Source organism: Podarcis liolepis, assembly GCF_965112155.1.
Source record: "Podarcis liolepis genome assembly, chromosome: 3".
Lineage (NCBI taxonomy): Eukaryota > Metazoa > Chordata > Lepidosauria > Squamata > Lacertidae > Podarcis > Podarcis liolepis.
Genome location: NC_139557.1, coordinates 111,949,705 through 112,090,425, shown reverse-complemented (window position 1 = coordinate 112,090,425; position 140,721 = coordinate 111,949,705). Strand labels below are relative to the sequence as shown.

The 140,721-nt window shown below is 45.3% G+C and overlaps 6 protein-coding genes and 1 long non-coding RNA gene across 16 annotated transcripts in view; 4 read left to right on the top strand and 3 right to left on the bottom strand.

The window, feature by feature from the left end:
- Positions 1-28,770, top strand: part of PSME4 (proteasome activator subunit 4) — an 83,568-nt gene extending 54,798 nt beyond the window's left edge. For 2 of the 3 annotated variants that reach the window (XM_083494031.1, XM_083494033.1), the window contains 19 exons: positions 113-249; positions 686-739; positions 2,249-2,378; positions 4,029-4,110; positions 4,947-5,100; positions 7,035-7,104; positions 8,025-8,150; positions 9,640-9,792; positions 11,392-11,496; positions 12,492-12,583; positions 13,969-14,100; positions 14,901-15,109; positions 15,582-15,667; positions 17,055-17,183; positions 18,355-18,510; positions 21,943-22,105; positions 24,901-25,034; positions 25,894-26,032; positions 27,103-28,770. In XM_083494031.1, coding sequence (XP_083350157.1) covers positions 113-249; positions 686-739; positions 2,249-2,378; positions 4,029-4,110; positions 4,947-5,100; positions 7,035-7,104; positions 8,025-8,150; positions 9,640-9,792; positions 11,392-11,496; positions 12,492-12,583; positions 13,969-14,100; positions 14,901-15,109; positions 15,582-15,667; positions 17,055-17,183; positions 18,355-18,510; positions 21,943-22,105; positions 24,901-25,034; positions 25,894-26,028 — 2,247 coding nt within the window. In that variant the 3' untranslated portion in view covers positions 26,029-26,032; positions 27,103-28,770. Of the gene's footprint in view, positions 1-112; positions 250-685; positions 740-2,248; positions 2,379-4,028; positions 4,111-4,946; positions 5,101-7,034; positions 7,105-8,024; positions 8,151-9,639; positions 9,793-11,391; positions 11,497-12,491; positions 12,584-13,968; positions 14,101-14,900; positions 15,110-15,581; positions 15,668-17,054; positions 17,184-18,354; positions 18,511-21,942; positions 22,106-24,900; positions 25,035-25,893; positions 26,033-26,068; positions 26,081-27,102 lie in introns of those variants that run through there. The other variant, XM_083494032.1, reaches the window with a different exon arrangement.
- A 2,279-nt stretch (positions 28,771-31,049) lies between these two features.
- On the top strand, positions 31,050-37,267 carry GPR75 (G protein-coupled receptor 75). 2 transcript variants are annotated; one of them, XM_083494491.1, is made up of 2 exons: positions 31,050-31,158; positions 34,123-37,267. In XM_083494491.1, exon 2 carries the CDS (start codon positions 34,209-34,211, stop codon positions 35,853-35,855), a length of 1,647 nt encoding a protein of 548 aa, XP_083350617.1. In that variant the 5' UTR covers positions 31,050-31,158; positions 34,123-34,208; the 3' UTR covers positions 35,856-37,267. The 2 variants fall into 2 exon arrangements, with proteins under 2 accessions (XP_083350617.1, XP_083350616.1); XM_083494490.1 differs by lacking the exon at positions 31,050-31,158 and adding an exon at positions 31,385-31,832.
- A 4,835-nt stretch (positions 37,268-42,102) lies between these two features.
- On the bottom strand, positions 42,103-48,171 carry LOC310702561 (toll-like receptor 2). Its single transcript, XM_083494322.1, has 2 exons — positions 48,028-48,171; positions 42,103-44,598 (listed from the first exon to the last, which is right to left on the bottom strand). The coding sequence occupies exons 1-2, from the start codon at positions 48,033-48,035 to the stop codon at positions 42,114-42,116; spliced, it is 2,493 nt and encodes an 830-aa protein (XP_083350448.1). The 5' UTR covers positions 48,036-48,171; the 3' UTR covers positions 42,103-42,113.
- Positions 48,172-53,539: 5,368 nt separating this feature from the next.
- ERLEC1 (endoplasmic reticulum lectin 1) lies at positions 53,540-76,236 on the bottom strand. Of its 2 annotated transcripts, none has more exons than XR_014523563.1 (14): positions 76,058-76,236; positions 72,114-72,218; positions 68,727-68,807; positions 67,534-67,611; positions 67,313-67,376; positions 66,546-66,586; positions 65,865-66,088; positions 64,634-64,784; positions 63,784-63,945; positions 63,074-63,133; positions 58,307-59,556; positions 57,736-58,190; positions 55,809-55,884; positions 53,540-53,831 (listed from the first exon to the last, which is right to left on the bottom strand). XR_014523563.1 is itself a non-coding variant. In XM_083494587.1 (14 exons), exons 1-14 carry the CDS (start codon positions 76,229-76,231, stop codon positions 53,760-53,762), a joined length of 1,491 nt encoding a protein of 496 aa, XP_083350713.1. In that variant the 5' UTR covers positions 76,232-76,236; the 3' UTR covers positions 53,540-53,759. The 2 variants fall into 2 exon arrangements, 1 of the variants encoding a protein (XP_083350713.1); XM_083494587.1 differs by having other exon boundaries at positions 57,736-57,813; positions 59,432-59,556.
- On the top strand, positions 54,298-55,556 carry LOC310703019. The gene is made up of 2 exons (XR_014523898.1): positions 54,298-54,638; positions 54,671-55,556. It is a non-coding gene; the product is annotated as an uncharacterized lncRNA (long non-coding RNA).
- A 573-nt stretch (positions 76,237-76,809) lies between the features above and the next one.
- Positions 76,810-123,233, top strand: ASB3 (ankyrin repeat and SOCS box containing 3). Of its 5 annotated transcripts, XM_083494493.1 has the most exons (12): positions 77,711-78,051; positions 78,836-78,961; positions 79,113-79,183; positions 96,730-96,937; positions 99,346-99,504; positions 107,388-107,500; positions 108,186-108,321; positions 110,022-110,199; positions 111,837-112,034; positions 116,551-116,799; positions 120,266-120,399; positions 122,710-123,233. In XM_083494493.1, the coding sequence occupies exons 4-12, from the start codon at positions 96,742-96,744 to the stop codon at positions 122,982-122,984; spliced, it is 1,638 nt and encodes a 545-aa protein (XP_083350619.1). In that variant the 5' UTR covers positions 77,711-78,051; positions 78,836-78,961; positions 79,113-79,183; positions 96,730-96,741; the 3' UTR covers positions 122,985-123,233. The 5 variants fall into 5 exon arrangements, with proteins under 5 accessions (XP_083350622.1, XP_083350618.1, XP_083350620.1 ...); XM_083494496.1 differs by lacking the exons at positions 77,711-78,051; positions 78,836-78,961 and adding an exon at positions 76,810-76,991 and having other exon boundaries at positions 79,113-79,143; XM_083494492.1 differs by lacking the exons at positions 77,711-78,051; positions 78,836-78,961 and adding an exon at positions 76,851-76,991.
- On the bottom strand, positions 80,266-93,906 carry CHAC2 (ChaC glutathione specific gamma-glutamylcyclotransferase 2). 2 transcript variants are annotated; one of them, XM_083494866.1, is made up of 4 exons: positions 93,552-93,903; positions 87,049-87,084; positions 82,124-82,960; positions 80,266-82,077 (listed from the first exon to the last, which is right to left on the bottom strand). In XM_083494866.1, exons 1-3 carry the CDS (start codon positions 93,777-93,779, stop codon positions 82,571-82,573), a joined length of 654 nt encoding a protein of 217 aa, XP_083350992.1. In that variant the 5' UTR covers positions 93,780-93,903; the 3' UTR covers positions 80,266-82,077; positions 82,124-82,570. The 2 variants fall into 2 exon arrangements, with proteins under 2 accessions (XP_083350992.1, XP_083350993.1); XM_083494867.1 differs by lacking the exon at positions 87,049-87,084 and having other exon boundaries at positions 93,552-93,906.
- Positions 123,234-140,721: the final 17,488 nt, after the last annotated feature.

The window sequence follows — 140,721 nt, the reverse complement described above, 5'->3', positions numbered from 1 at the left end:
TTTTTATGTGGCAGTGGAGGTCTTTCGAATCCATTAAACATCACGTGTTTCCCTAGGGAGGAATGTCCTTATTCTGTCAGAGACTTCATTTGCATCTCCCTTTCTTTGCCAGGTTCCGGAGAAATGTGTTGAGGTCGCTGTCCTCATGCAGAAGTCAGGTGTTCTGCAGAACAACTGGACGAGTCTTAGTTCAGAGGAGCTCCAGCAGGGAATTCAGCGACAGAAAGAAAGGAATGCGGAGTCCTCTCAGTAAGTGCACCGGGGCCATAGTATAAAATTAACACTTTATTTAACGTTGCAGTGATATGTCTTAACTATTCATTTTATTTTGAAGTAAAATAAGTAAATAGCTAGAAATTTCACTTTTCCAGAATGTATATAAAACTTCATTTGCTGTTCATCAGTCTTTTCCCCTTTTGCTTCTAAGAAAAAAACAATCTAATGACTGTCTTGTCTATTCACGAACACTTCAACATGTCTGTCTTTGGGTTGATAGACAAACTGGAAAATGAGGTGTTCAGTTTAAAATTTTTCTTGTAAGGCACCTTGTGGCAACTCTTTCCTATGCAGCGGCTGCCACAAAGAATTGTATTATTTTAACAGGGGGCAGAAACAGAGGAGGCACGCTGCATGTTATTAAGGTCCTAAATGTGATTACTATTGGAATGTTTCTTTTCATTTTCAGAAACTATGAAAACCTGATTAACAAACTGTTAGATTGTGTGGATCAAAGAAATCTGTAAGTACGCGTGTTTCATTTCCAAAACGTAAATCGTGCTCTGGCTTTGAGAGACTTTTAGACAGGATTGTGAGATTATTCTATGTGATTCTTTTCCCAGTCCCCATTCTAAATTCTGTGGCAGATAAAACAGTTTTCTTTCAAGGTTTCTGTTCGTATAAAAGGAAATCAAAAGAAGATTCAGCCCAGATATTTTGACACTCGACAGTACCACACCCCCACAGGTCTTACGGGATCAGAGCTGAATAATGTGATAATTTAACTCAGGGATGGGAAACCTGTACCCTCCCCAAATGCTGTTGGATGCCAAACACCTACCAGCCCTAGCCAGCTTCACCAATGGTTAGGGATGCTGGCATTTGTAGTCCTGCGTGTGCTGAGTCACAGGTCCTCCATCCGTGCTTTAGCTAACAATAAATTCTGAATGTTTTGCTCAGTAGCTGCTTCTGAGTAGATTGCATTTTTGTTGTAAATCGTCTGAAGATGGATCATGGTACCACCTCTTGACTCTTCATGTTTTTCTTTTTAAAAATGTTCTTATCTTGAAGTAAATCCTCAACTCGTTGAAAGTCCTCGTTCGTATCTCATCTCTCTTCTTTGGCCATTATAGAAGGCTGCTGTTGACATGCTTCATCTTCCTTCCCCTTTGGGGATTTATTTTTTTAAATTTTGGAAACTCCATGCCTTTAAGTACATTATGATTAATCGTATCTTACAATCTTATGCAGGAGTTCAGTTCCAGTGGTTCAGTGTATAAGCAAAACCGTGTACAGTGGTACCTTGGGTTAAGTACTTAATTTGTTCCGGAGGTCCATTCTTAACCTGAAACTGTTCTTAACCTGAAGCTCCACTTTAGCTAATGGGGCCTGCTGCTGCTGCTGCTGCTGCTGCTGTGCCGCCGCACGATTTCTGTTCTCATCCTGAAGCAAAGTTCTTAACCGAGGTACTATTTCTGGGTTAGCAGAGTCTGTAACCTGAAGTATCTGTAACCTGAAGCGTATGTAACCCGAGGTACCACTGTATACTCAAACCCTTGGAATTGAACCCCTGTGTGAGCAGCCTGGGCCTTCCAGAACCAGCATGCTGGCTCCAGAAGCCCTGGGATGCTCTTGCGAGATCTCGTGGAAGCATCCCAGTCCCAGTGAGATGAGGGAGCCTTGCTTCCTGAGTAAGGCCCTTCCCTAGCAATGAGACTGCATTTAATTTGTGGGGTTCCAAACAGCCGGCCTTCGACTGCATGTAGTTGAAATTGTGCAAGTTAAATGCGTATAAGATGTGATCGTGTGGATATTAGAATTGCATATATCTCTACTACCACACACACCACCTTAAAATTAGAGCTGTTGTAGTCCAAATGAGAGTTGGGCCTCTTGTGTGCAAATGCTGGAGTGGAGAGCTGTTCACAGTGGCCGGAGGAATTGGTTTGGCCCTAAATTGTGCTTGATAACTGCATTCATTCCCTCTGTCCCAAAAGGCTATTTGATTCCATTTCCTCCCTTTCCTCCTCAGCCCCTGGAAGTTTGAGCACATTGGCGTCGGTTTTCTCTCCCTGCTGTTAAGAGACGACAGGGTGCTGCCTCCGAGAGCCATCAAATTCTTTGTGAAATGTCTCAACCACGACGCCCTAGTGGTTCGCAAGGTAAGAAAATGGCAAATGGATTTAAGTGGTTGGTTGCCAGTGCTGATCCCATTCCTCTTAACCCAAAGGCAGAGTCACATGATAGCTTTCACACATGCCAAAGTGATATTTGCTGCTGTTCTTGTAAATGAGGTTAATACGCATTTTGCTTCCACACTACCACATCCTGGGCAAAGGTCAGACTTGGTGGACACATGTTGGCTTGCTGATTTTCCCAGTGTGCAAAGGAAACCACTTTGGATAACTACCACCACTGACATTCCCTTTTGGACTTCCACTGCAGACCAAAGTGAAGGGATGAATTAGCCCTTAGTAAATCATTACTAAATCATGGAACGCGAGTGGCGCTGTGGTCTAAACCACTGAGCCTCTTGGGCTAGCCGATCAGAAGGCCGGCGGTGCGAATCCCCGCAAAGGGGTGAGCGCCCGTTGCTCGGTCCCAGCTCCTGCCAACCTAGCAGTTCAAAAGCACACCCAAAAGTGCAAGTAGATAAATAGGTACCGCTCCAGCGGGAAGGTAAACCGCGTTTCCGTGCACTGCTCTGGTGTCAGTGTTCCGTTGCGCCAGAAGCGACTTAGTCATGCTGGCCACATGACCCGAAAAAACTGTCTGCGGAGCGGACAAACACCGGCTCCCTCGGTCTGTAAAGTGAGATGAGCGCTGCAAACCCAGAGTCATTCTCAACTGGACTTAACTGTCAAGTGTCCCTTTGCCTTTACCTTTTAAATTGTTACATAGGCATCTGCCTTACACTAGGCCAGACTAACTGTGCAACTACCTTTAGTTTTCTCTAACTTACAGTGGCTCTCCAGGGTCTTAAGGAGAGATCTTTTCCATAGCTTGTTGCTTGGTCATTGGGTGCCAGGCATTGACGCCGGAGCCTTCTGTTTATGAGATTTTGTTGAAGCTTTTTCATAATACGATAAGATCAAAGAAACTAATCTAAATAAAAAAACAAAAACAGGGAGACAGAGAAAAGAAAGCACCAAAGGAAAACCAAAAGATAGAAGAAAAGAAATGAGGAGAGAAAAAGGAAAAATAAAAAGTAGTTCCGATTTTTCGCCTGTCAGTCACATGAAATAAATTACTCAAAATATAAACTCAAGAATAGCATCCAACTGATTTGCTTTCTGTGAGGCAATATTTTTCACAATCTTCCAACCTAAATGACTCGTATTAATTTATTTTCCTTTTACACAAAAAGTCCAAAAGAGGTTCTGCAAGCTCGAGCCTTCCCTATGCAGGACGCATGTTCCTCCACTGAACTCTAGTCTCTTCCTCACTGAAGCACAGGAAGCATAGGGTGAACCATTAGGAGAAAATAAACGAGAAGAGTAGTGGGTCAAATTTAGTGCTATGATGGGGGGGGGGGGTGTCCAGCTTTTATGCTTGCTTTTTTCTGTTACTCAAAGCTGCTGGGTGAACCAGAAAGTTATTTTCCTTGGGATGGAATGAAAACGTGGGTGCAGATTGTTTTGGAAGGACACCACTTCCAAACTAGCAGGAGTCCACTCTTTGCTAGTTCTGTAATATTGGGAGTGAGAGAAAGGGAGGGCAGCTTTCTTTTTTAAGACAGCAGTGAAGCAGTTGCTTGCACTGACTTTTTAAAACGCATGAGCTAAACTTCTCTTTTCCTTTTTTTAAAAAAGATGGCAATTTCTGCTGTGGCTGGCATCCTCAAGCAGCTGAAGAGGCCTCACAAGAAGTTGTCCATCTGCCCATTCCAAATCAGTAAGTGTCCTGAGCAAAAAGAGCTGCAAGCACCGAGTTGCTTTCCCCCCATGAAGTTTTTATGTAGTGTGTATATGTGAACTAAGTACAGTGTTATATAGGGGGTGCCAGATTTCAAGCTTGCAGAATCTATTTTTCTTTCTGCTGGAACCCTAAGATCTATCATTCAGAGCAGGGAACAAAATGGCGCCTTGAGGATGGATGGAGACAGTTGCATGCTTCACTCATTGAACCGTACCCTAGAGCAGGGAAAGCGGGGCCAGGTAATGTAGGGCCCTCCAGAGGTTGCTGGTTATTGAAGCTTAAAATCTTTCCAGTAGATCTTTGCTGCAGGGAGTTTTGTCCCCATTAAAGTGCCAAAGATGGAACCCTACCACCTTCCCAAGATGGTAAATCTTGGTGTTCTTCAGCGACAAAGGCAACGATTGAGCTAATTTTCAGTAATATTGTACATTTTGATGGGCTACTTATACTTGTGCTTGCTTTTTGTTTTAATTATTTTGATTCCACGAAGCAAAAAGAAGTTGGGCTCGTAATGCAGGTTTAGTGGTTTTATTGTCATCTGAAAGCAAGCTGCATGGCTTTCCTTTATATAGAAAATGTAGATCGCCCAAGAATTGTCAGATTTCTCCTGGAAATTAATGCGGAAAGGGAAGGGTGGGGGGAAAGGGTATGTATACAAATCTTAAAACTGTCTTGTTTTTTAAAAAAGCTCGTTTATGAAGGGCGGTATATAAATTTGATAAAGAAATAAAATCGTTCCAGTCACAGGAACTGAATCACAGGGTCAATAATATACGGTAACAGTTGCTTTCTCTTTTTGTGTGTGTGAGCAGGTGGAGCCCCTCAGCTTCCTGAGATCAGGGCCGGCGACAGACCTGACAACCAGTGGCTGCATTATGACAGTGCAAGGTTACCAAAGACTAAAGAAGCTTGGGAGGCCTGTCATTTCGTGGAGAAAACCCACTGGGGTTACTACACCTGGCCTCGGTAAGTATGGGCTTGTCCCACCCCCTCCTTTGGTGAACCTGGAAGGCACTAGGGCACAGATGGGGAACCTGTAGCCCTCCAGGTGTTCCATCATCATGGACCACCGGTTGTGCTGGGGGAGGCTGATGGGAGTTGGCGTTCAAGGATTTGTGGAGGGCCACATGTTCCCCATTGCGAGACTTAAAGCTCCCTTGTTGCCTCTGTCAGCAGCCTTCTAACGGCTGTCTTGCTGATATAACAACTACTACTAGTAGTAGTACATATATCCAGCCCATCTGACGGGGTTGCCCTAGCCCAGGGGCCTGCAACCTGCGGCTCCGGAGCCACATGTGGCTCTTTTACACCTTTGCCGCAGCTCCGGGGCGGATACTAGTGAGGGGAAGAGGCGCATTGTGCGCCCCGACACTCCCCACTGTGACGGGCGCTGTACTGGCTGTGACGTCACATGGGGGCGGTGCGTGCATTAGTCACGCACCGTCCCAACGTCGCCCGCCCGCCCGCTACATTGTAAGGGCCATGTACGCTGGTCACTGCATTGAAAGGGGGCACGTACGCTGGTCGCTGTTTTGAAGGGAGTGAAGAACACACACACACAAAAAAAAAGATAACTTGTTAATTTAACATTTATTTCTATGAGGAGGAGTAATTCTGAGGGGTCAAACAAAGAAATAATAAAAAGTGACGAAAAAGTTATTTTTATAATGACGAGTTTTGCGGCTCCCAGTTGTTTTTTCTTCAGAAACGGGTCCAAGTGGCTCTTTTTGTCTTAAAGGTTGCAGACCCCTGCCCTAGCCCCTCTAGAAGGCTTCCAACATAATAAAAACACAGCAAAACATCAAGCATTAAAAACATCCCTATACAGTGGTACCTCGGGTTACATAGGCTTCAGGTTACATACGCTTCAGGTTACGAACTCCGCTAGGTAATGGGACCCCTGACCGTTAGGTCCGGTTGTGACCGACTCTGGGGTTGCCGCACTCATCTCGCTTTATTGGCCGAGGGAGCCGGCATACAGCTTCCGGGTCATGTGGCCAGCATGACTAAGCCACTTCTAGCAAACCAGAGCAGTGCACGGAAACGGCGTTTACCTTCCCGCCGGAGCAGTGCGTGTTTATCTACTTGCACTTTGAGGTGTTTTTGAACTGCTAGGTTGGCAGGAGCAGGGACCGAGCAACGGGAGCTCACCCTGTTGTGGGGATTTGAACCGCCGACCTTCTGATCGGCAAGTCCTAGGCTCTGTGGTTTAACCCACAGTGCCACCCGCGTCCCGACCACAGACTCCGCTAACCCAGAAATATTACCTCGGGTTAAGAACTTTGCTTCAGGATGAGAACAGAAATCGTGCAGTGGCAGCACAGCTGCAGCAGGAGGCCCCATTAGCTAAAGTGGTGCTTCAGGTTAAAAACAGTTTCACGTTAAGAACATACCTCCAGAACAAATTAAGTTCTTAAGATAGTTGTTGTTTATTTCCATGACATCAGATGGGAGGACATCAGGCCCTCTACATGGTTCCCTTCAGGCAGTGAGGAAACCGCCAGAAGACTCTTGGAACTGGACCTCAGTGTCCGGGCTAAATGATGCCGGCGGAGACATTTCTTCTGATATACAACAGTATACATACTCTGCTTATTCTTGTTTTGGGGCAGCAGCAACATTATTTCTCCAATATACCTTTTAAACATATTCAGCTCTTTGGAGTTTGATCTTACCTATCTACCTAACAACACATTTTGCTACAGTGAGTTGCAGTGGGGTCTACATTTTTATTTGGCCAGGCTACCTTTTTAAAAAGAACATGTTTGAGCTCTTACAGTTTGCCTCCCTTTGTCATTGCTATACTGGAACAATGACCCAGGAAATGCTGTACCTACGTTTTTTTGTTCAAAAATATTGAAACCTATCCTGATTATTATTTTTCTCTTCACAATTTCTAGAAATATGGAGATTTATGCTTCTGCTGAAGAGCAACCAAAGCTTGGGAGGAGTAGAGATGAGCTTTCAGAGGTGAATGTGATATTTTAAAACTCCACTGAAAGTATTTTCTGGGACTGATTCAAACTTGAGCATATATATATTTATTCCTGTTGTGATTGTGTATGTTTGAACAATTCCAAAGCCAAAATGCGTAATCTGGATTTTACATAGAGCCTAGGCAAAACAAGAATGCAATTAATGACTGCCCTATACACCATAGAACATTTTGATAATAATGGTTATTCTGATCATGTTTCACATTATCCTGCCTGCCCCCCCTATGGCGACCCCTATGGATGCTTTGGCTATTACTTTACTTCAAAGGCAGCCAACTTGGTGCTCTGCCGATGTTATTGGAATGTTTTTCCCATCAGTCCTAGCCTGGCTCACCAGTAGTCAGGGGTGATGTAGACCCAAAAAATTATCTGGAGCACACCATGTTAGCGACACCTGTTTTCAGTGCACCACACTGGTTTATGAAGCATGTGGGTTGTCTTGTCAACTCAAAATGATTGCTGAACCGAGGATGGAAAGTTATCAAAAGGAAAAGCATTGCTGTAGAAAGCTACACAAGGTCTTTCAAAGCTTAAGATTTAAGAGTATTTTGTCCTTGCCAGGATTCTGAAAGTCTTGCAGTTCTTCTAATGAGCATGGAAAAATGAGGCTAGTTCAAAGGTTGTCAATTGAGTTCCTGCAATTGATGTCCTGGCTCTCATTAATTTCACAGGAACCCAGATTTCTATCGGTATTTCCACAAAATGCAGCTGTTTGAAATGAGCTGCACTCATGAATAATGTTTCCTTTGACCCCAAATGCCTGTTTTTGCTAAGGTGTCACATATCTGAGACCATAAACTATGCAGACTTTTTTCCAGGACGACGCTTGATTGTTGTACGAACCAAAAAAACCTTTTAGTTTCATTGTGCTCTTGTTTCTTTCTTTTTTTACAGGCGGAGCAGGTCATTTATGATCATTTTTCTGATCCGAAATTTGTTGAGCAGTTAATCAAGTTTCTTTCTTTAGAAGACAGAAAAGGAAAGGATAAATTTAATCCTCGCAGATTTTGCCTCTTCAAGGTAACTAGTTATCTACTTCTTTGATTAGTTACACCTCCTAGAAAATGATAAAATCCTTGGCGAAAAGCTCTATAATATATGACCCATGCAGTTAAACTTCTGTATCCCGCATATTGGTCCAGTTTGGACAATTGAACCAAGGTCTCCTAAACCATAGTTTATGAAGCTGTGAATGAGTACCATGACCGAGTTGTCCTTAGCCCCTCTATTAAAGGGAGGTGGCGCTGTGGTCTAATCCACTGAGCCTCTTGGGCTTGCTGATTGGAAGGTCAGCAGTTCGAATCCCCATGACGGGGTGAGCTCCTGTTGCTCTGTCCCAGCTCCTGCCAACCTAGCAGTTTGAAAGCACGCCAGTGCAAGTAGATAAATAGGTACTGCTATGGCAGGAATGTAAACAGCATTTCCATGTGCTCTTGTTTCCGTCACAGTTTCCCGTTGCACCAAAAGCGGTTTAGTCATGCTGGCCACATGGCCCGGAAAGCTGTCTGTGGACAAACACTGGCTCCCTCAGCCTGAAAGGGGGATGGGCACCGCAACTCAATAGTCACCTTTGACTGGACTTAACCGTCCAGGGGTCTGTTGCCCCCCCCCCTTTTTAGCCCCTCTATTCTGTTTGTTGTGGGGGAGGAAGGGAAAGGAGAATGTTAGCCGCTTTGAGACTCCTTAGGGTAGTGATAAAGCGGGATATCAAATCCAAACTCCTCTTCTTCTCTTTGCTTACCTCTTTGGAGCTTATTTTCTGACTTGTATTGAGCCAGAGTTTTCATTTGCGGACAACCCAGAATCTGCTGTGCTTATATTCATTGTATTGCCTTCCTTCTGAAAGACTTACATTTGGGGGGGGGGGGAGAGAGAGAGAGACTCTACAGTCACAGCAGGTGGTCTAACTTTCCAACGGTTTGACTTTCTTCCTAATTGGCAATTTTTTTCTATTGTCTCCTGTGGCAGACGGATGCCCACTTAAAAAGAGACCCTATAAAAGTGGCAATACAGTGGTACCTCGGGTTACATATGCTTCAGGTTACAGACTCCTCTAACCCAGAAATAGTGCTTCAGGTTAAGAACTTTGCTTCAGGATAAGAACAGAAATCAGGTTCCGGCAGCGTGGCGGCAACAGGAGGCCCCATTATCTAAAGTGGTCCTTCAGGTTAAGAACAGTTTCAGGTTAAGAACAGACCTCCAGAATGAATTAAGTACTTAACCTAAGGTACCACTGTATATGCTTTTGGGGAGCAAATATATTTTGAGGGAAATGTTGAACCCGAGGTACCACTTTATCCTAATCTATGTCTACAGCATGCCTTATTTTATTTTTAATACAACTTTGGAAAGTGTGCATTGTATTAATGGATGGGAAAGTACCCCTTTTGATTATATTTTTCATGTTTTTCTAGAATTAACACTTTGTAATAGTTACATTAGGGGTTGTGCAAGCCCTTTTCGTAAAAGTGATGAGTTTAAGACTAAACCATGAGTCTTGTTTTAACAGGGCTTGTTCAGAAACTTTGATGATGCCTTCTTGCCTGTACTGAAACCCCACTTAGAACGTTTGGCAATAGATTCCCACGAAAGTCCCCAACGATGCATAGCTGAAATTATAGCTGGTGTGATAAGAGGATCGAAGCACTGGACATTTGAAAAGGTAGTGTGTACTTCGCTTAATTTTTGCAAAAACGAAACAGCTGTGCATGCAAAAGGATTGCCACTTTCTCACCCCCCTGCATGTCCCCCACAGTGTCCGCCAAATAGGATCTGGAGGGTTGTGGAAACCCCCAGAACAGATTTAGGAAAAGGGCCATTGCTTGTGATGACGGAACTACTTTTTCAGTGCTTTGTTGAACATAACCTATATTTATTTAGGTGGGTTTTTTTAATACTACACCTCATCATAAGTGTCACAGGGTGGTGTAGAGCAAAATAAAATGCCATAATTAAAACCAGTGCACACAGAATGTAAACCTGTGAAATCCCGAGGTGGTTAGGAAAGCTACCTTGAATTCCTGTACATATATAAATAATACCAGTTTTAAATCATTGCTTTTTTTTAAGCCCGCTCCACCCCGGTGTAAAAGTTGTACATTTATATTAATTGGTTTCTGGGATTTCCTAAACAAATACAGTGGTGCCTCGCAAGACGAAATTAATCCGTTCCGCGAGTCTCTTCGTCTAGCGGTTTTTTCGTCTTGCGAAGCAACCTTATTAGCGGCTTAGCGCTATTAGCGGTTTAGCGGCTATTAAAGGCTTAGTGGCTATTAAAGGATTAGCGGATTAGCGGCTAAAAGGCTATTAGCGGCTTAGAAAAAGGGGGGGGAAAGCGGAAAAAAACGGAACACTTGCAAGACGTTTTCGTCTTGCAAAGCAAGCCCATAGGGAAAATCGTCTTGCGAAGCAGCTCAAAAACAGAAAACCCTTTCGTCTAGCGGGTTTTCCGTCTTGCGAGGCATTCGTCTTGCGGGGCACCACTGTACACTGTACATGGAATTGCTAAAATATATTTACCCCTTAGTATCAGAATCATGAGTAGCTGAGATTAAGAATGAACTACTGTTCTGATCCTTTAAGGTTGGCCATTGGCCCAAAATATTAAGGATTCCGTGTTCTTGGTTTTGGGTTCCTCCAGATCTTAGGCTGCAGAGATTCTGACAGGAGCTCTATTTCAGATTTCCATGCTGGCAACGTTACCTTGCCACATCCTTGTAAGAAATTAAATTTTGTTGAGTTTTTTGTTTGTTTTTTTTAATTGAGACGGCTTAAACTTAAGCAGTATCTGAGCAGTATGCAAGAAAACAAAACATGAAAATACAGCAGCAGTGCTAAGAGAGAGTCCATGTGTCATATGCACAGGGGTGGCTCAAGGTGTTTCAGCACCTGAGACCTGCTGCCACATCCACAATGAGAGAGCAAACACCGTAAGAAGACTCCCCTGCTGGGCAGGGGGAAAGAGGAGGTCCTTTTTGGATACCCCCTCCCACCCAGCAGTGAGGCATTGCAACAGCTCCTCCCTTCAGGAGAAGCAGGTGCAAAGCCCCATCACACCACCTCTCGTGGGGGAGGGGAGATCTCCCCTCCCTATCTGCCGCCAGTCCCTCTCTGCTCCTAGAGACCCAGCAGCAAAGCAGAACAGGGTGCCACTCCTTGGAGGGTGCCACTTGCGACAGCTGCCTTGCCTAGCCTCATGGGCGGGTCGGACGTGCCTACGTACTTCTCATGATTTCTTTGCCTGTTCTTCCTTTTTGTACAGGTAGAGAACCTCTGGAAAGTTCTGTGTCCGCTTCTTAGGACAGCTTTATCCAACATAACAGTGGAAACCTACAATGACTGGGGTACCTGTATAGCAACGTCATGTGTAAGTCCTGCATATTTCCTTTTTGATTTGCTGTATCTAAAAAGAAAGAACGCGGTATAGTTCTCCTCTCTTCTTTTTCCTCAGTGAGGTGGGTACCAAGCCTCTTCCTTTTTATTCTGAGGTATGGGAGGAACTGTTCAGTTCTTAGGTGGTTCTGTCACAGCTTGCCCTGTAGTTCAGGTTGCTACAGGGCAAGGTGTCTTCTCAGTCTTCTTCACTTTTGCTCCCCCTTCCTCCATGCCTCTCCCCTTTGCAGTCATTTTTGTCCACTTTTTGCTCTCTGTAATCCGTCTGGTGTGCACAGGGCAAGGCTTGGACTTTGCTCTTAAGTTTTCTCTTTTTTGGGGTGCTGCAAATGTGACGTGTTATGCAATCCAAGAGAAAGCTGCTATCTAATTATTGGGTATCTCTGGCTCGCCCTGTGACCATCGGGGAAAATAGTGCCTTAGTTAGACAGGAAATTACAGCTGTGGCTGCTGAGTCTTAATTTTCACATGAACCTAGAAATTTGGATGAAAAAGTACTTTTGAAGACCTGTGATTCAGCCCTCTGGCTGTTTACTCAAAAGTAAGTCTTGCTTCTGGTCTTACTCCCTAGCAAATCTGTATAAATGATTATATAGCCCAGGGATGGCGTTTTGTGCACTCTTAACTTGGGAATAAATACCATTGAACTTGGTGACACTTCTGAGCAACCTGTTTAGGATTGGCGATAAGGCTTAGATCAAAGCTTTGGTATGCTCAGAGACAAAACGGGTATGTGCTCAGGGCGAAAAGAACATTTTATAAAAGCTGGCATTTTGGTGCGGCAATATTTTTTTTGATGAGGGCTTCTGTCTGGATTCTTATTTCCCGCTTGCTTGTTGTTATGCAATAGAACCCACTCTTTTAACAGCACAAATGTCGGATATTGAATTGTCTTTCAGAAAGCTTTACCAAGATTTCACTTGCCAGAAATCATTTTGCCCCTTTTGCCTTTTAAAATTGTTAATACAGGAGAGCAGGGACCCTCGAAAATTGCACTGGTTGTTTGAATTGTTGTTGGAGTCTCCGTTGAGCGGTGAAGGAGGATCATTTGTTGATGCATGGTAAAATAATAATAATAATAATAATAATAATAATAATAATAATAATAAATTTAATAATAATTTTGCCTGTTTGTCATAGGCCAAAGTGTGGAAGACAGTGGGGCTCATATTTATACAGAACAGATTGTTCCCGTGCTGACGGGTTCTCACTCTTGTCAGCTGTTGCACCACAGCATACTGCAGTACCGTATTTTTTGCTCTATAAGACTCACTTTTTCCCTCCTAAAAAGTAAGGGGAAATGTGTGTGCGTCTTATGGAGCGAATGCAGGCTGCGCGGCTATCCCGGAAGCCAGAACAGCAAGAGGGATTGCTGCTTTCACTGCGCAGCGATCCCTCTTGCTGTTCTGGCTTCTGAGATTCAGAATTATTTTTTTTTTGTTTTCCTCCTCCAAAAACTAGGTGCGTCTTGTGGTCTGGTGCGTCTTATAGAGCGAAAAATACGGTAATTGCTTCTGGATCAAGCCCCACTTAGGGTTCACTGCAGTAATCCAATACAGTCATACCTCATGTTACGTCCGCTTCATGTTACATTCTTTCGGGTTGTGTCCCGCAGCGACCCGGAAGTACCGGAAAGGGTTACTTCCGGGTTTCACCGCTTGCACATGCGCAGAAGTGCAAAAGGACGTAATGCGCAGAAGCGGCGAGTCGCGCATGCGCAGACGCGCCGCTGTGGGTTGTGCTCTTTTCATGTTGCGAATGGGCCTCCAGAATGGATCCTGTTCGCAGCCAGAGGTACCACTGTATTGAAATAGCCAGTACATGAACTAACCCAGCCAAGCTTTCCCGGTCCGGGAATGGTCATGACTTTCTTATCAGATGCAGCCGGTAAGAGATGTTCCCACCCACTGAAGCTGCCTGGACTTTCAGTGGCAGAGCTGCATCCAAAAACAGACACATGCACACACCATTAAAGAGCCGCTGGAACTATTCTTAATATCCGTGCAGGTTGTACTACTGCAATTTTGGTGGTTTTCATTTCCAGTGAATGTGTTCCTATGGCCACCCCACCCCCCACCCCCTTTTAACTATATGAGGAGCTGCTAGTTCAGGCATAGGCAAATTCGCCCATCCAAATGTTTTGGGATTACAACGCCCAGCATCCCTGACCACTGGCCCTGTTAGCTAGGGATGATGGGAGTTGTGGTCCCAAAACATCTGGAGGGCCGAGTTTGCCTATGCCTGTTGCTAGTTCCCTTGGTTTATTGTAAGCAAAAAATTAAGTCATTGGCCTACCTTTTGTGAGCAATGAAGTGTAAGAGAATTGTTTGTGTCGTGCCTTGGGGTCTTTGGGTGGCGAGAAAGGTGTGCTTCCCTCAGTTATGACCTTACTGTATGTTTTTCTGTCTTTCCCCGCTCCCCTCCCCATTCCCCTGCCCCTTCCTAGTCGACTGTATGTCCTGCAAGGAGGTCTTGCACAGCAAGAATGGCGAGTACCAGAGCTGCTGCACAGATTGCTGAAGTACCTAGAGCCGAAACTCACCCAAGTTTACAAAAATGTCCGAGAGAGGATAGGAAGGTTAGTGTTCTCAAGCCCGTGCATAGTTTTTAGGCCCTCAGCCGAAAGCCAGAGGATGGGAGCTCTCTTCCTTTGGGTTGTGACCTTGTCAAGCAGAAGCCTTTAATACGGTATAATAGCAATAGTAATTTTACTATTTATACGCCGTCCATCTGACTTGAGTTGCCCCAGCCACTCTGGGCGCCTTCCAGCAAAATACAAAAACACAAGAAAACACCAAACATTGAAAACTTACCTAATCAGGGCTGCTGTCAGGTAGTCAGATAGTTGTTTATTTCCTTGACCATCTGATGGGAGGGCGTTCCACAGGGTGGGTGCCACTACTGAGAAGGCCCTCTGCCTGGTTCCCTGTAACCTCACTTCTCGCAGGGAGGGAACTGCCAGAAGGCCCTCGGAGTCAAATATTAATATGTCTTTCCTTCAGAATGCTGGAGGTTGTATGATTAAATGCCCCACCTCAACAACAACAAAACCCTCTCTGTTCATAGAAAAATAGCACATCAGGCTAAGCTAGTATTCTTCTCTCTGAGATGCTAGTTCCTCACAAAAGGACCCTTTTACATGGAGCATTCAAACGTACAACACCCTTCTCACATAACAATCTGAACGCACTCAAGAAGGCTCTACTGTGTGACTCTTGTGAATGTATTATTTAGCCATTAGATTTCTATAGAAGCTGCCAGATTCTCCCCAGGAACTAGAATGAGTGGAGATTTCTGTAACAAATTTGTGAACTCTTTTCTTTAAATAGGGTTTAAAGGAAAATATTAAACGTGTATACTTCATTTTCTTTCGTGTAGCGTTCTGACATACATCTTCATGATAGATGTTTCCTTACCAAATACCGCTCCAACAAAATCTCCCCATGTCCATGAGTTCACTTCCCGAATACTTGAAAAACTCAAACCCCTTACGGAAGTGGATGAAGAAATTCAGAATCATGTTATGGAAGAGAACGGAGTCGGAGATGAAGATGAGCGAACTCAGGGCATTAAACTCTTGAAAACCAGTAAGTGCCTGTGCTAAACTTGCGCACACCAAATTAAATGCCCAGCTGTACTTATTTGAGAGTTATTATTTCAATTTTCATTCCGCTTTTCCACATGAGTGTCACCCTAAGTAATTCAAATCACGACAGCAAATGTATATACAGATGCATTATTACAACAAGCAGCCTAATATTGATTGTTTTCATATTGTGCCTCACTCAGAGAGATTTTTTAAAATATTAAGAAATTTATAAATGCTTTTAAATGAATGAGTGGTCATTTCAAAATGCATCGAGAGAATAAAACATAATATGACAATCCAAATAATTCCTGTTTGTAATACTAACATTTTAAATTCATTATCAGATGGGCAATATCGACCATTGTGTCTTTTAAGATAGCTGATCTTAAGATTAGTTTGAACCATGCCTGTGTCTTGCTGTGCTCTTTTTGACCTTGTGCCTATGTTTGCCTTTCTTCTGCCTTTGACAGTTCTGAAGTGGTTGATGGCTAGTGCGGGGAGAGCCTTTTCCACAGCTGTTGCGGAACAGCTTCAGCTCTTGCCGTTGTTTTTCAAGGTACGTGGTTTGTTAGTTCTCTTTAGGCTTCAGAGGTGATTTCTGAACACATTAAACCAACAATGCTTGACAAATAGCGGGACCCGGGTGGTGCCGTGGTCTAAACCACTGAGCCTCTTGGGCTTGCCAATCGGAAGGTTAGCAGTTCGAATCCACACGATGGGGTGAGCTCCCGTTGCTCTGTCCCAGCTTCTGCCAACCTAGCAGTTCAAAAGCAGTGGAAGCAGATAAGTCTTAGGTGGTTTTTTTTTCAAATTTAAGGAAGTGCGTTTATTTTTCAAGCACTTATTCCATTTCTCAAGTATGAAAAGTTTGTTAGAAACAACAACATAATACTTAAAGTAACTCTTTTTTTTCAACTGCTCTCTGTCTAAATACTTACACATAGAAACTCATGCCATATTAACAGGTTCTGCCTAAAACAGTTCTTTTTGCATCCAATTTATCTATTGAGAGAAATTATTTGTCATATTTTGGCTTTTACACCTACTCTTTGATTGATTGTTTGAAGGTATTTATGTACTGCTTTTCAGGTGGGACTCACAAAGCAGTATACCAAAGATTGGCACAAAATTGCAGTGAAATTGAAAGACATCTATTTCTTTAAGAGATTGTACAACTCTTCAATTTTCTGCTTCCCTAAGGGCAAGATGGGCTTGATGAGGCACTGCGTGTGGTTTTTCATTATCCACTCTTGCGACTGTAATTTGTTTAAAACTATTTTCAATATTGTATTTTTTAAATTGCCATAACTCACCCTTGCTGCCCAATTGTAAAAGACGACAAGCCTTGAGCTAGGGAAGTCTTTTCAGGTTTAATACTGCTGAGAGTTCAATGCATATATTCACTTCTTTGTATGCTTCAGATGAAACCCACCAAAGGTTTCCATTTCTGGGAGCAATCTACCAAACACTTGTCCTATTTAAGTCCTGTTTCAGTTAAGGGGATTATACAGATAATACAGAAATATTTCAGGGAGGCAATTTCCCCTCCCTTTAAAGCTTTAAAATCTCAATTTCATTGTTCAAATCCCTGTATATTTCTAGATTCTCAGAGCCAAATATTATTATTCTTTGTAAATTTATATAACACCTGAAGATCATAGTAGTGACATCTACTCAGTGTCCTTGGAGTAGGCATATTAATAGCGAAACAAGCAGCACACTTCAGCTGTTGCTTATTTTGTGAATGTACTTCAATACAGCATTTAGGGGCTTTAGGCTTGAGTATTTCCTTGATCCCATCTTTTTAGTTGGAGAAGCTGAAAAGCTCTGTGGCATTCCCCCGTTGTTGTCCTGCATTGTATTCATTGTACAAAAAAGAAACCACCTTTGGCTGTTGGTCTTCAACCTGTGTCCACTCACCTTTCCTGTTCTTCCTTCCACAGATCGCACCTGTAGAAAATGACAACAGCTACGATGAACTTAAGAGAGATGCTAAGATGTGCTTGTCGTTAATGTCTCAGGGATTGCTGTACCCTCAACAAGTGCCTTTGGTACTTCAGGTGCTAAAACAAGTACGTGGCGCTTTCTTAAGCTGTGTAAACAACAAAAGCATATTTCGTGGTGTCAGCATTCCCTCGAGGCAACCGTTGACAGTAAATGCCTTCTGCCTCAATACTTGGGGGGGGGGGGTCTCTTATAAAATTCTGAATTATTTGATGACTTCCAAAATGGCCAAAATAAAAAAATTCCTTCCAGTAGCACCTTAAAGACCAACTAAGTTAGTTCTTGGTATGAGCTTTCGTGTGCATGCACACTTCTTCAGATACACAGATACACATATACAAAATGGCCGTCCCTTTAGCAGGTGGTATGCGTGTGGAGGGAAGACCTGTTTATTGCAATAACATCTTGGAGATCCTGGGCCACAGGGAGGTTAGGCTGGCCTCAACCAGAGCCCAGGGCTTTTTCGGCTGTGGCCCCAATCTGGTGGAATGCTCTGTCACAAGAGACTAGGGCGCTGTGGGACTTGACATCTTTCCGCAGGGCCTGCAAGACAGAGCTGTTCCACCAGGCCTTTGGCCAGGGCACAACCTGACCCGCTCCTTTGGTAATCCTCACAGAACTCTAGCCCAGTGGTTGCCATTAATTTAATTTTGAATTGATTTTAAAATGAATTGATTTTAGAATGCTGTGTTACTTTTATTGTTGTTAGCTGCTCTGAGCCCGGCTTCAGTTGGGGAGGGCTGAATATAAAATTTATTTTTATATTATTATTATTATTATTTATTATTCCCTCTGGGATGCAGTGTATCTCTGCTGCCTCTGCTCATGGAGACCTACTGAATTCTACCCCACCTTTACAGGGTTCATGCCATTAATGAACTGGACAATCCAAGCAGGGGCACTAACCCAGTGGCTAACACAGTGGTTTGACTTCACCCCTAGAGGCGTACTCCACTGTCTCTTAAGACAGACGGATGCCAGCAACAAGCCCAGAAGTTAAGCTGTCATCTGAGGAATTAAGGAGAGGGGATTGGGCATGGAAATAGGAGTGAGCGTTAGGACAAATGAGCATTAGAGCAAAAGACCTGCTATGTCTACTTGTGGATCAATTCTGAAATGTAGCTATGGAGAGCTTTTGCTTTTTCTGTATGGTGGTTTAAATGCAGGCTGATCCTTGCTTCCACTTGAAGAATTGCCTGTTTAATTTTTTCTAACTGCTGCTATTTTGTTATTTTGCAGACAGCAAAGAATAGTTCCTGGCATGCGAGGTACACAGTGCTAACCTACCTCCAGACCATGGTTTTTTATAATCTTTTTATCTTCCTAAACAATGAAGAAGCGGTAAATGACATCAGATGGCTGATTATAAGACTGCTAGAAGATGAACAGCTTGAGGTGAACCATATACCTGCGCTTGCCTTTCTTGACAGCCTGTGAAAAATCCATGTTTGCAAAACAAAAGTTGAGCTTCGTAGGTAACGGGGCACCATCCTGCCCAAAGTTTAATCACTTTTAAAAGTTCTGTTGATCTTGGTGGAAGAATTAGGTTTATTCTTTTAAAAATAGGATCCACATATGAACCAAACACTGCGAAAACCGTAAATTATCAGCAGAAAACACTTGATAGCAGTTTATTACGTTTCCCATGTTCATTTCACACTTCTAGTTAGCTTGTCCATTTCACTAAAGCTTTTCCATTATTGTTTCTTACATTTGCTCTGCAAAGGTCCATTCGATTTCCCAATTTTATCAACTACACTCTTTGCTGCTACCATCAGGCCAGCATACGCTTAAGTCTTCCCCTTTGAAACCAGAGGGCCTTAAATATGCTTCGCTTTTGTCATGACATTCCTCCTTTTCTCTGATACAGCATTGTCTTTTACTTTGCCCAGGCACTGAATGCATTTTTAATTACCGTATTTTTTGCTCTATAAGACGCACCAGACCACAAGACGCACCTAGTTTTTGGAGGAGGAAAACAAGAAAAAAATATTCTGAATCTCAGAAGCCAGAACAGCAAGAGGGATCGCTGCGCAGTGAAAGCAGCAATCCCTCTTGCTGTTCTGGCTTCTGGGATAGCTGAGCAGCCTGCATTCGCTCCATAAGACGCACACGCATTTCCCCTTTTTAGGAGGGAAAAAGTGAGTCTTATAGAGCAAAAAATACGGTATCTACTGTATATTTAAGAGGTCAGCATAAGTTTGTTTTACGGTTGCTAGTGCTCTCATGCGATATTTTGATTATATGAAACAGAAGCTGCGAACACAACATTGTTCATGTGTGAGTGAAATAACCATTTATGGAGGCAAATGAACCGAGCGATAGGTTACCAGGGCAACTTTACTGTTGGCTATAAGAGAGGTTTCTGAAACATTTTGTTTCCCAAAATGGTAGTTCCTGAAGCAGGTTTGCTAGTGACCTAACTGTTCAGGAAGGCGGTGTTTTGAATTTGAAGCAGTCTCTGGTCCCTGCTTTAGTGTTACATAGCCATGAGTTCTGCTTGCATCCTATGAATGCTACTAGCATCCTTTTACCGCTGTTAGTTGGAACATTTATCCTGCCGTCTAAAACAAGCAAACACCCCCCCGCTGTTTGCTGTTCCCTCTTTAGCAGCAATGCAGACTTGCGGAACTAATTTGTAGAGCAAATTTGCAAATCGCCAGATGAATAGTACGTTCTTGCAAAACAGCAGTACAGATCGGCAAAGCGCCTCCTTGTGTGTAATCTCTTGTGACCTGGTTGCCATGGAAACCTCAAATCTTGCGGTGGTGGTAATCTTGCGTTTCCTTGCCCTGAGCTGGCAAGCCCTAAAATGGTGCTCACTTGTTGCTCCAGTGATGTTTTGCGCGCGGTGTGTGTGTGTGTGTGTGTGTGTGTGTGTGTGTGTGTGTGTTACATAAAGACAAGAGCAGCTTCTGCCATCAAGTGGAAGTTAGGTTGTGCCTGGCATGGTTGTTTAGGGTGAGGGAAATAGTGGGTCTCCCATGTCTCCTTCCTCCTTCCCAGCATTTTGGTTCTCAGCTTTGATTTAAATAGAAGGTATTATAAAGAAAAGCTGATCTCCCCTTTGAATGCCCCCCATATCCCATTCTCCTCACCCTGGCAGCCGTGTTCTTGGGGTGAGCCTCAATATTTTCAAATCCTACCTGTTCCAGCCCCTGCCCTTCCCACATCCCATTGCTTCCTTACCTTTTCAAATTCATTCTGTGAGGCTTTTATTCTTTGGATGAAGTCCCTTCCTACTTCCATGGGCACTGTCTTGACCTTGTCTTCCCCAATAACTAATGGTGTGTCTTTTTCCTGTGAAATTCCCTCTTTCTCTTTCTTCTGGCTCCTTTCTAACTACAGTTGTACCTTGGAAGTCGAGCAGAATCCATTCTGGAAGTCCGTTCGACTTCCAAAACGTTTAGAAACCAAAGCGTGGCTTCTGATTGGCTGCAGGAAGCTCCTGCAGCCAATCAGAAGCCCTGTGGGACGTTTGGCTTCCAAATAACGTTCGCAAACTGGAACACTCACTTCCGGGTTTGCGGCATTTGGAAGCCAAAATGTCCCAAGTACTAAGATGTTCAAGGTACGACTGTACTTTCAAATATGCCACTGTTTTCCCTGTTCTCAAACCACCCATCTCCCTATCCAACTATCAGTCTGACCCCTTTCTTTGCTTCACTTCCAAATCCCCGGAGCCCCTTCTTACTCCCACTGCCTTGACTTTTCCTCTAGCTCTGCTCATGCCTTCCTTCAATCTGGCCCCTGCCCCCTGTTCCGAAACTGCTCTGTCAAAGATCGCTGGCGTGATCTGGGCCTCTGTTGCCTAAACTACTGCAGTTTCCTCCTCTTCGGACTCCTGTTAGATTTCCAATTGCTCTGATCATGTCGTGCGCCACTCCTTAAATCCCCGTATAAGTGATAAAAGGTAAAGAATCTAAAACACGTAGTTTAACGCTATTCAGAAGTTGATATCCGCTGGCACATTTGCGACTGGCACTCCAGAGTACAAGCACCTGCCAACACTCTGCGTCCAAACCAGCACATTAAATTATACCCTTAAACATAATATTCTAAAGTTCTATAAAGCTAAAAGTCAGCCTGCAGACCCCTTGATAAATGAGCAAAGGAAGTTAACAGGCACTTGAGATCAACTTCCTCAAGCCTTGTGCTTGCCAATCGGAAGGTCGGCGGTTCGAATCCCCGCAACAGGGTGATCTCCCGTTGCTCAGTCCCAGCTCCTGCCAAGCTAGCAGTTCGAAAGCATGTCAAAGTGCAGGTAGATAAATAGATAGTGATCCGGCAGAAAGCTAAACACCGTTTCCGTGTGCTGCTCTGGTTTCGCCAGAAGCGGCTTAGTTATGCTGGCCACATGACCCAGAAAAACTGTCTGCGGACAAACATCGGCTCTCTCGGCCAGTAAAGCGAAATGAGTGCCGCAACCCCAGAGTCTTCTGCGACTGACTCAACTGTCAGGGGTCCTTTACCTTTACCTTACTCAAATTTATGTTAAGCAATGAGCCTATAGAGCCCGTTCTTAAACACACTCTGCTGAGCTGAAAGGTGAAGTTCTAACAGACCCCAGGGTCAGAGAACTTGGCCGTGGAGTGAGCAAACTCGCCACCAAACCGCTTTCATTGACATCCCGTCACATATGTTAAAGTTTGCGTTTGCAGCTGAATTCAATGCGGGAACTCCTACAGCAAGGAATACCAAGCAAACCAATAATTGAAATCATGAATTACTACGGGGTCATTTGAAAAAGATATCGCAGTGGGGCAAATGCTGACTTGTCGACCAGACTTGTTCCCTGGAGTAACTGGTTTCCTCGTCCATCCCTAGGTGAGAGAGATGGCGGCCACCACATTGAGCGGCTTGCTCCAGTGCCACTTCCTGGTGATTGATGACCCCCTGCAGACTCACTTTGAGCAGCTCTGTAAGAGGAGACTCCCGAAGAAGAGGAAAAGAGACCTCAGCACAGTGGTGGATACCATTCCTCCTGCAGGTAAAGGGAGGGGGGGCATACCTGATGGCTTCTTAAGAGAGTCTTCGTCCAGGCTTTGGTGTCCTCACATGCCTGAGACTAGTTCACCACCACTGGAAATAGTTTCAGTCCAAAGCAGTGGAAAAGGTGCCTTGTTGGAAGCTGTCAGTCTGCTGCTTCAGGAAACAGGAAGGCAACACAGGCGTAGTGACTGAGGACGGGAGAACCAAACCAGAGTAAAGTAAACTCAAATTCACAACTGAGGATACTTTGCCAAGGGGAGCAGGAAGTAGGAGGAGGAAGCTAGAAGCATGAAGTTTTAGGAGGTGCAAAGCCCAGGGGCTTGTGAGCACACAGGTGGGCTCCTCGGCAGGTTATGCTTATGTGCTTGCAAGCTACTTGATTGTACTGCAACGCAGTGAGGCGTGTTAATTGGGAGCAGCATGCTACTTAGGTGGCGTTCGTTTGTTTTTTGCCTGCTGTTTCTGCTTTCCGTCTGCCACCAAACTTGGAAGCGCAGGAGCTGTTGGGAAAGGACTGAAAAGTCACATGCAGTTCAGATCTCCCTTTTCCCTTTCTGCTTTGACTTGTGGAGAGTCAGAAGGGATACTGTACTACGCCAAGGCGCCCCAAACCCTCCTTTCCATCAAAGAAAAGAAAGGGAGATCTGAAATGGCCTTGGTCCAGTATACCTGAAGGAGCGTCTCCACCCCCATCGTTCTGCCCGGACACTGAGGTCCAGCGCCAAGGGCCTTCTGGCGGTTCCCTTATTGTGAGAAGCAAAGCTACAGGGAACCAGGCAGAGGGCCTTCTCGGTAGTGGCGCCCGCCCTGTGGAACACCCTCCCACCAGAGAAAAACAACTACCAGACTTTTAATAATAATAATAATAATAATAATAATAATAATAATAATAATAATAATAATAATAATAATATTTTTTATTTATACCCCACCCACCCCAGCCAAGGCCGGGCTCAGAGCGGCTTACAGGCAATAATAAAAACAAGTTAAATGATTACAACTTAAAAACAAAATTAAAAATACAACATTAAAATATTGAAACATTAAAATATTAAAATGTAGCCTCATCGCAGGAGGAGAAGGAAAAGAAAAAAGAAAGAGAGGGAGGGAATCAAATTGGCTCCAAGCCAAAGGCCAGGTGGAACAACTCTGTCTTACAGGCCCTGCGGAAAGAAATCAGATCCTGCAGGGCCCTGGTCTCATGAGACAGAGCGTTCCACCAGGCTGGAGCCAGAGTTGAAAAGGCCCTGGCTCTGGTTGAAGCCAGTCTAATTTCCTTAGGGCCCGGGACCACTAGGGTGTTGCTATTTATGGACCTTGAGGCTCTCTGCGGGGCATACCGGGAGAGGCGGTCCCATAGGTACGAGGGTCCTAGGCCGTGAAGGGCTTTAAAGGTCAAAAGCAGCACCTTAAATCTGACCCTGTACTCCACCGGGAGCCAGTGCAGCTGGAAAAGCACTGGGTGAATATGCTCCCATGGCAGAGACCCCGTGAGGAGCCTCGCTGCAGCATTCTGCACCCTCTGGAGTTTCTGGGACAGCTTCAAGGGCAGCCCCGCGTAGAGCGAATTACAGTAGTCAAGCCTGGAGATGACCGTTGCATGGATCACTGTGGCCAGGTCAGGGCGGGAAAGGTAAGGGACCAACTGCTTAATGCGGCGAAGGTGGAAAAATGTCGCCTTGGCTGTTGCTGTAACTTGCGCCTCCATGGAAAGGGAGGCGTCAAGGATTGCACCCAAAATCTTAACGGAAGGCAATGGCACTAATTGGGCCCCCGCAAGAGAAGGGAGTTGGTCCCTCATCCCCATGCCATCCCGACCCAGCCATAGGACCTCTGTCTTCGAAGGATTTAGTTTCCAGTTTCCAGAGAGCCAGTGTGGTGTAGTGGTTAAGAGTGGTAGTCACGTAATCTGGGTAACCGGGTTCGCGTCTCCGCTCCTCCACATGCAGCTGCTGGGTGACCTTGGGCCAGTCACACTTCTTTGAAGTCTCTCAGCCCCACTCACCTCACAGAGTGTTTGTTGTGGGGGAGGAAGGGAAAGGAGATTGTTAGCCGCTTTGAGACTCCTGAAGGGGAGTGAAAGGCGGGATATCAAATCCAAACTCCTTCTTCTTCTTCTTCTTTCAATCGGCTCCCATGAAACCATCCAGCCACAGCTTCCAAGCATCTGGTCAGTGCGTTCGGGGCCGAGTCGGTGTGGCCACCCATCAGCAGACAGAGCTGAGTGTCATCAGCATATTGGTGACAACCCAGCCCAAAGCTCCGGATAATCTGGGCAAGGGGGCGCATAAAGATGCATAGAAGACGTCTGAAGGCAGCCCTGTTTAGGGAAGCTTTTAATGTTTAATAGACTCTTGTATTTTAATATTCTGCTGAAAGCCGCCCAGAGTGGCTGGGGAAACCCAGCCAGATGGGCGGGGTACAAATAATAAATTATTATTATTGTTATTACTTTTGAGGTCAGCCGGGGAGGCCTTAATTAATTTTATAATGAATGATTTTAGAATGTTGTTTATGCTGTACTTTTGTACTGTTTTATTGTTGTTAGCTGCCCTGAGCCCGGCGGCTTCGGGTGGGGAGGGCGGGATATAAATAAAATTTATTGTTGTTGTTGTTGTTAAGTTTACTCCAGCCACCTGAAACGTTGTGAGTAAGGTATCGGCTACCACCCATTGTATAGTAGACCCATTTTATAGGAAATCTTTGGAAAGAAAGGGCCCTTTTCCCCCAACACACAAACACAATGTTTTGTTTCTTGTACATAGAAAGCATCAATGACTTTCTCTGTTGCAGATTTGGTGAAGCGCCATGCTGGTGTGCTGGGACTTAGCGCATGCATTTTATCCAGTCCTTACGACGTGCCCACCTGGATGCCTCAGCTTTTAATGGACCTTAGTGCACATCTGAATGATCCTCAGCCTATTGAGGTAAGAGCCTTCTTACCACGTCCCCTGGCAGCAAGGCTTTCTCAGTAGCAGTTCTCATCCTGTGGAATCTCCTGGCCCAAGAAGCATGCCTTGTTCCACCAATGGCAGGCAGAGGCCAAGGGCCCGTTGGCAGGGCATCTGTTTTGTACGACGCAGGTTCCAGGTTCAATCCCCAGGATTTCCAGGTAGGGTTTGGAATGTCTGGAAAGTTGCAACCTTTGGGGTGAGGTCTTGGTCTGCAATAGATCAGAAGCTGCATTTGATCTCTGGTTCTACATGAATCGTAACTATAAACAGATTAAAGCTTTACATAGTAGACTCTTGAAGATAATTGAGAAGGTACTTTGTTTATATACTTAGAGAGAAAGCGTGCTCCCCTGTCAATTGAAAACTAATACAACTAGTGGTGAATTTGGAGAAGTTCGTCTAAATCATTCCCCCTCATTTCTGCAGGATTTCACCCTCCCTCCTTTCCTACGAAGAACACTCAACTATGCATTAGCTTTGCCTGAAGTCAGATGGTACAGTCTAGGAAATGTTTCCCCCCTGGTTCTACTTAATAGAGAAATGCAGAATGACTAGTTTAGGATAAGAGTAACAGAACCAAGATAATACTGAAATTATTTGTCAGAACCCTCAGAATAACATGGGTGTATGGCTTGTTTTATTTTATATTCTCAAAACAGAGCATGTAAAGTTTTTTAATGATACTGATTTATAGCTGAGTCCTTAAAGAAAACTGAGAATAAGTTGGCTTATCATGGATTTTTATTTTTTTAAAAAAAATTGCCTCTGCCAATGCAGGATAGTTGTTTTAAATACGCTGTTTAGATCCATATCTCTGCTTCTCGCCACACAGATGACAGTTAAAAAAACTCTGTCCAATTTCCGGAGGACCCACCATGATAACTGGCAAGAGCACAAGCAGCAGTTCACTGATGACCAGCTTCTCGTCCTTACTGACCTCTTGGTTTCGCCGTGCTATTATGCATAATGAGGTGAGATTGCATTGTGTGATCGTGGGCCAATAATAGCTTCTCGGAAAGCTTTCCTAGATAATCCAGCCGGGCACTGTGCAAACCCAGCTCTAAAATGGCAAGAGATGTGATTTTAGACACGTTGAAATTAAATAGATAACAGGGCTGTGGCAAAAAAACCAAGGCATCTTTAATGTGTTTACAGCTCCATTATCATGAAATTAAATTTGCTTCCCAGCTCAGTTAAAGCCTAGCAAGGGGGTATTTTCATGCTTGCATTGCAAGCTGGAACATGGGTAGGGAATATTTATTGGCCTGGTGGGCTATATGATTATCTGATCCCCACCTCCATGGAGCAACCCGCCTGTCAAATCACCTGGCACTGTGATGGGCAGTGAGTTCAACACTGCTTTGCAATCAAGTTCCCCTTGCCGTGCAGCTGATTTAGCCAGACCTGTGCCTGCCCCCACACCTGATGTCATGTAGGATGTTAGTTGTGGCAAATGTGGGTGTGATTGCGGGGGGGGGGGGGGAGAGATAGGGCCTTGCAAGCCAAATTGGGATCTGCGCTGTGCCAAATGTGGTTGGGGGGGGGCTAGATGTTTTCACCCCTGCATTTGACTTAACACTGACCAGCACCTCTGGCAGAGGTGGGTGGAGGTTGCAATTGAAAGCAGCCTGGAGGTGATGAGCAGCAGCAGCAGTGGGGTTTGATGAAAGGCATGCTTCACATTAATAAGACATTCCAGATATAAGACAGCCCCGATCCTCCTGAAGAGGGAAGCTGCCCTTCATATCCACTGACTGTGAAGGCTGGAGAGTGCTGGGGAAATTGACTGCCCCCTTTCCCCACACTCCTGGCGGGTGGAGAATCCCTGCTTCCATCCCAGTCTCCCTCCGCTAGAGCAGCTTTTTGCCAAAGGGCAAGGGTATAGCTGGCTTCGTCTTTCCGTCCTTGGCAGTTGCGGAGAGGAGAACAGGGAGGAGTGATTATATATATTCTAAATGCAAGCTTTAGCGCAGGTGCACACGTTATTTTTCTTGCAAAACATGACCCAAGCTCTCCTTTCTTGTTTCCTTCCGTCTTGCAGGTTCTCGGAAAAAAGGAGGGCCCACTGCCATTTCCGCAAAAATAAAGGAAACTCAAAACTAATTTATTGTGTATAGAACCCTTTTGGATATGGTAACTCTGAGGCTTAGCGCTGGAATCCTTTAAGGAAGTACATACCTTAAGTCTCTGTGGGAAGGACTCTTGAGGATTTCTGCTGCACTGGGGAGAGGGGACTGCCGCAGCGTGGCAAGTCTTTGTGTCTGAAGGGAGCAATCATGATTTATTTCCACACTTTCATGTAAATTCCTTGCATTAACCTGAAGCCCTTTAAAAAGAAATCTTATTCTGTGCAGGTGGCTAATGCTGCAACTTCACATTACATACATGGACTTTCGAACCTAATTATCTGCAATTTTGGGTGCTCAAACTCTCCATCTGATCTGCCTGCAAGTGTGTGCATCTGTGAACTGCTGACCACTCGCTTGTAAGCGCAGGCCAAAAATGTCCCCCATAACATTGTTCTGTCTCTTTCCAGCTCCCATGCAATACCAGGCTAGGCAGAACTTGGAGCCGGGTTTCTTTTGAAGTCTTACCTGCTGAGCAAACATTTTCCCCTCTATTGCTGTCCACATCAGAGCAACAGAGTTGTCCTTTCTGTTGACAGGTTTTTAAGTAAGATTCTCCAGCCAGGTACTGAACCTTAACTTTTGCCTGCCTTCGTAAGCGGCAGTCTTGTTATTTTTGTCCTCAGTTCAGTAGAGCCCACAGACAAGAGTGTCTCTCAACTGCTGATTTTATTTCAGAGAACAAAAGAGTATGTACATATGTTAATAATGAGTGGCTAAAGACTTTTTAAATATTCCCTGTTTGCTAGTCACACATCTTTCCATTTGCCTCACGTCCTCATCTTGGAACAAGTATGTAACTTGCATTTAAAAAAAACCCCAGAAGTACTGTATCTCCCTCCGCCTGCCCGCCCATCCCAAATTCCTTTTCGTTCTGCAACTCTGGTGGCTGTTGGCTGGCTGTTTCACAACATGTTCAATATGTGTTACATAGATGTAAAGGACTGTATAAATTGTAGAGGCACTGCACTGGCAAAGCACTGTACAGTTTGCAAAAATTTTACATAATTCATTTGTGAGAATTAACTTTTAAACAATCGCACTTTTAGGTGTTGATAAATAGTGCTTTCAGCTTTTTGTATCTGATTCGATGCCAATTTCTTCTGGTTTTTAATATTACCCCCTCCCTCTAATGAGGTGACTTTAGTTTTTGGCTTGATTTTTCATTTAACTTTTTAGTGAATCTGTTGGTTTTTACTACGTAATCTCTGCCACTCTGCCCCCACCCGCTCCCTCACTTTGGGAATGCAAGCAAACATACTCTGGTGTGTGGTAAATTATAGAGTACAAGAATGCCTCCCATGTTGGGGAAAAAAATCATCTGAGAATTGTGTGTGTTTTCATCTTCTGCACATCCTGTACTTTTTTCTTTGTAAAACAGGAATACATTTTTTTCTTCTTCAATCCTCTGCCTGCTGGGAAACAACACCATGTTTTTAAAGCACAGCAGTGTAACCAGTACAGTATCTCCTGAGAGCTGATACACAGAAATAACTAATGTATAGCATAGTGCCAAAATGCCGCCTTCTCCTTTCAGTTGTGTACTTAGTTTAAAGCTGAATAAATGAATTGTTTGTAAGATCTGTGCGCGCATGGTGTCTTGTTTTTCAGGGGAGAGTTTCTTCAAGATAAGCCTTTTCACCTGAGGATATGAAGGGGGAAAAGCTGTTAGCCCTACTGTGTATCAAATTGGTCCCTAGTAGAAAACATGTCACCTGTCTGTTTCCAGTTGTGCAGCACATCTCTCAGGGAACTTGTTTTTCCACTGGGCAGCATCACCTGCTCTGCAAAAAGCTAATATTTGAGTTGAGCCTAGAAAGGGATCCAATCTGGAGTTGTTTCTAAACCCTTGCAACTCCTTTCTTTTCCAGGACAGTGTGAATGTGAAGCTCAGTGGTAGATCAGCTGCAACATGGTGGAAGGGATATGCATGGCATGGGAAAAGTGGGTTTTCTCCCTGCCTCACAACAATAAAACTATAATAGTTGTACAGTAGAACTTGTGCACATCCATTGAAGCTGGTAAAGAAGGACAGGTAAAGGACAGGTAAAGAAAGGTAAAGGGACCCCTGACCGTTAGGTCCAGTCGTGGCTGACTCTGGGGTTGCGGCGCTCATCTCGCTTTATTGGCCGAGGGAGCCGGCGTACAGCTTCCGGGTCATGTGGCCAGCATGACTAAGCCGCTTCTGGCGAACCAGAGCAGCACACGGAAACGCCGTTTACCTTCCCGCTGGAGCGGTACCTATTTATCTACTTGCCCTTTGATGTGCTTTCGAACTGCTAGGTTGGTAGGAGCTGGGACTGAGCAACGGCAGCTCAACCGGTCGCGCAGATTCGAACCACCAACCTTCTAATCGGCAAGCCCTAGCCTCAGTGGTTTAGACCACAGCACCACCCGTGTCCCTAAGGACAGGTAAAAGCACATAAAGCACATAGTTATAAACTTTGGAACACTCCCACAGGAGGCAATGGTCGCCACCAACTTGAATGGCTTTGGAGGAAATGTGGGCTAATTCATGGGAGGTAAAGGCTAACCCTGGCTATGAACCATGATGGCTGTGCTGCATACCAGTTGCTGGAAGCTGCTGTTCAAGTGCCAAAAGTGAAGTTGAAGCCAAGAGGAGTCAGGGTGGCAAATCTCCTCTTGGCTTAGCCAGGCTGGCATGGGAGGGGAGGGGTGAAGGGAAGAGGCTTACTTAGGCTCCTCTGCATCCTTGGCAAGGGGCTGTATCGGTGGCACCCCAGTCCCTTGCACCCTTGACAATCACCAGCGCTCTCTGTCTTCCTTTGCAATTTTTGTGCACCCCTGGGTCTGCCCCCATGGCAGGCCCACCTGACCTAACACCTAGGTATGCCCCCGGTCAAGGGTCTCCTGTTGCTAGATTTACTGTGTCTGAAAACCAAGGCCACTGAAGTCAAAGAGGGAGCACTGGCAGAACCTCTGCCTTCTGTTTTGACCTTTCTCAGGGCTCTCGGAAGCATTGCCGTGGCAGGAAATATGCGTAGGAGACCCCCCCAGGCCAGTTGAGAGTCAAAAGTGCCCACCCCCTGTCCCCTTGTGTCATAGGTACAGTGGGTTACAGACACGTCAGGTTACAGACTCCGCTAACCCAGAAATAGTACCTCGGGTTAAGAACTTTGCTTCAGGATGAGAACAGAAACCGTGCTCCAGCGGCAGCGGGAGGCCCCATTAGCTAAAGTGGTGCTTCAGGTTAAGAACAGTTTCAGGTTAAGAATGGACCTCCGGAACGAATTAAGTACTTAACCTGAGGTACCACTGTACTTGGAATACAACCTCTTTATCTTGTGGTCCTGGATGGAAGTGAACAGGTCTTGAACTCATGTTCTGAACCTGTTTAGGAGCAGCAGAAATGTAGGACAAAGTCCCCACTCTTCCTTGCCCTGTTACTTGGATTTCACAGTACTTTCTCCGTAGAACACCTGTGTGCCTGCAGTTCGGCACAGGGGCACAAACGATTCTCATTTGCTTCCCTTCAAAGGTCTGACCCCAGGTGCCACCAGAACCTGGCATTTGGGGGCAGGTGGCAGGGCCCGCTCTCAGTAACTATCTAGGCCTTCCTTCCCCCTTTCATGTTCTTGTCCAGTACTTGGGAGTTATAGCCATCCTTAAGAGATATCCCACCCTGACTCCAACCCAGCCTCCTGGGGCACCTGAGGATGCCCATTTCAGCCAGGGGAGCATCCCAGAGGGCAACCTGCTCAAGAGGAGCCCTCGGGAGCCTTCCATTTGGCTTCAGCTGCCTTAGAGCTCAAAGCCCCCGCTAACCCTGCTGATGGATTTATTTGCATTTACACATCCCACCTTTTTCTCCCAGCAGCAGCAGCAGCACAGGGTGCTTCCTCCTCCTGTATCTCTCCCACAAACGCCGAAAACAAATCAGCGATGATGCGCGAGCGGCCTGAATCTGTGCTTTGGCGAAACCGGGTACCAAAAAGCCAAGGCAGCTCTGGGTAAGCAAAAGGCGCCTCCCTGCGCGCCTCGGGCCGCCCGAAGCGTTTCTGACTCCGATACAAAAGCGTCGCTTCTGCTTGCCCGGGTCTATTTAGAAAAGAAATGCGAGAGAGAGAGAAAGAGCGCGTCGCTTCCTCCCAGCCGCTCGCTCAGATGCGCAATCGCTGCGCTGCGTGCCGCTCGTGCGGCTCCGGTGCAGTCGCGCGCACTCCCGCCGAGGTGTGTGCGCGCGCGCTGCCCTCCCTTCCCCTCCCGGCCCTTGTTTTTGGGGTCGTGCGCGAGAGCGGAGGCGGGGTGGGCAAGATCCCTCGGTGGCTGCGCGGCGAGCAAACCGGAGGACACCCCCCCCCCCGGCCGGGAGCCGCCGTTGCGCATTTGGAGAGCCCCAGCAAAGCGCGCGCCGCCAACCGGGCAGCATCGTGTGCGGGCTTCGCGGTGGCGGCGGCGGCGACACCCCCTCCCTCTTTTCCCATCTCTCTCTCTCTCCATCCCCCCCCCCCTCCAATGCACAAGCGAGGTCCATCCTCTCCCGCACGTCGGCGATGACTTCAGCGTCCGCCCGCCGCCTCCGGAGCTGCCCTGGGCAGCCCGGCCGGGAGAAGATGCTCCCCGCTCCCTGCGCGCCGAGGCACAAGGCGAGCGGCGCCCGCTGCTTCCCCGGAGCCGGCGCTGGGTAAGGAGACGCTGCCTGGGGTTGGTGGGTAGGGCGGAAGGTGGGTCGCCCTGGGCGCGCTTCGTGCGTCCTGGCCAGGAGGGATGGCGGGCGATGGCCTCGGCCTCCGCTCTGGCCCGAAGCGCACAGGGCTCTCCTCTCCAACCGGACCCTCAAGGCGCAACCCGGCGCGTAATGGCGCCACGGAGCGGCCGGGAGCGTCGGACGCCTCCGCTGCTCCTGCCCGTTGCCGGGGCCTGGGGGGGGGGGGGGAAAGAAGCGCGGGGAAGGAGCCCACGCGCCGCGGCAGGCGGTGGGGTGGGATTCGCTTCTCCCCGTCGGGGGGCTTTGGAAGGGGTTTGGCAGACTCGGGATGAGGATCCGTTTGTTAGGAGAATGATAACACGCTGAATGGCAGAACCGCGAGTGGGCAAGAGCGTCGTTGCGCAGAGGGGGCCCCCGTGGAGAACAGGGTGATGGATTTGGTGGGCCTTTGGCCTGATCCAGCCCGGCTCTCCTTACAGTCTGGAGGTATTTCTTATTCTACCCCCACCCCAAAAAGGAATCTGTGCCGCAGGAACTGGCGAAGTCTCTGGAGGCGACCAGGTTGGGTCAGGCCTGAAGAGCTTGGGGTACAGCTCCATTTTTCCAGCGCTGCATTCTTTTCCTTAGGGATGTTATCTCAGGACACGCTGCCTGACTCTTTTGAGGTCACCTGTCAGAAGCTGCCTTGGGCCTCCTCGAATGGCCATGTCTGTGCCAGGTTACGAAATCGGCAGAGTAGGCACCAAACTATGGGCCCCATGCCGTTTAGGAGCCCTGCGACAACGGATCTAAATAATATTGATTTGATCTTGAAAGAAAATTACAGTCAATTATTAGGAGATCATTTACATGGGGCCCCCGGAGATTTGAACTGCCTAGGAGCCTCCACAGGGCTTAATATGGCACTTGAGTACACATCTGTTTAAAATGTGTCCCTCTTGGGTTCCCCCCCCCCTATTCTGGCCCTCAAAACTACCCCCACCCAAATGCTTTTGCCTGACTGCACTGTGTCCTTGCACTCCAACAATCATAGAGTCAACAATTAAGGGACCGAAGGGTCATCTAGTCCAACCCCCTGCAATGCCAAGAATCTCAGCTAAAGCATCCATGACAGATGGCCACCCAACCTCTGCTTGAGAATCTCCAAGGGAGGAGAGTCCACAACCTCCTGAGGGAGTCAGTTCCCCTGTCGAACGGCGCTTACTGTCAGGATCCTGGCAAGTGTAGTTTGTTCCCTGCTGCTGAGAGTTGTTAGGAGACCAGTGGCGTAGCGTGGGTTGTCAGCACCCGGGGCAAGGCAAGTAATTTGCGCCCCCTAACCCGTGGATTTGCACCCCCTAACCCGTGGATTTGCGCCCCCTAACCCCCAGATGTTGCGCCCGGTGCGGCCGGCCCCCCCTGCACCCCCCATGCTACGCCACTGTAGGAGACTCTTGTTCCTGGAGAGGGCAGTTCGGCGCTGCAGCAGGCGCTGTGATTCTCCAGCGGTTTGACCCAACCCCCAGAGGCACAGAACAACAACAACAACAAAAATCCCCTCGCGGAGCCTCAATTCTTCCCCGGGAAGAAGGATTGATTCTTAAACCATTCTGGGAATCTTAGCCCCGTGAGGGAACAGGGGTCTCTTAAGACCTCTCGGCACCTTTAACAAACTACAGTTCCTATGGTTTCCTCAGTGGGAGCCACATCTGTTTAAAGAATTTGCTTCTTTAAATGTAAGATGGAGCCAAACTCTTCACTGTAGATGCTGGGAACTGAAGCAGGGACTTTAATGATCTTGTCCCTCCCCCCCCCCCAATGCACAGAAACAATCTTTAATGGCGAACAATGGTTCCTTCCGCCCTGCCCCCAGAATTAAATAATCAGCAGTCAAAATATTGGGTGTGAACTGTCCGCATTTGATTTTCTTTAACCAGCAAGATACATATGTTACATCAAAAATGTAACAGAGCAGTTCACATAACAGCATAGAATACTGGTTTTAAAGAATAGTGATAAATACAGGCTTTAAAAACAGCCAAAAAATATACTCATTAACTATAGATAACATCTGTGTTAAAGCAGTGGTTGAGAGCAAATCAAGTTTCAGTACAATTACTCTGTGAGATTTTCCGCAGATTTAGAGTGATTGAGTTGGCAGACATAGTTTCCTCTTCATAGCACTTCATGGCTGTTAAAAGTACACAGGAGAAGACTTGAAAGCCCAATATTAGCTATCTGTTGACTTACATTTGAACGGGGTGTGTGTTTCTGCTTATACAAACAGGCTTCACCCACCATGGACTTCAAGCTTCTAATGGGAGGCAATTGATTCTGAGGTGCCGGAACCGCAGAGCGTTGCTTCCTGTGAGGATGAACCTGACGGGCTGGGCTGAGGCGAAGTGGACAGACCGCTCCAATTCCTCTGCTCAGCCGCCACCGCCACATGCTCGGGGCAGCAATGACACCTTTTCCTTCCAAGGAGACCTCCAAGACATCATCCACACAGCCACCTTGGTGACGTGCACCTTCCTGTTGGCCGTCATCTTCTGCCTGGGCTCCTACGGCAACCTCATCGTCTTCCTGTCCTTCTTCGACCCGGCCTTCCGGAAGTTCCGCACCAACTTTGACTTCATGATCCTCAACCTGTCCTTCTGCGACCTCTTCATCTGCGGAGTGACCGCCCCCATGTTCACCTTCGCCCTGTTCCTGGACTCGGCGGCGGGCATCCCTGACGCTTTCTGCTTCACCTTCCACCTCACCAGCTCCGGTTTCATCATCATGTCCCTCAAGACGGTGGCCGTCATCGCCCTTCACCGGCTCCGCATGGTCTTGGGCAAGCAGCCCAACCGGACGGCCTCTTTCCCTTGCACCCTTTTGCTCACCTTGGCCTTGTGGTCCATGAGCTTCACCCTTGCGACGCTGGCCACCATGAGGACCCAGAAATCCCGCCTCTGCCTCCCCATTTCCAGCCTGGTCATCGGCGAGGGGAAGGTAGTCCCTTACTTGTACGTCATTGACTTCATCTGTTGCGTGGTGGTGGTTTCCGTCTCCTACATCATGATAGCCCAGGCCTTGAGGAAGAACGCCCAGGTGCGCAAATGTCCCCCCATCATCACAGTCGATGCATCCAGGCCTCCGCCATTGATCGGACCCCTTGCTGCTGGGTGCGCTGACGGCGTGCAGTGCGCTGTGCCCGCTCTCTACAGAAACCAAAACTACAACAAGCTGCAGCACATCCAAACCCACACGTACACAAAGAACCTCAGCCAGCTGCCTGCAACTGCGGCCAGCAAGTTCCAGCTGGTGTCGACCGTGAACTTGTCAACAGCCAAGGACTCGAAGGCCGTTGTGACGTGTGTCGTCATTGTCCTCTCGGTGTTAGTCTGCTGTCTGCCTCTCGGCATCTCCCTGGTGCAGGACGTTCTGTCCCGGAACAGCGGCTTCATCCTCTACCAGTTCGAACTGTGCGGGTTCACCCTCATCTTCTTCAAGTCCGGGCTGAACCCTTTCATATATTCCCGGAACAGCGCGGGGCTGAGGAGAAGGGTCCTTTGGTGCCTCCAGTACTTCGCCCTCGTCTTCTTCTGCTGCAAGCAGAAGACGCGGCTCCGCGCTGTGGGCAAAGGGAGCCTGGAGGCCAACCGCAACAAGTCGTCCCACCACGAGACCAACTCCGCTTACATGCTGTCTCCAAAGCCTCAAAAGAAGTTTGTGGACCAGGCCTGCGGCCCAAGTCACTCCAAGGAGAGCGTGCTGAGCCCAAAGGCTTCCGCCGGCCGCCGGCATTACGGGGCCCAGAGCAGCTCTACCCCTATGAACACTCGCATCGAACCTTATTACAGCATCTATAACAGCTGCCCTTCCCAGGAGGTGAGCACTCCCAACAGCCTGCAGCCCACAAACTCTCCCTTTGGATTCGCCAACTCCTACATCGCCATGCACTATCACGCCATGACAGACGTGGTGAGGGATTTCGACAGTACTTCTGCTAAGCAGATACCAGTTCCCTCGGTGTAGCTACCGGGAGCTGAGACTCTTTAACGTTCGACCGCAGTGACGGCCGACCTTTTTCTTTGTGTGTGTGTGCGCCCGTGCGGCAAATATCCCCCCACGGGTCATCTAAAGCATGATACCGTGCCCCTCTCGTACGCATCGCAGCAGGGATAGCCGTGGTGGTGCCCTTCAGAAGCTGGACTACAACTCCCATCCACACTGGCCAGGGATGATGGGAGTTGTAGTCAAGCAACAACTGGAGGGTGCCAGGGTGGCTCTAGGGCGGTTTTGCCTTCAGTCTGCTGAGCAGCTGGCGCACGATGGGACAGGAGTAGCTAGGCCTCAGCCAGGCTTCTGAGCTCTCCTGTCCCGGCCTGCTTCTGATATTTGATTTCACAGGTTGGCCACATGTTTTCCTACTATCTCTCTAGTTCTCTTTTCCCCCATCTTTCAAGATTTCTGGTTACTAGTCCTCAAGGCTCAGTGGGTGGGTATTCCCCCACCCTGCCCAAAGTATTCCCTTCACCACCCTCAAACACAATGCTGCTTTTTCTGTCAAAAGAGCAGACAACCACGAAATCACCTGTGGCAACTCTTCTTTAAGACTGGACCGGGTATTGTTTTTCCGTTTGTGTGTGTGTGGTATCCTCATGAAAGTGCACGGTTTTAAGCATTGGCAGAGCTTTCTAAAAGTTTCTACTCCGAGTTGTGTATATATATATTACTGGTTTGATGCAGAACCTTGCTTTTCTATTTATTTATTGAAGAGTGTTTAATTGTGCTGGTTGGCAAAGCATGTGGAGTGGTGGCAAACCCTATCCCCAAACCAGGATTGGGACCAAGATTGAGAGGGCTTTCAGTGCCCCCTGCATCGGTGGACCCCCTACTGCTGATGCCTGTTCTGGACCTCCTTTTAATTTAATTTCCCCCCCACAGTGCAGTGGGCTTCCCAACTGTGGCAGCAACCATATCACTTCCTTTCCCCCCATCCCATAGTCTCTGTGTTAACCCAACTTCTGGGGTATTGTGGGAGGGGGCGGCGGAATGGGACACCCAAGATCAGGCATAGGCAAACTCTGCCCTCCAGATGTTTTTGGCCTACAACTCCCATGATCCTTAGCTAACAGGACCAGTGGTCAGGGATGATGGGAACTGTAGTCCCAAAACATCTGGAGGCTCGAGTTTGCCTATGCCTGCCCAAGATGGTGGCTGGAAGCTGCTCAGCACTACCATCGTAATTATTATTATTATTATTATTATTATTATTATTATTATTATTTAATTAAAAGTTGTCAGAAGGTGGGCTCCTCAGAGTGTCAGGGCCATAGCTTCTGTGAAAGGATACAGCCCATGCGTCGAAGCCTCTCCTATCCCCAGTTGTATATATATACTCTGTCAGGACCAGAGTTTATTTTACAGTTTTGCTTCGCTGCACTGGGAAAACTTTACAGAAAGTGTTTTTAAATCCTTGGGTTTACTGTTAACAAGGAAATGTCAACTTTTATTTATGTTGAGGACATGAGATGCCTTCTTCTCAGGCAAGTCAGTCTTGTAAATAATTCCAAGTTACTAGTCCACAGCGTTTTTGTGTTCGCTGATTTGTCCGAAACCTTAGCGCGCTTTGATTTGTGAATGATATGAAAGGCAACCACACTTATGATTTTTTGTCACTGGCGACAAAGCACATGGCTATTTATGAGCCCTTTTAAAAATATCTCTCTGCACCCCCACCCCTTCTAATATAGGCCTGTTCCCATCCTGCAGTCAGAACAGTCTTTGGGGATTGTGTTACGTTGGCAGAGCGTTCAATCCCACCTCTTAGCAATGCAACTGCAGCATATGAGGAATTCTGCTTGCTTGTTTTAACTCTAGATAAGGTGAGGGGTTGGGCACGCACATGCAATTTTAAACTCTTGCAAATCACGAAGGCTAGAACGTAACCAAACTCCCTGCCTGCCCTCTCCCCCCCCCATTAAAAGTTGAGATTTAAGGGGCCCAATTTCCACACTTTCCATTCTTGCATATTGTAAATGCTCTATGCAAGAGCCTACATTCCTTCTTGTTACATGATTATATGTGTCTTTTGCAATAATTGTCTCATAATTGCGGACCAATTGTATTACGTGAGCATCGGTGCTTATAAAATGACCATTCTAGAAAAAATATCAAGGAGTGATTTATTTTTTTTAAAAAAAAATGCTAGATAATCATAGGCACCGTAAGACCTAACACAAGCAAAACTGAGTGCAGTATGTGAATGATGGTTGTGCAGAATCTGTTAGGGAAGTAATATTTTGCTAAAATATTTCACGTTAGTCATTTTCTCATTCCCAAAATGTTAGAGGAAGGACCTTGCTGTTAGCCCTTGTGTTTCTTTGGTATTTTAGGCTGTGTGTATTTTTTTATATATATATAAAAAATCTCACATGCTGTCATGATCATAAAGGGATATCTAGGGATACGGATAAAACTTTTCCTTCTATTCTGTGCCAATTCATACTTAATGTGTTCTCCTACAATAAAGGAGTCTCCGTGTTCTGTGATGTTTTGACCAACCTCCGATATTGTTTGTGGTCTGTCTTTTTTAAATGATGGTATAAGAATAATTTATACCCCACCCATCTGGCTGGGTTTCTGAAGTGAGCCACTGACCGTCACTGGGTACACATTCCAATTTACTTTGCTTTGCTCCCTGTGCTGGTTTTAGAAGCCAGTATTGGCCACAATACACATCTATCATGTGGTTTATTGAGAAATGCAGTGTTTCGATATGTTTCCCACCGCCTCCAACCAGGTGCGATGCAATTTGAAAGCATAAGCCACACGGAAGACATTGAAAACCCCTCTCTCCACCCTCTGGTGTGGACAGGCAGCAGCCGACTTGGAAACCCACCCACAAGCCATACTGATGTATATCATAATAAAGGTAAAGGTACCCCTTACAGTTAAGTCCAGTCATGGACGACTCTGGGGTTGCGGTGCTCATCTCGCTTTATTGGCCGAGGGAGCCGGCGTTTGTCCACAGACAGCTTCCGGGTCATGTGGCCAGCATGACTAAGCCGCTTCTGGCGAACCAGAGCAGCGCACGGAAACACCGTTTACCTTCCTGCTGGAGCGGTACCTATTTATCTACTTGCACTTGACGTGCTTTTGAACTGCTAGGTGGGCAGGAGCAGGGACCGAGCCACGGGAGCTCACTCCATCGTGGGGATTCGAACTGCTGCCCTTCTGATTGGTAAGCCCTAGGCTCTGTGGTTTATCATAATAACCATGTGCAAATGTGATTTGAAATGCAGTTGTGGGTGTGTGTGGAATGACCCCGCTGTGTTTTAAGCCAGTTATGTGAACGCCGGCTGAGTTAATGGACAAAGGCAGTATTTATTTATTTGCCAAGATTTCTATACCGCTTGGTTCAAAAACCAAACCAAAGACCTCTAAGCGGCTTATAAAGATTGAACTGGGGGGACTTGCTGGTTCTTAGCTCAGCCTCTTTCTTTCAATGAGGTGGTAAAAACAAGCTATTTTCTGGGTTGTACCTTTTCAGACCTCTTCAGGTGAGGGCTCACAGGACTGAACTCCCAACAAATCATCCACACACAGAGAAAGCCTTCTAGTCTATTTGCCTCCCTGATATCCAGGGACACACCAGGGTATGGTGGAATGTTCTTTTTTTTAAAAAAAATATATAATATTTATTGCAATTTTAAACAACAGAAATAACATCAAACATACAAAGGAACAGAGAAGTTCAAAGTAAAATTATAAGAGAAAAGTAAGAATAAAGAGAATAAGAATAAAAGATAAGAAAAAAGATTACAAATGTTCATAAATCATACTTTCATAATCTTTAGACTTCCTCGCATCTCCCTCCCCTGCGTTCTCCGTCATGTAGTTAAATACAGCAATTTGTTACCTTACTTCCATTCTTATTTTACAGTTCTCAAATATTCAATTCCAAATTTTAAATATTTTGTTCATAAATTAACCTGCTAAGTTTGAACATAGTGTTTCTTCAAATTTCACAATTTCTCTAACCATCACCTATTCTCATATTCTCATATGTTCAATTTTTTTTATTTTTTTTATTTTGACTATTCTCATATGTCTTACTTTAAATTTGCTGCTGCCATATTGCTCTCATTTGTGCATATCCCTAACATTCATACAATTTATAACGTTTCTGTAGGTATTCTTTAAATTTTTTCCAGTCCTCTTCCACCGTCTCTTCTCCCAGGTCTCGAATTCTGCCAGTCATTTCAGCCAATTCCATGTAGTCTATCAGTTGCGTCTGCCATTCTTCCAGAGTGGGCAAATCCTGTGTCTTCTACCGTGAGTCCCCTTTCTGTCCAGTACTGTCCAGACACCCATTTTACCTCCTCCCTCTGTCGTTTCTGAGAACTAGGCCACTTGACTTCGATGGGGGATGATCTGTGCCAATACATACATTTGCCGACCAAGTTTGTCCCCCACCCGTTTGCAGTCTGCATTTGCAAGCCTACATTACAAAAGATCTTAGCTGTACACTGAAATAAATAACCAGAACATGCATGTACATTGGTCCACAGGGACGCACAAGTACCCAGTAGCCAAGGTTACCATTGATTTGGGATAATGCTTCTGATTAATTTGGCATAGTGCAGAAGAGTCCGCTAAAAAGCAGCATGTTTTCATTTTTTTATCTCACGAAAGCCTCTCTGCCCACTGTCTCTGTTCTAATAACTAGGACCGGGTGATCTATTGACATACCGTCCAAAACTGGTCCATATCGTGATACTAGGTTTAGTAATTTTTGACCTGGCAATATATTGTGAAACTGTGTGTGTGTGCCTGTGCTATGCAAAAATCACAATGTGGGGAAAACCCATGAAGCCAGCTAATGCCTCTATATAGCTCCATCCCTATTTCAGACATTGTGATGTATCAGTGTATCGCGATGTTTAGCTGGTGATATATTGCGATGTTGAAAACCAGATACTGCCCAGCCTTACTAATAATTGTCATAGGAAAATCTTCCAGGCTCACTTGGATTGCCAAACAAAGACACCAACCAAGACTATAGGAGCAAAACAGCAGCTTGTAGGCCTGATCTTTATAAATAAGATTTCCAGCCACCATACGGAAGAAGCAGGAAGAAGCCTAGAACAAAGGATCGCTCCTTTTTTATATGTTTCCCTTTTTATTCACAACACCCTTAGTGAAGATACATACATCATATATACATCACAAATATTTCATAATCTGGGAGGGGTCTTCTGGTAGAAACCTGATCTTCAGGTTTGCCCCCATCCCTCCTGAAACATACTAGGAGTTGAGTGTTGATTTCATGCTTTTTATTTCAGCTCATGGTAAACACTGAGTGAGTGCTTACCCCCCAAACCTCTGGCTATATATGCATTATTTACACAATGGGTCCTATGTGATTGGCTGATTCAACTCCCCTCCTGGAGCCGGATTGGACTGTTCCTGCAGGCCAATCAGGTTGCTGATTCACTTCCTACTGGAGCCAGATTGGACTGTTCCTGCAGACCAATCAGGTTGCTAATTCACTTCCTCCTGGAGCTGGATTGGATGGCTCCTGCAGACCAATCAGGTTGCTGCCTTCTAGGATCCTACCTGCCTATTGTTCTATGATCCAAGCTCAGCACATAACACCTCCCTTGACTTCCACTTCACACCCATTAAGTCGAGTATGTACATGTTACTGTTCTCTGGTCAAGTTAAGCACACCCTTTTGTCTTGGCCAAGCTCCTAATAAACTGAGGTTGGGTTTCCTATTGTTTCTGGAATGGCTACCTGTCTGGCACTCAGGGGCCAGGATGCCAGTGATTATCACCCTGGCAAGGAGACTGCTGAGTACCTGGTCTCGGGGTTCAGAAATTATGGCTGCCCCTGCCCACGTCCCAGGCTCCCCACTTGGTAGCCATTTCCTTCCCGAGCAGAACAAAGTTGGAACGATGCAAATCCTATAAGGGAGCAATTTTATGTGGCTTTCTAAATTTTTCCCCATTTGCAGGAGTGATTGTGTTGGTTTTGGTAGACGGTGTGTGTGTGTGTGTGTGTGATGTCCGCAGGATGGGCAACCCCTCCCCCCAAGGAAAAAACCTTTCCCTAAATTCCGGTAACATAACCAAATGTTTAAACACTTGGCTTCCATTTGACAGTATTTGATCAAGTCTTTTTCTTAGCAACAGCCCCAAGCCAACATCTCAGTGTCCACCAGTCCAGAAATGTTTGTGTTCCTCATCCATGCACCCTGAATTTCCCACACGCCTCCTCTGCTTCCTAGCACAGCCCATTTCCCTCTGTCAAAGCCATCGGCTCGTTTGTCGTTTTCAGAACAGTGGTCAGCTGGCTCCAGAAGATCTTTTGTTTGTGTTCCTCTGGGCTCCACTTCAAGTAGGTCTTCCTTCTCAGCAGCTTCCGGAGCTTGCTGAATTTCTGCGGGATGCTGTTGGGCGGCAGGTCTTCCAGCACAACCATAATGAGAGAGTCCTCGTTTTCACTAAGGACCCGATGTTCGGCAAAGAACAGCTCATACTGGCACCAGCAACTGTTGACAAAGCTGGGCGACAGCACAAAGAGAACTTTGTGGCTGTTCTCAATGCAGTGGAAAATGTTCCTAACAACCGGGTGCCCTGGCGTGAAGTCTCTCTCGTGGTAACATACTCTAAACTCGAGGGCTTCCAGTTTTTCCAGCAGGGTCTCTTTAGCCCACAGCGCATCGTTTTCGCTGTATGAGATAAATGCGTCATACGCTTTGTGTTCTGGCCTCTTGTATTGTCTCCTTTTCGCCATGCACCAGTACCATCCCATCTTAATGTACCAGACGCCGTCAAAACGCCAGCAAAGGCCTGTTAAGAGGGACATTGCCAAGATGGCCACACAAGCCGTAATTGCCATTTGAAGTCCCAGAGAACAACGCAGCATCGTTAGGTTGCTCTTTTCCACCGAAAGGCCCCGTTTCTTGAGCGGAAAGCTGCACAAAAGCTCCTCTTGGCCATTTATCTGCAGCTGCGGGCTAGCAAGGTACGTGTTCGCAAACCAATACAAGTCACAGCTGCAGAAGAAATGTTTCCCTTGAAGGGTTAATACGTTCAGGTTCGTCAACCGGCCAAAGGTCTCTTCCATAATAATGGTAATGGCATTGTTGCTTATGTCCAACTCACGCAAAGATTCGGGGAGAGACCCCGGTTGCAAGAAAGAGATCTTGTTTCCTGACAGATTCAGATATTTGAGTTCCGGCAGAAATATTCCCGTGTGGTCCTGCAGTTCTGTAATTAAATTGTGGCTTGCGTCAAGGCTGGTGAGGTGGTGAGAATGGTTTAGATTCAGATGCGTTATGAGGTTTCTAGAAACATTAAGGAATTCCAGCTCTTGTGGAGCTCTCCATAAATGGAAGACGGGTATTTGATTTTTACTGATATCCAGTTCTTTTAAGGAGTCTGGAAGATATGCAGGTGGAAGAGCCTTTATGTTATTGCTTGGAATCTTAAGCACTGTCAAATTAGGGAAGATGTTAAGATTAGCTATCTCTTGGATGTTACTGTTGCTTAAATCTAGGTTCTGCAATGAAGTTGGCGGCTGGGGAAAACCGTGCATGGGGTTGTTGCTCGGGTCTAGAAAGAGAAGCTTTCTCATGGTGTTTGCAAACCATTCTGGAAGTTCTACGATGGAGCAGTTTGACATTACGAGGCGCCTTCCTTCCGCGGGGAGGCTTTCGATGGGGCTGCGTTCTGGAAAATTGACAATCGACAAGCTTTCTTTCCTGGTTTTTGGTATAGACTTGAAGAGAGACGTCAGCGTTTCAGGATTGTATATAAAATGGTTTCCATGAACATCCATCTCTTCTATATGAAAGTAAGTTCTGGCAAACTCACGTGGTATTTGGTTAATGCGTGTGAAGGACAAATCAAGGCCTTTGAGGCTCGAAGGGAGGCAGATGCTTTTCAAAGTGGTAAGAGGGTTGTGGCTGAGATTTAAGAACAACAGCTCGCTGTGCTTTAAGTCACACCTGTTGGGTACAAGCACACCTGACACAGTTATGCTGTTGTAACTCACGTCGATGGACTGCACGTTCTCCATTTTCAGGAGCAGTGAAAGCAGGGTCCCTAAATCCATTTGCAGATTGTTGTGACTGGCATTCAGCTCTACAACCTTTCCCAGCGTTGTGTTGCAATGCCTAGGATCCATTTCCCTCCTCAGATCTTCCTCAGACAGGTTTCTGTCAGATAGATCAAACACCCCACCCACTGGATTGCCACAACCTGCAGACATCCTCAGCGCAGGAGGTGGAAATACTGTTCCAGATTCATCTTGTCTTTCATAACCCAGAACAGTCCTTTTTAGTATCGAATGGACATTTAGAAGACGACTAGGTCCTTTGTGCTTCTCTGCTGGAAAAGGAGACCCCACGGTGCCCCATAAGGATGGGTCAGTTTGTGGAGAATTCACCATTTCATTCATTTGTGAGAGCTTAGGGAGTGGCACTTCTTGTGGTGGGCTGTTTAGTAAAACTCTGAAACTCTGATTGCTTTGAGGAACTAAACCTTGACTACTGGGACCTTCTGCTTTCCTTCCTGCAATTTTTTTCAGAAAGCTGTGTGAGACGTTATGGCTTCTTGTTGGAGTTTGTAATTCAGAGTGAGTTGCAGAGTAATTATCTGAGGGTTTGGAGACATAGACCTTGTCTGGAAGCTGAAATCCACCTTCTCCAACACAGAAAATAATAGAAATACAGAAATACAGCATTCTGGTGAAGATTCCCATCCTGGAGAAGAGGAAACAACAATCAGTGTAATGATCTAAATATTTTATTTCATAAAATGCATATACTGTTTGATTGTTCTTTATTCTGATCAAAGTATAGTTTTAGATACATTTGCACAATTCCTCACATTGGGAGTAACATTTACTTATGGAAAATTAAACTAAAAATTGTAAGGGGGTAAATGTGATAGAAATAATAGTATTTTTATCCTGCTTAACCCCTCCACTCAAAGCAGTTAGTAATGTACAACAAATGTAAAAGAATTGGGCCACACCTTGTTTGCATACCCTTGAACATTTCTCGAATGAAAATAGGGATGTTCTGTTCAACTATAGTTAATTAATTATGATTATACCCCACCCATCTGATAAGAGTTGCCCCAACCACTCTGGGCAGCTTCCAACATATATAAGAACATAAGAAAACAATAAACATTAAAAAAAACTTCCCTACACAGGGCTGCCTTCTGATGTCTTCTAAAGGTTGTAAAGTTTATTATCTCCTTGGCTTGGGGGTCGGATAACTCCATACCCTCCAACATTTCTCCGATGATAATAGGGACGTCCTAATAATAATAATAATAATAATAATAATAATAATAGGGACGTGGGTGGCGCTGTGGGTTAAACCACAGAGCCTAGGACTTGCCGATCAGAAGGTCAGCAGTTCGAATCCCCGCAACGGGGTGAGCTTCCGTTGATCGGTCCCTGCTCCTGCCAACCTAGCAGTTCGAAAGCATGTCAAAGTGCAAGTAGATAAATAGGTACCGTTCCGGCGGGAAGGTAAACAGCGTTTCCGTGCGCTGCTCTGGTTCACCAGAAGTGGCTTAGTCATGCTGGCCACATGACCCGGAAGCTGTACGCCAGCTCCCTCGGCTGATAAAGCGAAATGAGCGCCGCAACCCCAGAGTCAGCCACAACTGGACCTAATGGTCAGGGGTCCCTTTACCCTTTACCTTTAAGGAAATCTTTTTGGGGATCATTCTGGGATGAAATCAGAAACCGGGATGGCTTCTGTCAATCTGGGACTGCCCCTAGAAAACAGGGACACAGAGGATCTGTGTTTGCTTCCCACGGTGGCCAACCAGATGTCTCTGGGAACCCTATAAACAAGCTGTGAGGCAAATAACCCTCCTGTCCTGCTTTTCACTGGCAGAACAAACGTAAAGAATCTAAGCCCACATTTTTACTTGTGGAATACTGCCACTCAGTGCTCCCTGCCCCCCCCCCCCGAGGGGGGTACTTAAGAGCACATTACCGGCACCTCTTTTTGTGGTTGTTAAAAAGAGTGGCACTTACTGTAACAACTTCATGGTGAGTACTGGCACCTATTAGTGCTGCTGCCACAGGAAAAGGCTGTTTTTAAAGTCAGCCGATGTAGAATCAGTGGATTTTCTGAAATCTATATATAGCCTGTTGAATTCGACTTGTTGGACACTCCTAACACATGACCAGATTGCAGCTCTCTGTATCTTCCTCTGAATCATTGGTAGCTGCTGCAAACATCATATGACACGTGAAGAAATTTGCATTCCACTAGGCCCCAAAATGTGGGACGCGGGTGGCGCTGTGGGTTAAACCACAGAGCCTAGGATGTGCCGATCAGAAGGTGGGTGGTTCGAATCCCCGCGACGGGGTGAGCTCCTGTTGTTTGGTCCCTGCTCCTGCCAACCTAGCAGTTCAAAAGCACGTCAAAGCGCAAGTAGATAAATAGGTACCCCTCTGCCGGGAAGGTAAATGGTGTTTCAGTGCGCTGCTCTGGTTCGCCAGAAGCGGCTTAGTCATGCTGGCCACATGACCCGGAAGCTGTACGCCAGCTCCCACGGCCAATAAAGCGAGAGGAGCGACACAACCCCAGAGTCGGCCATGACTGGACCTAATGGTCAGGGGTCCCTTTATCTTTACCTTTAGGCCCCAAAATGTATTTATGCCATTGTGTTTCTATCCCAAGGAGCTCAAAGTGCCACCTATGTTCCTCCTCTGTCCTCATTTCCTTCCCACAACAGCTGTGAGTTAGGTTAGGCCTAGAGGCAGTGACTGGCCGAAGTTCACCCAGTGAACTCCATAGTCAAGTGGGGATTTCAACCCTGGTCTCCCAGGTCCTATCCTGACACCCTCACCAGTTGATGGAGGCAGGGTCTGTCTCTACAGTCAATATTAAGGGTGAAGCAGCTGCTGCTGAAGCCTTCTTTGGTATCCACAAGGGCCAGGATGGAGAGCTTGTGGTCCTTTGTTTGGCTCCAACTCCTCTCATCCCATTGGCCAGGAGTTGGAAAGTCCAACACAGGTAAGCTCCGCCCCGGAAAATCAATCACATGACATGGCGCGCACACACAATTTGAATGGCAATGCCCACCAACTTTTCGGGGGGGAAGCCCCCTCAAATATTTTATTAGGAGACCAACGAGACCCCTGCCCCTAGGTGTTGGCTCCTATGGTCCAAAACAATCGGCCCCAGGCTAACCACCCCTGCGCCAGGGAAAGGAAAGAGAAATATGCAACAAAGAAAGATGGCAAGACAGGGACAGATCTCACAACCACATCTCACAACCATCCTCCAACTTTGAATAATAAAGAATAAGAATAAGAATAATAAAAGAATAAAAATAAATTATCCAGTAGCACCTTAGAGACCAACTAAGTTTGTTCTGGGTATAAGCTTTCGTGTGCATGCACACTTCTTCAGATACACTGAAACAGAAGTCACCAGACCCTTATATTTAGTGAGAGGGTAGGGTGGGGTTTTTCTCAGAAGGGTGGTGGGAATGGGTGATTGACTCAATGGGTATGGTAAACCTGTTGACGACTGTTAAGGACTGCAATTAGTCCAACAGGAAAAAGCAAGGGATGGTATGCAGATGACCAAAAATAGCTTTAGCGTATCACCCATCTCTCAGTACCCTTCTGAGAAAAACCCCACCCTACCCTCCCACTAGGGTCTGGTGTAGGGGCCAACAAACTTTTTCAGCAGGGGGCCAGTCCACTGTCCCTCAGACCTTGTGGGGGGCCAGACTATATTTTGAAAAAAAAACATGAATGAATTCCTATGCCCCACAAATAAAAATAACCCAGAGATGCATTTTAAATAAAACCACGCATTCTACTAATGTAAAAACACGCTGATTCCTGCACCGTTTGTGGACCACATTGAGAAAGCGATTGGGCCGCATCCGGCCCCCAGGCCTTAGTTTGCCTACCCATGGTTTGGCGACTTCTGTTTCAGTGTATCTGAAGAAGTGTGCATGCACATGAAAGCTTATACCCAGAACAAACTTAACTGGTCCCTAGGATGCTACTGAACAATTTTTATTTATTTCGAGTGCGTCAGACCAAAATGGCTACCTACCTGAATCGATAATCATGCTATTATTTATAGCCCGCCCGTCTTGCTGGGTTGCCCCAGCCACTCCTTGTCCTGTAGCGCACTTACCTGTTCATCCTTTTTGTTGTGAAAGTGGAAATCTACACTTGGAAGCAGCCTGCTCCTGCAGACCCAACTGCAGCCCCACTGAGATTTGCCTTTGCTGAGCTCTATCCCATCACTTTATCCTGCGCAGATTCTGTCGGCTAAGGAGGAAGTGTGTGGCTATGACACAGGAAAAGAGTTTTATGTCATGAACAAGGAAGTCCGAATATAGAGCAAAGAGTCCCTAAGGATGGAGGCTCATGTAACTGGAAGACAGTCAGTGACCCTACTGCTCAGGGCTTTTCTTATAGGAAAAAGAGGTGTCAGTACTGCATATCGTTGAGTACCTAAAGTAAAGGTAAAGGGACCCCTGACCATTAGGTCCAGTTGTGGCCGACTCTGGGGTTGCGACACTCATCTCGCTTTATTGGCCGAGGGAGCCAGTATACAGCTTCCGGGTCATGTGGCCAGCATGACTAAGCCGCTTCTGGCAAACCAGAGCAGCGCACAGAAATGCCGTTTACCTTCCCACCGGAGCGGTACCTATTTACCGTATTTTTCACTCTATAAGACGCACCAGACCACAAGACGCACCTAGTTTTTGGAGGAGGAAAACAAGAAAAAAAAATATTCTGAATCTCAGAAGCCAGAGCAGCAAGAGGGATCGCTGCGCAGTGAAAGCAGCAATCCCTCTTGCTGTTCTGGCTTCTGGGATAGCTGCGCAGCCTGCATTCGCTCCATAAGACGCACACACATTTACCCTTACTTTTTAGGAGGGAAAAAGTGAGTCTTTGAGAGCAAAAAATACGGTATCTACTTGCACTTTGATGTGCTTTCAAACTGCTAGGTTGGCAGGAGCAGGGACCGAGCAACAGGAGCTCACCCCGTTGCGGGGATTCGAACTGCCAACCTTCTGATCGGCAAGTCCTAGGCTCTGTGGTTTAACCCACAGCGCCACCCGCGTCCCTTTTTGAGTACCTACCCCCTAGGGGAAAAAATCACTGCTACTGCTCAGTCAGTAAACATGAGATGTAACCGGCTGTGTTCTTAGATAAATAAGATACACTATTCATAGAATCAAATTGTAAATTTCAACAGAAGTAACTCATAAAGTTCAACAAACGAACAAAGCAGAAGACCCAGTGGATCAGATCATTCTCTAGTCAGTTCATGCATAATGGTGTCCATTCCACCTGTCTGTTCATAAAGTCCAAACCATCCACATGAAAGGTTGTTACAGTTCCGCAGAATCCTTTCACAAAGTCCAAGACAAGGATTTCCGGAATATTGGCCTTGTTTCGCCGTCCTGGGCTTCATCAGTAGTTAAAGCTCATATGTGATATTATAGGATAGTGGATCTTACGGCATAGTAGTAGCTCCTGCTACTGCTCAGTCAGTGGCTACCATCCCTGAGAGTGATCATCTACCTGTTGGAAACAGAAGTCTCTGAATTCCCAGTTGCCGTGTTGCAAAAGTGGGGAAGAGTGCTGTTGTGTTCAGGTGTTGCTTGGGGGCGGCTTATAGACCTATGGCTGGCCATTGTGAGAACACGATGATGGAGTAGTAGGTTCAGCCTGAGACAGCAGGACTCTTCTTAAGTTCTTAGCCCCCGAGCAAATGGAAATGCGAGAGGGAAGGCCAGTAGCATCCCAGATGTTTCACTCCCATCTTCTCTGATCATTAACTGTGCTAGCTGAGGCTGGTGGGACCTGGAGACCAACATCTGGAAGGTCATCGGTTCCCATCCAATTATTTCCCCTGCAAATGGCCCTGAACAACCCTTGCAAAAACACTGAATCAGACCTCCTCCAGTTCATGGATCTTTACGCTGACAAGTGACTCTGCAGGGTTTCAGGTAGCAATTTCTCCCTGCTCTACCTGAAGGTACCAAGTACCAAATCTGGGATCTTCTGCAGACAAGACAGATGCTCTACCACTGAGCTACAGCCCTTTCCAAAATACAGATTATGGGAGGAACACAACATGGCTGTAAAACAGTGTTTCCCAAGCCTGGGTCTCCAGTTGTTTTTGGACCACAACTCCCATCATCTCTAGCTAGCAGGACCAGTGGTCAGGGATGATGGGAACTGTAGTCCCCAAAACAGCTAGAGACCCAAGTTTGGGAAACCCTGCTCTAAAAGAAAATGTTCTGTCAATGCAAACGACTTGGTGTGCCTGGTCTCACCTCCTCCTTGCACATTGTTCTGGTTCTCTTGACGCCCCCTCCCCAAGTCGATTTGGGGACGTGGGTGGTGGCGGGAGCTCCATTGTGCTAGCAGGAGCCCTCGTACTGGTACATGCCAGCAGAATTATTTAAGTTGGATCCAGCCCAGGGAGACGAGCCTCATCAAGTGCATCTTTTCCACCAATTTAATCAACATTTGTGCACACATAAAATCACGGATTTTGGGCTTTGTTATAGCAGCACTGCTGCTGTTATGATGCAGTTGGTTTGTAGTTCTGAGAGTTTTCCTAGGCAGTTCTTCCACCATCTCCATGGGGCTTCAAGGGTTCTTATCAACAGTAACCTTTTTGCTAGAACCCAGTTAAAGGTTATGAGATATCACTTGCATCATCCCTCAAGTCATGTGTTAGTGTTTCTATTTTAGCCCGCTTGTGATGGAGACATCTTCTTTTAAGGAAGTGGTTTCTCCGAGTAGCAGGTTCCCTCAAGCACTTATCTGCAGGCACCCGGAAGTTTGTGGTCCCACCATCCCACAGAAGTAATGGTGCAATACGACTGTAGCAAAGCTCGATTTGTCCCAGAATACCAATAACCATTAAATTGATGCTGAATCATATGGATGTTGCTTTCATACATCAGAGGTGTGGGTGTGAGGGAAAGTCTTATAAAGTGGAAAATCCAAGTTTGCAGGACGAACTGTAAAAGACCCACTATGTGTTGTGAACATTATTATTTTACTTCAACAGGCTTGAGGCCTAGGACTTTGGTGCAGACATTGGGCTCCTTGCCTGCAGTGAGGTGAGCTGTTCTGCCTATGACAGCCTCATAAGCTAATGCCAAATTTTTAGCCACCTCTCCTAGGATAAGTGTGTGAAGACTTGGGGTGTTTTTTAAAAAAGGCCATTTTGTTTGAGGTTGGTTTCTTGGGTGCAGAGGTACGCTAGCAGATAGCTGCCACATCTATGAAGGAATTGCTCTAGAGAGCAGCACCTTTCGTAGAATCAGCTGGGACCATGGGGGTCGTCCTCTAATCCAACCCTGCAATGCAGGAACTTTTCCCCCCACATGGGGCTTGAACCCCTGAGATTCAGTGTCTGGGAGCAGCTGCTGAGACCACATAACACCGGTCTTGAAAGACCTACATTGGCTCCCAGTATGTTTCCGAGCACAATTCAAAGTGTTGGTGCTGACCTTTAAAGCTCTAAACGGCCTCGGTCCTGTATACCTGAAGGAGCGTCTCCACCCCCATCGTTCTGCCCGGACACTGAGGTCCAGCTCTGAGGGCCTTCTGGCGGTTCCCTCACTGTGAGAAGCCAAGTTACAGGGAACCAGGAAGAGGGCCTTCTCGGTGGTGGCACCTGCCCTGTGGAACACCGTCCCACCAGATGTCAAAGAGAAAAACAACTACCAGACTTTTAGAAGACATCTGAAAGCAGCCCTGTTTAGGGAAGCTTTTAATGTTTGATGCATTACTGTATTTTAATATTGAGTTGGAAGCCGCCCAGAGTGGCTGGGGAAACCCAGCCAGATGGGTGGGGTATAAATAAAATAAAATAAAATAATAATAATAATAATTTCATGCTCTACCTAAGAAGCTGTCCCTATTTGTTAAGCAATTCAAGGTCTGCTTAGGTAGTGGTAGAATTCTTGCTGAGAGACGACATTCTGCAGATGTTTATTGATGGTGGCAGGCTTTGGTGAGCTAGCACACAAAGGCATGGGGTAGAATCACAGAACTGTGGAGTTGAAAGGGACCAGAAGGGTCATCCGTGCAATACAGGAATATTTTGCCCAATGTGAGGCAAAAGGGATGCTGGGAGAGGTATAATACTCCAACAGCACCCAGAGGGCTGCAGGCTCTCCACTCATTCCACAGCACCCTCCCAGCAAAGGTCCACACGGGTGATCAGTCCACAATGTATAATTCGCTGCCCTCAAAAGCAGGATGGCTCTATACCTATGCAAGGAATGCTCAACACCGTTCATCTCCCCACCTCTTTTAGGAACAGGGCATATACTCTGCATGCAGGTGTACCGGGTGGCAAAGCAGACAAAGGGACAGGGCAGGAAAGCCCAATATTGCTATTTAAAAACAAAACAAAAAAAACTGGCAGGGACGCAGAGCTGCACATACAGACCCACCTCCCGGTCATTCAATGGTTGGAGAACACACAGGCTCACCCGCTTGGTGGTTTGACAAGACTGAAGGGAAGCAAGCAGACTTACAGTTACTTCCCTGACGGCTCAAGATGGGGAGGAAGCCGACCATAAGAGGACAGGCGTTACCAGGTATGTGTCACCTGAGGCGAGCATCCTCTGGCAAAGCGCGCTGCTCAATGGCGAAACGGAACAGGTTTAACACTCTCCCTGCCTTTGGGCCCAAGATACAGTGGTACCTCAGGTTACATACCCTTCAGGTTACAGACTCCACTAACCCAGAAATAGTGCTTCAGGTTAAGAACTTTGCTTCAGGATGAGAACAGAAATCGTGCTCCAGCGGCACGGTGGCAGGAGGCCCCATTAGCTAAAGTGGTGCTTCAGGTTAAGAACAGTTTCAGGTTAAGAACAGACCTCCGGAATGAATTAAGTACTTAACCTGAGGTACCACTGTATAAGCTCCAGGGCAGCTTGCTTTCATTTCAAAGCTCACACACGTACTTCCAACCACAGAGTGGTGGCAATGGCAGGTTGACCGGCGCTGTGGCTCATTTGCTCCAGTTGGGAAGGAACCCGGCTCTGTTTGGTCTCCTACCCTCCCCGCTGAGCTGGGTGCTTTCCCATTTTGAGTTGAAAGACATCAGTGCACCTTAACGGCAGAGTCCAGGAGACCCAGCCCTGAAGGAGCCCTTTTTCTGAAGCTGGGCATTTCCTGAAACAAGCAGAGATGCTGCAACAGGTGTTCTGATGTGTGTGAGGTTGAGTCCGTGTTTTAATAGGACAAAAAAACAACCGCCCCCACTGCCTTCCTACGCCAACAGCTCCCCCACCTTGTCCGATGGCAGGCGGAGAGGTGCAGAGCTTGCGTTCCTCTGACAAGTGAAGGAATGTCACAGTAGGCTACATGATTTGATAGAGGCCGCTGGGAAAATCTTCTGCAGCAGCCAGGAGTTGCATTTGGTAGCCGTTTGAGCAGAAACCGCGGCTTACTCGTGTTAGAAACAGCAGTTTACTTGCGTTTCCTGGAAGATTAAGGGTAGATGTTCCCAGCTTCATTCTCATCCCCCTTCCAGGGAATTGGGGAACTACTCTTTCCTTGATAGTGACAATTTCTCCACTTGAACAGACACTGCAACAACTTGGGGGGGGGGGGGAAACCAGACTCTGCTCCACATTACAGGGCAACTGAAAAAGTTCTTCAAGATAAGGTATTCTTTTTTTAATTTTTAAAAGTTTATCAATAGCCTCTTATATACATATAATATTCACAAAGTGGTTCATGATAGTAGCTCTTTGCTGGTGAGGTCTTGCCGGTCCTTCTCCTTGCCGTTGGTTCAGAGTAGAGAGCCCCAGTGGAGTGCTCCTTCGTCGGCTTTCCAGGCCCCGAACTTTTAATGAATCCCACGTGCTATTATTAGCTAGGCACTGAAAGCATTCCGTTTTCATCTGCTGTATCCAAAATTTTACAGATAACTGGCGATTCCACCTGAAGGGAGAAATATACACACAAAACAATGATGATAAGCATCAAACAGGAGGAAGAAAACAACATCAGACCTACCTTCTATGACACAACGGATTACAAAGTGCTTGAGTCGTGGCATATGTTGGAAAACTGACCCAATATTGACAGAAGGCGAAGAAGAAATAATGGCAGGTACTCAGTTTATCAAAAAATGAGGAGGGTTACATTTTGGAATGATGATGTGCAGGATAATGGCCAGACATTTGCTTTATTAACAGCCAGTATCCTTCAAGTGCAGGGAATAATGATTGCAAGCAGACAATTTATGGGCACTATTTTAATGTAAGATGTGTCTTAGCTTTTAGAATTTGGAATGAACAAATGCCTAAAAAAGAAAGAAGAAGTTCTACAGTCTCTTGCAGCTTATGGTTCTGAGCACTTTTAAGTTCCTTGGAGCAGAGACACGCATGCTATTTTATTTCAAACAGCTGCCATCCTTTCCTGCAGGAAAAAGGCAAGTCCAGCACCAGAAAATGAAATAAAGCCTGTCCACAGCTCTGGCAGGATATGGGTTTCACACTAATTTAGCAGGACCTCAAAAGGCACGGCATTCTCCTTGAGCTCCACCCAGGGTCCTTGCAATGTTTGGAATTAGATTTGCTAACGTGCTCTGTATACACTCTCTGCTGTGGCAGGCCTTTGGGCAGCAACGAGGCAAGCAGACTTATCCAAAGCCCTTTGCATGTTTGTCATTATTACTGAGCATTTATCTCACAATGCCAACCCAGCACAAAATTATTTCCCTTTCCTATACCAGAGTTGGGAGGGGTTTGGATTTTTAGATGTCCAAAGGAATCCAGACTTCCAAGCCTTTCGTAAAAAAAACCAACAACACATTAATAGGTACGGCCCAACCAAAACTTCCATTTTGTTGTGCATCTCTCTCCACTGTCAGATCCAGAGGTGGCTTCCACGAGCAGAAAGTGGAGGGGAGAGGCAATTTTGGCTCATTCCCTCTTCTCTCAGGAGCCCCTTGTGCCTCCCCATTGCCACTGTTTCAAAGAGTCCACTAACGTTTTGGAGAAAGGGGGTGGGGAGAGCGGAACAAAAATCATTGAGTCCCGTCAGGGGGAAAGGCGGGGTGTAAATAAATATAATGAAGAACCTTATTTCATCTGAAACACCCCACTAGATGTGCACACACCTCTCTCCCATTTAAATAAGTAAGGCCTTCCAAGTCTTTAAATTTTGGTTGGGTTGTGCCCAATGGTCTTAGCATTTAAAAAAACCAAAACCATCTTGTCTCCGAAAGTAACTTTTGCCCAACCGAAAAGACAGAGAGGACATTTGCACCTCAAAACCTAAGCCTGCCTTTCAACTCTCCCAGCGTGTGGTCTAATCAGAACGTTCCTGACAAAAACATTACTCCTGCCAACAGATTTCTCATTATTTCTATCATCAGAATAACCTCGACTCTTGAACCCTTTCTCAAGCACGAAGGCTACTGTGAAGGCTACTGTGCTTAGCATCGCATGAGGTGAAGAGAATCTGAATCGAAAACAGCAGCATCTTAGCGAGCCTCTCTGCTGATTTTGAAATGCAAAGTGCCTTTAAAGACCACTCCGGCATTCGAACGGCGCCCTTGAAAAAGGGCACAGAAAATGGCTTTAATGAGCTCTCTTAGATCAATCTGGAGCCATTATCTTCCAATTAGGCCTATAAATAAAAGCTCTTGGAAAACAGCGAGTCCAGAACTGAGGGTCTGTCTCAGAGGTAGGATCAGTACGCTGCCCCAATATGCACTTTAGAAAGACTCGCCACTGGGTCCTGAAGGAAGCTTTTTCAGAAAATAAAATGCTCGTCTCACAGACGGATGGGAAACTGAAAGCTCTGTTTCAAAGCTTCCATGTTTTCTGTAAGTGAAATGCCCTTTTCTGCAGAGGAAAAAGTGCCTTCCTAGAGGTCAGCGAGGCTAGCGGCAAGGTCAGAAATACATACCCCGAGGACGTACTGACAGGAGTGAGGCTCCAGCATGTAGACAGTGACTGCGTGAGGAGAATCTGATTCTTTGCACCTTAAAGATAGAAATAGATGTTAGTGGATGACCGGCACCTAAAGAACAATGGCTGCTTAACAGACTAATGCCCAGTGCCAAGGATGTGTCAGGTCTGTGAAGAAACCCTAAAGGCAGTGCAAGGCTTGGGTGAAATACCGCCACGATGTCACACTCCTGTGTGACATTTCCTGGTGTTGGTATATGAACGTATCAGTTTAAGCCAGGGGTTGGCAAAAAAGTTTAGCCGTGGGCCGGTCCACTGTCTCTCAGACCTTGTGGCGGGCTGGAGAGGCAGCATGGGGGGGGGGGGGAGAAGAGGCAAGGGGGGCAAGTAGTCCTCCTCCCCACCCCCAGCACTTACCTCCCAGGGGCTGCCACCATGGCCACCGCCACCACCACTGCTGCTTCTCGTGGGTAGACCAGTATAAAGTAAGCAGCACATAAGCGGCACACTAAAAAAACATTCTATGTTCTAAATCTTATATTAATAATCCAAAAATTGAGAGAGCTATGTACAAGATCTACTACAGAAGCCACAAACAGAAACTCATTAAAACTGTGTCCAAAAGGAAGATTCAGTCTTTAAAGGTTCCTTTAGCCAGGCTCTTGTAGATATCAACAAAGGTAAGTTGGATCAAACAGAGTGTCGACGATGTTACGCTCAAGGGTTAGATATCAAGGAGGATAGGTTTGATCAAACGAGTGTCAGTGATGTTACGCACAAGAGTTAGACAGGGTGTGCTGCTTACTTTATACTGGTCTACTACGAGAATTGGCAGCATAGGTTCATTTCTTCAGAGCTTCTCGTAGGTAGGCAGAGAGATCTTGTCCACTCTGCTCTGAGAGCCAGTGTGGTGTAGTGGTTAAGAGTCTCGTAATCTGGGGAACCGGGTTTGAGTCTCCGCTCCTCCACATGCAGATGCTGGGTGACCTTGGGCCAGTCATACTTCTTTGAAGTCTCTCAGCGCCACTCACCTCACAGAGTGTTTGTTGTGGGGGAGGAAGGGAAAGGAGAATGTTAGCCGCTTTGAGACTCCTTAAAGGGAGTGAAAGGCGGGATATCAAATCCAAACTCTTCTTCTTCTTCTTCTCTCTGACCCACAGGGCGGTGGCGGAGGGAAGATGAGCAGTGTGAAAGGGCTGGCTCTGGAGAGGGGCTGCTTAAAATGGTGCTCAGCCAGCCCCCTCCCTCCTCTAGGCAGGGTAGGTAGAAGCCAGGAGGAGGGAGGGAGGAGCCGCCACTGCGGTGTGTGTGTGGAATGGAATGGCGCATGAAAAAAAATGGCACAGCTCGAATGAAGAGAATCCCCATGCCGATCCACGGACAGTCAGTATGCGGGCTGGATCCTGAAAGCAATTGGACCTGATCCGGCCCGTGGACCTTAGTTTGCCGACCCCTGGTTTAAGCAGTGATAGGCAGATACGTAAAAGTTGATGGGTTGGGGATTCCATGAAGCCAGCAGAGCAGGCATAGAGAAACACACAGAAGCTTGTTTCTCCAGGAAAACACAAGGCAGGGATGGGCACTTGCATCAGCAGACACTAGACTGCTAAGTTAGGGTTCACTATCTAGTGAAGATGGCTGAGATTTTTATCACTCTGAGTAGCAGACATGGCATTCTCTAGCAAAAGCGCTTCTGAGCGCGGAGAGTTATCTGAAGCGGGGAAATAATTAAAATCCCTTGCAGAGCACAGGCAAACCTTTGGGCATACTTAAAGAAGATCTCAGGATTGTGCCCAGTTAGTAAAGATACAGTCATGCAGTTCCTTAAAAGTACAGCTGGATACATTTTTAGAGCTTTCCATTAGGGCAAAGCATATAAATCAAGTCAGCCTGGAACAGGATCATTTTTAAGGGGGCCAACTCACTTCAATTTCACTGTCACCTGTCGAGGTTTGTCAGTCAAGTCACAAAGATCTCCGTTTCCGTAGTAGTGAGACACCATTCTGCCGGAAAGTCCCAAAATTAGAGCTTGGTCAGTTAAAACGTTTAGAGCGCAAGTCAACTCACTACTTGGTACCTATGCAAGTATTACAACGCGCCCAAGCAAAAATCACGAAAAGGGCTTAATTTTGTGTGCTCCCTTCTGGAATTTGACGCTTGCACAATGTCCAACACTTGAAGGCATTTTTCTTCTGAGCTTGGAAATAACAAAGGAACTCAAAATCAGTAAATGCCCCCCCCCCCCCGTTTTACCCTTACAACAAACTGTAAGGTGGATCTGGATGGGAAATAATGACCAGCCAAATGTTCACAAAGGGATCAGAATCTCTGTCTCCCGAGTACAGGAGTGCGGAACATTTCTGGTTCCATGGGCCAGGTTCTTTTTGGGATTTGCTTTGCAGGCCAAATTTGACAGGGGGGGGGGCACGCGCCATTCAACCAACTGATGTCACAAATGGCAGGGGGCTGGGTGCTTTGAAGTTCCAGAGCTGGGACTTCAAACCAAATAGCAGGCAGCAAGACATTGCTAAAGGGCAGTTCCCCCCGCCTTGCTTTCAAAGGGGGGGGGGAGCCTTCCTGTTAGCTTTGCTGTCTGCTAAATTCCTACAGAGAGCCCTCTCACACACCTGGACCAAACAGGATTGCCATGGTGGGCAATCTCTAGCATTGGGTTTGGATGTGTGCAAGAACTCCCCACAGAGAGCTTGTGATGGCATCCAAACCAAGCAGAATCACCTTCCTGTTGCTGCGGCGTCTTTTGTGTGTGTGTGTGTGGGGGGGGGGCAGATGCTGTTTGAAACATCTTGTACTTCTCCTTTAAGTGTGTAGGCAGTGGTAGCAGGGGGATGGAGAAGACTCGCCCCTCTACCCCCTGCTGCTGCCACTGGCTTGCTGGCTTAAAGGAGAAGCACCAGCTGCTTCAAAAAGAGCTTTTGCACAGGGCTTTAATCCTCACTCATCAGAGGATGAGCAGAGAATAAATTCTGCCTTGGCTGTACAGTCTTGTTCCCTACTGGGAACAGGGTGAACAGCCAATGCAGGATTAAATCACATCCTCCCAAGCATAATAATAAAAATAAAATAATAATAATAAAAATTTATTATTTATACCCTGCCCATCTAGCTGCGTTTCCCAGCCACTCTGCGCGGCTCCCAAAAGAATATTAATAATAATTTAAAAAGCGGTAAAACATCAAACATTAAAAACTTCTCTAAACAGGGCTGCCTTCAGATGTCTTCTAAAAGTCAGGTAGTTGTTTATTTCCTTGACATCTGATGGGAGGGTGTTCCACAGGGTAGGCACCACTACCAAGAAGGCCCTCTGCCAGCTTTAGGAACGGGTGGAGTGCTCTGTAAAAAAATGGCATCGTGGCAGAGCTTCCTATAAAGTAGATGTGTTCTCTCCTCACACCTTTTTAAGCCTGTTGGCCCAGTGAGGGGAAGTCTGGACTTTTAAAAAGCATGGGATGGATTCAAGATGCAGAGATTTTAATTTCAAGACTAAGGCTGGAGACAGTGAGCATTGGTGACTTGGAAAACAATTCTGCTATATAACTGATTTTAAGGACAAGCTGCAAGCCCCATCTCTGAGGTTTCATCCAAAAACCAACTCAGGCATACTTCACTGTTTGCAGACCGTCGTCTTTGAGGTGATATGCTCTGGCCACGTTTTTTTGCGCCCACTGAAGGTGTTCCTCCTTGTTCCACGTGCCCACAACTATGGTCGTCTTGGCATTATCTTTATCCTGAAAGAGGACAACAATTCTCCTTGTTACTGAGATGAAAATGCTACACAGACGCCTTTTCTTCTTGCACGATCGCCTATTTTAAATGATTTATTCTTTGTCATGATTTCCGAGACTCAAATGGGTAAGATTTGTTTGATATGTGCTGAATCTGTATAATGGCAAGTGGCTGTATTATAAGAAGTGAACTCGGTTCACTCAAACTCATAAATCCTTCAAGAAGCAATATTCATGCTGTCAGGAAAGAAACTCCACTGAAATAGCCTGAAAAATACTGCAAAAAACTTTTTTTAAAAAAAGATGTGATTTTGCAATTTTTGAGAAGACAGTGAATAAAAACATAACTTTTAGAGATGAAATTCACCTAACGGAGGCTTGTCCATAGGCACAATTGCTGATGGTTTTCTGTATAGAAGGGAACTTAAATTCACAGTCAGATAAAAGGTAAAGGGACCCCTGACCATTAGGTCTAGTCGTGGCCGACTCTGGGGTTGCGGTGCTCATCTTGCTTTATTGGCCGAGGGAGCCATTGTACAGCTTCCGGGTCATGTGGCCAGCATGACTAAGCCGCTTCTGGCGAACCAGAGCAGCACACAGAAACACCGTTTACCTTTCCACTGGAGAGGTACCTACTTATCTACTTGCACTTAGACGTGCTTCCAAACTGCTAGGTTGGCAGGAGCTGGGACCGAGCAACGGGAGCTCACCCCGTCGCGGGGATTCAAACCGCCGACCTTCTGATCGGCAAGCCCTAGGCTCTGCGGTTTAACCCACAGCGCCACCCCGTCCCTTTCACAGTCAGATAGCCACAAATAAATAAGAGAACGCCCAGCAGAATCTTCTCCTGTCAAATCCCATTAAAATGACTGGAAGCTTTGCGAGGGCACTTTTCCAGTTCCCATCCACAGAAAGCTGCCCTACGCACTTCAAGGCTCCAGATGGAAGTCTTTTCACGCTAGAGTTGGAGACGTTGGGGACCTTCTGCTTGCACAGTATGTGATCTACTACTGAGCTACAGCCCTTCTCCAGAGCTGCTTGCAAATAATAATAATAATAATAATAATAATAATAATAATAGTAATAATAATAATAGTAATAGTAATAATAATAATAATAATAATAATAATAATAATAATAATAATAATAAATAATAAAATAATAATAATAATAATAATAATTTCCCCAGCCACTCTGGGCGGCTTCCAACAATGATTAGAAATACATTAAAATGTCACACATTAAAAACTTTCCTGAACACAACTTCCTTCTGCATAGCATGAGACCATTACAGGGTCAGAGCTAGAGAAGGATGTTTTGCAACCCGAGTGCCATTATAGGCAGACGTCCTATGTGTGCATTACATGCAAAAAGCAGAAGAAGCTATTTGACCATTCTGACCATTTGGGGTTTTTGGGCTGTCAGGAAATGATCACAAGCATATCGTGAAACATTTTCTGCCCCTAAATCACTGAACGTGGGGATGGCACTATGAAGCAAGGAGGGCGATCTGGAGCTGCGTCTCAGTGGTAAAGCACATGCTTTACACGCAGGAGGCCCCAGGTTCGATCTCCATCATCTCCCAATAGGGGAGGGAAAGGCTCTTGTGTGCAGCCTTCGAGAACCACTCCCAGTCAGTGCACAACACTGAGCTAGATGTGCCAGAGGTTCAGTGGCACAGGGCAGCTTCCCTTGTTCATGTGTTTGTTTAGCACAGGAATGGGGAAACTTTCATTACACTCATACCTCGGGTTACAGACACTTCAGGTTGTGCGTTTTCGGGTTGTGCACTACGCCGAAGCCGGAAGTACCGGAACAGGTTCCTTCCAGGTTTCGGCGCTCGCATATGCGCAGAAGCACTAAATTGCGCTTTTGACATGTGCAGAGGCGCTGAATCGTGACCCGCACGTGTGTACACGTGGCGCTGCAGGTTGTAAACGTGCCTCCCACACGGATCACGTTCACAACCCGAGCATCCACTGTATTTCTTGGACTAAGGAAGAAACATGCAGGAAAGTGATGGATTGAAGAGGAAGAGGAAGATGGGTGAGAGGAAGGACAGAGAGGAGGATCTCCTAGGGAGGGAGACTGGGGGAAGAGGGGGAAGCTCCCAGGTGAGAGCTAGGAGGGTTCACGCTTCTGCATGTGGAATAAAGGTTAAGATTAAATTTTCAGAGTGGACTCTGCAATTTCCTTTTGTTCTTCTCTTCATTTCCTTCCTTTCTTTATTCTTCTTTTTTTTCTTTTCTAGATTAGTGTGATTTTTATTTTATGTTGAAAACTATTAAGAAAAATTGATTTTAAAAAGGAATGGGGAAACTTTCCAGCCCAGTGGGCAATATCTTTATGTCTCCCCCACTTCAAATGTTGGCAGGTGGGTGGGACGACCACCTGTCAATCACCTGAAGTCACAACACTGTCATGTGACAGAGACCTTTCAAAGTCCCTTGCACAATGCTTTCTAAGCGCTGACCACCAGCTGGTTGGAAGCACTGCGCAAAGCACCTTGCAACTAGGGCTGGGCGATATATCATCCAAAACTGGTTCAAAGTCCGTATCGTGATATCGGTTTCATAATTTTGACCTGGCAATATATTGCGAATCATGATGTGTGTGTGTGTGAACGCAAAAATCACAATGTGGGAAAAACCGTGAATCCAGCCAATGTCTCTACATAGCTCCATACGTATTTCAGACATTGCAAAATATCAGTATACAGTGGTACCCCCGGTTGCGGACGGGATCAGTTTCGGAGCTCCAGTCAGATCCTGAGGTTTCCGCAACTGGAGGGACCGCTTCTGCACACAGTAGAGAACTTCTGGGTTTGCCGCTTACGTATCCCAAAGTTTACATAAGCAGAGGGATACGTAAGTGGAGGTATGACTGTATTGCGATGTTTAGTCGGTGATATATCGCGATGTAGAAAACCAGATATTGCCCAGCCCTAGTTGCAATGCATTCAGATCAAAATGATCAGACAACAGCCAAGGTTGCTAGGCTTATCAAAGGTGCAATGAGATTAAGGGCCACTATCTGAACAATAATCTTGGTCATTTGATTGTCCTTTTTACCCATCGTTGTCTTTTTAATTGTATATATTGCTTGTTTTATGTTGCTGTGGCCGTTGGCTAATGCGAATAAAGTTTATCTACTTGCAATGCATGCACTCAGCGCTTCCCAAATGCCAAACACATCCAGCTAGCGGTTGAGCACTTGGGAAAAGACTGTGCGGTGAGGCTTGGCAGGCAACCCTTTTTAGCCCAGCCCTGCTTTCCCTTGCCCTCAGGTGCAAGGCAGGTGGGCATGGGTCTGCCCAAAATGTCCTGGTGGGCTGCAAGTTCCCCAAACCCCTTGCACAGTGCTCTAATAAAACACAGCAGCAGTAGCAAAGGCACCAATGAATTTTACTAACTCTGCAGCCCTGCTTTCAAGAACTTTCCTGTGCAGCAGCAAATTTGATTTGAAAAAGCTGTATGTGGCCACCTAGCGGCAGAACCTTCCAACAGCTGTTTCTACGTACCTTGTGATACTGATGCACATACTTGCCATAGCAGAATTCATACCTCCACCAGCCAACACCCTAGGAAGAAGAGAAGGCAATAAAACTCAAGCAATCCAAGCTGCTTCCAGCAAGCACGACACCCATCAGGTTTTTTTAAAAAGTGAACACAACTCAATGTATGTTTCTAACCCACAGATCTCCGTACAAAGGCTAGATATGACACGAGAGCACTGTTAGGAGTTTTGAGACTGGGGTGGGGAGCAGGTACACTTCCAAGGTCCAAGCTGAGACCCACACTCTTTACTGCTCTGCTTTGCTTAACATTTGTAGGAAGACAAAATACAAAAGTTAACATGACTGGGGTTCTGGGTGGAATCAAGAAGAAGAAGAAGAAGAAGAAGAAGAAGAGGAGGAGGAGTTTGGATTTGATATCCTGCCTTTCACTCCCTTTAAGGAGTCTCAAAGCGGCTAACATTCTCCTTTCCCTTCCTCCCCCACAACAAACACTCTGTCAGGTGAGTGGGGCTGAGAGACTTCAGAGAAGTGTGACTAGCCCAAGGTCACCCAGCAGCTGCATGTGGAGGAGCGGGGAAGTGAACCCGGTTCCCCAGATTACGAATCTACCGCTCTTAACCACTACACCACACTGGCTCTCAGTGAAATAATGGGAGGGAGAAGGCAAAACACACGTGTGAAGTCGAGCCCATTGCATAGAATTGATTCCTCACCCCATGAAAGCAGTAAGACCCGCTAAGGAACTCTTTTATGAGCTGATCGTCGGTCAGTTTGGAAATGTGTGTTGTTCCAACCGTTAACAGATGTGGCGTTCCGACGGCAACTGGCTTGTGGAAGGAGGAAAACTTCTCTTCCTTTGCTGAATTCACTTCTTCCTGAAATTAAAATATGTGCAGATTTAGATGGTACTGGGCATTTGATTTTAGAGAGGATAGCCCTCTTAGTCTGCTACAGAACGCAAAGAAAGAGTCACATTCTATGTCAAGGATTAATGGATGTATTGTGACGTGCACTAATGTGCACACATGGTCAAATGCAGGCTGAATACTGCATGCTCACTGACCCTCAGTTGGCAGATTCACACACTTCACACATATCACACAGGTAAGGGGGGAGGGAAGGTAACACAGTATGGCCAAAAAGCCACAACCATGTGAGACGTGCGGCTTGTGAGACTTCTAAACCAATCTCAAATGTATGTGAGAATAGCACAGCAGCCTTAAATTGTTGCAGTAGCTGGTGATCACACAATTCTTCTAGCTTTAATAGACTGATTTAATAGCTGCAGCATGAAAGACACTACTGGTTCCTGAATGAGGTTAAGATAGTCAGAGCAGAACTGGGCAACCTGTTTGGCGGGGGGGGGGGGAGAGAGAGAGAGAGAGAGAGAGAGAGAGAGAGAGCGCGCGCGCAGGCCACCACTTTCAGGCCACTGAAATCCCAGCATGAATTTTGTGTAGCAGAATTCCCCAGCAGAAGTCAAGCCTTGCCATCCAGAAAGGGTCGATTAATAGCAGGATTTTCCACACTTCTGTCATCAGCAATATGTCTCTGGGCTCCTACCTCCTTGCCTCTTCTATAAGGCGGCTTCATCATTTCTTGCTGCTGTTGGTGCTCCTGCTCCAGCTGCTCCAGTTTTTGCAAGTTATGGGGCTTAAGTGGGGCTCCTGGCAGCGACTGGCAAAATATGTCATTCACGGGGGACGCTCTGAACCTGTGCAAACAACAGCGAACTTTTATCATGGGGCGGTTCACGCGCAGCCCCTGCACGAAAGGTTTTGTGGCCCCAATATAGCATATACTAAAAAAATCAAAACTGTTTTAAAAAAGAAACTTAACTGATCCACCATTGTGATGCCATTATGCTAAAAGGCTCTGTGCCTGCAAGGTCCCACCACAGGTTTTTCCAAAAAATAAATAAATCTAAAAGATCATTTTTACTTCCTGGTTCACACTAATATTAGAAAGCTCATATCTACACCAGGTTTCTGGGGACAGAATTACACATTACACCAAACATAGGGTTGCCACTGTAAACAGAACCCCATGTCAAGTTTTTTTCCTCTCTCTCATTATAGGTAGGACCTCTTGGGTCATAATGTCAACACCCTGTGTATTTTTCTGTACTTGCACCAAGGATGTGGAACTGAGGCAAAGAAGCACAGCAGGTGAATATATTGCAATGCTGATGGGTTATCCAACATTTTTACAGGGGAAGAGATAATCTGATACAGAAATGCCGCTTCTGGTAGCCAGCCTGTCTCAGGTATAATAACTCACTTAATGTCACACTAGAACATAGTTTAGTTTAATATTACAAGAAAGGATGAGCGAAGGGAGTCTTGGACCCATATGCTAACCTCTGCCTTAGCCGTATTTACTTCTGATTTCTCTTATTTTGTGTAAATAACAGACAGTGGTCATTTTAAGAACAAGCCAACTTCCAACAGAGGCTTCTGAAGCTGGCTGATTGCATTAATCGGAGTTGGCTATAAGTCAAAATCCCTGTCTTGTACACAAAACGCAAGCAGAGATTCAGTGTAAATGAATAAAACTGCAGCTGAAGGACTCGCCCCAGCTGCACAGGAGGAGGAGAAGGGAGTGCATGAGTCCAAGGTTTGTTCCAGCCTCTGCATGATTTAGCAAGATGTACAAATTTGTGTGACGCTCAGCCTGGAACCTCCCTTACGTTAACAGATGAAAGTTCTGTGAGGAGAGTGAATGAGAGGGAACTCTTCAGGAAATATTGTTCCAGGTGGCTACTAGAAGGCCTGACCTGGCCTGAATTCCTTACCTGTATTTAGGATGACTGCATAAGAGAGGGGTCAAAATGACCACTTCGTATTCGCATGTAGTAACTTCAGCCACTGAAAGGATTTCATGCTTGGCTTCAGGATGGCAGACATACATGACTGAACTTGATCTGGGCAGGTTTTGCCTCAGGGTACAAGGCGTGCCATTTCCCATCCCAATGGGATAATATGGGGTCATCTGCCCTTCTATATTTTTCATAGGAATCTATATTAGCAAAATAAAATAAGGAAAATGAAAGTATTACTTTGGGCGGCTACTCAGTTTGCTTAAATGCGAATTCTTCTTTAGCATGTCTACTTTGCATTTGGTGGATTTTCTGCTCTGCAGCCGTGGTAGAAACTATCTTGGGGGGGGGGGGAAACAAAAGACAAACTAATTTGGCAATGCAGTGTATAGCATCAGGACTAACAAAAACAGTCGCTTTCCCTTAATAAAAACAGACTTGAATCAAACAATATTATCTGCAAGAAAAGGAAGAACACATCAACTTCAAAAAGAGAGAGGGAGTTTCAACAATCTAGATCAGCCTTTTCTGGGGCTGATGAGGAGCTTCAGACCCAAACATCTGAATGACGTTAGCTTGCTGAAGGCTGATCTAGATGCAGATATGAATTAAACTGATCATGGAGCAGGAGAGCAAAGGCAACCTTTTCCTACTTGCCTCTTTTGCGCTGTCTTTCTCATTTTCCTTCTCTTCTTGCTCTGGAATACATTGCAAGCGGGACAAGCATCACACTTTAGTCACAGTTTGCTATATACAAACCAATACAGAGCCAGGAAGCAAATCTGCTGAAACAAAGATTCTGTATCTCAACAGACTCTCTGGATATAAATCTGACTTAAGAATCCAGTATTGACTGACAGATCCGACACTGCCATTCAAATATAAGCTACATGCCAGCCTGTGAATACTGAACAGCATGAATGAAGAAGGGGGACATTTTCAGGCAAGATTTAAAGGAGGGCCTGGTTTCTCTATGTTGGGGTTATTTTCAGTTTCAGATGGTAGGAAAATAGCCCAGTGTTTGAAGTGCCATGACCTGTGCAGATATAACAGAAGAGTTTCTTGCTCAATCCCTATAAACCCAGCGGCAAGCGGAACTGCACCCAATTGCACCTAAACTGCCTATGAACTTGACTCACATGAATGGCTTGGACAAGATGATTGACCATGCTCTATAATGGGGGGAGGGGGATAGAAAGCACACATAGGTCAAATCTGTGTAGTCTTAAATCCCCAAAAGTGAGAGCTGAGCATTGCATGCGTTATGTGTGCTTAGGCTCTTCTCAAACTTCACACTGAATGTTGGGATGGTGCTGATTCTTGGTGAGCAGTGGCATAAATTACACAGTGCTTTCCCTAGTGAGTTGAGTGAATGGATGCTATCTTCTTCCTGACCACTGACATTTAAAAGCAAAATAACAAACCTGGATCAAGTATCGGGCTCTTGTGTAGCATGTTCCCAAGAAAGTATTCTTGAATATTTATTTTCTACACAAAAAGAGAGAAAAGACATACATCTTCACTTTTTTGTTTTACAACAACCGTTTCTCCTCCAATGCTTCAATCGTCATGATAACAAAACAATAAAAACGTCAGTTTCAAGCTTTATTTTACCCTTGAGGACCAAAGTTTTAATGAGACATACCTGCCCAGTTTCCTTCTCTTCATGATACTGACGAATATGTTTGCCATGACAAACTTCATAAGTCCAATAGGATTCAATCTAAAGAGATATATATTTGGCATTAACTGGCACACACAGCACAGGCAAATCTATTTTTTAAAAAACAAAGCAGCAGCCCAAGTGAAATGACAATCATGAAAGGTGATTATTTATTATAGCTTCACAGCAAAAGCATTTAGGTTTTCCCCACATTTTTGGAGTCTTAATATATATAAAAGGTGATGTCACCATTGTTTTAATGTAACGAAGGAAGTCTTTATGTAAGGGAAATGTCACCCAACAGTAGTTGTCAAAGTCAACAACCACGGAACGAGCTTCAGTGCAATGTCTTTAATGTTCCCACTGCAACCTGTGGATCAAGCAGAGAGCTGAAACCAACTCCAGCCCTTCCTATATAAACTTTGGGCTCCATTAAGTTGCATTATGAGCAGTGGCCTTGCTACTTCAGACCATGCAGGAAGTCCTTTAGAGAATCCTTGGTTATTAACGGTACTCAAGGCTGTTCTTGCGATAAGGGAACACGTCAACAAAATGGATGGGTAAGAATATTTAGATTTGCAGCCTGACCTCCCTTCAAGGACTCAGGACATGTTGAAATGTGTTGCATTTCCACAGCAAGCAAATGAAAAGAGAAAGGAAAAAGTAGCTGCAAGATGTAATCGGAGACTCTATTTGAGAGGCAAACTTCTCAGGCATTTATGGAATTCACTCCAGGTTAGCCCTTGGTTCTTGAGCTCGGGTTGGTGGGATACAGCGCCCCATGGCTGCTTAACATCGCCATAATCTATCAGTGCCCTGAATTAAACGAGGTGGCCTAATGGAACTGTGCTCTTTCAGTCCCAAAGGGCACAGGCAGACACGCTGCCCACCACATTTTCCACCCTGTATTCATTCGGTTAACAGGCATCAGTTGGAATTATTCAAAAACAATAATTTCCATTTTAAAGTCACAATTGTGTACATGGTTGGGTATCCATAATGCCCACTGACTTGCAGGAAAATTTGGCACCAGAAAGAAACAGCAATGTGTCTGTGTGGTGCTGGTGGGTTTACTGGAAATAAAACATGAGCTTCTACCGAGCTTATCCACTCTATAGCGTATAGAGTGATGTCAGGATCTGGAGCCTTTTGCCTCAAATTCAAAGTGGACATACCCTGTAAGAGCAGCTGCTTTGTTTAAAGAGAGGCTCCAACAATTCTGCGGGGCTGGGCCCTTTGTAGTCCTTTTCTTCCTCCTAAAAAGAGAACAGCTGGATGTCACTATTACATGGAGGGACACAGAGCTAGGTACATTCATTTATTTTTGCAAAAAACTGACATATACGACCCAGAACACAAAGGCTATAATCCCCAAATAGTTTTTATATTTATGGTTTCTAGGCAGTAATTACTTGTTGTCAACACCATATACTTAAATGTCCCATTTGGTTTTCTTTAAGGTCTGGAAAAGAAACCACACAGGCCAAGATCCACAGAAATATAGAAGTAGTTCTATGGACCCAAGAGGAATTTATGCTTCTCATCACTACATAAAACTGCTTTTGGAATCAAGGGGAATTTCTGCTGCAACATATTCTAGTAAGCTACTACAAGCCACTTGCATAAATCTAAGTACTGTACTTTTCCATGTATAAGACGAGGTTTTTTTAAATTAAAAAATTATGTTAAAAATTGGGGGTTGTCTTATAAACGGTTAGTGCATGGGGGGGATGTGGGATTGGTTGCTGCCGCAAGCCAGAGATTGTCAGCAGCTATTGGGCGTGTTATTGGTGGCTGCTGCAATGGCTGGTGTTGATTGTCTGTTGCTGCGGCAATTGGGCGGGTGTTTGGCGGCGTCTGCTGCTGAGTGGACAGGCAACAGGTGGCTTTTGCAACGAGTGTGAGTGGCAGCGAAGGTCAGACGGGTAAGAGATCTACGTCAACTCCCCCCCCCCCAAAGCTCAGCAACTCTAGGCTAACCCCCCCCAAAAAAGCTCAGCAATCTTCCCTCATTTTCTTAATTTGGAATCCCCTCTTATAGGGGGCGTTTTATACATGGGGTATGTTATACACGGAAAAATACAGTAGCTCTTTCGATTCTGATTTATTGTTGATGTGAATGTGTCCTCTCTGCTCTCTCGCACATATATAATTGTGTGTGTGTGTGTGTGTGTGTGTACACAGAAAAAGATGTTCAAATTCATTAACTTATTGTTTATGTGCCAGAATTTCTGGAACGACACTGTTTTATAGTGGCTTGCAGAGTAGTAACACATCTAAGACTATCTTTTTGTGCTTAAGGCCATAAGATAAAATAATACCATTAAGTATATTCTAGATAAACATGTATCTTTATATGAATTCCAATGCACGTGTATGCATAATTAAATCTGTATCCTGCCTAAGTGAACATCTGCTCCAAGCAATTTACAAAACCACAACTCACCCCCCCCACCCACAGCTAGGCAAATACAAGACAGCAACTAACATATAAACATCAATTTAATACTCCCAATAATTCAGGTAATCAAATTATGAGTAATAGCAGCTTGGGAATAATAATAATAATAATAATAATAATAATAATAATAATAATAATATTCTATGCATATATACAGTGGTGCCCCGCAAGACGAATGCCTCGCAAGACGGAAAACCTGCTAGATGAAAGGGTTTTCTGTTTTTGAGCTGCTTCGCAAGACGATGTTCCCAATTTTTTTCGATTTTTTTTCGCTCCCCCCCTTTCTAAGCCGCTAATAGCCTTTTAGCCGCTAAGCCTTTAATAGCCGCTAATCCGCTAATAGCGCTAATCCGCTAATAGGGTTGCTTCACAAGACGAAAAAACCGCTAGACGAAGAGACTCGCAGAACGGATTATTTTCGTCTTGCGAGGCACCACTGTACTCCGCCTTTCCCTCTTAATTAGACTCAGGGTGTCTTACAGATAAAAACAAGAATTGCTAAAAACCTTTTAAAAAACGAATAAAAACCCATTAACATTGATAGGAATAAAACTACATACATATATACAATCTATTTAAAATATACAAGTACAGTATACAGTTACAAACGCTTCTGGTTACAAACTCCGCTAACCCAGAAGTTGGACCTCGGGTTGAGAACTTTGCCCCAGGATGAGAACTGAAATCGCGCACTGGTGGTGCGGCGGCAGTGGGAGGCCCCATTAGTGAAAGCACGCCTCCGGTTAAGAACAGTTTCGGTTAAGAACGGACCTCCGGAACGAATTAAGTTTGTAACCTGAGGTATCACTGTAATTAAAAGTAGTCCTCAACCTAAAGCTATTGTTGCAGACCCGGGTAATCTGTGGTGTAGGATTGCTTATGCCCACCTCTGGCCACCCATTGGCTGGGCTAGCTTGGTGTGATCCACTTGAATAACCTCTTGTTTGGACTATTGCAACATGCTCTGCATGGAATTGCCCTCAAATATGGTCCAGAGGTAGCTGGTATTGCAGAATGCTGCTGCCAGGCTGCCACCTGGAGCAATGAGGATGGCACATATTGCTCCAATCATGGGATTTCTAAGCCACTAGACCAATTCAAGGTATTTGCACTGGTGTATAATGTCCTAAATGACCTAGGAACCCAAGCACTTGAAGGAGCCCCCAAGCTACGTGATAGGTTCTTCCGGGGGATTAACTGCTTGTGATGCTGAGAGAGACCTGTGGGGTGGTGAGGTGAGGCAGGGCTTCCCTTTAGGGAACTCCCTGCTGACTAAGATTACAGTAGTGGCACTTAGGCACCACCTTAAAACAGTCTTATTTTGCCAGGCATTTAATGGTTAACTGCCGCACTGCTGCTGAGAGTCTGTTTGCTGCTACTGCTATAAAGTGGCTATTAACTGGCTGCAATTTTAACTGTATTATGAGTCTTTGCAATTTGTATGGTTTTAAGGTTAGCTTTTACTTATCCTGAACTTCAAGGAAGAAGAAGGCAAGGCACAAGAACAATAAGGAAATCAATGAAAAATAATTCAGACTAACCCACTGGGAGCCTCCTTAAAAAGAAAAGCAGTTCTATCTGGACTGACTGTTCCAAAGCTATTGGTCTGGGCTCCCACAGACTTAACTGCTTTTGAAGGAGGAATCTGCTCAAGCTTATACTCAAATTCAACGTATCTATGCATCAACACCAACTGAACTGTCCAATGTCTCCTTGCTCTGACCATGACTCCAAAAGGATATGTTAGAGATCCTATTGTTCAAGGTGTTCCAAGGGGCATTAAAAATGAAGTTTCCATTCAAAGTCAGGCAAAAATTCATTTGCCTGTTATGTCACAGCTAATTGCGCTCTCTCTCTCTCTCTCTCTCGACAAACACACACACTGAAGGTTTTTTGGTTGTGTTTTTAATGTATTTAACACATCCTAAATATTTTATAGAAAGGTGATGGTATGTTTTATACATAAATTTAGGCTGTAATCCCACACATTTTTATCTGGGCGTATAGGGCTTTCTTCTGAGTAGATATGCACAGGAATATTCTGTTAGTTGCTGTAGAAACTCCTGCTTTAAAAGAGAGAGAGAGAAGAAACAGAACTTACCTCATTTCCGCTGGCTAACATCGGAAGAATACACTTGTATTTTTCTTTTTCTGAAGTTGTCATAATGATGTAATGATCTTCTTTATACAAAACCCCAGCAGTGGGCTTAAAAAGAAAGAAAAAAGTGGAAATGCCTCAAATGTAAGCAAATATTAAAATGTAGTCTTAAATGGGTCTGCTGACTACCGTATTTTTCGCTCTATAGGACGCACTTTTTCCCCTTCAAAGATGAAGGGGAAATGTGTGTGCGTCCTATGGAGCGAAGACGCCATAGCCCCGCGACCCTCTCCCGGATGGAGAGGTAACGCGCGGCTATGGCAGGAACCTCTACAGCCCCGTGTCACCTCTCCAGCCGGGAGAGGTGACGCGCGGCTATGGCAGGAGCCTCTCCGCTGCGCCTTTCCGCTGCTCCCTGACCTGCTCTTTGGGGCTGGTGATGGGCTTCCCCCCGCCAGCCCAAAGAGCAGGTCGAAAGGAACCTGAAGCCTGGAGAGCGAGAGGGGTCAGTGCACACCGACCCCTCTCGCTCTCCAGGCTTCCAAGGTAGCCGCCTGAACGCACCTAAAACGGCACCTTGTTTTAGAGCGGGAAAACAAGAGGGGGAAAGTTCTCCCCCTCTCTGTGCAGCGCCTCCTGCCGCTTCACTGAAGGGGGAGAATTTTTTTCTTGTTCTCCCCCCTCTAAAACAAAGTGCATCCTATTGTCCGGTGCGTCCTATGGTGCGAAAAATACGGTAGTTACTAAAATAGTATTTCAATACCATCTGTGTTTATTGCTTGTGGCCACAGGCCACTGCAAACATATTAAAATGTCTATTAGCCCAGACATCAAACATAGATAAATATACGCATCATTTAAAATTCAACCTTAGCACTTTCTGGGTTACTCGTAGAATTAGCTTGCTCAAGTCACCTTTACAAAGCACTGAGATATGGTTCAAGAGTCTTTGAACTTGTGTAACGTCACTGCCACCAGCTTACCAAGCAGTCTTTTGAGCAATGTAATGTTGAGGGACTTCTAGAAAGTTATCCCTCTTCGTTACTAGAAGACACAAGGTGCAGCTTTTTCTTATCAGAGAGCTGTCCTAGAAGTTCCACCCACAATGTTCACAAGGGCAGAGTTATTTGTGTAGTAAACCTGCTTGAATAATAACTTAACCTGCTTCACTCAATTCAACAGTCTTCATATGTTATAGGCTGTCATGACTGCAGGGCATAAGAACATGGAAGGGACATGGAAGCTGCTTTATAACAAATCAGGCCGTTGGTCCAGTACGGCCTGCCATTATGGTTATGTAGAATGCTGTTAAGCTCCATGCAATTTTGATCATTTCCCTCCTTACAAACAGTAATGATTTAATTGCTGTACGCCATCTTGTAAATTCCCCCTTTAGCACATCAACAACACTGCTAATTTTCCATTACATTAAGTTCTTTCCCCTCTTTCAGCTGTTCATAGCTTCTACACAATCAATACAATACTGATGGTGTTATCTTCTTCCTCTGCCCTGCACTTAAGCGATGCCCATTCTTGCCACAGTCAAGGCCTCTTTTTAAAAATTCACCCCTCAAAATTCCTCCAATATTCCTTTGCAGAAAGGGCTACCTGTAACTCAAAAATGGCCAAAATTTAAACTGTCTGAGCATGTAGTTACCAGTACTTATTGGTAAGGGATGAGAAGACATTATTAGTCACTTTTCTCCAGAAAGGTGAACTCAAAATGATTTACAAGAACAAAATATTGGGCAGTCAACTTTTACAGTGGTGCCTCGCAAGATGAAAAGAATCCGTTCTGTGATTCTCTTCGTCTAGCGGTTTTTTCGTCTTGCAAAGCAAGCCCATTGACGTGGATCAGCTGATAAGCGGCTTAGCGGCTTAGAAAAAGGGGGGGGGCGGGAAAAAAACCAGCAGGAACTCGCAAGACATTGTCGTCTTGCGAAGCAAGCCCATAGGAGATTCGTTTTGCGAAGCACCTCCAAAACGGAAAACTCTTTCGTCTAGCGAGTTTTCCATCTTGCGAGGCATTCGTCTTGCGGGGCACCACTGTACTTCTTAATAGGAACCTCTGTGGTCTACTCATATATTTTAAGTGATCAAAACTAAAAGTAAATATATACTCAACCTGTCACGACAATTACAGCATATCTGATCTGCATTAAGCAGTCTTAGGCATGCATTCTTGCTTAATAGCAAAAGAAATGCCCTGAGGGGTACATGTAGTTGAGCAATCCTTGGAAGAAACACAGCTGCGTGTTCACTAGAGATTGGCCAGTGGCTCCACCAGTAGACCACAGTCTATCTCCTCCCAACCCAAATAACCACATGGAGCCATCCAATTCAGGGCTAAAATAGTCCGGTATAGCAGATGCTGAAGGACAAGCATTCTCGGTCTGCTCTCAATGACAGCAGTCTCTCCATAAGAGCATCCTGCAGGATCACATCAAAGGTTCATGAGAATCAGCACCATGTTCCAAACAGTGGCCAATCACTTGTATCTAGGGAGCTCACAAACAGGACAGGAAGATGACAGCACCCTCGATCCTGCCTGTCCCTCACCATCTTCTGGAAGGCTCCATCTTGGTTATCACATGTAACAGCTGTTGACAGACTTACCATCTGCCATAAAAATCATTGGTGTCCATATGGGTCCATCAAGGGAAACAACGGATTCAAAAAGCCACAGCAAAGTTATTTATAAGGGTCAACTGAAACATCACTAATTAGGGAGCAAGTTTTTGAGTTCTCCTGGATTCCTTCTGTGCCTGGAGAACACTAAAGCCTGCTCATTAATTTGTGATGTCCCCTCAAAATCAACCCCACCACAATTGCTTTCTTTAAAGATGGGTGTGCAGAAGATAGAATACAGCCTAATGATTGATCTCTGCGTAACCCGCAGCAATCATTACTCGCAATGATAGTTACGAGAAGTACTCTCTTCCCATAAGTTATACTACTGCCAAGGAAGAAAGAAAGACAACCTTGAGGGTGACCAAAAATTGATTTTTTTTGTGTGTGTGTGTGGAAGGGCTGTAAGCTCAAGGTTATTTCATTCTGAGGATGTGTCTTTTGCCCCACCATTGCTGGATCTCAGGGTAACGAGTAAAAAGAAAAGACAAAACCCTGCATTGCCGTCTTCAAATACCTTAAGGGCCTTCACGTAGAAGAGGCAGCAAACTCGTTTTTGTTTTTTCTTTCCCTGCCTCCAAGAAAGGAGACTTTAAATGAGGAAGCTCTTTTCATTCCTCTGCCTCACAGTAGGGGTTCTGGATACTCTTGGAGAAGAGCTGTTGAAATCAAGAGATCACCTATTCCTAAAGAGTCATTTTACGTTATGGCACCATTTTTTACATTAGAGTGCAAACACTTATAAAGTTCTCTGAAGTTTTCTTTGGCCTATTTTTATATTAAAACAGAAACCAACCAAACCCTGCACCCTCACATCTGAGTAATGTTGAAATGTCATATTTTAATGTTTCAATGTCTTAATGTTGCATTTTAATCTTGTTTTTAAGTTGCATTCATTCAACTTGTTTTTATTATTGCTTGTTAGCCGCCCTGAGCCCGGCCTTGGAGGGCGGGGTATAAATAAAAATTATTATTATTATTATTAATATAGCAGCTGTTTCTCGGCTAAATACAAGCAAAGTGCAGTGGAAATTGCATTACCCCGGCCGGGTAGAAGCTCTTCGGCAGCGGAAGGGCCAGCCTCGGGCGGTGGTGGACTCTCCTTTCTTGGAGGTTTTAAAGCAGAGATCATGGGTGCTTTAGCTGATATTCCTGCATTGCAGGGGGCTGGACTAGATGACCCCAAGGGCACCCTTCCCGCTCCACGGTGCTGTGAGGCAGCTCCCTCCGGCCTGGACACCTGGACCCGGCCTCTTCCCCGCTCCCCCGTCCTCATCGCCGCCTGGCCCTCCTTCCCTCCCCTCAGGCCGGTCACCTACCAGGGTGAATTCGACGCCCGGCCAGTTCACTCGGAAAGGGACGTCGTCGCTGAACTGAGGGAGCGACCTTCCTCCGGCCCCGGCCGCCGCCTTCGCCCCCAGCATGGTTACCGCCCCCAGCAGCAGCAGCGCCGCCGCCGGCCCCCGACACCGCCGCTTCCCTCGCCGCTCCATCGTGTGGCGGAGCCCGGCGCGGGCGACAGGCGCCCCCACAGGCACCAAACATCGGACGCCCAGGGAAGCCGGCCACGTCTACTTCCGGAAGGAAGGGTGGTTGGCTGGGTGAAAGTCTGCGTCACTTCCTCGCCCTTTCAAACCCAACGCACGGACAAACGGCCGTCTCGCGGGCCGCTCTGTCCGCGCCTCTCTATGGCGCGCAGAGGCCCGCAGGTGCCCGCCGCGTCGGTTTTAATCCGATTGTAAAAAATGTAGAGGCGCCCACCAGTCGCAGCAGCTGGTTCCCAGTCAAGACTGTTAAGCGCAGATGTGAGGAAAACTACTGGCACCTCGTATCCGTTTGTCGCCCGTCATGTTTGCTGGGACTGCTGGGATTTGTAGTTTAGCCGCAGGTTACCCGCATGCACTGTAAATAATTTTTTAAAAACAACACGGAACCTCACATTGCCATGTGTTTGTGCCACTCTTTACATTTAGTTTCTCTATGCACTTCATCCGAACGTTCCAATTGGAAGCCCGCATTGTCACTACGGCCGGTTTTGGCCACGCCCTCCCGTTCTTAAAGGAAAAGAGACGGGGAGGAAAAAAAATAGCTGGATCAACATCCGGGGCAGGCTCGGCAAGCGCGTTGCCTGGGGAGACGGCGCGAGGTAAAAGACCGAGGAGCGGGCGGGGGAGTGGAACGGAGGCGAGCAAAGCATTCGACCCTTCCCTCGCCTCCGCCCGTCTTCGGCTCATTCCGGAAAATTTCGCGAAGGTTAGTTTTCCCGCCTTTTTTTCCTCCGGCGACGGACAACGTTCGGTCGTTCGGCGCTGTTTTGTGTGGAGCGGCCACATTCCCGCCGGAGCATGCGCAGTGCGTTCCCAGCCCGTGAGGGAAATGCTCAGTTTGTGAGGCGGTGGAGCGAATGTGATCAGCCGTATATTTTTACGTGGTTCTGTTTGTCACATAAAAATACCAAGCCGACTTACAAGCACACGTAAAAAAGACAAATACAACAAAAGCCGGAAATTAAAACAAGACGTCAGTTGCCCGTTGTGGGGAGGATGCATATTCTTAGTTGTCTGCACAGGCCTTGGCGGGACAGAACTAAGTTTTCCTCAGGATTTTCAGAATTCGCCTTCTGAATCCGTCTTGGCAAAGTATTCCCCCAAAACTGGGCTGGTGGCATTTTATGAAGGGGGTAGGAAAACCCCGAGCGTAGGAAACGAGGCTCCCAAAGAGCCTCTCCGTTTTGTCAGGATGCAAAAACACATTTTATGGGCCTTCACCCAGCCAGGCCAGGCCCTGAATCCAGAGATTTCACAGCTCCTTCTCCACAAAATGTTTCAGCTCAAGGCCAGTCTTTTGTGCCTTTGAGAAGTGATGAGTAAACACCCGTTTGCTGCTTGAGGATTTTTATTTTTTTAAAATAAACGTTTCCAGCCCTCTCTTGCAAGGTGGTTGGGTTGATGTAAGTTGCGCTTAACTTATTAAAGTACGTACACAATCTTCTTGCACAATGAGGTTTAAGCCAATTCAAGTGTTTCGTGTTGTGGATCTTATTTTGCATGGTGTTGATGTCACACGAGTCGTATTTCCCCTTGGAAGAACATACAAATCGCCTTGCCATGAAAAGAAAAGATTACAAGGGATCATGTATGTCTTGAATTCCTTCCCTTCTGGTTGTTTTGTGGAAGGGAATAGCGTTCCCATATAAGTGGAACTTGGCTGCTTCCCTAGAAAGGCAGATTTGGGGGTCTTGTGGCAGGTCAGCATGATGGTGCATAGCTTGCACAGGAGCAGAAATGTCTGCTTTTCCCTCTTTCCTGTCAGGGTTGTTAACGGAAAAATCTGAGGGCTCCCTTGGACAAAAACAAAGACACCAACCAGGATAACTTGGAGCAAAACAGCAGCCTGTAGGCTTGGCCTTTATTGAACTGTTGCAACAGGGTGTTCCCCTCACTAGCAAGAGAGAGGAAAAGACCCAGAACAATGGGCTGCAAGACCTTATAAAAACTTTTGAAATTCCCCTCCTCTAGCTCAAGCCCACCCCCAGAAACATCATGCATACATTACAGAAAGGAGGGGTTGACATCATGCATACGTTACAGAAAGGGTTGACATCATGCATACATTACAGAAAGGAGGGGTTGAGGGAGGAGTTGTGGTGGTAACCTGAGTGTCCTGTCACCCAGCTGGTTCCTCCTTTCCCCCTCCCCATGAGTACTTTCCAGGTGACAGTGGGGAGTTTGCAGTTTCCTGCCCCCAGAGGGAAGATCTGATCATTGTCCTTTGTTTCAGTCTGTGGTGAATCCACTGTTCTTTGTGATTTTGATTGTCTTCTGTCTGGGATTATCAGGGTTGACATAGCAACTGGGCAGGGCTCCTGTGGATGTGCTGGGATGGTGAAGGGATTATGGCCGACCAGAACAAAGCCACCCCCCTCTTTGATAGTCTTTGTCATATGGAGTAAAATAAAAATGGAACAGTGCAAATCCGATGTATGGTTGATTTTCTATGAATTTATAACAGAAATATGGCGTATGTAGTGTGTGAGTGTGAGTGTGTGTGAAGTTTGTGCAAACAGAATGATTGGGGTGGGGGGGTTCCTGCTACAGGGTGAAGTATGGCAAGCAGCAAGTTAGCCTGTTCCTGCAGACTCAATTATTTCCCCCCTTAAGCAGAATCCTGGATGGAAGACATGCGGCCACAAAAGTCCAAAAGAAGCCAAGGGAGATGCAAATGTATGTAATCGTACCCTGTGAATTGGCTCAGCTATAATTAGGCGCATATTATATCGGCTGGATTTCCCTTCTGACCATCTGTGCACAGTAATTCAAGCAAACGTTTAATATCTCCGCTCGCTCATGCAATCTTTTCTGTGCTTTATTACAGATTCCCTGGAGGTTGCCTGTGACTGTTGAAGGTGACATATGTTAACTTAGCATTTGTGTGTGTCAAAGCAGGTAGGGACTCTTTTCTTACAACTCGATTCTTTAACAGAAGAGAAAGAAATACACTGTGCTTGATATGTTTGGTCTGCTGTTCTTCTGAGACATATAATAAAAATTGCTGCTCCCATAGTGTGTCTTGTAAGTTTTATAGTGATCTAAGGCTGTGGATAGGAATTCAGTTGCTTCTGAACTATACTGTGTGTGATAAAAATAATATACCATGCATTGTGATTCTGGATACATGAAAATACAATGCACCTGATTCAAATCATGTTTATTGAGATGCAGACCCCCCTTGATTTCAGGGGGAATGACTGACTTGGAAGAGTGTTTTAGGACTGACCACTTAGGACATTTTTCATGTGACATTCTGTGCTTGCGCCCAATTGCTAATGGTGCATTTAGATAATCACTTTTTATGGGAGCCTCACTGAAGATTAAACTTGACTATTTAATTCTTGACTGCTGTAGAATGTGAGAAATCGGCTCAAAAGTATTGCAAATTGAAATGGCATCAGAGAATATGAAAGTTCTGTCTCTGATGCCAAGGTCTGTGATGGCTCATTCACACAAGCATGGAAGCTCATTGAGTCATTTCTTCTGTATCTGATTCATGAAAACACTCTTCGAACTGATCCAAACACCTATAATCAGTGCACCTAATGAAATTTTTTATCCCACCCCTTTTGAACAGGAGACCCCCGCACCATACCACAAACTGCTTTTAAAACTCCTTCAGCTAGGGAAAAAAATAATAGTAGCATGGTGTTTGCTACTTTAGAAGCTTCTTAGGATACATACTGCTGGTTTAATTGTTTGCTGGACCATGGTCAAAGATACTGTATTAGGATAAAGTCCTCATCTTATAGAAATCAGTGGTAAAATCCCATTGATTTAAGTGGAAGAGATTGTAGCCTTAGTGGGTAAAGACTAACCTATAATACCTTCTTGTGTAAATGCTTTTATAATGACTGGAGTGGTTATCTGCCATCATCCTTCCATAATCTGTAAGCAATTTTTTTCATGTAGTTTGAAGAAGCCATTTATGGTCTGTAGTAAGATAGTTCTCATTAAGAACAACTCCCCAACAAAAATATTTTTCTCAGTCTATTGAACAGGTGTTACATTCTTTCTCTCTCTCACACACAAAGGAATGCAATGGAACATTTTACAAGCAACTAATAAAAAGGAAGAGAGATGGTTTATGGACACAAAACATAAATAATTGTTCTGTTACTGATGCAAAGTCATACAGGCTTCAGTATGAACAATGGAAAGAAATACAGAATCACATTTTGTTATGAGAAAATGGAATAGCACTTGACACTTGGAAGAGAACCTTTATATCTATATATATATTAAAATACAAAAATATGCTTCTGTTGAAGGCTTAAAGAAAATAACTTAAACTATGAGAAGCAAGGAAATTCACAGTTGGGACGGAAACTCCTTTGCGAATCTATTGCAATAATGAGGCCATCATTTATCCCTTAGAAAAGTTAACACAGCGCCCATCCATTTGGGTGGAAGTTGTGCAGACAAAGGATGGTAAATGGAGTAGAAGTTTCAGAAGTGCCTAAATGATGGCTGAGATTAACCTGCTATGCAAGTTGGATCTCAATCCCAAACGTAATAGTCTATATGCAAAGAGGTACTTTAGGCTACCCCAACAGTCTACCTGTGCTTACCCAGTGGGAATTTTGACTTTGGCTCTGAAACCAATCCCCCATGACATGTTAAAAATACTTTTGAAACTTCACCCAGTTTCAGAAGTGTTTTGTCATGCACCATAGGGGTGGGTGGGGTGCTCGTTAAGAAATGTAAGTACAAAGCACCACAGGCTGCAAAGAACAGATCTTTAAATCCTTGCCACTGACTTGAGAGTAAGTGCTGCTGAAAATCGGTTTACTAGTAACCTGCAATTTATTCTGCAGTGTTCCCTTTGAAGTCTTTGGTCTAGTGCAGACATAACACTGCTGATCTCTTACCTATGGATAATGGATTGGGAGTGAGCTGTGAGCTGCTGCACTTCTTCCACCTGTTTGCTTTTTACCATAGTTCAGCATTAAATCTGCACCAATAGTTGCCTAAGGTTCCCATATTAATCGGGGATTGCAAATCCTGGTTTGGAGAAGGTATAGTTAGTGTTAATGATAATTTAGTGTTGATAAATATGTAATACAAATCTGTGATTAAGCTGACAAGTGACCGGACCCAAGATAGACCGGAGGGGGGGGGGGGATTCTTGCACACTATTGTGTGTGCACTTAGCCATAGGATAGTTGTGAAAATACTATGCCTAGTGATTAAGTATGGGAGTTTCTGAACATTCTTGCTATTGTAAATTCAAGTCATATCCCTAACTTGTTTTTAAAAAGGTATTGTGATGAAAATATAAGGCACCAATATGTTTTGAGTTACACATTGCTTCTATAGGTCTTCCTACATCCTAAAAGGAAAGTGCAGTTTCCTTCTCATGCAAATATTTGCTCATTTTATCAAAAGGCAGGTAGTATATATATAAACTAACTGCTGACTCATGAACGAAATGAAAAATATCCTGTAGTGAGTTGTTTTTAAAATATCCTAGTCTTTGCATAGGAATAACTGCTGCTTACAGTGCAATCCTATGAAGTTTACTTTGAAATCAGTTGAACTTCCATGGGACTTATTCCCAAGTAAGTGTACATAGGATTTCCATGTCAGTGCTATAATCCACAAACCATTATAGACTGGTCCCACTGGGATTGCTCTTAAATAAGTGTAGTTGAGGTCTAATGTAACACATACAGCTCAATCCTATGTAAGTTTACTCCCAAAAGCAGGCCTAACTTTGTTTAAGGCCGGCATGGCCAAACCTGGCCCTCCAGAGGTTTTCAGACTACAATTCCCATCATCCCTGACCACTGGTCCTGTTAGCTAGGGATGATGGGAGTTGTAGTCCCAAAAAACATCTGGGGGGCCAAGTTTGGCCATGCCTGGTTTAAGGAGACTTGCTCCTGAGCACATATGTATAGGATTGCATCCATAGTCTGTCTGAGTGCAGGATCTAGTCCCAAACTATATTTTTTTAAAAGGAAGAAAAATCTAAATAACTTGAAATCAATAAAAATTTCCCTCAAACTTAAATTGGGCATAAATTATTTCTTCATATCTGAGAAACTGAGAGAAATGCATTCTTTAAAATTTTACCAAAATTCAAAGCTCCTCCTCCCTTAAACTCCTGAAGACATAGCTTTAAACATAATTTCCTACTGATCAATGACAGTAGCGCCCTGAATGAAACATGAAAATTAATATATTCAAAGTCCACATGGAGCATCTTGAAATCATACTACTGTCATCAGTGAAACCGTTCTCCTGATGATGAAGAGACTGTTTGAAACCACAAGGTGATTATTATATGGAATTGACATTTTTGCTTTCTTCCTGTTCTAAGAGTTTCTTTACTAGTTTCTCTAAAGTAAAAAGATGTTCATCTACATCTTCTGGCACGAGATCCCTGAGGGAGTTGCAGAGTTCAAACAGGTATTCTGTGTTTCTTCCACTGGGACCAACTGCATTAAAAATCTGTTTGGCAATTTCTTCTAGAGGTGCTGGTCCAAGGTAGTTAGGGTTTTCGCAGGTTCCAATATATAACAGCACATCAAAGGGCTCCACTGAGGGATCTTTCGGATAGAAAATGACAGTTGTAGTCCTGTAGCCACCTTTCTCTCGGAAATCAAGATATGCTTTTACTTCACCTTCTTGTCCTGGTGGCAGTTTGTATGCAACACCCCATACACAGCCCTGTTGAAGAACACAACCAGGAAGGTAAAACATACTTCACTTTAATGATGCAAAAGGAAGCAATTTAAATCAGGGATGGGGAATCTGGCCCTCTGCATGTTGTGTGACTACAACTCCCATTGTCCCCTGGCATCCTTCTTGGAGAAAATGGAGAGCCTACACCCCTCTCTTTATCCTGTTTTTCCTCCCACACAGGCTTATATCAGGGGGGAAAGCTACAAGAAGGAAGGTATTACCTGGCAAAGATTTATTTATTATTATGTTTATATTATACCTTTCCTCCAAGGAGTTCAAGGTGGTGTGCATAGCTCTCTCCCTCTGCATTCTATCCTAACAACAACCCTGTGCGGTAGATTAGGCTGAGAGGCAGCAACTGGCTCAAGGCCCCCCAGTGAGTTTCATGGCTGGGAGGGAACTTGCACCTGGTCTCTGCAGCCATAATCCAGCACTACACCACACTGAGCTATTGCCATGTACTATCTAGTCCTGGCCTAAAAGACACCTGTGTTTAAAAGTGACTTAGTCAATGTTATGTTTATCTGGTGTGTGGTTAGTAACTCTGTTAAATATTAGGAAATCCCCCTTTCATGTTTTTTTCCAGACTTGTCTTGCTTTTTCACTCTGCTTAAGCTAACATGTAATCCTGTAAGTACTGTACTGTTGAAACAGGTCTGATTGTGCTAGTGTAGTGATATTTAAAATGAAATAAGAAAATTGCTAGTTAGAAGTTTTATTCTTATTTTTACTGCACTTTTAGTGGTACACTAATAATTGAAGATTGTTTACAGACTATAGATATACAAGTTGTTATTTGCATTGATCTGAATTAGTTTGTTTTACCAGGACAAATACAGTAGAGGGAGAAAACACACACAAGCTGAACTATTCTTTGCTTATAGAGGAATCTGTCTGTTAGCATAATGGGGTCCCAACTGCACAGCAGTGTGAAAAAACCTACCAGAAAGGTACAGAAAATTCACAATGGCTGACACTATGCTCTATTTTGCTGGCCTTGTCAACTACAAAAAAATGGTTTAAGTCTATAGCAGCTATTACATTGATCTCAATTCAGTGTTAGCATTACAGGGAAACTTTCTGAGATTCAAGCAGTTTTTTCCGATCAAATGGAAAGTTCCATGTTTCAGTTTCTAAGCTGTGTTTCACTCAAATCTGCTCTTAACATTTAGAAATGAGTGGTGTCACTGCCTACAGTGAAAGTGGGTAAAGTCCAGGGGAGAGAAACAATGGCTGGTTATGCAACACCATCCACATTACAAAAGGATGATTATGATTGACGAATATGCTAAAATATTAAGAACAATATTATTATTATTATTATTATTATTATTATTATTATTATTATTATTTATTACAACAATACTGCTATTTTGAATTTTACACCTTTGACATACTAAACCATGATTTAACATGGCATGCACAAGTGGCAGCAAACACCAGGCTTATGTGTTCCTACCTGGTGGCCAGGAGGATGAGTAAAGCTTTTACTTTGCCTTAACCTTAAGAGTGGCTGGGGAAACCCAGCCAGGTGGGTGGGGTATAAATAATAAATTATTATTATTAACCATGGTTGTATGGCAAACTGGTTGATTCAAACTGTGAGTGTTGTGGTGAGACCTACTTGATAAAGATAATAAAGGCATGTTATTTTACAAAGCTAAGCTATGATTAATTTCAAACAAACAAACTTCTGAATCTGGTTTCTGAAGCTGGTTTGTTTAAATTAACCATGACTAGCAACAGCCACATTTCTTGGTTTAAATCACACAGGGAGTTGTAGTTAATTGGAAGCAAGAACGTCCCAATTCTTGCTGTTAGCTGCACAGGATGGAAGCATGCAAACCCACAGCTTGTGTGGTTCATACAGTGTCCAAACCATGCAGTGGCGTAGCGTGGGGGGTGCAGGGGGGGCCGGCCGCACTGGGCGCAACATCTGGGGGGCGCGCGCTTGCACTCGCAGCTCTCTGCCCCTACTAAAATCCACGGGTTAGGGGGCGGAAATTACTTGCCTTGCCCCGTGTGCTGACAACCCACGCTACGCCACTGTAACCATGGCTTAGTATGACATGTGAATGCAGCCATTATCTCAGTAACTATTGCAATAGTCTGGTAAAATGGCTCACCCTTCACCTTCATATTGCAAGAGGAAAGATGGGCAGAAAATAGACTGAAAGAGGGGTTTAAGCTCACCACTAATTTGAAATAGAAACTTCATGGCCCTTGTTTTTTGTCCTATCTTAGGCATGTTTTCTTGGAATAAGTGTTCACCAGGGCTTATCATGGTGCAGAGAATTACAGTCATAGCTACTACACTGCACCTAATTCAGCAAGTCACAGGGAAGGAACCTTTCTGTTCATCTCTTCACATTGTATTCCAAGCAGATTTTAACAGATGTAATAAAAATAAAAGCATCTTCCCATTGGCAATGATCGAAAAATACCTTTAAAGCACCATGCAGATTTGCAGGAGGTATGGATATCAAAGTTCTTGCATAAAAGTTGATAGCTATGCTAGGAATGGGAAAAGAGTTTAAAATGAAGAGTACACCTAACTACTAAACTGTGTGTTGGAATTATGGATCAAAAGTGTATCTGAATATTGCGAGTGTATCTTGCAATATCTTCTCCCCAGTCCCCTCTGAAATCTACAGGTAGAGCTACACATTACAAGAAAAATAAAGGGTGAACTGGCCATTTTTATTCTTGTTCGTTTTCCACATTTTTATTATTTGTAGAAGAGGAGATTACTTCTTCCAAGCCAGGACAGTTACGCTATATATGGGCAATGGTATCTAGTGTGGGCTGGCCTGTCTTTCCCTTGCTGGTGTCAAACAACTGTTTGTGGCTTTTGTTCATTTGGCTGATGGATGAGGCCAAAGACTTCTTTCCCTTTCTGTATAGCCGTGGCCAGGTTTGGGTCAAGGAAGCATTTTTTGAAGTTCATCAGTGAGCATGGAAGATGTTTAAACACCCCTCCCTCCCTCCCTCCCTCCCTCCTAGGGCAATCACAGACTTAACAGCAGCTTGCTGAGATAATGTCCCAACCATGATGAAAGAGGCTCATTGGCTGCAATATAATGTCTTGTGGCTACATAAATCACTGAGAGAAGGGAAGGTCATAATTTCTTTTGGTGCAGTGTCAAACTGTTAGGTTTACTGCAGCCACAAAAGTCAGTAGCCTGCATTTTTTTTTTTTTTTGCTAGACTCCTAAGAGGCTAGTAGCCTATGTTGCCATGCTGCCTTCAGAGGAGAGGAAGTCCCCTCCTGTGTGGCCTACATGGAAGCTCAAGTACAGAAAACAGGAGTCTTCAAAAGTGCACAGGAATTGATTTATTAGAGGCCAGCCTGTGTGAATCAAGAGACTCCTCTTCAGGGACAGATGAACCACCTTCCTCCGGGAAATGAGTTAAACTGTGTGGTTGCCACACAGCTCGCCAAGGCTTCCCAGGCCCCCTCATCATCCTGCTCTGCATTGCAATTAAGCTTCAAAGAAGTCTTCTGTAGCCGATGGAAAACTTACTTGAAGCATAATTACAACTCAAGACAGGATGATCTTTATGGAGATTGTAGCTGGGGAGGGGTTAGCCCTCTCCAGCTGCATTTCCCAAGCAAATTACACTTTATTTCAGGCCTAACTGATGGTGGAGAAGGCAGGGGCAAGCAAGTAATGTTGTGTGCCTGGGTATGCTGCCCATTACAATTTTTCCAAATATGCCCATGGGCTCCAAAAGGTTGACTACCCCTGGTTAAACAGTCTTGCGTACTGTTGGGAAGGAACATATATCTGAAGAAATGGGTTGGGCTTAAATAAATAGTTCTTGAGTTTCTCTGGATAAAAATTGTAAGCTTTATTAACTATAAAATTATATGCATGTTTACTCGGAACTAAGTCCCACTGTGTCCTGTAGGGCTTGCTCCCAGGTAAGTGCATAGGATTGCAGCCCATGTTACTTTTTCTGTATTTCAGAATTAAAGAAATACAGCTGTACAGTATTATCAAAATATGCTTCTGAGTTTTTCCGGAAGAATGTATATACTAAATGGTATATAAAAACAGAATCTACTATACCTCAGGATCTTCAATAAGTGTCACAACTCTTCCAGGCTAAAATTAAAAGAAATATCACAGTAAAAAGTTTTTATTATTAAATCAGTAGCAAAAATGGAAATATATATATTTAAAAAGAGGACCACAAGACTATCAAACCAATACAATCCATTTGGAAGAGTGTGACCTTTATTTCTGATGTTGCGTGGTACTGTATCAAATCTGTGCTTAGGGCAGACACACTATGAGCCTGACAACTGCATGGCCCAGTTAAAGGCTGAACACTTATTAGCGCTTTCTCTAGTGATTTACATAACACTGACCAAAAAGTTCTGTCTTGAAGCTAGTGCAGGTGCAGTGCAACTCAAAAGTTAATTGGGGAGTAAAAACCTGGAATGGACCACAGGATTGCATGCTCCCTCCTCTTCCCAACTACGGATTGGACTTACTTTTTACCGTTCTAACCAGGGATAACAGAGCTAGTATGGTTTGGTTGTTATAGTGTCTGATTAGGGCTGGGGAGAACTGGGTTCAATCCTGAGTCAGAAGTGGTCTTGGACTAGTTCACTTACTCTTGCGTTTAACCTATCACACATACTTGTTATGAGGATATAAGGGGGTGGGAAATATGTAAACCACAATGAGAAGATTAGAAGAAGGGACAGCTAAAATGTGACACATACAATATGGGTAACTATATCCAAACTGGGGCATGTCCTTATTCTGGATTAGAATGAGCAGGCCTACCTTCTCCCTGTGGTGCATTTGAATACAAGAGGAGAGAAAGGAAAAGGAGAAGATAACCCTAGACTAGAGCCAAACTGCGTATTACTTAAACCAAAAGTGACTAAAAGTCCTCCAGATGTTGCTGCATTCCAGTTCCCATCAGCTCCAGCCGCCATGGCCCATTGTCAGGGATGATGGGAGTTGTAGCCCAACAGTTGTCTGGAGAGTGGCAGGCTAGCTGCCACAGCTTAAAATGTTGGCATACATGCCTTGACCCTTGTTGCAAACAGGGAACATTTGAGGTGGGTAGCAGCCAGCTAGCTGAACTATGACCATCTGTTTGCTGCAGAGCCCATATTGCAGCTTGGCTGGAACATAATGGTAGTGAGCAGGAGGACGTGGATGCATCTGAAGGAATTGTGCCCTATGGTCTTTGAAAGGGCAGCATCATGGGATAACACGGCTGGGCACATAACTAGGGTCTGCTGCTAACCTGGGGAGTCCCCTGGACCTGCTGTACTTCTGCCTGTTCACCCAACCCTTCTCTGTGAGTGAGCAATGATGGAAAGCGGGGCAGCAGCCTTACTCTAGACCAGGGGTCTGCAACCCGCGGCTCCGGAGCCGCATGCGGCTCTTTTACACCTTTGCCACGGCTCCGGGGCGGATACTAGCGAGGGGAGGAGGCGCATTGTGTGCCCCGACACTCCCCACTGTGGCGGGCGCTGTACTGGCTGTGACGTCGCATGGGGGCGGTGCGTGCGTTAGTCACGCACCGTCCCGACGTCACCTTCCCGGTTTTGCGGCTCCCAGTTTTCCCCCCTTCAGAAACGGGTCCAAGTGGCTCTTTTTGTCTTAAAGGTTGCAGACCCCTGCTCTAGACCTCCTATCATTTAATACTCTTTCAGTCCTCTTCACAGCAACTGAAAGTGCCTATCAGAAAGAAAAAAATGGGCATGAGTGGAAGAAATGCCAATGTGCCTAGAGCCAAATCTACAAACTGCTTAGAAGTTAATTATTTGGATTTATTTCTTTTTAATTTTGCTGGCTTCAGCGGGACCAAGCAGTGTTAAACCCAACCGGCAGGTTAACAAATTGGAGTTACATTTTTTTTAACTGCAATGCTCACCTATGTTTCACATGTTCTTAAGGACTCTTTTGAACTACCGTATATGTGAGATATTTAGCACAACAATTTCTGACTTCTGATTACTGTGCAGCTGCTGGAGTTCTGTTGCCATTAGGAAAAAATAAGCCAAGATAGAATTGGTCACTGGAGAAAACAGAATACTAAACTAGATGGACCTTCGATCTGATGTGGTAGATATATTGCAACCTGCCCCCCCCCGTGGAATTATTATTTTTACTGTTTTATTTAGTGCATTACCTTTTAGGAGGCAAGTGCATTGCACTCTTAAATACAGATTTTGTGGAATTCGTATGTGCTAGAGAAATTGGTTTATTGTAACTCTGATTATTTTTCTGTGTTTATATTGGGAGGGGGAAGCAAGAAGCTTTTTTTCCTTTTTGATATGAAAAAGTATTGTTCTTTTATTACCCATTTCAGAAGGTGTTTTTTTTTTATGGAAACAAAATAGGACAGCAACCCAAGTCCCAAAATAAAATAAGTCTTGTGCTAACATTTTCTCTCCTGAAAGTTTTGGCATTGCCATTGATAATTTTTTATTCTCCCATTTTTAGGTTGTATCATGCTTGTTTAAAGCAGTATTGGAGTGCAACAGATTTTTGTTTTAACCTTTAAAAACTACTAGGCACAATGCATTTTTGAGCAGTCAATTACTTGCTGTTGGATATTACTAAATCTAGAAAAGTTCCAGAATGTAAAGGGCTCAGAACCCAACTTCCTGTATTTTTTAAAAAGTAAAATTCTAGCCTTTATGATGGAAATATGATTGGAAGTGATTGAGCAATACCTGCTGAAATCCTGCAAGCGAGACAGAATGTGTGCGCATGTGTGTGTCAATGCCTTGTCTGTGACAATCAAGAACCATGATGATTGATCTAAAATGGCAGACATTGCAGAACTGTACACAAAATAAAACTGTGATTTTTTTTCTGGGAGCAAAACTAAAAGAGCTTGGGCGCAGAATTTTAATTTTTTAGCATAGGTTACACACAGTTCTGAGCATGGTCTATAAAAGAGTAAACCACGTACTTTTAAATTTTGTCTTTATCACCAGAAGCATTTTTCCTCTTAGTTGGGGACACCCTGATTCCTAGGTAATATTAAAGCTTTGTGCAGACATGTTGTTTGAGAACAGGTTCATTAAAGTAATCACTGGTGGTATTTGCATATTCAGTATGTTCCTGAGAACTGGGTACCCTTCCCAGGTATTTAGCAAAGGAATTTAGCACCAGATCTTATATCTGAACCAGTCCTCAGAATCGGCCTTAAATAGTTCTATTGAGCTGATGTCTAACCTCAGTTATGAACTCACTATTTGACCTAAGGCTGTTGTCAACAAAATGGAAATAAGAATGAGGTACACAAGAATTTTTATGTAGTTACTGTCTCCCTGCTCTTCTAAAGAACAGTCATTTATATATATTTTCTGAACATCAAATACTAATCGACACTTGGCTCAGTTTAATCCAATTGGCTGTTTAAAGAGACAATTTTACCCAGAATAGTCATTAATAATGTTTTGTACATTATTAATGTACCTGTTTTTTGTACCTGTTTTTTCTTTTTAAAAAACAAGCTGTTGTCTGTCTTGCAGTTTGAGTCAGATTGTCAATCTTAATCTTTGTTGCAAACTTCTTGTTCATGCAGAACAAAAGAAAAAATGCAACATACATTATATCAATTTAGCATTTTTCTGTATTTATGGCTGTGTTTTCACAAAATATTATGATGCACCTTAAAATGATTCCCAGAAGTCTATCTTAAGGACTACAGGTTAGAGATGTGAATTTGGTAAATGTAAGGGGTTCTGAAAGGCACAAGCTGTAATAAACAACAATATGGCATATTCTCATCCACAAAATAATGCCAATTATTTCTAAGTGTTGCTTCATGTATGTTGACAGTCAGCTAAGTACTTCTGATGACTGAATAATCTGCCGCATATGCAGCTGTAAATAACATAGCCCAGCCCTGTCAATGCCATTCTTTTAGATTTCTGGACGTTTCTGGATCCCATTGTTTCCTTAGCTCAACAAATGCTATTTAGAATTATATAAGCTCTATAGCCCTTGTATAGTGAGAAGCACATCGGGTTTCAAAGTACTTCAAAGTACTTTAAAATCTATTGTTTCCATTGAGGTAGCTTTAAAAATGCACTTTTCATGAAATGGAACAGTTTCCGAGAGTTCCTCAGAAATTTGGGATGCACAAACTTCTGATGGGTGGATGAAATATTTATGTTCTTTATACTGCTAATAGCATACTGAAACTCATACAAACACTAGCTAGAATGGATGTGAGTTGCTTAGATATTTTTCTAGTAGCTAACAGCCTTAATTTTATCAATTGTGACCTGAAGCTGAAGATAATGCTACAAATATAATTATGGTTATGATTCTAAATACACTTTAGTATTAAAAAAGAAGAAGACACTGTTATTGGGCCAATGTTCGCTAGAGAGAAGGAGATCTCTGAACAGTGATCTAGAGAAAAGTAGACAAGTTTGTGTACACTACCAATTTTTCCTGGATGGTGAAATCCCAAGCAAACTCTGAAAAGGATCTCTAAAAAAGAGTGAGGGGATTAAGAAAAAAAATGTAGGGGTGGCGAGAGAGACATGATAGTAGCTTATAAAGGCAGGGAATGGTGTGGATAGAGTATACAGAAATTATTTTCCTCTTAACACTCAATACTTGAAGTTGAAGTCATTCATGAAATTGATTTGCAGTGGGTTCAACATTATAGGCAGGATTATATTCATACTGAATGGAAAATAAGGAATATAATACTGTAGGAGAAGCTGTACTGATAACTGCATTAGCGACATTACCTGGTATGTTAGTAACTAAGTTTAGCTATTTGGACAGGTAATACAAAATAAAAGAGGACGGAAGATCTGTGTCTTCATCACAGCAAGCTCCCCATGTAAAGAAATAAAATAGTTTGAGAACCACCCACCTCCATCTGAATTTTTGACAACCGAAACATTAGCCTTGACAGAAGAATGGGAAAATGAGAGCACAGGGTGTGCTTTAAGGGGAGTTTTAGGGGTAAGAACTACAGAATCGTTATGTTGGGCCTCAACAAACTCCAGCATCGTAAGAAGGGAAACCCATATACCTGCTTATGTCACTTGTAATAAAATATTGGGGGGGGGGGGAGTTTAGCCAGGGAGTAGCTTGCAATTCCACATGGGCTTCAACATAGCTATTTCCAAGATTCTTGGTGTAAGTACTGAGTTACACGTTCAGAAGAATTGCATCGTATTTTTCTGTTAGCATGCCACTTTGGGAAGCCAGTGGTGGAGCATCCATGGCAGCTTGCTTTTCCACATCAAAACATCTGCACAGAAAGAATGAGTATTTTAGGGTTGAGACTAGGCTAGAACCTTCCCTAATGTGCTAGGTTTCCAGTTGTGGGGAGTTTTTGATGAGGGAGAGCATTTCCCCCCTAACTACAGTGCTCTCTGAGATTCTTCCAAACACATACACCAACCTTACCTATTTATGCCTAAGAAAAGGAAGTTGACCTAAATATTTCCCAACATAACCTCTCTCCCTTCTATCTGAAATATCTCAGGAAATACCCCATTGGATTCAGCATGACTTACTTCTGAGAAAACATGCACAGGATTGGGCTATGAATCTATAGAGTTCTTTGAAAAACAAACAAACTAGGACTTCTGTTTGTTTACCCTAACAGATATACCAAGATTAAACCCCACTTTTCCCTGACAAATATTCAAGAAAAAGTAGGTGCAGTAGATTGTGACATAATGCAGTGACATATGACTGAAGATGGGAAGCCCCCCATCCTTTGTGCTCCCCAAAATAGGGGATCAACCTCAGGCTTGAACAGTGCCATTAAAAGGTTTGCAAAAGTTGCTTAACTATAAAGTGTGTGTCTATGGGTGTCTATCTCAACACCCACCCTGGTCTTTTAAGAAAGTTTAATAGTAACCGGCCCTGTTTGGTGCCTAGCATAACCGGCTGAGGGTGTATAGCTTATGTAAGAGGTGACCCAATGTACAGCAATTAAGCAAAGGTACACAAGGAAGAACCGTCTTGGGAACTGTGCCAACATCCTCAAATGTTCTCTCTGATGTTCATCTACTGTCCTCTCGTACTGCCTTCGCAAATGAACCGTGCCACCCCTTTCAGCATAATCAGGAAAATACGAGCATCTTGCATCGGTGGTTGCACTGATTTGCTAACCGGCTTTTGCGTGGCACGGAGAGAGAAAAGCCTGCGTGTGTATTTGCGTGGAAAATGTTTGCAGGAAAGTGAACGGTTACAAAACCCACATGGTTGTGCGTTGACAAGAGTAAACCCGAGCGGTAATAAGCGCTGGGCTGTAAGTGAAAGCGCGTCTGGTTTCTGGGGACTTCTCTGTGCGCGGGGAAAACAGAGAGACACTCTTATTGTGAGACAGCCGTCTTGGCGCTTGTGTACCTGCGGTGACCGGGCAAATGGCAGCGGGGCTAGCAGCCCAACACTTCTGCGATGGGTTGGCGGCGCAATTCAGTCCTCTGCAACTCCGCCAAACTCCAGCAGCCCCGGTGCGCCCTTCTTCCCACGGAAGGAGAACCGCGAGGTACCCCCGAGTCCTGCCTGCCTGCCTCTTCCCCATCCTCTCCCAACCTCTCGCCGCTCACCTTGCCCGGCACTCCGCGGTGATCCGTGCTGCCTTGCCAGAACCTCCTGCTGTAGCCCGTGATGTACCCGACCATCTTGTCCTCGTAAGGGAAATCCACCTTCCAGATGAGGGAGCCGTAGCCAAACACCCACATGCTTCTCGCGCCGCCGCTCTCCTCTCCTTCTTCGCTCTCCCGGCGATCGGGAGGCAGGGGGCGGCCCTGCTGGGGGCTGCCGGAGCTCTGCATTCTCTCCACGGCCAGCGATCGCTCGGCAAGGCACCCTGGGGCTTGTAGTGCAGCTTGCTCGGCCGAGCGACCTCCGCGGCTCCAGCGCCGGCTTCCCGATCGGGCCACGTGCTTCTCCTTCGGGCTGTCGCCGCTAGAGGCGGCTGAGCCTGCGGGTCAAAGGCAACACAGGGTTGGCCAGCCTGAACTACAGCTCCCAGCATCCTTTTCTGTCCTGGGGGGGAGGTGATGCGGGAGGGCTGGTCTTCATAAGGCCGTTGCTCCCCTCCCCTTCCTTCCTTTGAAGAGAAATGCAGCTGGTCAGCAGCGGATGCTTTTAAGGAGAGGTGACCCATACGGTAAATTGCAAAGCTCTCCTCCCTTTCCCCTTGTCCTCCTCTTGCAAGCGCGGTGGAAAGGCATCCGCTTTGCACGCAGGTGGATGCATGTCCGAATAGGGCTGGGAAAGCGCCGCTGCCTGTCAGTGCGAGCCATGCTGAGTTATATGGGCCGCTGGTCTCGGTATAAGGCAGCTACCAGTGTTCCCAGCCGCGGCTATACCCACGGGCTCTAGGGGGCCAACCAAACCAAGACACAGGACATTTAAATTGCAGTATTCTAACATAACTTCATCATGTCAATTCATAGTACATACAAAGGTGCATCTATTAATTTCATATATATATGTGTGTGTGTATATATATATATAAAATGAAAAATTCCTTCCAGTAGCACCTTAAAGACCAACTAAGTTAGTTCTTGGTATGAGCTTTCGTGTGCATGCACACTTCTTCAGATACACTGAAACAGAAGTTGCCAGACCCTTCTATATAGTGAGAAGGTGGGGAGGGGTATTACTCAGAAGGGTGGTGGGAATGGGAGATTGGCAGATAGCTGAGATGAGCCTGTTGATGACTCTTAACGACTCTATATATATATGCGCAGCAGGGACACAGGTGGCACTGTGGGTTAAACCACAGAGCCTAGGACTTGCCAATCAGAAGGTTGGCAGTTCGAATCCCCGTGACGGGGTGAGCTCCTGTTGCTCGGTCCCTGCTCCTGCCAACCTAGCAGTTCGAAAGCATGTCAAAAATGCAAGTAGATAAATAGGTACTGCTCTCGCGGGAAGGTAAATGGCGTTTCCGTGCGCTGCTCTGGTTCGCCAGAAGCGGCTTAGTCATGCTGGCCACATGACCCCTCAGCCAATAAGGTGAGATGAGCGCCACGACCCCAGAGTCGGCCACGACTGGACCTAATGGTCAGGGGTCCCTTTACCTTTACCTATATATGCACAGCATACTTCATTGAGTTCCTGCTCACGATGATACAAGACTGGATATTGGGATAGAATCAAACTAAATGGGGGGAGAGTACTGAAATGTGTTTTGCAGCAGGGCCCATAACAAATTATGACTACCAAGTGCATTCCCCAATCCGACTCACCCAATCCCACTGCCCGCAGTATGAGGGCAAGTGAGCAAGCAGAGATGAAGCAGCCAGTGCCTCCTTTTGCCTATAAGAGGAGCCCTGCTGTATCAAGCTAACAGGCCCATCTAGTCCAGCATCTTTGTTCTCACCTGTGGCCAATGAGATGCCTATGGGAAGTTCACAGTCAGGACCATATTGCAGTGGTTCTAGCCCTTCACCAACAGGGAAATGTAAAATTCAGTGTAAACAAGTGTAAAGTGATGCATGTCAGGGCAATATATCACACATGTTAATATGTTCAGAAGGGGGAGAGAGGTTGCTATTTACAATTTTATTGTTAATGGTCTCTGACAACAGTTGCGGATTGGCTGCTTTAATTGCAAGATAAAAGTGGCATTTTATGCATGCTTAATGTAATGTGTTGTTTTGCCCTCAGTAGAGGTGGCAGTGCAGTTATTGTGCATGCCTACCTATAAGTAAGAATTTCCGGAGTAGTAGCCCTGTTAGTTTCTTACAACAAAACCAATAAAATGAGACTTGTGGCACCCTTAAGAGACTGTACTATCTTGCAAATTTCAAAACTTCATGCCATAATAGATTTATTAGTCTTTGAGGTCCACAAGACTCCTAGTTTTACCTGTGGGTAGGTCCACTGAGCTGAACAACACAAATATTTTAAAACCCTTGAAAGTAACGGCTAAAAACTTGGATAAAAATGGAAGGTTTTGCCTGGCACCTAAAACTAGACAAAGATGATGTCAGATAACCTCCTTGGGTTGAGCAGTCCACAAATGGGGATTCCACTACTGAAATTCCACCTTTCTTGTGTTGCCATCCTCTGGGAGGGTTTCAGATGAGAATTTGAGGGGAGAGGTGTTCCTTGAGGTATGTAAGGTTCCCTCAGCCATGTAAGGTTTTATAGGTGAAACCAGCACTTTGAATTGAGCCCTGAAACTAAAAGATAGTCAGATTGTCTCAGGTGCTCAGATTGTCTTGCCCTGGTGAGCAGCCTGGCTGCTGAATTCTGCAGCAGCTGCACTTTCTGAACTGTCCAAAAAGCAGCCCCATTTATAATGCATTGTGGTAATCTATCCTGGAGGTTACCAGAGCATAGATGGCAGATTTTAGCCTATCCCTGTGTAGATACAGAAGTAGCTGGGCCACCATCGTCCTACACGCTATTCCAACTTCTGTTAAGCCTGCAAAAATGTTAATTCGTGAGACATTTGAAACTTGTGTAAGTCAAGTATAATTGTAGAATTTCACTCACCTTTTTCATCTGGGGCCTGGTTTGTCCATGCCAGTTCTCAGCCATCAATGCATTTTGAAGCAAGACTTCAAATGTCAACGAGATCCAAAGCGATATCTTTATCACACAGGCTTCAAAACACTTTCCTCAGATTAGTTTATAAACGAGATAAGTTGGAGATTTCTACTTCAAAAAGTGTAATTTTTTTGCTGAGATAACGTATTGTCGACATCCTGATCTGCGCTAACTTTGTCAACGTGTGTTTTCATTTTCTCTCTTATTTTTTTTTGCTAGGATTCTGTTCAAATGGATTTCACGGAAGCCTACTCTGACAGGTGCTCTGCGGTTGGGCTTGCAGCGAGAGAAGGCAATGCCAAGCAACTGAAGAAGCTTATCAAGAAAGGGTATAGTGTTGATGTCCCCGATAACAGGGGCTGGATGGCAATCCATGAAGCAGCATTTCACAACGCAAGTGAATGTCTGAAGCTCTTAATTCAGGCAGGTAAAGGAAAACAGTGTCTCATACAAAAACAGTGCTTTAGGATCCACTGTTCTCCAGTAATAATAATAATAATAATAATAATAATAATAATAATAATAATAATAATATTTTTTTATTTATACCCCGCCCTCCCCAGCCAAGACCGGGCTCAGGGCGGCTAACAACCAATAATAAAAACAAGTTGATTAAAATACTATTTAAAAGATTAAGATACAACATTAAAACAATTAGGGAGCAATCTCATCATAGGAGGAAAAAGGAAAAAGAAAAAAGAAAAAGGGGAGGGAATCAAACAGATTCTGAGCCAAAGGCCAGGTGGAACAACTCTGTCTTACAGGCCCTGTGGAAAGAAATCAGATCCCGCAGGGCCCTGGTCTCAAGAGACAGAGCATTCCACCAGGCTGGAGCCAGTGTTGAGAAGGCCCTGGCTCTGGTTGAGGCTAATCTAACTTCCTTAGGGCCCGGAGTAGTACAGTGGTACCTCGGGTTATGTTACCTTCGGGTAACGTAATTTTGGGTTGCGAACACGGCAAACCCAGAAGTGTATACTTCCGGGTTTCGCTGTGCGCACATGCGCAGAAGCGCACTATCGCGCCGCGCATGTGCGCAGAAGCGGCGCCTCTGGATACAGACTTTACGGGGTTAGTACGGACCCCTGGGGCGAATTAAGTTCATATCCGGAGGGTCCACTGTGCTGGAGTCCAGAAATTCAGAATCTACAATGTATCTGGCATCTCCTACTAGTAAATGCTACACAAATTATGGGCTGTGCATTCTTAATTAGGGAGGGAACGTAGGAAGCTGCCTTATACAGAGCTGAATTGTTGGTGCATCTAGTGGAGCGTTGTCTAGAGTTATTGGCAGCAGTTTCCTTGGTATCAGACAGGAGCTTTTTATCAGCCCTGCCCAGCTTTAGGAACACAGGGAATTCTGCCTACAAGCTCTAACCCGGAGCTACAGTCCTTCCCCAACTAGCAGTAAACAAAGGCAAATTTGCAGTGGACCTTTTGCCTTGCAGTATTCATGTCGAGTAGCAATCGATAGCTGGTGTAGCATAATAGCTAATGCTTCAATCCTTATCTCATTTAACCTGGGAGTAAACCCTGTTGGATTCAGTAGGATTTACTCGGTGAGAATTGCTGTGTAGGAAACTGGTAATTCATGAAGTCCCTGGTTTAAAATCTCACGTCTGCTGTGGTTTTCCAAGTCAAACTCCTATGATCAGTCACATGATCAGTTTGCTTTTCTTCATGAAACAACTCTTCCCGTAATAGCTTTGTGGCGGGTTCAGCATAGGGACGCCTTGTGGAATGCCCAACATTGCATTGGGTTTAGCTGTTTGTTTGATTCGTGATCTGCTTTTCTATGTACAGTGGTGCCCCGCAAGACGAATGCCTCGCAAGACGGAAAACTCGCTAGACGAAAGAGTTTTCCGTTTTGGAGGTGCTTCGCAAAACGAATCTCCTGTGGGCTTGCTTCGCAAGACGAAAATGTCTTGCAAGTTCCTGCGGGGTTTTTTTCCTTCCCCCCCTTTTTCTAAGCCGCTAAGCCGCTTATCAGCTGATCTGATAAGCCGATAAGCCGCTAAAAGCCGCTAATACCGCTAATCCGTCAATAGGCTTGCTTCGTAAGACGAAAATACCGCTAGACGAAGAGAATCACAGAACGGATTCTTTTCATCTTGCAAGGCACCACTGTACCGTATTTTTTGCTCTATAAGACTCGCTTTTTCCCTCCTAAAAAGTAAGGGGAAATGTGTGAGTGTCTAATGGGGTGAATGCAGGCTGCGCAGCTATCCCAGAAGCCAGAACAGTAAGAGGGATCGCTGCTTTCACTGCGCAGCTATCCCTCTTGCTGTTCTGGCTTCTGAGATTCAGAATTTTTTTCTTCTTTTCCTCCTCCAAAAAGTAGGTGCGTCTTGTGGTCTGGTGTGTCTTATAGAGCGAAAAATACGGTAAATTCACCCAAAAGGTGGCATAAAGTACAAACTGCAACTAGCAGTCATCTTAAACTTGCACAATAGCGCAAGGAAAGTAATAATTTGTTAAAACCCTCTTAAAAGCTAGAGCTAGTTAGGAGTTTGTGATATAAATTGCAATCCTGACATCATAATCATAACGAAAAGCAACTGTTAATAAACAAAACGAAAAGAGCTCCACAGATACAGAACCCTGACAGAACCATGCAGAGGAGACCTTTGGGAAAAGGCTGTGGCTCAGGGGTAGATCACCTGCCTTGTGAAGCTGAGAAGGTCATCAGTTGTCCTAGCTCCTCACTACTTTACATCCAGCCCATCAAAGTCAGTGTAAGCTTATCTTCTCCTACTGCTTCCACTCCAAAATGAAGGATTTCCTGTTTTCTAATGCTATTTTGCAATGCTCTTTTTTATTTTATTACATCGTCTCCAGCACCCTCTGATAGCTACATAAGATCGAAGACATTTGAGGGCACTTGCCCATTGCATCTTTCTGCAAGTCGAGGAAGTTTGGAGTGCGTTGCTATTCTTCTGGAATCTGGAGCTGATCCCAATGAGCTTACTAATGATGCAAGCACACCATTATTCTTAGGTGAGCACACCCCATTCTGAAAATACCCTGGCCCAACAATAAATGAAATAATTTACTTAACCTAAAATTAGACAGTATTTGTGGAGAACCGGCAGATGTCAGTGTTACTCAAGGAATGGCAAAATGCTGCAGTGTTTTGAAAAAGCTTGTATGGAGGTATCTTCTCCTAGGGGGAGAGTTGTTGTTTGGGTCTTGGGCTGGAGGTGAGGAGAGGGACTATAAACTCCAACCTTTTCCCCAATCTGTATTCGTGGATCCTGCAACTGGGGGATATGACCACTGGTGGGGATGGGCTGCAACAATTTTGGTATACAAATGACTGATAGGAGTGGTTGGCTAGAACTGGGGAGTAATCAGCTGGGAAGACTGAGAGTTCAGTGGCTAAGAATGTTTCACAGAAGCAGGTGCACCCTTGACCATAGTCAGTCTGCCTGAGGCTGATGGGCTGGAGTTCAACATTGGGAGGGCCTCAAGGTTCCCTGCTCCTGGAGTCTGTGCTCTGTCCCAGCTCCTGCCAGCCTAGCAGTTTGAAAGCACACCAGTGCAAGTAGATAAACAGGTACCACTGCGTCGGGAAGGTAAATGGCGTTTCCATGTGCTCAGGTTCCCGTTGCGCCAGAAGCGGTTTAGTCATGCTGGCCACATGACCCGGAAAGCTGTCTGCGGACAAACGCCGGCTCCCTCGGCCTGAAAGTGAGATGAGTGCCGCAACCGTTCACCAGACTTAACCATCCAGGAGTCCTTTACCCTTTACCTTTTAGTGTCTCGTTCAGCTATGTTTGCAGACTGTAACATTTTTCTGAACCATATTTATGAAAACATAGCATGCTGAGACAAGGTGTTCTGGCATCTACAGCCCTTTTTCTTTGCGACTGGAACGCATCTGTTTAACATTTTCTGCTCTTTGGAGTATTCCCAGGAATATTTTCTTCTTCTAAAATATTCCCTTTTTTATGTGGTTTGTTGACAATGCTCTCCATTGGGTCTGCTGTGTAAACGAGTATCTTCGCATGTCTGTTTCTTCAGTAATCTTTTCTTCTTCTTTACATGTTGCTGAAAAAATGATTCTAAATAGGAAGAAAATGTTTTAAGCATTAGTGCTAGGAGCGGCAAGGGTCTATAAATGCAGTTGCGCTTTCTTAGCTCAGCTCATACATTTGTGGGAAATGCAAAGGGAGAAATATGTGGGGTCTCATTTCTGACCTCATGCCAGGCTTCAGAGATACAGTGGTACCTCCGGTTATGGATGGGATCCGTTCCGGAGCTCTGGTAGGATCCTGAGGTTTCTGCAACTGGAGGGACTGCATTTACGCATGCGCACGCAGCGAAACACTTCCGGGGTTGCCACTTTTGCAACCCAAAGTTTACATTACCTGAGGGTAATGTAAACCGAGGTGTCACTGTACTGAAGCAAGAAGGTTTCTGGCCATGCATAGCCCTTTGGGCATGAAACCCACTCGTCTTCCAAGTTGAGGGAGAGTCAAGATCAGCGGCTACCACAAATTTTGGGCCTGCTACCCAAGCCAGCCAAAACCTCTACAACCTGATAGGGCTAGACTGATGATAGATTTGAATCTGCTGATGGATTTCTGGGTAACTTGTAGTAGATCAATAAATGTAACTGGCTCCCAGTTGTAGTAGCAACTTAAAGGCTTTCTATCTCACCAGAGTTTGGCTATTGGAATCGCAACTGCAGTAATTCAGATAGTGTTTTAAAAGCAGGTCTTCCCAGTGCATAAGACAGGGGTTGTGGTAGGCAACGAATTCCTGAGCCACCATTTTGCATCTGGCTCTGGTACAAACAGAAGAGGCTGCAGGATCAGGCCAGTGGTCTGTGTACTCCAACTTGCTGTTCTAACAGTGGCCAACCAGATAACAACAAGAAGCCTGTGAGCAGTACCTGGCCACAACAGCTCTCTATCCACTTGTGATTCCCAGAAAGTTGACAACAGAGTTGGGACATAGTCATTATGGCTAGCAGCCTTAGATCAGTGATGACCAAACTTGGCCCTCCAGCTGTTTTGGGACTACAATTCCCATCATCCCTGACCACTGGTCCTGTTAGCTAGGGATGATGGGAGTTGTAGTCCCAAAAGACCTGGAGGGCCAAGTTTGGCCATCACTGCCTTAGACCTTCCTCATAGTCTTCTGGATCTTCAGAAGAAGTGTAGGTAATGAGAGTTTTTCCTATCTTCACAATAGCTTGTTGGATCTCAGCTTCAAAGTATAATGTCCCTAGTTCCTGAATCAGAAAGTCCCTTTGTTGAGTGCTCACCAAGAAAGTGCCACCTATGTTATTATTCTGGAGAGGGGTCATAGCTCAGTGGTTGGGTCAGTTGAAGTCCAAAAGGTTAAAGGGCCGCATAGTGGAGGTGGCAATAGAAGAAAGAGATTCACTTGGTGGCTGTGGTGAAGTTAATACATTTGTACAACTCTGAATTTTGCAATTCAGGTTCCTGGCTGAGTAAGGTGTATGAAAAAGAATATACTGTGGTAGAGTGTGCATGAAAATGCACACATTAGTGAAAATAACATACCAAAATTTCATCTGTTGGTTTGCAAAAAATGTGCGAGGGAAAATTGCATAGGAAAATGTGTATATTAGGTGAAAATTGCAATAAAGCTTTGATGAACTCTCATAAGAACTTTTTATTTTCACTCGCTAACTGGTGTCGAAATACAGTTAACTGAATCAAAGACCGAAAGAAACCAAAATGCACTTTTTCATTTTCTGTCTTAAGATTACAGAAAATAAAGAAACACCTCCCTCCCCAGCTCAATTTTTATTAATGCTCAGTTTTTTAAAAATGTGATGGTGTTTTTTGGCCATAAAGTATGGCCAAGAAAAAGAAAAGGCTATGTATTTCGGAAAATGGTTTGTCTGCATATTCTCAAAAGGCTCAACAGGTGTCTGTTGGAAAGAGAAACCTCTTTTTCAAATTTGCTGCTCTGGTGAAAAAGCAAGGCAAAAGCCACAGGCTTTCAGTTGACCTAGGAGAAACTCCTTTTTGAGCGCCACTGCAAATCCTGCTTCACGTCTCTTTGCTATTCTTGGCTTTGTTGTTTGATTTTTGTTTTGTTTTCATGTCTCAGCTGCTATTCTGTTTTCAAAGAATTTCTGACTCTCTAACCTCCTGATGTGTGGGGATTTTGGGTTGTAAGCCGGCAGAGTTAATAGATCAATGAAAAGAGTCAAGTCCACTGAGGAAGTTGAGAACAGTCAAGGCAAATTCTTGGCTTAATAGGGAGAAGAAATCTGCTTGGCAGTTCTGTGAGATTTCCAGTATCAGAGAAGCAAAAGCTTAGAAAGGTGGCATGTTCTGAGTTTATTTCCTTCCTTGGTTTCAAATAAATACTTCCACAGAGACTGTTCCGTTAAAGTACCTGTCTTTAAGAAGTCTGTGCATTAGTGATTATAAAATTCATTCAGGGTTACAAAAAATATGCAGTGCCTTCAATCTACATGCCATATCATGTTTTATTTCCAGAGGGGTAGTTGTGTGTCTGTGGCAGAATTTTGAGGGAGTGCTGGGGCGTCGGTCACAAAATGGCTACCATGGAAGAGACAGGCCAAAACACAAAATGGCAGCATGGGGAAGATTTGGCAGAATACAAACTTAGAGAGACTACAACCCACAACAAAGTTATGCTTACTAGAGACTGACTTATTTTAAAACAAAAGCTCAGAACTTCTGGAAGTTCGCCCCCCCTTCCTTTTTTTTTTTTAAAAAAATCATCCTTTATTATTTTATTCACATATTATACATTCTTTACAACAAACAACTCCAGAATAAACAGACAACTCCAAAATAAAATCATATGTAACAAAACCATAAGTCTCATGTTTTCATTTACACTGATCTCCTCTCCGATACCTTTACTTGATATTTCTTGCTGATTTCTGCTTTCCTTATAGAATCTTTAAGAAAATTTAAATCTCTTAAATCCTATATCAGTCTTTAACAATTTCAGTTAATCTCTTCACCTCCCTCCCCCACAGCCCAGTACTTCCCTCCACCCGTGTGCGATCTTCTTTACCTACTATTATTTTTGTTATTGTTGCGTTATTCACTTTATTTGTTATTCTACCCTTAATATATTATTCTCCTATCTCCTTGTGCCTTTTAAACGCTCCTGGAAGTTTTCATGGGCAACATGGCACCCATGGGTGCTGGGTTGGCAACCCTGTTCAGTTAATTTTCATGGAAGAAAAACTAGAATAGACATTTTGTTCCCCTCCTCTCTTCTGTCCTCTCTCAGTACTTTTTGGTCTTAAGGCCATCTGTTCTTTTTAAAAAAAGAAATGAAAGATTGCCGTTATTTCCAGTAGCAAACTAGCTTTGCGACTGGAGGGCTGTAACTCAGTGACAGAGCACATGCTTTGCATTCTGTTATTATTATTATTATTATTATTATTATTATTATTATTCAGAAAGTTGAGTCCCTGGTGTCTTCAGGTACAACTGAGAAAGAGCCACTGCCAGTCCCAATGGAAAATACTGAGCTACATAGATTAACGCTCCATCTTTCTGTCGTCTTCTATATTTCCACACCCAATTAAAGGAAATCGCTTTATTCACGAATAACACTGAATTTTGCTTTTAAAAAAATGCTGTTGTTGTTGATTGCATTAAACACTTGTTGGAAGGGCAGAGTTAACTTAATAACTGATGATTTTAAATTATGGGTCTGTTGTAGGTATTTCTGTGAGATCAGGGTCATCCCCTACGATGGATGTGTATTTTGATGAAGGGAACAGAGTGAAAAATTATGAGTCATGCAGGGGGAGAGAAATGTACGTGCATAAACTGAGCAGTGTTAAACTTACATTTTAGTTGCTCTTTTGTTTTATAGATGCTTTTTTGATTTGTTAACCCTATAGTATGGCTTAACAATGTAATTGTGATATTTAGCTTGTTTTTTAAGTTGCTGGTTTGTTAATAGTGGTTTACAGATTGTAATTGTTTGGCTGATAACTTGTTAATTGTATTATATGATTTATGCTGTACTTCTAATGCTCTGCTCTGTTAATGTTATTTATTTTTTGACCACTCTTAGAATTACATCTCTCCCCCTGCCCCTCCATCATCCTTGCTGCTATCAATAAGTTTTCGTCCTATTCCTAGAATTCCGATTTAACACAGTATTTCACAAAACCTAATAGCACAGTTAATGCTGCAGTTGGGAGGGCATAACCCACAATTTCTTTCATGTTATTTATCACAGCTTTCCTACCCCCCCCCACCTTGATGTTTTAGTTTACAGTGCTGCCAGACACACATTGATTTTTATTTTTATTACTTACCTGTGGCCTTTTCAGACCGACTTTTTGATTTCTCTCGGGAGCGAAGGACTACGGAAGTAAAATGTTAAAGAAATCCTCGCTCCCCGAGCCAGGTTTACATATTCTATTAAAAAAAAAATGTTACAGGAGAGACTGTCATTGTGTCTGCCATTTGTAAAAGGTGGGCTTCAGCTGCCGATGAAAATGATTGGACACGACTCTGATGTTTCCAAAGTCGCCTGGGAGTGAAGGAAAAGCGATCACATTTCTTCTCATGGAGATGGGGAATCTGCTGAGAGAGATAAGCTGATGACGTGCCCCTTCTTCAGCTTTGTGGTTGTTAAAATCCAGCAGTGGTCAAAATTGTTGTTTAGTCATTTAGTTGTGTCCGACTCTTCGTGACCCCATGGACCAGAGCATGCCAGGCACTCCTGTGTTTCACTGCCTCCCACAGTTTGGTCAGACTCATGCTGATAGCTTCGAGAACACTGTCCAACCATCTCGTCCTCTGCCGTCCCCTTCTCCTTGTGCCCTCCATCTTTCCCAACATCAGGGTCTTTTCCAGGGAGTCTTCTCTTCTCATGAGGTGGCCAAAGTATTGGAGCCTCAGCTTCACGATCTGTCCTTCCAATGAGCACTCAGGGCTGATTTCCTTCAGAATGGATAGGTTTGATCTTCTTGCAGTCCATGGGACTCTCAAGAGTCTCCTCCAGCACCATAATTCAAAAGCATCAATTCTTCGGCGATCAGCCTTCTTTATGGTCCAGCTCTCACTTCCATACATCACTACTGGGAAAACCATGGCTTTCACTATACGGACCTTTCTTGGCAAGGTGATGCCTCTGCTTTTTAAGATGCTGTCTAAGTTTGTCATTGGTTTTCTCCCAAGAAGCAGGTTTCTTTTAATTTCGTCAAAATTAGGAAATGATAGTTATGCACCAGGGGTTAGCCCTGGCCAGACCTTGAACCCGAGGTCTCCTCAGATGAGCAGCAAGGGGAACAGGACCCTCCAGTCAAGGCTGTCGTGAGCCTGAGGAACCATCACATCTGGGCACTCATGACCAAGGACCGGAGGTCCCCAAAACACCTGTCAGCTCTCAGGTTCCACCACCTTCATCTCCTCCATGGGCCACAGAAGCAGAGGATGATGGACCAGTTGGGCTGTAACAGGAAACCATGGTTTCTTCTTACTGTCCGAGCCTCCGGCTTGCCCATTTCCCTTCCCTCTTCCTTACATAGCCACAGGGCCAGATTTAGGTTTGATGAGGCCCTAAGCTACTGAAGGTAATGGGGCCCTTTATATGTCCAGCTGTCCTTTGTCAGCAACAAATTGTCATTTTTTTGTGTTGAATATATGCTATATGCTAATTTATGGACCTAATAGGTATCTAAAGCCAGTTGCACATGCAGAATGTAGGCACCCTATATATAGAAATGAGCAAACCAGTGATATTTTAGGGAGCTGGCTACAAGCGGGGCCCATTACTTACATCATAGGAGCCTACACAACACAAAACACTGTTGCTGTATGTAGGTTTTATTTTATTTGTTTTTTATCTTATATTTTGGAAATGTACGTCCAGTTTTTTTCCATTTAAAATTTTTTGGGGGCCCCCAAGAGAGTGGGGCCCTAAGCTATAGCTTGTTTAGCTTATACGTAAATCCGGCACTGCATAGCCACAAGGAAGGAACCAAAAGCTTTTGTTTCCACTTTAAAATTCAGCACTATTTCCCATTACACCTGAACGTGAGGAACTGTGGTTTGTTGGAAGAAAACCAGGATCAAGCTGTGGTTTCAGACCCTGGCCTGCTCAAACAAACCACAGTTTCCCGAGTTCGGAGATAAAGTGGAACAGATGGTTTTAAAAGTGGTAGCAAAAGGTTCTGATCTCATCCTTGTGCATAAGAGGAGGATGGTGAAGGAAATATGTTGAGCTCAACACTTCCATGTTGTTGTTGTTCTTCTGTGATTGTTATTCTTGTTGTTTCTGTATTTATTACCTACCCTTCACTACAAGGTCCCAGGGTGGATTGCCACAGTGTAAAACACAACATTAAAAACAGATAACATGCACAGCCAGAGTGAGTCTTAAATATACTGTATTTTTCCGTGTATAAGACTAGGTTTTTTTTACTAAAAAATAATGTTAAAAAAGGAGGGTAGTCTTATACACGGGGGCAACCTCCCCCCATTTTCTTAATTTTGAGTCCCTCAAAATAGGGGGCATCTTATACAGGGGGGCGTGTTATACACGGAAAAATACGGTACATATTCCAAATGTCAAAAGGCCAGGGTGAAGAGGTGTGTCTTCACCATACGATGAAAGCTGATAATGTACAGTTCACTGGCTGCCTAGGAAGTTGCAAATCTTTTGCCTCCAAAGCAGACGTCTCTTGGAAATGATTTTTTTTTTTTTTTTTTACATTTCCTTTTTATGCAGGGAAGTTGAGGGTTGTGCAGTGCTGCACGACTACTTAAGAGAATTAATTCTGACTTCAGTAGCGGATGGAAAACAGCCTTCTGATGATGGTGTTGATTATGATGAACGTATGTGGTGCAGCTGATAAGAATAATGCGTTTTTAACCCTCTGTTTATAGCTGTTCAAAATGGACACGTTGATGTGATAAAGCTCCTCCTTCAACAAGGAGCAAATATTAATGGTCCCCACTGTTGGTCTGAATGGAATTCTCTGCACCAAGCTGCTTTTCAGGTAATCTATAAATCCACAATTTCATTTCCATATAAATAAAGTTTTACTCTTTCTCCTTCTCTCTCTCTTAAAATGGCAGCTTTCTGTAGTTTTTGCATGCTGTTCCTTTTGGTGATTTATGACAGCCGGGTGCAGAAAAGTCAGTTTAAATGCAAATGATCGTTCTCTATAAGGCAGGAAGTGTGCCGAGCATTAAACACAGTGAGCATGTTAAAATATTTAAAGTATTACACATGTTTTAAGAAATGATCAGGCATAACATGGGTGATAAATCTGTTGTTGAACATTAATTTGCTTGAAATAATTCTTTTGTCCCGATGCACTGGGACTCCTCAAACAACAGGCAGAGGAGTTTCAGTATTTAAAAGGTAAAATACAAGCTGGAGAGTTTCATTGCCTGCAATTCCCTGCCCAAGCCAACCTCCAAAGTTCTTTGGCACAGAATGCTCTCTGAACTGCTAGAGCAGGGGGCGTTCTGGGCTGGGCCTTGCAGAATCCCGTGACTTTGATAGATTAGGCTTTAAATATAAATTTCTCCTCCGTCCCTATTTTCAGAGTGGTTGAGGGAGGGAGACACTACTAAGCGCTGGGAACCACGAACAACGGCACGGTACTCAATGCAAATACATGTCGAGGTCTTGCTCTGTTTTTAACAACAATGAACTCCTTTTTTACCCACTTTCAGAACTACCCGGAGATATTGAAATTACTCCTCGACAAAGGAGCCGAAAAAGAATGTGTGGATGATTTTGGGATCACCCCTTTATTTGTTGCTGCGCAGTATGGGAAGCTGGAAAGTTTAAGGATACTTATATCATACGGTAACCCTTTTTTATTTCTGTGACGCTGCTGTCTTTCAGCAGATTTCCTTCGTGTCAGAATAACAGTATTGCTATTGTTTAATAGAAGTGGCTTATTAACAAAGTGAATGTTTCAAGGAGAAGAGTTGTAGGGTTAGAGCACCTACTGCAGGTTGTAGCAGAGACCTGTAGCTTAGATAGCTTTTAAAAGATTTAAAATAAATTTATGGAGGGATTTGTTGTTGTTATTTTGTTGCATTATAAAAAGAAAAGTAATAGATTTATATCTCCATAAAATGCAAAACAGTTTAAAAAATAATGATGGCATTTAACTAAGACGTTGCACTAATGCAAGGATTAGCTACAGCGCAACCAGGTATCCCTTCTCTCCTCACCTGTGCATGTCTGCATCATCCCCAAATCTGCTCTGGGTGATTTGGGGAACCCCCTCTCTAGAACAGGTTTAGGGGGCAAGTGATGAGAGGAGAAGAGAAGAGGTGAGAATAGAAGTGTTCTATTGCAGAGAGAGAAATCTGGGCACTGATGGACTGACATGCTTAACACGATGTTGACTGCAATCCTAAAGAACAAGAAATATAAGACCAAATCCCTAAAATAAACCGTATGACCAATAATACTCTAGAAAGAACAGATCCAACCCCTCCCCACGAGAAAATGAGTACCATAGTAAAGGCCAGAGTCATATCAAGGTGCAATCCAACGTTTGGGCAAGAAGGGTAGTCTTAAAGCTGGTGTGTGAAAACTGACCATGTTGATGCCAGGCGTTTTACCCTTGGGAGAACATTCCACAAATGGAGAACCACTACTGGGGGAAAAAACCCTCGTTATTGCATTGCCACCTTCTGCACCTCTCTCAAAGGAGGCACACAGAGAAGGGCCCCTGGTGATGACTGAAGGGCCGGGGAAGTTGTAATGAAACCTCCACATTTGTAGGCAGCGTATCTCTGATGATCAGATATAGAGGGGATATTTGTTAATGTCATAGTCTGCTTTTGAGCATTCATTTTTTTTTTAAGTTTTTTAAATTCAAAATTAAAACAAGACATATTATCCAAAAACATATCATCCTTGTCCCCCCCCATTTTTCCTCCCTCCCCCTCTCCCACACAAAACCCACCTGCTCCCCACCCCCCGACTTCCCTCAGTTCCAGTCTTTGATTTCTCTAAAAATGCTGTTTTCTGCATGTTACAAAGTTGTATAGATCCTCAAACTATTTAGCTGATTGTTATCATTAAAAAGTTTGCGAATGTTCATTCAAAACCTGCCAAGGAGTCCAGTTCGCTTTGTTGCGTCTTCAGATACTTTGTAAAGGGTCCCCATTCATCCTTAAAGTCACAGTTATCCTTTTCCCGTAGCTTATATGTCAGTTTTGCCAGTCCTGCATAGTCCGTCAATTTTTCTTGCCATGATTCTTTAGTTGGGGTTCCTTCAGTCTTCCATCCTTGTGCTACCAGAACTCTCGCGGCCGTTGTCGCATACATGCTTTTGCTCATTCAGAGGCGTCTGGCAAGACCAGATGCGTCGTTAGTTTGACCCTACAGTGTACTTCATAACTCCCTGAGCGTGCATAGCAAGCATACACAGTAAAGGTAATTTACAGCGGTCCTATTGAACGGCAGGAATGTTTGCAAGATGCAGAGTGCTGGGCTTTAACCACCTCTCTTATTCATTAATTACTGGATTCTCTGTTGCCTATCAGGAGCAAACGTCAACTGTAAAGCCAAGGATCGGGCCACTCCGTTATTTATCGCTGCGCAGGAGGGCAATGACGAATGCACGGAGCTGTTGTTATCCAGCGGAGCAGATCCAAACCTGTACTGCAATGAAGATGAGTGGCAGTTACCTATCCACGCTGCAGCAGAAATGGGGCACAGCAAGTAGGTTCTAGAAGAAGCTGCTACAATTTCCAAGCAAACAAAATTGTCACTAGACTTACCTTGTACTCCAGGGGTAGGAAGGTAAAGGGCCCCTGGACGGTTAAGTCCAGTCAAAGGCGACTATGGGGCTGCAGCGCTCATCTTGCTTTTCAGGCCGAAGGAGCTGAGTTTGTCCGCAGACAGCTTTCCGGGTCATGTGGCCAGCAGGACTAAACTGCTTTTGGCGCTACGGAACACTGCTGGAAACCAGAGCGCACGGAAACGCCGTTTACCTCCCTGCTGCAGTGGTACCTATTTATCTAATTGCACTGGCGTGCTTTCAAACTGCTAGGTTGGCAGGAGCTGGGACAGAGCAGTGGGAGCTCACCACCATCACATGGATTCGAATGTGGGGACGTGGGTGGCGCTGTGGTCTAAACCATTGAACCTCTTGGGTTTGCCGATCAGAGGGTCCAGGAGTAGGAAGTTCCACTGGCTCAGAGGCCAGAACCCCACTTGAGCTGGGTTGCAGGGCTTACATCAGTGTATCTCTGGCTGAACTGGCATTAGGGACATGTGTTGGCGCATCCCTGGCTGAGCCTTGACTCAGCCAGCAAATCTGCTGAATGCAAAGTCTCTCATCCAAGTAGATCTTAGGTGTAGACTGCGCTTCAAATCTATGTAAACCAAGATTTACCGTATTTTTCACTCCATATGCACTTTTCCCTCCTATAAAGTAAGGGGAAAATGTGAGTGCGTCTTATGGAGTGAATGGCGCTGCGCAGAGAGGTAGAGCTGCGCAGCGCCCTTTCAGCGAAGCGGGAGGAGGAACGGAGCTCCTTCTGTTCCTCCTCCCGCTTCGCTGAAGAGGTGCTGCGCAGCTCTACCTCTCTGCACAGCGCCTCTGCGCAGAGAGGGAGAACTACGCAGCGCCCCTTCAGCCACGTGCCTGGCTGGAAGCCGGAGGAGGAACAGAAGGGACTCCTTCTATTCCTCCTCTTGCTTCGCAGCGAGGCGCCTGTCCTGTGAAGCCGGAGGAGGAACAGAAGGAGACCCTTCTGTTCCTTCTCCAGCTTTGCTTGAAGAGCGCTGCGCAGTTCTCCCTCTCTGCGCAGCGCCTCTCCTTCGCGGGAGAGGTGTTGCGCAGAGAAGGAAAACTGTGTAGCACCCCTTCAGTGACTTGCCTGCCATTGCTTCTGCCTTAGCTGCGTGCAGCCTCTTCGGGCAGGGGGGAGCCTTCATCCCGCTGCCCTGAAGAGGCTTGGCGCGGTTATCCCAGAAGCCAGAATAGCCACACGGTATCCCAGCATCCTCTTGCTGTTCTGGCTTCTGGGATTCAAAATATTTTTTCCCTTGTTTTCCTCTCCCCCAAACTGGGTGCGTCTTATCATCTGGTGCATCCTATAGAGCGAAAAATACGGTAACTGCATTTTAATTTCAACGCTATATTTTAAAGTAATTTACAAATGTGTGATCCTCACCCCCCCATCCATTAAGGATCAACCTGTTTTAAACCCTGGAATCACTGTTTTAATATTTATGTAACATTGAAAGATGGATATGTTGGGTTGCTGGTTTTTAAAGTGCCACGAAAGATTTTGCTCTTGCACTGAAACCTGTAGCAATAACTTTGAAAAGTATACTTTTCATATCCTTAGTATACTACGCTTGCTCGTACCTGTTACTGACCGGCTCTGTGGCAGCGCTGAAGGCAAAGTGAGCCCTATCTACTCTGCAGTCCTAGGCGGTCATGAAGATTGCTTGGAGTTATTGCTTAAGGAAGGTTACAGCCCAGATGCCCAGGCTTGTCCAGTCTTTGGCTGCAGGTCACCCATGCCCTTGGCTTTCCAAAAGGGGTAGGTATCAGCAGGAACTGGCAGGAGAGGGTGGACAAATTTGGTGGCAGTGATCACTCAGAACCTGACATAAAATAACTTGTTGTTGTTGTTTAGTCGTGTCCGACTCTTCGTGACCCCATGGACCAGAGCATGCCAGGCACTCCTGTCTTCCACTGCCTCCCGCAGTTTGGTCAGACTCATGCTGGTTACTTCGAGAACACTGTCCAACCATCTCTTCCTCTGTCGTCCCTTTCTCCTTGTGCCCTCCATCTTTCCGAACATCAGGGTCTTTTCCAGGGAGTCTTCTCTTCTCATGAGGTGGCCAAATTATTGGAGCCTCAGCTTCAGGATCTGTCCTTCCAGTGATCACTCAGGGCTGATTTCCTTAAGAATGGAGAGGTTTGATCTTCTTGCAGTCCATGGGACTCTCAAGAGTCTCCTCCAGCACCATAATTCAAAAGCATCAATTCTTCGGTGATCAGCCTTCTTCATGGTCCAGCTCTCACTTCCATACATCACTACTGGGAAAACCATAGCTTTTACTATACGGACCTTTGTTGGCAAGGTTCCATATTGCTATGTAATATATGAAGGTTCCATTTTGCTGTGTAATATACTGTGTTCCATATTGCTGTGTAATATATGAAGCTGTCTTCCCCCCTCTGTAGAGCTAAACATACGTATGGACTTTCTGAACCTCGGTGCTGGAATTCCACATGCGCCCTCGGCAGGTTTAACCAACGTGGTACCTTCCAGATGTTGTTGACCTTCAACTTTGATCAGCCCCAGCCATCAGGGAGAAAAGTCAAGGTTGATAGGATCTGTGGTCCTGCAACATCTGGAAAGAACTACATTGGCTATTCCTGCTCTAGGGCTTTCTTTTAAAAACAGGGGTTCCCTCTCAGGCTGCAATTGTGTAAACACTAACCTGGGAGTAAGCCTTCCTGATGAACAGGCGGCCACAGAATTGCACTTCTGCCTGGTGTATACTAGTTCTGGGTCGTATCCAAAGAACCTGGTAAGGATTTCCTTGGGGAAGTTTTCCTCTTTGAAGCAGAGGCTTGTCGAACACACATTCAGTCTAATTTCCTTGCTTTCAAAGGGTCTTTATCAGCAATCTCTGTCTCTAGGGAACTTGACATGATTTTGTAATTGAGTCAAGTATATTCTTAATTAGCATAGAACTCTCTCTCTCTCTCTCCCCTCCCCACCCATCTCCTTCTGCTTGAAATGGCTGCTTAATTCTCTCCTAATATCAATCTCTCATTTTCCTTTAAAAAAAAGAAGATAATGTTATTAGCATGGATTCTGCTGGGGTTTCCTTTCTATATTACGCACGGAGGGTGCAGGAGGAATGCCTGTTGACACAGTTTGGTTTTTCCCCTCTTCCAGCTTACAGGAAAGGAGAAATTCTGAAATGCGTTAAAACAGAAATGCATTTATCAGTCCAGAGTTTCTCAAACATGATATGTGTATCTGTTGCTGGTCTTAAAGTCCTTTGCCATATTTTATTGTGTATTTGTATCATTCTTGCCTTTGTCGGTCTTATTGCAATGACTTCTGATGAACCCTAAAAAAACAAATCAGATAAATTGGATTTCTTTTAAAACCCTAGTTATAAGCCCTGTTTGGTGTGGCAAAGGTTGGGTTTTTCCCCTGTTAGCATTTGCTAATGTTAATATTTTACCTATTTTGAATTTTGTTCTAATGGTCTCTCTCGAGATGTTTTTGCTTTTATCATAACTCACCTTGAGCATTCAGGGAGGCATCACTCTGCAGATATTCTTTTGATGAAATTATGATAATTAACAACCTTGGTAGAAGTAACAGGGGAAACTGTCCAGGCAGCCTCAGGGAACTGTCCTACATAAGTTACAAGAGACTTGGTTTTCCAAAAACAAATTCTTTTTACGTAGAGATGGATCAAACATACAACCCTAAGCCCAAATTATGTGGACTCCTGGAGACAAGATTGCAGCCGCTTTGTTCTTCCTTTGTGTCTGCTGCACTGCTGTGAGCTAAGCCATGGTTTGGCTGAGCAGGCTTGCGGTTTCTTCTGCTCCAGACAATAACCGAGGCTTATAACCAAGGTTTTTTCCTTCGGCTTATAGCTTGTGGTTTGTCTGGAGCAGACAAACCAGAAGCCCAGATTCAGGGAAGCCAAACCATTGTATATGCTGTATTTTTCGCTCCAAAAGACGCACCAGACCATAAGGCGCACCTAGTTTTGGGAGGAGGAAAACAAGAAAAAATTATTCTGAATCCCAGAAGCCAGAACAGCAAGAGGGATCTGGCTTCTGGGATACCGTGTGGCTGTTCTGGCTTCCGGGATAACCACGCCAAGCCTCTTCAGGGTAGCGGGATGAAGGCTCCCCCTGCCCGAAGAGGCTGCGCACGGCTAAGGCAGAAGCCAGGCCAGGCGCATCGCTGAAGGGGCGCTGCGCAGTTCTCCCTCTCTGAGAGGGAGCGCCCCTTCAGCGAAGCTGGAGAAGGAACGGAAGGAGACCCTTCTATGCCTTCCAGGACAGGCACGTCGCCGCGAAGCCGGAGTAGGAACAGAAGGACGCTGCCCGGACGCTGAGGTCCAACGCCGAGGGCCTTCTGGCGGTTCCCTCATTGCGAGAAGCAAAGCTACAGGGAACCAGGCAGAGGGCCTTCTCGGTAGTGGCGCCCGCCCTGTGGAACGCCCTTCCAGCAGATGTCAAAACGATAAGCAACTACCTGACATTCAGAAGACATCTTAAGGCAGCCCTGTTCAGGGAAGTTTTTAACGTGTGATATTTTACTGTATTTTTGGTTTTTATGGAAGCCGCCCAGAGTGGCTGGGGACACCCAGCCAGATGGGCGGGGTATAAATAATAAATTATTATTATTATTATTATTATTATTATTATTATTATTAGTCACTTCTGTTCCTCCTCTGGCTTCACAGGAGAGGCGCTGTGCAGAGAGGGAGAACTGCGCAACGCCCCTTCAGTGAAGCGGGAGGAGGAACAGAAGGGGCTCCGTTCCTCCTCCCGCTTCGCTGAAGGGGCGCTGTGCAGCATTCCCTCTCTGCGCAGCGCCATTTGCTCCATAAGACACACTCTTACTTTTTAAGAGGAAAAAAGTGCGTCTTATGGAGTGAAAAATACGGTAAGCCAAACCATTGTTTAGCTCGCAGCAATAGCAGGAGGACTGGAGGAAGAGCAAAATGGCCATGGTCTCCTCTAGGAACTCGCATGCTCACGTATTAGCAGCAACACATGGTTTTGGCTTTGCACTACACATGAACCAACTCGTATTTTCAAAACCTGGATGCTTTCAGTGCTTTTTTACTTTCTTCCTTTCTGCTTAGTTTCAAAAGCTATTTAAACTTCCAATAATATAACTAGACGCTGAAGAAGAAACAGGAGGGTAGCCAGTGAGAAAGACATTATCCCAGTTTGTAAAGAAGGACGTACTTGCAGTTTAACCAGTTCCCCATACTAATGGTAATGGCTAACGTCTGGCAAGATTAACATGGCTTGTCGCAGATTCAATAAATACTATTAGAACTTCAGTGATATATCCAGGAAGTCAGCAGTTTTCAAAGTGTTGTGGGGGACCCAGGGCTTCCTCAGGCTGAGGATCTGCCTTCTCAGACAGTTTGCCCACCACTGTGGATCTTCTCCTGAAAGGTGTGGTTGCAGGGGAACATATGCACACATGATTTTATTTGTATGCTGCTTTCCCACATTTCAAACCATGCTCAAGGTGGCTTACAACATGGGGGAAACAATACCTAACTGTAACATAATAAAAGTTGTTGTTGTTGTTGTTTAGTCGTTTATTCGTGTCCGACTCTTCGTGACCCCATGGACCAGAATGTGCCAGGCACTCCTATCTTCCACTGCCTCCCGCAGTTTGGTCAAACTCATGTTGGTAGCTTCGAGAACACTGTCCATCCATCTTGTCCTCTGCCGTCCCCTTCTCCTTGTGCCCTCCATCTTTCCCAGCATCAGGGTCTTTTCCAGGGAGTCTTCTCTTCTCATGAGGTGGCCAAAGCATTGGAGCCTCAGCTTCAGGATCTGTCCTTCCAGTGAGCACTCAGGGCTGATTTCCTTCAGAATGGAGAGGTTTGATCTTCTTGCAGTCCATGGAACTCTCAAGAGTCTCCTCCAGCACCAGAATTCAAAAGCATCAATTCTTCGGCGATCAGCCTTCTTTATGGTTCAGCTCTCACTTCCATACTTCACTACTGGGAAAACCATAGCTTTAACGATACGGGCCTTTGTTGGCAAGGTGATGTCTCTGATTTTTAAGATGCTGTGTAGGTTTCATATGCTATTGATAAAACATCAAAAAATACACAACCAAGCTGAACAATTCCCATATAAAATAAAGATACGAAAACCAAACAGCAACCACTCACCCAACAACCACACCCCACCACAAACAACACCCCAGTATGATTTGCAGTTGTTCCTCTGTAGGCCTTTTGGTGCTCAAGTGCAGACATTTTGAAAAACAAAACTGCATTGACAAATGTGTGTTTTTTGAACATTGGTTGCAGGTCTGGCTTAATCCTCATTCTTCTGAAGTATGGGATCACGCTTTCCGAAGCAGATTTAGGCCTCTGTCTGCATGATGGAAGGTTTTCTTTATTTCAGCATTTCTTGAAGCGAGGCTGTAAGCTTCCACGCAGAGAGCACCGGACGGAATTTACGAAGAATGCAATTCTTGCAGGAGACAAGCACAAAGAATGGTTGCCGTCCCTCCTGTTGGCTGGGTTCAATCCAGTGCATCTCCTCAATGAATCATGGTAAGCAAGATTACATACAGATACACACACACACACACACACACTATATATATATATATATATATATATATATATATATATATATATATATGACATGCGCCTTCACCTGTCGTTTTCAGTGCATGTGAAAAATGTATTTATTCAGGCAAGCCTTTGGGGGAAGGGGTTAACGTTTCCTTTTATTCTGATTTTGTAGGTCTTTCACATTTGTGAATTTTCTCCGTGTTGTTTTATACCTTGTTCTGTTTTTAATCAAAGTTTTTTAGTGGTCTCTGCATTATCGGAAATAAAATACACTGTGCACGTGTGAGCAGCATACACACATGCATGTATTCACTTGTGTGTACATTCATGCATATTGATGCACATCCACCTTGTCTATTTGTGGTTTTTTACTTTGCAGATGCACTGCACTTAATAGCTCTGGGTTGTTCTGTCGGCACAAGCATTTCTTTCTTCTTCTTCTTTTTAAAATAATTTTAAGAATTTATTTTGTTAAGAAGAAGTACAATTGTAACAAAAAGAAAGAACATCACAGCCTGGAAGGGCAAAAGTACAAAAGTGCAGTGCAACTCCAAAGGAACAGTAAAGTATTAACTCTTGCAAGGATTCCCTTTGCAAATAAAACAGATATGTAAAAATGAAAGTTTGCCAATGAAGGCTCCCCCCCCCCACCTGTGAGTTCTGTTATTATTTAACATAAAGGTACTATAAAGCCTTAGATGAGACAGTCATCTGCATATGTAGTAGACCCGCAGTGTACGCACATTTAACTTGTGTGCATTCAGCTTTATGTGCTTGACAAAAAAATTAAAAAGTGGCTGGAAAAAACTTTGACAATTTCACCTGCCGTTGTAGCCAATGTGTCTTGACTATATGCAATTTTGCCTTTATGCGCTATTTTAGAATATGGTTCCTGTTGCAGGTAATGCCAATTCTCTGATTCTGATTCAGTTAAATAAGCACAGTACAGTAATTGGAAGCAAACTCCTCTGACTGTAGCCTCTTTCTCCCAAATGCTCTCCTTTCCCATGATAATTTCCTCTCCCTTTTAGCCATGGTGTGGTGTTATGTCAGCACCAAGGCCAATTCTAACCATGGTTTGTGAACCAGCTTCAGATCCTCTTTTCAAACTAATCGTGGTTGGCATGAATCTCAGGGCAGATGTAACATTGCACATTGGTTAAATTGACAAGGAGTTCACATGCACAAAAAGGGGGAGTGAATGAGTAAGGCATTCCTGATCAATTAACCATGGTTATGACTGAGGAAAAACTGCCTCTAGTGGACATCCTGGTTAGGATTTAACTAGGGTCAAGTTCAGGTTTTAGCCTTGATTAGGACTCACAATGGGGATTTCTGTGGGGGAGAGATTAGGGGCAAAGGAAGCGCATGCTCTTGCAGCCCAATTCCTTAACCATGGTTTCAAGAGCGTAATGTCTGCTCCAGCCCCAAGTCTGAAAAAGAAGCAGGCTTGGAATAAAGGTAAAGGTAAAGGTACGTCTGACCATTAGGTCCAGTCGTGGCCGACTCTGGGGTTGCGGCGCTCATCTTGCTTTATTGGCCGAGGGAGCCGGCGTACAGCTTCCAGGTCATGTGGCCAGCATGACTAAGCCGCTTCTGGCGAACTAGAACAGTGCACGGAAACGCCGTTCACCTTCCCGCCAGAGCAGTACCTATTTATCTACTTGCACTTTTTGACGTGCTTTCGAACTGCTAGGTTGGCAGGAGCAGGGACCGAGCAACGGGAGCTCACCCTGTCGCGGGGATTCGAACTGCCGACCTCCTGATTGGCAAGTCCTAGTCTCTGTGGTTTAACCCACAGCGCCACCCGCGTCCCTAGGCTTGGAATAGAAGCGAATAATTGTTGACAGACAGTGAAACTGGAAGAGAAGCGACGGCAGAACCTCCTTACAGGGAGAACATAGTGTGGATCTTTCACAGAATTGTGTTCTGTGTTGAATTCCAGCTGTGTTGACTCATCACCGAGGGCAGGAGGTCTGTCTCCGTCAAGTGAAAGGAGAAAACAAGCCGTACGCTGTGTTTCTAAAGGTTTCAGCAAGGGGGCAGGGAAGGCATGTGCAGTCCTGCTTCTATGGGAAAGGGGCACAAAATGCCTTTTCTGTGCTGTAAAAGGGCAGGAATCATCTTGTTGCTGAACACACAAGACTTGCAGCTGGGTTAAAATAATAAAAAAAGAGCCCTGTATTCCGAAGCAAAACATTAAAGGTCACTGGATGCAGGCAGCATGAAAAAGGTTCTTTTAACTGCTTCGATCTCTAGGAAAGACCCCTGTACCTTGAAGGCTGCTTCCTTAAGGGAAGCAAAATATAAATCCTTTAATTATGGCACTTGGACAAGCTTATGGTTTCCAACTGGCAGCCCGCTTGCTGAGTGTAATTTAATACTAGGGGTGGGCGAGCAGAGCAAGTATTGCTGAATTCATCAAGCCGTCGAGAGCCTAAGTTTACAGGCCCCAAGCGCAGCTCAAAGCTGTTCAGCTAAATGAAATGATGTTCTAGTTGAAGGATGATTTCTACCAGGCAGGAGAATCCATATGTACGTTGCACCTTTGACAAGTTTAGCAAGCCCTGGTTCAAACTGCTTGTGTGTGTTTCGGCCTGGGTGTGTTCTAGGGCAGGGGTTTGGGAGCTACATATTGTTGGATTCGAGCTCCCATCATCCCCAGCCAGCATGGCCAATGATCAGGAAGCCCTGCTCTAAGCTTCATGGGCCCATCCATCCCCATGGACACCAGCTCTGACCTTCTTGGGTTGATCAGGAGTCTTACTGGATGAGGCTATGGGCTCAACCAGTCCAGCTCTCTGTTCTCAGACTGGCCAACCAAGCAAGACTTGAGGGCAACAGTACTGTTGCGGTTTCTGGTACCTGGTCTTCAGATGCATATTGCCTCCAGCAGTGGAGGAAAGGTTTGCAGTGACTTTTATTGTGTTCACCTGGAACACAAGTAGGGTGGCTCAGGGACCCCCATCCCAGAGGGTGTTCACACAGTCAAGTGAAAATGTAAACACCCCCTCCAAATGTTCCCTGATCAACACAGGTCAGGTGAAGCTCAGGGACTGAGCAGACAGGATGATGCACAATGTGATTTTGGAGATGAGACTTTGGGGATGCGGTTTCTTCCTGACACATACTGTATTTTTCGCTCTATAAGATGCAGCAGACGACAAGACACCTAGTTTTTGGAGGAGGAAAACAAGAAAAAAAATATTCTGAATCTCAGAAACCAGAACAGCAAGAGGGATCGCTGCGCAGTGAAAGCAGCAATCCCTCTTGCTGTTCTGGCTTCTGGAATAGCTGCGCAGCCTGCATTCGCTCCATAAGACGCACACACATTTCCCCTTACTTTTTAGGAGGGAAAAAGTGAGTCTTATAGAGCAAAAAATATGGTATTTGCATCTTCAGGCAAAAGCTCTCCTAATAACAAAGTTCTGCTTGATCGTAGGGTTTCCTCTGTAAGCAGTGACACTCTCAGCTTCCTTCTGGAGTTCACCAACTGGAAGAGGCTTCCCTGGGACGTGGAGCAGATCCTTTCCGACCACAAAGAAACCTCCGCCTGGGTGACTTGCAGTCACTTCAGTAAGTGACTCTATGCAATCTGTTTTATTTCACGGCATAGATGACAAAACTGCTTTTGGGGTTGACGTGCATTACGAACGCTTGGGCAAAATAATGTGGAGCCTGTAAAAGAAGCGGTACGGATCTTGATCCAGAGTAATTGTCAAAATAAAAAAAATTCCTTCCAGTAGCACCTTAAAGACCAACTAAGTTAGTTCTTGGTATGAGCTTTCGTGTGCATGCACACTTCTTCAGATACACAGAAAGCTCATACCAAGAACTAACTTACTTGGTCTTTAAGGTGCTACTGGAAGGAATTTTTTTTATTTTGACTTTGGCAGACCAACACGGCTACCTATCTACAACCAGAGTAATTGTGTTTCACAAAAATCCGTGCTTCCCTGTAGAAGGCCTCGTTGCCAGGCAGACCGCGAAACCTGCCATGCTGGGTGGAGGTTAGGCTATGGTGGAGGCTTTACTCTGATGGCAGAGGCCTCTAAAGCAGAGGGCACCCACTGAAAGTGTGGGGTGGCGGTGGTGGCGGTGGAAGCTGTATCCCACCAATGGTAGTTTATCTCCCCCTGCCCCACAAATGGCTGAGAGAGGTGGTGGAGCCAGACTAGCCAAGAATCTGTTGCATCCTAAGCTGGTCCAGTTTCTTGGGGTCCCTTCCAACTCTATCATAAGCCTGATCCAGGCTTCTGGGCCGGGCTAGCTTGGAGAGGTGAAAACCAGCAGTTTTATTGCCATTCTGCACTCTGGTCGGCACAAGGTCTATGGGTGTGCTAGGGGCTTCACTGCACCATTTAGCCTTGTTGCTCCCAGCTGGGAGTTAGAATTCAGGGATGGGGAACCTGTGGATCTCTAGATGTGCACTGAAGTGTGATGGGAGTTGTAGTCCGGTCCAGTATACCTGAAGGAGCGTCTCCACCCCCATTGTTCTGCCCGGACACTGAGGTCCAGTGCCGAGGGCCTTCTGGCGGTTCCATCGCTGCGAGAAGCCAAGTTACAGGGAACCAGGCAGAGGGCCTTCTCGGTAGTGGCACCCGCCCTGTGGAACGCCCTCCCACCAGATGTCAAAGAGAAAAACAACTACCAGACTTTTAGAAGACATCTGAAGGCAGCCTTGTTTAGGGAAGCTTTTAATGTTTAATAGGTTATTGTATTTTAATATACTGTTGGAAGCCGCCCAGAGTGGCTGGGGAAACCCAGCCAGATGGGTGGGGTATAAATAATAAATTATTATTATTATCATAGTCCAGCAACACGTGAAGAGCAGCTTGTTGATTGTCCCTGCCTTCAGTGTAGGATGTTGCTGTAAGTTTGAGGGCTACGAAGGACTGCAACCCAGAGAGCCATTGCCAGCCGGAGTAAATAATTTTGAGCTAGATGACTGGTGGACAGACTCCTTCCTATGCAGCGCAAGCTGGTTTCAGAGCAGAGGCGTCCATACAACGCGGCTCTTCCAATTAGCCTTCCCAAATCAGTGGGTATATATAAATGATCCTGTCGTTCTGCTTGATCCAGCTCTGGAGATAAAGGTCAGCCAATTACTCCTGGCAGTGGTGAAGCTCGGGACCACCCGCCAGGGAGAAAGAAAAGCGCAGATACAGTATGGAATCGTCAGTTGCTAACTAGAGACTCGGGAGAGTGAAATGCCATTTTTTTAATAATAGAAAGGTTAGGCTAGACTCTGATCAGGAAATGTCTTTCTTTTTCTCTCCTGTGTACAAGGCCAGCAAACGTATCAGGATGGTTCAGTCTGAATATTTGCTTAATTACCATCTCTTTGTGGTCTCCCTTCAGTTAACTTACTCGCCCTCCCCTGCCCTCAATATTTTCATTATTTTTCTCTCTTGTCTGTTTAAAAGATCTGCAGTATTTTTTTTTAAAAAAAAAATAAGGCAGATGGTGCTATTTAATAGAAGGGAGCTGGTTTCGGTCTTACATTTTAAATTTTATAAACAAAACAAACAAACAAAAAACCCAAGATCATCCAGTTTGCACTGAATTTGCAAAGCATGTCTCTGGGCTCAGGAACTCTTAATGCAGATTAGATATGTCTTGACTGCTAAGTAGATTCAGGGCAGAAGGAAGAAAGGCTTCCACTCTCTAAACAGTGCGTGATGCATTTATGGAATTCGCTGCTGCATGGTGTGGCGATGGCTGCTCAATTAGATGGTTTAAAAAGGAGCTAAGACGAAGTCATGGAAGGACAGCCTAACCTGTGGATGTTAACTATGATGGTTTTATGGAACAATTGCAGAAGGGCGCTTGAAGTCCTCTCAGTTGTTGTGCCCCATATAATTCTGTTTTATTTTTCTGCGACAGAGCACATCCCTCCCTTGTCTCATCTCTGCCGTCTGGAGATCCGGTCACTTTTGACGAGCGATCGCTTACGGTCAGACCAGTTTATCCGCCAGCTGCCATTACCTGCTTGCCTACAGGACGCCTTACTTTACAAAGACGTTTTGAGAAGCTACGCCATTTCGGAATCTCAGCTTAGACTGGGCGATGTGTACCAACAGAATGCCCCGCCACCTCTTTCCAGTTCAGGAAACACGGAGAGACGAGAAAACACGAGAACTGAAGCAGGCTCCTCATAGTGCTTAAGGCTTCTGGGTGTCATAAGAACCATGTTGTGGTGCTCAGTGCAATGATAGACCTCTCCACTGCTGCCCGTGTTAGGATATCCTCTCTTCAGAGATTCTTTAAACTCTTGCTCAGAGGCTTTCAGATAAGCGTCCAAGCGCCGTTCTCTGTCAAAGGAGTTCAACATTCAAATGGATGAAAACACTTGCAAAGGCATAAATATTGCCACGGATCATTCCAAATAAAGACACATTCCCTGTAAAGTTGGTTGATTTATTTTGATTGTCGTTGATTGTTGATTTCTTACCTGGCTTTTTGCCAGGTCTTAGGCTGTGTTACAATACAATACAATACAATACAATACAATACAATACAATACAATACAATACAATACAATACAATACAATACAATACAATACAATACAAATACCTTTATTGGCATTAAAGACATTTCAAATCTGAGGGATAAATTTAAAAGGGACAGGAGTGAGGCTGTCGAGGGTCACAAGGCGCTCAGTTCTGCTTCACACCTGTCTATTCCTTAGAGCAGGCAAACATCAGCCCTCCAGATGTTTTGGGACTACAACTCCCATCATCCCTAGCTAACAGGTCCAGTGGTCAGGGATGATGGGAGTTGTAGTCCCAAAACATCTGGCAGGCCGAGTTTGCCTATGCCTGTTTTAGACCCCTGATGGCCTTCAGTATTCTCTCTAGGCCAGACACCCCACAAGACCTCATTCGTACCTTTCTCATTGCCTGGCTGGAATGCTGGTTATGTTCAAATAACAGGGGTAGCCTTTTAGCCTCAAGGGTTACCTTTGACCAGTGGGCAGGACCACCCACCTATCAATCATCTGGTATTACATTGGCCTCTTGGGGTGTGTGTATGTCTGTGAAGGTAGGGAGATGAAGGAACTTGAATTAATTTCTCTTTCAACGTGGTGATAGTCTCCTGTCCAGCCTCACTGGAGAGCCTCGCTTACAGGCAGCTATCCTTAAGGCTACATCCTCTGTGCGTGCCTTTTGACACAGCCACCGGTCACTTCTGTTGCTCTCAGGCAGTGGCCTGGGAAGAAGCCAGTGCCTACTGGCCACATTTTGAGGGCGTGGGGGTCTACCGTTCTTCGTGCCTCCTCCCAGGGAGGCTGGCAGAGCGCCGGTGCTGCTGCAGTTGAAGGGAAATGGGAAGGAGAAGGTGTAAACAGCTGCCTGCATCTCTGCGACCCCTTCCCCCCCCCCGCCACTTCTGCTGGCTCCAACCATTTCTTTTGACGCATCTTCACTTGAGACTCGGGACGCGGGTGGCGCTGTGGGTTAAACCACAGAGCCTAGGACTTGCTGATCTGAAGGTCGGCGGTTCGAATCCCCGCGACGGGGTGAGCTCCCATTGCTCGGTCCCTGCTCCTGCCAACCTAGCAGTTCAAAAGCACATAAAAGTGCAGGTAGATAAATAGGTACCGCTCTGGTGGGAAGGTAAACGGCGTTTCCGTGGGCTGCTTTGGTTCGCCAGAAGCAGCTTAGTCATGCTGGCCACATGACCCGGAAGCTGTACGCCGGCTCCCTCGGCCAATAAAGCAAGATGAGCGCCGCAACCCCAGAGTCGGCCATGACTGGACCTAATGGTCAGGGGTCCCTTTACCTTTACCACTTGAGACTCAAGAGCCTTTCCCTTAACCTTCCCATTCTCCTCCTCTTGCAGTCTTCAGTTCCTTAGCACAGAAAGGTAGATTTGCATGGCAAATGGCTCCCAAATCCCTGAATTTACAGAATGGCTCCTCTTACGCTGCAATTCCACTCTGGGGAAAGACAGAAAAAATTGCAATGAGAGCAGTTTTCTGCTAACAGGAGTGAGCATCAATATTTCATAAGCCATTCAGACTGAGAAGATGAGAAGATGGGAACCTAGATGGGAATAATTTCTTCCCTTTTTCTGTACTTGTGGTGTGACGGTATTAATTTATGGTGCTGCGGAAATTCTGACTTTCTCCTTTAGGATAGACTTGATTTCTCACTCCTACAAAAGGGGGGGATGAAATAAAATGTAGTGTATTTTGGCTTTTTATAGGAATGGTGCTGATTGCATTTGACATCGCCAAAACAGCCTAGTTCAGTGGTTAGAGCAACCTTGTAAATAACTCCCCAGAAGTCACTGGCCTACCAAAAAAAACCACTCCCCACTGGAGTTTGGGAGAGGAGGGATGGATTTCTCCTGGTTGTTCTCTAGCAGCCAATTTAGTTTTGGTGCTGGGCATAGAAAGGGACGCAGTACCCTATTCCTCCTCTACCAGACCATTCACTCACATGCATTTCCTGGTCAACATAGCTTGCCAGGCTAGTGCTTAATTCAAGGGTGTATTGAAGAGTCTGATCCGGGCTACAGAGTAAAAGGTAAAGGGACCCCTGACCATTAGGTCCAGTCGTGACCGACTCTGGGGTTGCGGCGCTCATCTCGCTTTATTGGCCGAGGGAGCCAGCGTACAGCTTCCAGGTCATGTGGCCAGCATGACTAAGCCGCTTCTAGCAAACCAGAGCAGTGCATGGAAACACCATTTTCCTTCCTGCCGGAGCGGTACCTATTTATCTACTTGCGCTGGTGCGCTTTCGAACTGCTCGGTTGGCAGGAGCAGGGACCGAGCAATGGGAGCTCACTCCATTGCGGGGATTCGAACCGCCAACCTTCTGATCGGCAAGTCCATGCTCTGTGGTTTAACCCACAGCGCCACCCGCGTCCTGGGCTACAGAGAATCAGGTTCAAATCTGCCCTAAATCAGGAACCTCATTGTAGTGTGTTTGACCTTGGGCTAATATCGCTCAGCCTAGCCTGCGCCTGCATGCATCACTGGTTGCCTGTTTCTCCCAGGCTAGTGCTTAAATGCAAGGGTGGATTAAATAAAGTGTCAGATTAGCACGACAGAGAATCAAGTTTGAATCCCCGCTTGACCCAGGACCTAACTGGTGTGCATGTGACCTTCAGCCACCATTCCTCAGCATTCACAGGGTTGGTGGGTGAGCAGCTTGGGGTCCTGTGCATTATTATTTTGGGGGAAGGAGTGCTTGCTGCTCCACCACAGGCACAGTGGTGCCTCGTAAGACGAAAAGAATCCGTTCTGTGATTCTCTTCGTCTAGCGGTTTTTTCGTCTTGCGAAGCAAGCCCATTGACGGATTAGCGGATTAGCGCTATTAGCGGCTTTTAGCGGCTTTTAGCGGCTTTTAGCTGCTTATCTGCTGATCGGATCAGCTGATAAGCGGCTTAGCGGCTTAGAAAAAGGGGGGGAGGAAAAAAAACCCCGCAGGAACTCGCAAGACATTTTCGTCTTGGGAAGCAAGCCCATAGGAAATTCGTTTTGCGAAGCACCTCCAAAACGGAAAACTCTTTGGTCTAGCGAGTTTTCTGTCTTGCGAGGCATTCGTCTTGCGGGGCACCACTGTATTGCAACAGTCCTCGGACTAAGGGGTTAAAATACAGGAGGGATGGACAACTCCAGGTGCAACTGGGCTACAAATCCCAGCGGCCTCAGCCAGGAGGTCCTGAGCCTTTTTAAGCACCTCATGATGCCCCCTTATGAGAGCAACTTTGCCTTCTTCCTAACAGCACAAGTCTTTTGCATGTTGAGAAATCATTTACTGGCACAGGGAAATGTTTGTTTTTATAGTTTATGGGGGAAACGGAGCTGGTTATTGACCACCGATAAATCCACTTCAGAAACCAGAGTTCAGGACAGTTAAAACCAGTGTTCCCGCAGCTGAGGGATGTTCGATATTTGGCCAGGGAATAAACTTCACAGGCTGTTTATGTTGAGTCAATAAAGGTCTCCTCTGCACATCTCTGCATCCCCATATTAATACTTTAGCTCAAGTGGAAGGAATACATGCTGGCGTCTTTTCCTTCTACAAAGAAGAGAGGTCGGAATGAGCTGACACTCTGTAACATCCCCGAGAACTTGTTGTGGGAGGAGAGGACTGCAAATTAATGAGATAATTAGCCCTGAAAACCATTACTGCTCGCAAGACGCTGCTGTCGTTTTCCAAAGAGCCATTCATTGTTTGTCTCGCGGTTTTTTGGGCTCTGTGTGTGGCTGCTTTGGAGGCAGAATCAAATGTGCAATGCGTTTAACATGTGAGAAAAATGCTTTGTTTACTGTTACTAACATTTCTTTTGTATATATATATATATATATTTAAAAAGGTTTTAATTCCACCATCCTACTCTCACCATCTGATTGTCACAAGAACCACGAGACTGGGCTGCTCCATCCACTTTGGGCTGCTTCCAACATATATAAAAATATAATAAAACTTTATGTATTAAAAAACTCCCCTCTGTATATGAAAAGGTAAAGGACCCCTGTATGGTTAAATCCAGTCAAATTTGGCTACGGGCTCATCTCTGCTTTCAGGCCGAGGGAGCCGGCATTTTTGTACACAGACAGCTTTTTCAGGTTAACATTTTTTTTTTAATATAAATTTGTATTAGTTTTTTAACATACCATTTTCAACAATAATTAAACATACTTTTACCTCTTATTCAATTTTTTGACTTCCATCAGTCCTGTCTGAAAATTTTCCAATCTAATCTCTTACTTTGCATTTCTTACTTTCCCTGTTACATTTAAAACTCAGAACCAATATCTCTATCTTTTTCTACTTTGTAACACTTCGTATATTTCTGCTTACAAAACTTCTTATAGTCCTACTAGTGTAATTTGTTGGTTACAATTGTTCTTCAAGTAGTTCATATGCGTCTTCCAATCTTCTGTAAATCTCTGGTCCCGCAGGTTTTGAATCCTTCCTGTCATTTTGTCTAATTCTGCATAGTCCATTAATTTTGTTTGCCATTCTTCTTTCGTCGGAATTTCTTCTTGCTTCCACTTCTGGGCTAACAATACTCTTGGGGGCAGCATAACTAAACCGCTTCTGGTGCAATGGGACACTGTGAGGAGTGCCAGAGTGTATGGAAACGCAGCTTACCTTCCTGCCACAGCGGTACCTATTTATCTAATTGCACTGGTGTGCTTTCGAACTGCTAGGTTGACAGGAGCTGGGATAAAGCAATGGGAGCTTATCCCGTCATGCAGATTCGAACCGCTGACCTGATCAGCAAGCCCAAGAGATTCAGTGGTTTAGACCACAGCACCACGTGCATCCCTTTTTACCTTCCCTATACAGGGCTGCCTTCAGATGTCTTCTAAAGGTTATGCAATTACCGTATTTTTCGCTCTATAACACGCACCCGACCATAACACGCACGTAGTTTTTAGAGGAGGAAAACAAGAAAAAAAAATTCTAAATGAAACAGTGGATGTATGATTTTTGTGGTTCATGCTGTGGCTACAGACATGTGATCTGACGGTGAGTTTGGAGTAGCCTAATGCAAAAATCCTGAGGATCCATGCTTTGTAACCACGTTTTTGCACCACTGCGGCCCCAGGTAACAGTGGGTGTGTGATTTTTTTGGTGTAAGATGTAGCCATGGACATGCTATGTGATCTGATGGTGAATTTGGGGTTACCCAGTGCAAAAATCCTGAGGATTCATGTGGATCCGTGCTTTACACTTGTGTAAGCAGCTCCTCTCCTCTCCCGCTTTGTTCCTTTAAAGAAGCAGGCTCTCTGTCCCTCTCTCCTCCCCACTCAGCAGCTCTCCTCCCACTTTGCTGTTTCAAAGTGAGCCACGGAGGGGGGAAGGAAGGGGAACCATGGATCCTCTGCTCACGACTGCAGCAGATCCCCCCGCCATCCGTAGGCATTCCCTCCATAACACACACAGACATTTCCCCTTACTTTCTAGGAGGAAAAAAGTGAGTGTTATGGTGCAAAAAATACGGTACTTATCTCCTTGGGTCAGATAACTCCGTACCCTTCAACATTTCTCCAGTGAAAATAGGGACATCCTAAGGAAAAGTGAGACATTCCAGGATCAAATCAGAAACTGGGATGGCTTCTGTAAATCCAGGACGGTCCCTGGAAAACTGGGACACTTAGAGGGTCTGTGCATGCCTGCTCTGAAGTAAGCTCTGTTGAGGGAACGTTCTTTCACATGTGGTGGACTTGTAAAAGGGTAAAAGAGTACTGGGAAACGATTCATAATGAATTGAAAAAAATGTTTAAAAGTACTTCCCCCCCAAAAAAAACCCAGAGTCCTTTCTGTTGAGGATAATTTCAGACTGAAATTCCCAGGTGTTGGAAAAGGTTATTTATGTATGCCATTGCATCGGCCTGTGTTTTGTTAGCCCCAAAATGGAAAACGAGCGAGGTCCCAACCAAAGAAGAGTGACAACTTAAGTCGACAGAATATGCGCAGCTTGCAGACTTAACATACAGAATAAGAGAACAACATAATGTTTAGAGAAGACTGGAAAACGTTTATGGGAAATAACTGTGTACAGCTGAAAACCCTGGCAGCATTAAAACAAATTCAACTGTGTAAATAAGTGGCGATGGATGTAATAATGGAATAGTTTCTGTAGAATATGCAGGGATTTATGATATGTAAAATGAACCACGGAAAGAGGAGACGGGAAGTCATTGATATCTTAAGGATGTAAAAGTGAGTACTTTAAATTGTAAAACAGAAATTTTAATAAAATTATATATGTGTGTATAAAGGAAGCAAGCTCTGTTGATTTCAGTGGGGCTTACTTCCAATGGAATGAGCATTTCAGGGTTGGGCCAGCGTTCCCCGGTGGTCCTCAGGACTCCCTCCAAGCCATGCCCCCTCTATAGGCACCGCTAGAATCAGTGGCGTGGCGTGGGTTGTCAGCACCCGGGGCAAGGCAAGTAATTTGCGCCCCCTAACCCGTGGATTTGCGCCCCCTAACCCTAACCCCCAGATGTTGCGCCCGGTGCGGCCGGCCCCCCCTGCACCCCCCACGCTATGCCACTGGCTAGAATAGCTCCTTGCATTGTAATGCCTTTTCCCGCTGTTTCTTAATTTACAGCCAGTCCAACTGGTGGATAAATTTACTGGTGGCAATAATCTTGGCTTTGCTTAGTGGAGTGGGAATTACGAGTGGCTGTCACCTCTCCTTTCCTCCAGCCAAGAAGCAAACAGCACACGCCATTCAGGAATGCATTTTAGGGCTGTACAGATCAATGCAATGCAAATAAATTAGGGAGTAATCCTTATAAATCTCGAAAGAAAACTTGAAGGGAAAGACTATTCAAAGACCAGCCACCAGAGGGAGCTAGTTAACATGCTATCGCTAATGAACACATTTTTCCCCTCCCCTCTGGCTCAGCTGTTCGGACCAGCCTTAAGAGATGCTACTTTTAGGGAAAGCAATAATGGAGGTTATCCTATTGATTATTTTTGGAATGGGAAAGAGACTTTCAATTAAGTCTGTCTAATGAGCAATGGTCCTGTGTGTGCATGAATGGTTTCAATTACTCTCTGGGTGCCTATGCAAAAAAGGGTATTTGTAGAAAACACTATATATTTCATTTTCTCCACTCCGTTTGCAATAAGAAGAATGCATGGCTTTTACCAGTGCGAGCTGCTGACATTGAAAGCAGCCTCCTAGCACATTGGGTGGGCTTCTAAGTACATATAATTTTGGAGGGGCCGGTTGACATTTGTTATTATCAAAGACAGTATTGCTTATGTACTGATTTAGGCAACCAAGATCGCTTTGAGTAAAGAAAGAATATCAGAGCTTGGTTGGGAATCCCTTTCCATTGGTGCAAGCTGCCTTGGGTCCTCACGTGGGGAAAAGGCGGGACATAAATAAATATATTTATAACATATAAATATATAATTATTATTATTAACAGAAGCATGCATTTGAGTTGCCCAGTAAGGTGGCAGGGGACAGGAAGAAAAGACATAATAATGTGCCTTTTTCAAAAAATAAAGAAGTCTACGTCTAACCATGTCAATTATTAGCCTGACACATTTTAAGAAGTAAATGTAGGGAAACAGGCACTCATCACATATGGGTTGAATGGAAACGGTTTATTATTCTTTAAAATAAATATATTATTGGAACAAAATTACATCTTTGGGGAATTTTAAGCAGGAAGGTATAAGCAGTAGAAATAGGGATTTGTGACTAAGCTCTCTGTCATTTTCTGTAGGCATAATCTCTCCCCCCCCCATCCAAGTAATTAATTTAGGAAGATTGCTGTTGTTCCATGGTGTGGCAACCTTTCTCCTCTCCTTGTTCCTTTGGGGAAAATGCTCAGCGAGTTCCAGATCGATGCTTATACTGTCCACACGGTTTAGGTAATTATAACACGTTGGTTTTGAAAAGAGATTCAAGGAAATCCTTCAACTTAAGCTGGTCCGGGTAATGCTGTCTACATGAGCGCTTACTCTTGCACTGCATATAAATTCATGAGGGTTATCTACTGCACACCCTCCGACATTTCTCCCAGGAAAATAGGGACGTCCCCTTCCATAATGATAATTGTACTATTTATACCCTACACACCTGGCTGGGTTGCCCCAGCCACTCTGGGCAGCTTCCAACATATATAAAAATATAATTAAACATTAAGAAACTTCCTTATATAGAGCTGCCATCAGATGGCTCGGGAGTCAGATAACTCCATACCCTCCAACATTTCTCTGATGAAAATAAGGACATCCTAAGGAAAAGCAGTACATAGTAAAGGTAAAGGGACCCCTGACCATTAGGTCCAGTCGTGGACGACTCTGGGGTTGCGGCGCTCATCTCGCTTTATTGGCCGAGGGAGCCGGCGTACAGCTTCCGGGTCATGTGGCCAGCATGACTAAGCCACTTCTGGTGAACCAGAGCAGCGCACAGAAATGCCGTTTACCTTCCTGCCAGAATGGTACCTATTTATCTACTTGCACTTGATGTGATTTTGAACTGCTAGGTTGGCAGGAGTCGGGACCGAGCAATGGGAGCTGTGCTGGTCCCGGGGGTAAGGTACCTAGGGTGTAGCAGAGTCCACACGAAGAGGGGCAAGGTCCGAGGCAGAGAGCCGGGCGGGGAACAGGAACGCTGGAACAGGAGGCTGTGCAGGGAACAGGAACACCGGATGGTCGGGAACAGGAGGCCGAGCAGGGAACAGGAGTACCGGATAGTCAGGAACAGGAAGCCGAGCAGGGAACAGGAGTACCGGATAGTCAGGAACAGGAGGCCGAGCAGGGATCAGGAACACAGGAAGGTCCGAAGCCAACAACGACGTTGCTCCCGCAACCTGGGGCCGGGCTGACTGGGCTTTTATCCTCTTCTAAGGCCAGGGGCGGTCCCGGCCCCCAGGAGCCCCGCCTCCTCTGGCCTTAAGGCGAGCACTCCTCCTGGGGGCAACCAGTTCCCTTCGCCTCTCTGCTCTAAGCCTCTGCAGATCAGGAGAGGCCGAAGGGTTACTGGGCCCTGGAGGAGGCTCACCTGTGGCCACTGAGTCGTCAAGCCTCTCTGGGGCCAGAAGGGCTTCACCTGGGGCCAGCTCCTGATGCACTGCCACAGGTGCAGGCTCTTCAGCATCTAGGCCTTGCCCCAGTTCAGCCGGCCCTGGAGGCGGGGACTCCTGTGCAGGCTGGGATTCCTCTGTTTCATCCTCCGAATCGGAATCCCAGGCCATCACAGGAGCTCACCCTGTTGCAGGGATTCGAACCGCCGACCTTCTGATCATGGCCACTGGGCCCATCACCTCCTGGCAAATAGAAGGGGAGGAAATGGAGGCAGTGAGAGATTTTACTTTCTTGGGCTCCATGATCACTGCAGATGGTGACAGCAGTCATGAAATTAAAAAACGCCTGCTTCTTGGGAGAAAAACAATGACAAACCTAGACAGCATCTTAAAAAGTAGAGACATCACCTTGCCAACAAAGGTCCGTATAGTTAAAGCCATGGTTTTCCCAGTAGTGATGTATGGAAGTGAGAGCTGGACCATAAAGAAGGCTGATCGCCGAAGAATTGATGCTTTTGAATTATGGTGCTGGAGGAGACTCTTGAGAGTCCCATGGACTGCAAGAAGATCAAACCTCTCCATTCTTAAGGAAATCAGCCCTGAGTGCTCACAGGAAGTACAGATCCTGAAGCTGAGGCTCCAATACTTTGGCCACCTCATGAGAAGAGAAGACTCCCTGGAAAAGACCCTGATGTTGGGAAAGATGGAGGGCACAAGGAGAAGGGGACGACAGAGGATGAGATGGTTGGACAGTGTTCTCGAAGCTACCAGCATGAGTTTGACCAAACTGCGGGAGGCAGTGGAAGACAGGAGTGCCTGGCGTGCTCTGGTCCATGGGGTCATGAGGAGTCGGACATGACTAAACGACTAAACAACAACGTAAGATCAAATGTTAAAAACAAATGGAATGAAAATATGCAGGAAATAATACTATGTTAAAACAAACCAGAGAAGGAGGTTGAGGGAAGTCTGAGGGGGGAGGGGAAACTCTTGAAGTAGTGAATTATTTGTTATGATACAATACTGGAAAAATGGAAAATTATTAAAAATGATTACAAAAATAAATAAATTCCCAACTGCAGGCTGATTGATACAATCCATCATATCTTCAAAGGAGTTTACCACCAGTCCAGTGTGATCCACCTAAAGGAGAACCAAGTTAGCCCCAGATCCCCAAACATACTGACGTGCAAGTTTTATAATCTTACATGCTGCAAAACAGACCATGTCCCTTAAATGCTCCACTTCCTTTGCAGTCACAGATGGAATGAAAACATGGAGGGGAGGCTGGCTACGGTAGAACATTGATTTCCATCACTGCAGTGACAACCGTATTGAGCTAAGTACAAAGGGGAACCTGTAACAAAACATTGCAGTGTAGGAAAACAAGAGGTGTCTTACCCTTCCTAAGGTTGAAATTTGCCCCCCTTACCTTGGAGTAAGCCCTACTGAACTCAGTAGTCCTTGCTTTCGAGTAGTCATACATAGGGACCTGCACTCTGAGGCATTTAAAAACACTGAAATGTAGGAGGCAAAATAAATGAGATTTTGTCAAGTCCTCCCCCCCCCCCCGGGGCCAGCTTTTGCTACAGGTATTTTTTATTAGGGTTCACTCTGTGCTCAAGAGACAACCTTTTCATCAGATTTCACATCAAAGCATCCTCTAAGCAGAGGGCAGTACTGACGAAGCATTTACATGTTTTTAATTACATCCCTTAGTTTAGCTTATGAATGAGCACTGGCTTTTCTCTTCTGAGATGCATATGTATGGACGTTTAAAGCTCCCTGTACGCCTTTGCTTAAAAACCACTGTGTTAGACCTATGAGTGTTTTTGTTTTCCCTGCTTTTTAATTCTATAGGAGTTGCGCCTTGGAATGTAATTAAATCTGATCTCTCTCAATTGAAGCCGGATGAATAATTCATAGGCTTTAGTCATAATCAGGTTTTGTGCTTTGTGAAATTCTCAGTTGATATGCAAAGGTTACATTCCCCCCTCCTCCTCCTCTCCCTCTGTTTCTTCCTCCCTCCCTCAAAAAAAGTTCAGACAGTTTCTTTCCCTCGTGTGTGTGTGTGTGTGTGTGTGTGTGTCTGTCTGTTTCTATCCATACAAAACTATATTGCTGATGCACATACAGTCATACCTTGGGTTACAGATGCTTCAGGTTGTGTTTTTTTGGGATTATGGATGCGCCGAAAACCGGAAGTACAGGAATTGGTTACGCATAAGCAGAAGCGCTAAATTGCGCTTTGCACATGCGCAGAAGCGCTGAATCGCAACTTGCGTGTGCGCAGACACGCTGCTATGGGTTGCAAATGTGCATCCTGCACGGATCACGTTTGCAACCCAAGCATCCACTGTAAATGCAGACTGGTATGGAAGTGAGAGCTGGACCATAAAGAAGGCTGATCGCCAAAGTATTGATGCTTTTGAATTGTGGTGCTGGAGGAGACTCTTGAGAGACCCATGGAATGCAAGAAGATCAAACCTCTCCATTCTGAAGGAAATCAGCCCTGAGTGCTCACTGGAAGGACAGATCGTGAAGCTGAGACTCCAATACTTTGGCCACCTCATGAGAAGAGAAGACTCCCTGGAAAAGACCCTGATGTTGGGAAAGATGGAGGGCACAAGGAGAAGGGGACGACAGAGGACGAGAGGGTTGGACAGTGTTCTCGAGAGCTACCAGCATGAGTTTGACCAAACTGCGGGAGGCAGTGGAAGACAGGAGTGCCTGGCGTGCTCTGGTCCATGGGGTCACGAAGAGTTGGACACGACTAAACAATAACAACATGGATACCACATCAATGGGTAGCAATGCTTAGGATGTGTTTGTGTGTACAATCTGTGTACATTTCAGTTTAGGCAGGGTCACTTATCAGAGCCACTGATTTGCACCCAAAGACCTACCCAAGCACTCCAGCACCATTGTGCAGTTGGGCAGGCAGAGTTGTGGGCTTCCCATGAACACCTGGTTGGCCACTGTGAGAACAGGATGCTGGACTAGATGGGCCACTGGCCTGATCCAGCACTGAGGCTCTTCATTATTCAGAGACAGTTTGCAAAAGAAGGCAGCGGCGGCTTCATCCCTGCCTGCTCACACACCCTCTGCCTTGGGAGACAATGGAGGAGTGTGCCTTTGTTCAAGAGTTACAGCTCCTGCTATGGTTGTCGAGACCGATACAGAAGAGGCATGTTTTGAAGAGATGGGGTGGGCTGGTGTGGGGGACTCCCTGGTCCTGAATGGGGTAACTGTGCCCTTGAAGGACCAGGTGCGCAGCCTGGGAGTCATTTTGGACTCACAGCTGTCCATGGAGGCGCAGGTCAATTCTGTGGCCAGGGCAGCTGTTTACCAGCTCCATCTGGTACGTAGGCTGAGACCCTATCTGCCCACAGACTGTCTCGCCAGAGTGGTGCATGCTCTAGTTCACTGTTTCCCAACCTTTTTTGGGCAAAGGCACACTTGTTTCATGAAAAAAATCTCGAGGCACACCACCATGCCAGATGGGGAAAGGTCACTTTTTACTTATGTAAAAAATAAATAAAAAAAATAGTAACAGCATAGAAGGTAATGGTTATCTCTTTGATGTCTGATGGGAGGGCATTCCACAGGGCGGGCGCCACTACTGAGAAGGCCCTCTGCCTGGTTCCCTGTAACCTCACTTTTCACAGTGAGGGAATTGCCAGAAGGCCCTTGGCACTGGATCTCAGTGTCTGGGCTGAACGATGGTGGCGGAGACGCTACTTCAGGTATACTGGACCGAAACCGCTTAGGGCTTTAAAGGTCAGCACCAACACTTTGAATTGTGCTCGGAAAGGTACTGGGAGCCAATGTAGGTCTTTCAAGACTGTCGTTACGTGGTCTCGGCGGCAGGTAGCAGCGCTCACAGCTTACGGACTGCACCGTGTAACAGGTGTCTGGCCCAGCAGCCTAAGGCGGACAAGCCACTGAAACAGGCATTCAGAATCCATTCATTTCATAAAACCTGCAGGGCTCAATCTCTGTGTTTGTGTATGTGTGTGTTTCTGTTTTGCCCAAGGGTCTGGGGGTGGGAGAGAGCTCTTTAGCATGATGCTTTTAAAACAATTAAATTATCAACAAACAAACCTGATGATACGAATAGCAACGTCAGGTGCTACCGGGGGGGGGGGGGAGAAGGGGGCCTACTCGGAAGTAAATACTGCATCCAGGCGCAATTAGCACTGATTTAAGGTGCACCAAGACTGCCTAAAAACCTCACCAAAGATATGCAACAAAGCGCTTCGTTGCAGAGGGGAGAGTTTGTGCACCGTGGAGGCTGGAGGGCTTCTATTCTACATGCGGGGGTTGGGGGGGGGCGAGGAAAATGTGCTCCGTGGGGGGGCGGGGAAGGCAAGAAAAGGAGCTGAGCTCTAACTATAGGCTTCCACGCTTGAGCAGGCCCGACTCGGTGGGGCGGACCACCCTCTCTCCTGGAGGAGGAGGAGGAAGAGGAGAAGGAGATTCCCATCCATGGTGTGGCCTCCCGCGCTCCTGAACGGGAAATCTCTGCAGCCCAAGACTCTCCGCGAGGCAGCTCCTCCCTTCCTGCCTTGAGCCGCCGCCAGCCGTGCCCCCCTCCCCAGTTATCTGCTGCCTGCCAAGCCCCGCCCCTCTTCATTGTCCTCCCCTTCTGTTTATTCCCCTTCCTCCATCCCTCGCTTTTCCCCCTCTCTTTCCTTTTTTTAAAAAAATATTTTCTCTTCCCCTTCTTTTTTTCCACCCTTTCTTTTTTCTCTTTCTCCCCCCCCTCCCCGCCCTCCTGGGTTAAAGGATTTGAGCAATGGGTCTGGAGGTGGAGCTCGTCAGAGGATTAGCCCGACTCGCCCGCCTCCCTCCCACGGCACACTAGGCAACGTCCGGCGGCACACTAGTGTGCTGCGGAACACCGGTTGGGAAACACTGCTCTAGTTATCTCCTGCTTGGACTACTGCAATGCACTCTATGTGGAGTTACCTTTGAAGGTGACTTGGAAACTGCAATTAATCCAGAATGCAGCAGCTAGACCGGTGACTGGGAGTGGCCGCCAAGACCATAAAACACCGGTCTTGAAAGACCTACACTGGCTCCCAGTACATTTACGAGCACAATTCAAAGTGCTGGTGCTGACCTTTAAAGTTCTAAACAGCCTCAGTCCTGTATACCTGAAGGAGCGTCTCCACCCCCATTTGGGAGCTGTCCAGCACAAGGGCTCCTGAATTCTCCACTAGGCTAGTTTCCCTGCTGCACTTTACAGAGAGGGAATCGGATATCTGTGCTAGGATAAAATTCATCAGATTTATATGCCACAATTCCCCCCAAATAGTGCTCAAGATGCATTTCTAAGATAAGAAGAAGAAGAAAAAGAAGAGAAGAGTTTGGATTTGATATCCCGCTTTATCACTACCCGAAGGAGTCTCAAAGCGGCTAACATTCTCCTTTCCCTTCCTCCCCCACAAGAAACACTCTGTGAGGTGAGTGGGGCTGAGAGACTTCAAAGAAGTGTGACTAGCCCAAGGTCACTCAGCAGCTGCATGTGGAGGAGCAGGGAAGCGAACCCGGTTCACCAGATTACAAGTCTACCGCTCTTAACCACTACACCACACCAACAACACAAATATCATCCAACCCCCCCCCCCAAACCATCAAACACAAAACCATCAAACAGCCACACAGGGTTAAAAAGGACAAGTGTCTGGGAAGGGAATTTTGCAGCCACATAAAAGGCCTTCCTCTGAAAACCAACCGTTAAACATTTGGAGGCAGTACGAGTTAGGTAGATTTTTTTTGCGAGACAGCTTTCCTCTAGGGTTCCCATCCTTGAACTGTCTAGGGTAGGGTGTGGAGGTCCTCCCAAAGTTGTGGGACATCAGTCCCTGGCCAGCATGACCGATGGTAAGGGATGTCAGGAGTAGTACTCCAGCGCCATTTGAATTTCCACTGGTTCACCAGCTGTTGTTTTGGGCTTTGTAGGTTAACACCAACACATTTAATTGTGTCCAGAAACAAAACTCTTGCTGCTGTCTATCTTTAATGTTCCACGAGAAGTTATCAGCCAGGTGGGTTCCCATCCACATGACATTTCCAAGGGGTCTTCAAGGGGAACCCCGTGCGCAACATGTTGCCATCGAGATCTAGGCTCGATGTTATGAGAGCCTGGCCAGACCTTTTCTTTGTAGAAGGGTGTCCTGCTGGTGAATCAACAGAAGCCTCTTCTTAGGTTGCGACAAGCAATTGGCAGAAAGCTTTGATCTGCCAGCTAAGAGAGGCAGTGTAAAAACAACAACAACTATCTCCTAAATCCTCGCTCATTGCTTTGGACATTTTCAGGTGCCCTGCTACGTCTTTCCTACAACAAAGGTGAAACAGCACGACAGGCTGAGGATAAAAGGCTCACTTTGTGTTACTTGTGCGCTGAATAACTTGAACCTAGATCTTTGAACAAAGGAGCTAGTGTCTCCCCATGGTGATGGGTGATGACTTATGCAGAGATTATGAAGAAGGAAGAATGCACCTCTTCATTGCTTCACATATTCGGGACCAACCCAGATGCGATGTTGATTGCATGAGTGCAATTAATGTGGACGTCATTTTGTTATGTAAATAGAAGCCTGAGCAGCCTTGCAACCAAACAGGGCATGGAGAGGAAGTTTAACCCTTTCTCTTCCTGCCATAGTCCCAGTAAAAATAGCCTCTTCAAAGCTGCTGTTTGCAATTCACGGAAAGCCTCCATTGGTGACAGGCACATTGCAGCTTGGGAGAGGGTTTTTTTTTTTGGTCAGGGCTGCAGCAAGGAGAAGAAAAATGCTACTAGTCCTCCCCATGGACCTAGGTGGGCTCTGGCTTCCCCGTGTCTCCATTTGCATAAGGAAGACCATGCGTGTTAATTGGATTCATGCAACTAAGGCCATGTCCAGCTTGGCCTTTGTAAGAACATAAAACATTGGAAGAGCCCTGCTAGATCAGAATAAAGGTCTGTCTGCAGTAGCCCAGCATCTTGCGCTCATGTTGGCCAACCAGATGCCTGGGGGAAGCACAGGACCCTCAGATTTGGAGACGTGCTCCAGATTATTTGGTGGCCGACTCCCAAGAGACTGCAATCTACATGTGAAACTCAGAAAATTAGAATATCGTGGAAAAGTTCATTTATTTCAGTAATTCAACTTAAAAGGTGAAACTAATATATGAGATGGACTCATGACATGCAAAGCGAGATCATAGAATCATAGAATCATAGAGTTGGAAGAGACCACAAGGGCCATCGAGTCCAACCCCCTGCCAAGCAGGAAACACCATCAGAGCACTCCTGACATATGGTTGTCAAGCCTCTGCTTAAAGACCTCCAAAGTTGGAGACTCCACCACACTCCTTGGCAGCAAATTCCACTGTCAAACAGCTCTTACTGTCAGGAAGTTCTTCCTAATGTTTAGGTGGAATCTTCTTTCTTGTAGTTTGGATCCATTGCTCCGTGTCCGCTTCTCTGGAGCAGCAGAAAACAACCTTTCTCCCTCCTCTATGTGACATCCTTTTATATATTTGAACATGGCTATCATATCACCCCTTAACCTCCTTTTCTCCAGGCTAAACACGCCCAGCTCCCTTAGCCGTTCCTCATAAGGCATCGTTTCCAGGCCTTTGACCATTTTGGTTGCCCTCCTCTGGACACGTTCCAGTTTGTCAGTGTCCTTCTTGAATTGTGGTGCCCAGAACTGGACACAGTACTCCAGGTGAGGTCTGACCAGAGCAGAATACAATGGCACTATTACTTCCCTTGATCTAGATGCTATACTCCTATTGATGAGGCCCAGAATTGCATTGGCTTTTTTAGCTGCCGCGTCACACTGTTGGCTCATGTCAAGTTTGTGGTCAACCAAGACTCCTAGATCCTTTTCACATGTACTGCTCTCAAGCCAGGTGTCACCCATCTTGTATTTGTATGTCAAGCCTTTATTTGTTATAATTGTGATGATCATGGTGTACAGCTGATGTAAACCCCAAATTAGCAATCTCAGAAAATTAGAAGAGAAAAGCCCCATTTTTTGGGGGGGGGTACAGAGCAAAATTGATGAGCTTTTTTTAGGGAGAAGGAAAGCCCTGTTTATAAGGGTTATTTTTTTTTGGGGGGGGTGAGAAGAGAAACAGCCACCCACAAACAAATCACTGGGGAAACAAACAGCCACACTGGGTAAGCTCTCTCTTCCGCTCTGCAGATCATGCAACAATGGAGGGCAGGGCGAGGGGGTGGGCTGGATTCAATTTTACCAACAGTAACGAAAGGGACTCCACGTTCGACAGCGATCTACCAAAACCTCCCAGGGATCTACCAGTAGATTGTGATCTACGTGTTGGACACCCCTGCTCTACAATATAAAGGCAGAG

Coding starts and splice junctions, on each gene's coding strand:
- GPR75 (XM_083494491.1), top strand. CDS start 34,209: ATGAACCTGACGGGCTGGGCTGAGGCGAAGTGGACAGACCGCTCCAAT.
- CHAC2 (XM_083494866.1), bottom strand. CDS start 93,779: ATGCAGAGCTCCGGCAGCCCCCAGCAGGGCCGCCCCCTGCCTCCCGAT. Junction 87,085..93,551: donor ACCGCGGAGTGCCGGGCAAG/GTGAGCGGCGAG, acceptor TTTTAATTTTAG/CCTGGAAGAGTTGTGACACT. Junction 82,961..87,048: donor CACTTATTGAAGATCCTGAG/GTATAGTAGATT, acceptor GTTCTTCAACAG/GGCTGTGTATGGGGTGTTGC.
- ERLEC1 (XM_083494587.1), bottom strand. CDS start 76,231: ATGGAGCGGCGAGGGAAGCGGCGGTGTCGGGGGCCGGCGGCGGCGCTG. Junction 72,219..76,057: donor CGGGCGTCGAATTCACCCTG/GTAGGTGACCGG, acceptor TTTCTTTTTAAG/CCCACTGCTGGGGTTTTGTA. Junction 63,134..63,783: donor GGTCTTACTGCTTTCATGGG/GTGAGGAATCAA, acceptor TCTTCTTCCTAG/GGTGTTGGCTGGTGGAGGTA.
- ASB3 (XM_083494496.1), top strand. CDS start 96,742: ATGGATTTCACGGAAGCCTACTCTGACAGGTGCTCTGCGGTTGGGCTT. Junction 108,322..110,021: donor AAGGATACTTATATCATACG/GTAACCCTTTTT, acceptor GTTGCCTATCAG/GAGCAAACGTCAACTGTAAA. Junction 110,200..111,836: donor GCAGAAATGGGGCACAGCAA/GTAGGTTCTAGA, acceptor TCATATCCTTAG/TATACTACGCTTGCTCGTAC.